At 40.1% G+C, this 132,544-nt stretch overlaps 1 protein-coding gene and 1 non-coding gene across 5 annotated transcripts; one reads left to right on the plus strand and one right to left on the minus strand.

The window, feature by feature from the left end:
* Positions 1 to 4,465: 4,465 nt before the first annotated feature.
* Positions 4,466 to 72,197, plus strand: LOC128569806 (ABC-type organic anion transporter ABCA8-like). Of its 4 annotated transcripts, none has more exons than XM_053568323.1 (39): positions 4,466 to 4,791; positions 12,378 to 12,479; positions 14,358 to 14,562; positions 16,792 to 16,956; positions 22,717 to 22,820; positions 23,421 to 23,647; positions 25,310 to 25,451; positions 25,765 to 25,950; positions 26,885 to 27,032; positions 29,032 to 29,203; positions 31,724 to 31,782; positions 32,488 to 32,598; positions 33,402 to 33,577; positions 34,368 to 34,487; positions 34,729 to 34,867; positions 35,379 to 35,469; positions 38,325 to 38,464; positions 40,165 to 40,284; positions 42,011 to 42,209; positions 43,532 to 43,698; positions 44,363 to 44,496; positions 45,078 to 45,221; positions 47,923 to 48,030; positions 49,666 to 49,842; positions 50,027 to 50,140; positions 51,998 to 52,117; positions 53,067 to 53,132; positions 53,565 to 53,656; positions 55,457 to 55,577; positions 56,174 to 56,291; positions 56,942 to 57,033; positions 58,962 to 59,122; positions 60,282 to 60,357; positions 60,432 to 60,526; positions 61,412 to 61,531; positions 61,731 to 61,871; positions 69,589 to 69,668; positions 70,988 to 71,043; positions 71,198 to 72,197. In XM_053568323.1, exons 2-39 carry the CDS (start codon positions 12,384 to 12,386, stop codon positions 71,294 to 71,296), a joined length of 4,881 nt encoding a protein of 1,626 aa, XP_053424298.1. In that variant the 5' UTR covers positions 4,466 to 4,791; positions 12,378 to 12,383; the 3' UTR covers positions 71,297 to 72,197. The 4 variants fall into 4 exon arrangements, with proteins under 4 accessions (XP_053424298.1, XP_053424299.1, XP_053424300.1 ...); XM_053568324.1 differs by having other exon boundaries at positions 4,467 to 4,791; positions 49,669 to 49,842; positions 71,198 to 72,195; XM_053568325.1 differs by lacking the exon at positions 14,358 to 14,562 and having other exon boundaries at positions 4,467 to 4,791; positions 71,198 to 72,195.
* Positions 72,198 to 99,697: 27,500 nt separating this feature from the next.
* On the minus strand, positions 99,698 to 99,799 carry LOC128571367 (U6 spliceosomal RNA). The gene has a single exon (XR_008375795.1). It is a non-coding gene; the product is annotated as a U6 spliceosomal RNA (small nuclear RNA).
* Between the last annotated feature and the right edge of the window lie 32,745 nt (positions 99,800 to 132,544).

Raw genomic sequence — 132,544 nt, forward strand, 5'->3', positions numbered from 1 at the left:
CATTACGTTGATCAATACCGTAGTTCACGTATCAGTCAAAATGGTAAGATGGAACACGGGGCATGTGTTTCTCATGCAGGGCTCTGATGCAATTGCCAGAGATCTTCATGCTGTCTGACGCTGCCTGTCTCCACCCTGCCAGGGTGCCTCTTCCTGGCGTCTTCTCACAAGTGTGTCTGTGATGACTCCCTGACTGGTTGACATTTCCTTCCTCTCAGTCCATCTGCACCCACATTCTCAAAGTGTCCATCCATGTAATGCTAACTTGTCTACTACTGATGCTAGTATAGGTGCTTTTCTTGTTTTGATTGATTGATCTATATCCATGGAAATTTCAAAGCTAAGGAGTTGAATTCTTAGGTTACAATTGCTGGCTGGAAATAGAACTCTTATTATAAAGGATTGGAAATACTTTACTGTCTTCTCAAAGATTCTCATTGGGCAGAATTCAACCCAAGACACTATAACTTGAGTGAGTTCACCCTTCCTCTTATTATAAAAAACTAGGAAGGAATGTACTACATACATTGAAGTACAAGGTAAGAATAATTTATTCTGAGAGCTTAATCAATGAAAACATTATAATGATTATGAATAAGTAATTTAAATGACACTAATCTTATTTATTCTTACATAGATGGGAGTTTCTTCACAGTGGTATGATTGACATTTTGTGCTGGAAAATCCTTTGTTGGGGTGGTGCTATAGAATATTTAGTGTACTATAGAATATTAATGTACTAAGATTATAATCACTCATTTTATAATCCAGGCCATTTTCATTCTCCCAGTGGATCAATGACTGGAAGCTAAGGAAGGCAGGTCAATGTCATTAGCTTTTATTCTTTTTATTTTAATAGCTAAAGTCTATTCACATCTCAGTTCAGGGGAGACACCTCCCACCAACTCAAGCACAAGTCCAAATATATTATGACCTTCCCATGGTAACCTGTGAAATCAATTCATATATCTAAACCGCTTGTGATTGCAATAATACATCTATTCCTATGTATTATAAGAGAGCAAAGAGATAGAGACATGAGTGTATATCAACAAATCTGGACCTTATTATGCAAGGTCTTTTTAGACTCAAATAAGAAACTGCTTTTGTAAACCATGAAGTTCTTCACATAAGTTATCCATAGAAGCAGAGTATCAGGAGTAGCAGGGTAAACTGGGTGACATTGCCTAAACAAAGAGCTTTTCTAACACCCCAAATCCTCCTTTATAGTATGATTCTCAAGATGTATGTGATTGCACCCTGCTGACACATCCTCACAGGTGTGTATCCCATACATTGAAGCACTCGCTCTCCTTTTAACAGAAATTTCTCATCATCGACACCTCTAGCATGCTAGGGTCTGCAGACCATCTGGCTGGAATGACAAGTTCACTGTTCATATCACAGACCAGCCCCACTATAAGGTTCTTTCTTACTCCAGGCCCCACTCATATACATTGTCCTTCCCCAATAGTCAATATACAGGCCAGAGAAACAGTACTGGTTGTTGAATGTGTTGTCACCAGAACCCAAATAGATATACAATTACTGACCTTTCCCACCCATTTGTCTTTTACTTTGGAAAAGCTAGGCAGAAAGACCCTGACCACTGAATGCATAAAATATTCACGGAAGTGAAGGGGTACTGGATCCTCACAGGTCTTATTATTTATTTATTTATTTAGACAGAGTTGCACTCTGTTGCCCAGGATAGCTGGAGTCCGGTCTTGTCAGCCTAGCTCACCAACCAACTCCTGAGCTCAAGAGATCCTCTTGCCTCAGCTTGCTGAGTAGCTGGGACTACAGGCAGCTGTTTTTAGTAAAGATGGGGTCTTGCTCTTGTTCAGGATGGTCTCCAGGGATCTACCTGCCTCAACTACCCAGAGAGTAAGGATTACAGGTGTGAACCACCATGCCTGGCCCCTCATAGCTTCTACCTCCTACTTTTCCAAACAAGCTTGTCTCACCAAAGTCAACAGCAGAAGAGTCATCTCTTGCTCATCCTGTGTGATAAGCATGCTGTCAATTATGTGTCAATATGATGTCCTTGGGATGTCTCAATGGTCCAGATCTCTTCAGACTGTAACAGAGACTGGGAGGTTAACATAGCACTGACCCAAAACTGTGTAGAAATAAAATTAACTAACCTGACTGTGAATGACATTTGATGCTCTTTTCTAATTACAATAGGAAAGAATACACCTGACTAATCACTGCCTCAACATCACCTGCTCTAGGAACAGGTATCAAGTCTGACAAAGCAGCTGCACTGGGACCACTACTTGCTAGAGGTTAAGATAGTCTAGTCATTGTCTAAAATCCAGCTGGTTTCTGCAGAGGTAGGAATAGCAAATTAAATGAAGATGTGCCAGGCACTACTCCTTTGCATCCTTTATCTCATCATTGGTGTCATTACTCTCTGCTTTCCCCCTCCCCAGGTTGCAATATTGTTCTTGATTGAGTGTCTTGGCTGGAGTGAAGTTGGGAGAAGTGACAGGGATGCTCAGTTTCCTTTCCCCATCATGATAGATTCCTTACCCCACAGAACAAGGCTCCAACATGGAGGTCATTCCAACTGCCAAATACAGCAATTGTAGCAACATACTTGATAGAGAAATGACCACTGGGTATGTCCATAGACCCAATGGGACCAGAGAGGGCTGGATTTGAAGCAGAACTCCTTTTATTACCTTGGGTTTATATTCCCCCAACAGTGAGAACAAAGTGATACTTTAGATACCAGGCATCAATGTCCACTCCAACTCTGTGACCAATAGCCCTTAAAATTTATGAGGGTTTCACCATCTCCGTGGCATAATTGCCCAAGGAATGGCTGTAGGTCCCTTTGAAGAAAGGCTGGAAAGTATAATCATCAGAGTATATACTTGTCAAGATGTTGCTGGAGACTTTCTTTTAAAGGCCTGGCTTGTTCTTCAGCTAGCAGGTTCTGCATCTGAAAATTAGCTCAGAACTGAGAACTGACCAAGAGATTACGACATTTTATGAGGGTGATTTTGACCATGCTGACTCTCTCGCTCCTTCATTCCTGCCTGTTTTAGTTATAATTATTAAGCAGTGCTCTTTTTAGCTTCCTACCTATTTTATCTCTATATAATGGTGAAGTTTATGTATTTCACTTAAAATGGTAAAATGTTGATTCTAAGTAGACTTTGTAATCCCTAGAAAAATCACTAAAACAACAACACAATAGGTGAGGTGAAAGGAATACTATAAAAAGTTCCAGTAACCCCAAAGAAGTCAGGAGATGGGAAACAGAAGAATTAAAACTAGAAAGAAGAGAGAAAAAATTACAAACTGACAGTCCTGAATAGAAAACATCAGTAACTACATTAAATATAACTGGTCTAAGCACACTATTTAAGAGACGTATATTGTCAGATTAGGTCTAAAAATAAAGACAAAACCCCGCAACTCCACTGTGTGATGTCTACAAGAAACTCAGGTCAAATACACACAGAGAGCCATGAGCAGTGGTATGTACCTGTAGCCCCAGCTACTCAGCATGCTGAGGTAGGGGATCACTTGAGTTAAGGAGTTTAAATCCAGCCTGGGCAACATAACAAGACCTCATCTCTAAAATAAAGAAGCAAGTAAAAATACATACGTGTAGATGAATATGAAAGGATGGAAAATCTACACCATGCAATCAATAATCAAGGGAACGTCAAATGGCAAATTAATATCAAACAAAGTAGATTTCAGCACACTGAAGTTCCTAGAGATAAAGAATTTTTACATGATAATAAAAAATTCAATAAACCAAGAAGACTTAATAATTTCAAATATGTGTGTGCCTAACAACACAGCTGAAAATACTTCAGGAACAACCTGCTAGCACTAAAAGAAAGTTTAAAAATCCCTAATTCAACATTTTTTTTAATCAACAGAAGTAGGAGACAGGAAACTAGTAAAAATATAGAAAAACTTAAAAATATTGTCAACCAACTAAATCTAATAGCTATTGACATGATATTCCACTCAGCAACAAAATATACAATTTTTCAAGTGTATATGAGATATTCACCAAGATAGGTCATATCCTGTGTCATAAAATAAAACTTAAAACATTTGACATAAAAGTTATGTTTTCTGACCTTAATAGAATTAAACTTGAGGTCAGTCATGAAAAGATAACAAGACACTTTTCAGACATTTTAAAATTAAATATTAACAATTCTAAATAATCCGTGAATAAAATGAATAGATAGTAGTTTAAACTGAATGAAAATGAAACTGGGAAAAGAGAAAAGAACATCTTGATTACTTAAAATGTCAGTTAAGGCTAAGCTCAGGCTGCCTAGCCTAAAGCTCTGGGTAGAGAGAGGAGCTTTTCTCTGATTAAGCTGTTTAACTTTCTCAGTTTAAAGACAGTCCTTTTAATTTTCGTATTAGCCACAAACATCTTGAACATAGTAGAGAAAAGCTTAAACGTATTGAATTTCCTCTGTAAGATCATTCTTTATAACACGATACAGCCAGGCAACCAAGTATAAATGTCATTAGCTTGCAGGAACTGGCTGAATATTTAATAAAAAGACAAACAGTCCAAGAATGATCATGTGAAACTGATGTTTGGCAAAACCAATAGAATTGAGATCATAACCTCCCCTCTGAAAGCAGTCTTCACAGAAACATTTCATAGTAGTCAAGTAGTTAGAGCAAATTCTAGAAATGTGGTAGAGACTAGGGAAAAAAAGCTGAATTATCTTTTCACAAGGAGACCAGTGGATAATCTGTACTTCCAGATGCTTTTCTTAAAAATTTCCAAAGGTAAGTTCATTAAATTTTTCTTCCGTTTTGTTTTGTGGGTCTTTTTGGTGTGTGTGGTTGTTTGGGGTTGTTTCTATTTTAAAATTCCTATCACCAGAATATAAATAGGTCCTTGTGAACTAAATGCCACCCATGTGTGGAGAAATTATTTTGAAAATTAATGGGCTATTTTTAATTTTTTGGATATCTGGTGTTCAATGTTAGAAGATAAATGCAGTGGGTTAAAAGCTTTTAGGAAATTATGCAACTATGATATTATTTTAACCAGAGACTGAGAATAGGAGTAAAAAACCAAAATTGGCTACAAAAATTATTATAAAGCACTTAGAATTTTGTGAATTGGTTTGCCAGGCTGGACTGTTTTTGAAGTTATAGTTATTTGCTTTTATTGTGCAATAATTTGGTGGCATTTTGGATAATTGTTTTTCTGGCTTTGGGACTGTTTACCAAGAGAATTTGCAAAAGTATTTTTGTTGTTTCCATAATTTATTCTCAGGCTATGGCAATTTTAGAAATATAAGGCCCTTTCCAGCATCTTCTACTGATTGAATGCAATGAGCTGAATCAGAATGTGAACTATTTAGCTTCTCCTTATCACAAAATTATTTTAAACGTACACTGTGGCATAAATAGAATTTCATGCTTCTAGAGAATAAACATTTTATCCTGAATTTTACAACAGTAGTACAATTTGAAACTATTTGCAATGTGTACAAGAAATGTGTGTTGTTGTTAATCTTTTAATAAACTGCAGAACATACATGGACTGGGGAAAAACAAAGTAGGAAAGTCTAGGGGGTGTGAGGCAGACAGAAGTATCCACACTGTCTGGAGCTGTGGCTGACTCCATAGAAAGGAGATCACTTTCTCAGCCTGTCCAGCCTTCTGGAACAGGCAATTCTCCTTTCTTACAGGAGGGAAAGGCATTTCTGTAAAAAGTATCTATTCTGAATTTTCTGCACTAAGATCCACCTATGTGTATTCCCACTCTCCCTCAGCGAACACTCTGACCATGCTGTTCATTCTGAGCTGTCTTTCCCTCCTTCTCCCATCCCCGGGGCTTCCTCACCTCTTTAGTTGGCTTCTCTCTAGACTTGGCTCTCAGCCCACGAGGCTGTCACCTGTGGGACCTACCCCTGACAGTACTCTCTGACGCTGCCCTGGCTAATGTGCCTCCCAGTGGGTTTGGCCCTGGACACCCCATCTGAGCTTTGACTCTAGCAAGTAGCACCTCACTGTGCAGGTCCCTGTCCTCTGAATGTGATGGTGGCTACACTGGGACACACTCGCCTCCCATCATTATGCAGGAGTTCATGGCAACCATGTGGTTTCCATCCCTGACTAACATGGTGTGAGTCTGGTGGGTGGAGACCAGTTGCTTCACAAGGCAGGACTCGGCTTTGTGCTCAGGAGTCCTGATCTGTTCTTCCATGACACGTCCCCAGCCTGCTTCTTGGAAAACTGATGTTTGTTTGGCTTTGAATCTCTTTCCTTTCTATATTTCAGCTTAGACACCCTTCTCTCCACCCTGTGAGAGCACTGAAGTCCTGCAGTTTTCAGGACGGGCTCAGCAAGTCCTATTTGTGTAGTGTTGGTTCACTGGGGCTCTGGAAAGATGTGGGGTTATTATCACCCTCTGAGGTATTGCCTTCTGGGAAGCATTCTGTGTCCCTGCTGAGATGGCATGTGTGTGTCACTTCCTCCCCTAGGACAGCCTCACACCCTCGTGTCACGTTATTTTGCTCAAGGTTGAACATGCTAAACCCGTGCTTTGCTGCTCCTACAAGAGGGACGGGATGTCCACAGCTGGACTTCTGCTCTGGTTGCTGATGTAATATCTATGGAAGAAAAATGCTGCTCTCTGCAAAAATTTTAAGTAAAATTCATGGGATGTTTTCACAATGACCTACACACAAGACCAATGTCCCAGGGTCTTATCCCAGCTGAAGCCACCCAAGCCACATTCAGTGGAATTTCTACACTTCACCTCAAGCACAAGCCCCATTATACCACAGCTTCCCACAGAAACATACAATTCACTGGCAAATTTAATTAACAAATAAATCTGATGGTGGCCACTGCTATCCTAAATAAGTATTACACACCAGCAGGGCTGGTGGACAGGCTCTTGAAGGACCAGCTGGGACTGTGTGCTGCTATCTGGAGTTGTTTATTCACTTAGAAGGCTTTCTGTCATAGATAAAGTGAGGGGACTGGATGCCCCAAGTGCCGGCCAACAACCCAGGACACTTTAGGCACTTAATACAATACTGAGGAGCTACGAATCTAGTCTACAGTAGGAATGCTTTGAAGATGTAACCACATTGAGATCAGGGAAGTATTTTGTAAACTTACAACCTATGGGGAGGAGGATCTGTTTAATCTATACTATGATGATTAGTGACATTGCCACTGTTTGCTTTTGCTATGAGAGTATTTAAATAACAAAGGGAAACAGGAAAGCAGGGAAGTTCTCTGAGGAAATATCCTTGCTGTTGTCTAGAGTTACAGGCATTTCTGCAAATAAAGCAAAACTGTTGAGTTCTCATCCACTTCCCCTTTAACTGGCTTGGGTGACAGGTGGATGGACTCCTTAGTTCAGCAACAAATCTACTTTGTGTGATCTTTAGATTAAATGTTCAAACTGTTTTTATATTATAATAAACAGGCTGACCAGGTTGGAATTCAGAAGAGTATTAAAGGATCTAGAGGGCATTTGTTTCTAAGAAGAAGATAGAGGCAATAAATGTTGTTAAGTGTTCATGAAATAAGTTATTGTTTGCTAGAAAAGTCCAAAATTTAAGATTATACATTAAGGGAATATAAATACTTTTTATATCTTCAGAATGGAAGAAGAAGTAAGGGGGAAGGAAGGAAAATGTCATCAATGTAATCAGGGTAAACATACAGACAGAACTGGAAAGACGAGACAGTGATCTATCAGTTTAGATTTTTAGACATACAGCAGCTATGAGGGTTTCACACATTAATCAAATTTTTAAAAATTTCCCAACTAAAGTTAAAAATAAAAAGACACTTGGTAAATATTAACCTAAAGAAATCTAGACGCCATCATTGAAATATATTTTCTAGACCTAAGTACTTAGCATTTAAATGCACACGCTAAAAACTAACACTAATATAATAAGAAATTATCAAACCATTAATTTAACTCCATTATCACTGGAGTTAAATTTTTTAATTCAAATAGAACTCTATCATGAAATGACTGATGTAGTAACTATATCATTGAAAGGGATGCTGAAGATTTGAAGAATACAGTTAGATATGTAAATAGATATGTACAACACATGTAACTTAAATAGTGATATACATGTATTTCAAACATACACAGCACACCTCCAAATATTAAAATACGCTGCACCACCTTGGAAGTCAGAAGGCATCCCAAAGAAAAAATACCTTATGAGAAGTCATTTCTCTGATCACAATTGTTAGAAATCAAAATTTAAAAATCAGTAAAAACAAAGAAAAGTCAGTATTATGAAAGTTAAAAGGCAATCCTAGGTAACCTACGTTTGTGGTCTTTTGCTACATTTACATTGCATAGCAAAAAGAAGCAAAGAACCGCTAACTTGCAGCAATAAACACTTATGTCTGTGATGCTGCAGTGGTTCCTGAGAGAGGGCTGACCCCACGTAGGCTTGATCATATCTCTGGGAACTGACCGGCTATCACCCCAACCAGATGGCTGTGATGACTCAGCTTCACTCACATGCCTTTCCTCCTCCCCCTGACTCCACTAGCTCTGCTTTCACAGCAATGGAAGAACCACAGAGAGCAGGGGGTTCTACCCAAGGTCTTGTACAGTGGAGGCTCAGAACTGGCCTATCATCACTCCTGCCTCTTTCGTCTTGGCCAATGTAACAGCCTAATTTTATGAAAGGAAATCCAAAATTATCAGGCAAAGGGTGTGGACATGCAGTGGTAAAGAATTGGGGTCAGTGGTGCAGTAAACCAACCAACATGATAGTCCACTCGCTCCAGGCTCCGTGTCCCCAGCCACTGTGCTCAGAACCCACCACTGAAGCCAAGATGCTAAGGGAAAAAGCAATGAAACTAACATCCAAAGCATAGTATAAATAAAACCACAATCCAGTAAGAAGAGAAATTAATAAGATGGAAAACATAATGAACAAGCAAAATGTTCAAACATTAATAATGCTATTTTTAGACTATTAATAAATTAAAAATTTTGGCAAGACTAATAAGAATTGTAAAAGTTTCAAAAAAAAAGAAACTGTAAAAGTTTAAAAATAGAAAAAAAATACATACAGTGTGGACATAAAGTTCATGTGTAATTTAAATTAGTTGACTATTTTTTTAATTGGTTGGGATTAATTGAGGGTACAAAGAATTAGGTTACACTGATTGTGGTTGTTAGGTAAAGTCCCTCTTGTAATTGTGTTCTACCCCAAGAGATGTGTCATACACCATAATCCCTATCCTCTTCCCTCTTCCTCTCTTCCCAATCCTTCATCCCCCTACCCTCAACCTCGTATTAGATTATCTACTGAATTGAGTACATTGGATTGGTATATGTATACCATGGAATACTATTCAGCCATTAAAAAAGATAGAGACTTTATATATTTTATATTAACCTGGATGGAGGTGGCAAACATTCTTCTTAGCGTACTATTTAAATTGCACACAAACGTTATGTCTACCTGGTATATTATGAGGTTTTTAATAGGTATTTTTAGTTATAGATATTTTAAATTTCATCTTTGTGCTAATAAATCTACATATAATGAATACCTCTGTGGTGAAAATTACCAAAATTACATCAGAATTAGCCAACAACCATTAATTAATTGATGCTTTGTTCATTAACTGCAATCTAGCCCCTCCCCATCCCAGAGACTATACGCTCATGAGGTTTTATCAGCAAGTTTCGTACCACTTAGGATCAGATCTTCGCATGTGTGACCAACTGCACTGGAGAATTGAAAACGATGAAATGCCACCCATAAAGAAGCTAAGATAACTTTGAGGTTAAAATCAGACCAGGACAGTAGATGACAAATTATAATTAAATTATAGTCCACTGTAATTTATGTTTATAAAGAATCCTAAGTAGAATATCAGCAAATTCAACACAGTAGGATTAACAAGAAATTTTATGAATCTTATAATATTTTCTAGAAAACATAAGAGACTATATCTAGCTAAATGATATATGAGCATATTACATTAGACTCAATCACAAAAAAATGGGAAAGTATTTACTAAAATGCAAAATTTATCTATGAATCAACACTTTAGGACAGCAGAACAGCAGTTGATGCTCCTATATTCTAACAGAAACCATTTAACAACAGTGTGTAGAGAATATCATTTCTTCTTTTAAACTTTTAATAGTAACTTTTTAATCAAATTCATATAAAAGAGTGCACTAGTTAATATAAATAAGACTCCGAGAAAAAAAAACTAACCAAGATTATGGCTCAAATAAAATAGAATGTAATTTTCTGCTCACTAAACCATCTAAGACATTTGCTTCTTATTGGTTGGTTTATTTCCTGTGATGATTTAGGGAACTGAGTTACATCCATCTTTTGACCCTGCTGTCTCCTAAGGCATATGCTTGGCAGAAGAGGAAAAGAGTGTGGGGACGCACCTCTACTTCTGAAGATTCTGACTCAGACATGCACATATTTCTTCTTTTCCTATTCCCTTGGATGGAATCCAATATGTGTCATTGTCAATGGAGCCTCAGAAAGACAAAGAAACATATTTTCATGAAAAGCTAGCAGTCTCTACCACAAGTAGAAAAATTCTGGAATAGCCAAGACATTAATTTTGGTAAAAATGAATAAGAAGGGCTTGTTCTAGCATTTCTAAAGGTTTATTATGAGGTTCTAGTAACTAGGAATGTGTGCAAGAAATATAAAAAGAGATTAATTGAAAAATAGAATAGTTCAAAATGCATATACACATATAAATATATATTCATATGCATTAACAGATATACATGTATATATATGTCTGGTATATGAGACAGGAGGCATAGCAAATGAACAGTGAGAGAGTGAATCAGGAAGTAAGTGGTGTTGGAGCAATTTGCTTGACAATGTAAAAACAGATCACCAACGGCAGCTCAGTGGACCATCTTAACATCTTATACAAAAATAAGAGGTACACACGTTTAAAAAATACTTGAAACTATCAGAAGAAAATGAAGGCATGTGTCTTTACAGCTTCAGAAAAGGAAATTAATTTCTAAACCAGAAAAACACACATGATCACAAGGTAAAAGGTAAAAAAATTTTTGACTGTAACAAAATTAAAACTTGAGTATAATTAAGGTACATTTTAGATTGATGAAAATTATTAGCTAGCAACAAATAATTATCTAGAATACATTACAGACTCCCAAAATTAGGTATGACTATTAGGCCAGACTTTGGTGATTTTCTATCTCTACATTTTAATTTTTCATAAAAGAAAAGTGAAAAGTAAATTTTCTTTCACTGGGGAAATTTTGTAGTCATTCCACATAAAATTAGCATAGAGTGCATTGATTTCTGCTAGAAATAATGAAGATCCCTTGAAAATACCTTAAATCAATTCCTAAAACTGATTATTCAGGTTCTTAATTAAACAAGCTAAATATAGATAAATTAAACTGGGTGTACAATAATCTGTTTATGAAAGATAAGAGGGGTGTATGTGTATGCCTTGGGCTAGGAAGAATCAGGAGACACAAACCACAGAGTAATTAAACAATAGGATTTTAATAACAAGAATTATTTAGTAATGATAGGAGAATAATTATAAAGATGGGCTGAAAGCCCAAATGGGAATCCTGAGACTGACAGGGAATATTCAAGGCCAAACAGACTTGGGTGGGAAGACAAGAGATAAGGTGTGATTACAGCCCACTGACTAGTGAAGAAGCTGGAATGGGAGACTATGGGCACAAGGACTGGGGTGCACTGCCATTGTAATAGGGGTCAAAGGAAACTAAGCTCTGGGAAAAGGAGTCTAGCTGCTAGGTTTCCCACAAACACTACTGAACCCTCAGTCAAGAGGTAGAAAAAATATACCATGAAACATGCATCTTCCAGGCAGTTTGCATTGGAGAAACCCATTAGTTTGAGCAGAACAGTGAAAATACATTCTATAGAAACTCGACAAATGAACCACTGATACCAGCAAGGGGAGCCTCTTCTTCCTGCAATGTCTCTACAGTCCTCTCCTCTGATGAAGCATAACATCATGCCAGCCGGCAAAGAGAAATATTTCAAAGGCCCAGATCCATTTTCATAGAGCAGGCTCCGAAGGGTGATTTGGGAGCTGAGAGGGAATAACCTGATTACTGTCACGGTGCATCACAAATAAATGATGGAGCAAAGAGTCTGTAAGTGGGGAAGGTAGAGGAAGAGTGGAATGCATAGTAACAAAAATGCAAACATGAGAACACTTGGGATTCTAACCACTTGTTTGTAACCCTGTAGTTATTAGGCTACTCTTTTTTTGTTTGTTTGTTTGCAAGATGTTCCTTCTAATGAGGAACTTTGCATTGACTTTCTCTTCTTCCTTATTTTTCTCATTGACAGGGCAAAATGAGTAAGAGAGAGATCAGTGTGTGTCAACAAACTTGGGCCTTACTATGCAAGAACTTCCTTAAAAAATGGAGAATGAAAAGAGAGTCCTTAATGGTAGGATTCAATATCTGTGTCACTTTATCTTTATGATGGGAAAATGTATTTTGCCTTACAGATATTTATGCTTTGTCTATCTCCTACTATATACACACCAATAGAAAAAATAACAATAAAGCACCTTTATACAATAGCAAAAGCTATTCTTCAGACCATCAATCTGTTTGAAGACATTTCAATTGACATAAGCTCATAAATTGAGGTTAAAAAGCACTGAAGCTGGTGAGCACTTGAGAATTCAATAATTTTTTTTAAAAGGCAAAGATCACAGTGTTTACTCATGTTCCCACTTACAGATAGTTGGGTCAAGGTACTGGTATTCCACACACATGTGAAACAAATCCACCCACGGCAATAGGTAACTTGCATTTTCTCTGTGAGACCGCTTTATCTTTTAAAAGACAATTCCTTTTCTTCAAAAATAATAGAAAAGTCCAAAATGTATTAAGTGCCAAGAAAAGTCAGCATTAGACCACATAACAAAAATCTTGGTTAAATTTTAGTAATTTTTTTCCTTTTATTAAGTCATATACACATAGATCATGAATACATTTATGTATTTGTGGGGTACAATGTGTTGATTTTTTATACAATTTGGAGTGATTACATCAAACTAATCAACATAGCTTTCACCCTCATTTACTTAATTATTGTGTTAAGACATTTGTGTTCTATTGATAAATTTGACTTGTACCCTTGCAATATGCTCCGTAGGTGTGGTCCCACCATTCACCCTCCCTCTATCACACCTCCTCTCCCCTCCCATCCCCTTCCATTTCTCTCCTTCATCCTGAGCTATAGTTGTGATTCATCTTTCATATGAAAGTGTGAGTGATTATAAATTGGTTTCATAGTAGTACTGAGGACATTGGATGTTTTTTTTTCCATTCCTGAGATACTTTGCTAAGAAGAATATTTCCCAACTCCATCCATGTAAACATAAAAGAGACAAAGTCTCCATTTTTTAATGCTGCATAGTATACCATGGTATACATATACCACAATTTATTAATCCATTCATGGATTGATGAGCACTTGGGTTTCTTCCATGACTTGGTAATTATGAATTGAGCTGCAATGAACAATCTGATGTAAATATCTTTGTTGCAAAGTATTTTTTGGTCTTTTGGATATACACCTAATAGGGGAATTGGGGATCAAACAGAAGGTCTACTTTTAGATCCCCGAATGTTCTCCAAACTTCTTTCCAAAAGGAACATATTAACTTAAAGGGAACACTTTTGCACTGCTGGTGGGAATGCAAATTTTGATATTTTTAAAAAATCAGAGATAGCTAGGTACCATATTTAACTAAATTGGAATTATACAATTATACCTACTTTGTGAGTTTTTTTCTAAGGTCATGCATTTTGGAAAGGAAGTGTTTTCTTTTTAAGAGTTTGCATGTGACCTGAATTTATAAATATATAATTAAGACAGTATCCCTCAGGTCACTGGGATTCTGCTGTGTTTCCAACTCCAGAATCCTGGCATACCATTATTAAGTGAGAAATTCCTTGAAACCATCTCTCACAACAGCTAGACTTCCAGTAGAATCAAACATAGTGTGAGGGGTCACCAAGGTGATCCTGGCTGGTAATAATTTAAGACAGCTTGCTGCTGTGGCATCTCATATTTTTTCAGATCAGTATATGCTTTCTCATTGGCAAGGAGGCTCAATAAATCTTAATTCTCATTTATAGCTCATTGAACTAACCCACACCACTGAATTTATATTGTACATATTTCAAACAGTTTGTACTATGGCATATATTGACATAAGAGTAAACAAAGATACCAGCTCTACTCCAAAATGATTGTGGATGACTAGTTTGAGATCATAATTGTCTCTACCCTTTCTCTTGGATTGTGTAGGAATGGATTACCTCATTATTCCTTCTACTTTGTGTCTACCTATATCCTCATGACCATAAAGTTGTTGATTTGTCTTCACTGCCAACCAAGGACCTGGGACGGGTAGATTCATTTAATGATTCCACATTTTCTATTACATATACACCTGTCACCAAAACAACACAACAGATAATGAAAAAAGTAGCCTCTGCTTCCTTCCTGTCAGGTGAGTTTTCTAGCAACTTAAGAGGAATGTCTGGCACCAATATCTGGTTCCTTGGACAGTAGACATGTGTGGTATTGTCACTGCCCATTTGTAAAGTTCCCAGGTACCACATGAACCACACTATATCCAAACCAGAGGGTGTGTGAAGGGTGAAAGGGCAGCATCCACAATGAATTTTGGTGTGTTTTTAGTAGAAGCATAACTAGATGCCAGCACATAATAAGAACATAGGCTCTTTACAACTATAAATTCATGCTTCAAAGGGGAATCTATTGTGATTGCCCCATAATCCCATTGTAGGCCTCTAGCTAGGGTGAAGACTAAAATTAAGGCTGTTGTAAGTATAATATTTAGGTAGTTTATTTGAGATGCTCAGAGTAGTGGTAAGAGGACAGTGATTTCTAGCATGAATAGTAAAAATGTAATGGCTACTGTGAAGAATTTTATAGAGAATGGCAGATGGGTTGACATTTACAGGGCTTGATGTTTTTCCTTTAAATATTTAGGTGTTGTAATCAAAATTCAATAGCTACAAGTAAAAATGCTAAGCAATGTGTTAAGAAACTTACTGCAAAGATAATCATTCTTTTTTGGATACTATCAACCTAATTGATTGAAAGACAATGGTACTAAAAATACTAAAAGAAGGAGATTCTCACTGTAAATAGAGATGTACTGGGAACAGTCAAAATACTACAGGACTTCAGCACCAGACAGCCCTTCAAATCTCAAATGAGGTTCACATGGAAAGTGAAATTTTGTTTGATGAGTTGAATTATTGTAAGTTAAGTTATAACTTTAAAGTAACTTAGAGCTTCTACGACTTTGTGAGTATACTAAAAACCATGAAATTGTACAATTAAAGAGGGCAAATTGTATGGTATGATAATTATTGCTCAATTCAAAAAGAATATAGAAACATGACTTAGAGGACCCTGGCTATTAGTTTTAAGCAATGTAACCCCCCCCCACCCCCGCACACACACATACACACAGGATGTTATTGTAAAGGGAACCTATGGCTCTTGGCCCATTCCCGTCACTGGAAGTCTGTATGACCTCTTTTTGTCTTTCTTTATCCATCTCTGTCCACAATTCCACTCTGTCCCAGGGAACCATTAGTGTTGTGCTGAGATTCTCACCCCTTTCCTGGATTAAGTATCCAGTAATCTACCCTCTCTGGTGTCTGTGTTCAGCCACATGGTAATTGTAGCCTCCTTGGGCCCAGTTTCCAGAGCACATTGGATTTTCCTTCCTATCTGTGACACCGGCACACCAGCTGGACGTGAACCCTCCCAAACGTGCTTTCCCAGGCCACCTCACCAACCACCCCACTGCTACACCTGCGTCTGAATGTCTACGCTGCACATCTTATCTACTAACACTGAATCCACTTTATTCTGTAGTAACAGAATCTTATTTTGTAATAATAATATTGGTATATATTATTCTGTCCTCTGTGTTAATATGCTGTAATAAGAATAGATATTATTAAACTTATTTTACAAATATAAAAATTAAATAACAAAGATAAAGTGACTTTCCCAGGATGACACAAATTCAAAAAACATACTCCAGAATCAAATTCAGTTCTATCCATATACGTTGGCCTGTTCTTTCCATGTCCAGTCCAGGACTTTGGAGTCTTTTTCTTTCCGTCTTAATGAAATGTCTACTAAATGTGGAACACAAAATCTACTGAAAAGGGCATTTTTTATAGTGAAGTCAACATAGGCACTTTCCCTGTATTTAAAATAATTTTCACTCTTTTTTGAACTTATTAACCATACCATCAGAGTTGTTCAAGAAAAATATATTTTGATAACTATTTTTCACTTGATATAAATCAGTGCCTAAGGGCAATGTACATATTTATCTATCTATATCAATCTACCTACCTACCTATCTCTACCACTTTAGACTTACAAGAATAGTAATTCTTCTGTGAATAGTCTAATTGGTATAGCATTATATGTCATTGAAATTGGTTCAGTATATCAAACATACATATGAAAATAAAGTGATTATCATGTATTTCTCCTGATTGTGTATAAATGGAACTTTAGAATGATCTCTTCTCAAACGTTTTATCTATATGACTTTCTCAAAGTTAATCCTCGATTTTGTTTTACTCCCGCAAGAACTCTAGCCAGAGCAGTTGTCCTTGACCTCCTGAGGTTGTGTCTCCTTATGATTGACTAATCATAATATCCCTTACTTGTATGGCAGATGAAAAAGTCTTGGGTATGCCTGATGAGGCAATTACTGGAGAATTAGCAGGAAGTTATCCTGAGGAAATGGTAAGAGTCATCTTTACTGATACATATTCATATCATTTGAAGTTCTTAATGGGCCATAAAATCCCATCAAGGAAGGAGCACAGAGCCCACACAGGTAATTTTCCAGCTATAAAATTCTGCTATCTTCTGTTTCAATTATGTTATAAGCCATGTGTGGGAATTGGGGTGTGTCAAGTTAGACAATCCCTGTATCCCGTGGCAATGTCCACGTGTTATGCCACACACCCATTGGTTACATATCGTCTGTGACTGACTTCTCATTACAAAGGCAAAAATAAAAAGTTGTGATGCAGCATCTGCTACCTGGCCTTTCACAGAACAGGTCTGTTGATCTCTGCTGTGGGGTGTGCGATAGGCATAAGGAATGCTCAGCTATTCACAGAGTGGATGCTCTTGCACGTCCTGGGTTTCTCTTTACATGGCATCTAAGAGAGACATACTCTGTCCCCTTTTTTCAATTATTGTACTTAGTACGGTCCTGTCTTAATGCATTCATCAGAACTTCCACAATTCTGTTAAATAACGTTAGAGATTATTACTGTTTTCAGTGGAAAAATACTGTTTTCAGTGGAAAAACTATGATGTATCTTTTCACCCTATGGTGGAGATTACATAATTTTTTAGTGTGCTAAGTGAATAATTCCTAGCTTTCTAAGCTTCTGTGATCAGCATAATGTGGAATCTTATCTTTTTTGCATCATTGACAGGGCAATATGATGCTAATATGGTTGAAAATGTGAAGTGAGGGATTTCACAAGGGTGAAAGTCAGGGAGGTGGAGTGGTCATTTTTAGAATTCTGCCTACCACAGATAGGAATTCTGACCAAATTTCTTCATGGATATATTCTAATTCCCCCAATAAAACCATAACAGATATTTTCTTGTAAATTGACACATTCATCTAAAATTTACCTTTAAAAAGAACAAAAAAAAAATAGTCAAGATGCTCTATCAAAAAAGGAAAATGAAGTTAGTAGAAATTAAGACAGGATGTTGCAGCAATTGATAAAATAATGACGCAGAAGAGACGACCGTGGGAAACACTCACATAAACATGAAGACTAATACCGTATTGAGAGGACGCCGCAGATCAGTGCGGGGAACTGCTGAGGCTGTTACCTCTCCATAAAAAACAAGATGATATTATTTCACATGAAACAACCAGTTCCAAGGAAATATTTATGTGGAAAAAGCTAGCCTATAAAACCTTTAAAAGCCGATGTACAAAAAGACCTCTAAGGGTAAAATAGAAAAGATTTTTTTTAACAAACCAACGACTAAACTACAAGGGAAAATATTGATGAATTCAAAAATATATGAATTAAAGAATTGTCCTTCTGAAAAGTTGCCATAGACTAGTGAGAAATAAGGGCAAAACTTACGGTAAAATATTTATAACAATAATATTAACAAAAAATTACTTTCAGAATATACAGTGTTTCCTCTGAATAAATGAAGACAAAAAGGAAAATAATGATAAAACAAAAGTAGGAATTTCATAAAGCAAGAAAGCCAGACCCAGAATAAACACAGAGAGATGTTTCCTTGCATTACCAGTCAGGGGACTGCATTTCTGAAACCACAATGATATTATTTCGCATTTATCAGACTAGCAAAAATTAGCAAATATAACAGTAAAAAGTACTGCCACGGCGGGTAACAAAGAGAACATCTATCCAACCTTCTAGGACTTTTAAACTCCACAAAAATTGAGACATTTTATTTTAAAGCTGAACTATGCATCATTTATTGGTAGAGTATGGAGTCAGCTAGGAATAGCCAGGGAGGAGGGAACAGAAACGTTAGTCTCCAATAGCCTGGCATGAACAGATCTGAGGAGAAGAAAAAAGCCATCGATTTCCACAGGTTACGCAGGTAGAAAGTGCTCTTTCTCCCCTTGTATCATGCTTGCATGAGTTAAGGTTGTGTGTTTTGATCACCCTACCTGCACCCCTTGTGAGAAAAACAGGAGAACTATGAGTAAGGATGAAATGAACACTGATTGCCCAGGCTTCTTTTCCACTTCAACAAGTAAAAATTAACTCACACAGGATAAAAGATTCGAATCTAACACATGAAACTGTAACAACTCTAGAAGAAAGGGTGGGAAAAATGCTTGATGATATTGACATGGTGGAAGATTTTATGAAGAAGACCCCATTGGTAATAGCAAGAAGAACAGAAATAAATACCTGGGACCTGATCAAGCTTAAAAGCTTCTGCACAGCTAAGGATTTTATAAACAAAGCAAATAGGCAGCTTTCAAAATGGGAGATGATATTTGCATGTTATGAATCCGACAAAGGGCTAAAAACCAGAATCTACAAAGAACTCAAGCAAATCAACAAGAAGAGAGCAAACAGCCCAATTAATCACTGGGCAGGAGACACGAACATTTCCTTCTCCCGAGTAGATAGACGAATGGCCAACAAACACATGAAAAAAATGTCATCGTCCCTAATCAACAGAGAAATGCAAATCACAACCACCTGGAGATATCACCGAACCCCAGTGAGAACAGCCCACATCACAAAGTCTCCAACCTGCAGATGCTGGCGTGGGTGGGGAGAGACGGGAACACGTACACTGTTCGTGGGATTGGAAATGAGTGGAACCTTTCTAGAAAGAAGCCTGGAGAACTCTCAACCAACTAAAAGTAGACCTTCCATTTGATCCTGCAATTCCATTACATATTCTTTCTACCCAGACGAAAAAAGGTCATTTGATCACAAGGACATTTGCACTCTAATGTTTATAGCAGCTCAATTCACAATCCCAACCATGTTGAAACACCCAAGTGCCCATCAACCCTTGGGTGGATTAATAAAATGTATATATACACCATGGAATAATATTTAGCCATAGAAAGGAAAGAGATCTTAGATTTTTTGTATTTACCTGGATGGCATTAAACGATGTTCTCCTTAGTAAAGTATGCCAGGAATGGAAAAGCAAGCCCCCCATGTGATTTGAACAGTAGATGAACAACTACAAGCCCGCACAAGAGAAAAACACGATTACATTTAAGGGGTCAGCAGGGGAGACCCCTGAGGTTACTGAACTCAGTAAGCTCCCACCTAATGGCTATAATGTAGGGGTGTACGGGACACCTCCTGGGTGAAGGACTCAACTACAAATTGGACACCACCTAACAAATGCAAACCACGTAACTCAATCATATATACCCTTATATTAATCTGAAAACAAAACAACAACAAACAAACAAAAAAAAAACCAGGAACCACTCAGGGCCAGGGCAGTTGCTATTTCCAGCCTGTCCACTTCCTTCCTGGGGAGTATACTTTTGCTTCTGCACAAGCCTTTTCTGTGCCTGTCTGCTTTCACTGAATAAACGTGCCACCATTGCTGGAATCCCTTTCTGCAACATTAGCAATAACCTTTACGCCCCCGTGCTATAACCCAGCATCATAGAACTTTCAATAGCGAAACTCTCATACCTACCTACCTGTGTTACAAACTTGCAGCTTATTTTTCTCTCATTTTTGAGGGCACAGAATAATTACTAATTGTAGCAATAATCAGGTAGCTAGAGCCCAGGTGTTTAAAGCCCAGGTGTCTGCCTAATCTTTGATAAACCAAACAAGAACTTACCTTGGGGGAAAGACTCCCTATTCAATAAATGGTGTTGGGAGAACTGGATGTCTACATGTAAAAGACTGAAACTGGACCCACACCTTTCCCCACTCACAAAAATTGATTCAAGATGGATAAAGGACTTAAATTTAAGGCATGAAACAGTAAAAATCCTCAAAGAAAGCATAGGAAAAACACTGGAAGATATTGGCCTGGGGGAAGACTTCATGAAGAAGACTGCCATGGCAATTGCAACAACAACAAAAATAAACAAATGGGACTTCATTAAACTGAAAAGCTTCTGTACAGCTAAGGACACAATAACCAAAGCAAAGAGACAACCTACACAATGGGAAAGGATATTTGCATATTTTCAATCAGACAAAAGCTTGATAACCAGGATCTATAGAGAACTCAAATTAATCCACATGAAAAAAGCCAACAATCCCTTATATCAATGGGCAAGAGACATGAATAGAACTTTCTCTAAAGATGACAGACGAATGGCTAACAAACATATGAAAAAATGTTCATCCTCTCTATATATTAGAGAAATGCAAATCAAAACAACCCTGAGATATCATCTAACCCCAGTGAGAATGGCCCACATCACAAAATCTCAAAACTGCAGATGCTGGCGTGGATGTGGAGAGAAGGGAACACTTTTACACTGCTGGTGGGACTGCAAACTAGTACAACCTTTCTGGAAGGAAGTATGGAGAAACCTCAAAGCACTCAAGCTAGACCTCCCATTCGATCCTGCAATCCCATTACTGGGCATCTACCCAGAAGGAAAAAATTCCTTTTATCATAAGGACACTTGTACTAGACTGTTTATTGCAGCTCAATTTACCATTGCCAAAATGTGGAAACAGCCTAAATGCCCACCAACCCAGGAATGGATTAACAAGCTGTGGTATATGTATACCATGGAATACTATTCAGCTATTAAAAAAAAATGGAGACTTTACATCCTTGGTATTAACCTGGATGGAAGTGGAAGACATTATTCTTAGTAAAGCATCACAAAAATGGAGAAGCATGAATCCTATGTACTCAATCTTGATATGAGGACAATTAATGACAATTAAGTTTATGGGGGGGGGAAGCAGAAAGAGGGATGGAGGGAGGAGGGTGGGGCCTTGGTGTGTGTCACACTTTATGGGGGCAAGACATGATTGCAAGAGGGACTTTACCTAACAATTGCAATCAGTGTAACTGGCTTATTGTACCCTCAATGAATCCCCAACAATAAAAAAAAAAAAAAAAGCCCAGGTGTCTGCTTCTGCAGACTGAGGGGTCAGTATAACAGACACTACAAATAATAGTTGAAGAAACTCCTTGCGTCTTGGGAACAGAGCAGCCCTACCCCCCACCCCATGCAATCCTCAAGCTGAATTAGCAGCCTGAGTGGACAAATTTGTACTATCATAAATCACTGTAAGTTAGGGATTGTTTTCCCTGTAGCATAAAACAAACTATCCTGACTGATACATGCATATTTATAAGAAGATATATAAAGATTTTCACAGCAGCAGGCTTTTATTGATAACAGTAAAAAGAATAAAGGAATGAACCAAATGATCGTCAATAGGAGAATGGATAAGTAAATATATCGACTCGCATTTCTGTGATGGGATTCTATAATCATAAAGAGAAAAAATATATACAGGGCCATTTCTCTACACGTCAAAGTGATAATATAGAACAAATAGATGAAGGGTAGAATGATAAACATAATGAGATGTATGGAATAGGAGAGGTTACAATATTTAAATATCTCTAATACAGTTTAATATTTAATGGATTGGTAGGCCTGTTTCTTAATAAATAAACCATTTTCTCTAAAACACGTTCTGGTTGACATGATTTAAGTTGTTACCCTATTTGAACTTCCGTTTGTCTAAGACGCCTGTGTTATCTGTCAGAAAAAGGTTTAGTTCAGTGTTTCTCAATCCCTATCATAAAAAGATACCATTTTCACAATACAAAGAAGAACAGAGATTAACAAAATGCTTGATTGGAAAAGAACAGAACGTAGTGTGAGAAAGCACACGGTATTATAATTTAATGAGGAACTTAATTTCCTAAGAGTGTTCTGCCCGGCTCATTGTGAGAATCATTATTATAATTTATGCTTTCACAGGCTTCAGTCAAAATAAGAACATTCAGAATTGGGGGCCATTGTCAAAGTCACTGTTTCATAGAATTAAGACTGAACCACCCGTGACGACTGTTATGGTTTCTTTTTTTCACAAAGGTCATTGTTACCAAGCAGGCGAAGATGCTGAATGTGAAGTTTCGTTATTCTGGGAGAGAGGTTTTGTGGCTCTTCAAGCTGCCATCAATGCTGCCATTATAGAAGTGAGTATGACGGACTCAGCACAAACTGATATTTAATGCAAATTAATATTAGAGGCGTCAAAAGTGTCACGGAAGAAAATACAAGTGGCTAGCCCTGTTCTTTCATTTACTCGTTCTTATCCTTACAGCAAAGCTTACTAATGTTGCTGTATGTCATTGGGGTATAACACAAATGGAAGAAAAACCTCTCCATGGACTCAACCATGTCAGGAAGGCAGGTGTATAATAAGAAAATTATTAGAACAGAAGTAGATGAACATGGAGGTTTCAATGAAGTCTTTGAAGTAAATCAGCAAGACCTTCTCACTTTAGAAAGCAATGGAATAATTTTGAATTGATTACATAGTATCATTTAAACTTGAAGCTAGAGGTGAGGGGTTGATAAAGTAATGTAAGCACTTAGTAAATTCTAAGAACTCTACATATCACACAGCGCCTGAACTCTGAGCTCCAAGTGGGCCGATCACAGGAGACGGGAGTGGGAATTTGGGCTGGCCTCAGATCCCAACAGGCAGTTGAGCATTCCTAGGAAAACAGGTGACTGAAGGAAAATGGACAATGCTGTTTATTAATATGCCAGTTTTGTTCATTAATGTTCAGGTCACAACAAACCATTCAGTGATGGAGCAACTGATGTCAGTTACTGGAAAATATATGAAGATACCTCCCTTCGTAAGTCAAGCAGGAGTGGCCATGGATTTGCTCCTTTTCCTCTGCGTCATTTCCTTTTCCCCCTTCACTTACTACGCATCTATTAATGTCGCAAGGGAGAGGAAGAAGATGAAGGGCTTCATGGCGATGATGGGTCTTCGAGATTCAGCATTCTGGTGGGTCAAATGGAGCACACACAAATAAATGGGAGGGCAACTTTGCTGCATCTTTATTAAAACCTAATGATAATGATTTCACACTTTCTTTACACCTATGAATGGAATAAGTTGTCCTGGGTATAATGTTTGCTGGGTGTTACTTGATTCTCTGAGTGAAAGAAGAACATCAGGGTGAGTTGTGATGGGTGATTGTCAGGGAAGGATGCTGGAAGACAGCCACAGCAAGAGGGTGCCGGAAAAGATAGACATCAGTGTCTGTGCCAGGCAGAAGCAGATTTCAAGGGAGGATGGGACCGAAAGGGGAAAAGAAGCCAAAGATCAGGAGCTTTTTTGAAAGTGAAGAACGTGGTAGGTGTATCTGAGGGAACGAGCTAGCAAAATAGCATTGTGAACAGGAGATGGGTAGTGTGAATTTTAAACGTGAGTGGTTGAGTGATTCCAGGCATGGACCAAGTTCTGGGTAAGAATTTGTGAATAATTGCTCTGAAGGGCATGGAGGTGGTGTTTGCAGGGAGGAGGGATAAAAGGCAGAGAGGCAGGGGAGCCAGGTGGATTGTGCAGATAGCAACAAATTAGGAGTCCAAAGAGTTCCTCCCAGCATGGAAACCCTGTACCTCAGCAGTGACCTCTTCACTGAATCTAAAGATTTCACTCTAGAGCCAAAATGTCTGAACTTGAAACATAGTTGCTTAGCGTCTTTGTTCAGTAAGTTCTCTGTCAATAAAATGAGGAAAATACGGCTCTTTCTGTTTAGGGCTGCTGTGAGAATAAAACGATTTCATGCTTAAGTTCTTGAAATATTTCCCAGCATGTAATAATGGCCACATGTACTGGCCATTATCTTGTTGGTTCTGCACCTGTTTTTGTTTTTGCTTTTTAAAATTATTATTATTTCATCATACCTTTCAAAGAATACTGTAAAACAAAACAAAAAATAAATGGATGAGGAAAGGAAAGTGACCTGTTTTGAGATCAAAGAAGTGAGATCCTGTTTTAGCATTCTCTCTTAGCAGAGAAATGAATGGAATTGAAGATAAGTATGTAGGCTATTTGGTGTGCATATCCAGAAAAAGATGACAACAGCATTTGAGAAAATGACAGACACCACAGAACTGTAAAGAAAAATTTCTTATCTGCAAGGAAAATGTGTGATGCTCTTCAGCCCAGAGAGGCTCCAGGGAGGAGAAAAGGATCTGAGACTCCTGGGGGGTGGGGGTGGGGGGGCTACGGCATCGGAAGACAGTGTCCAACCCAGACACTTTACTGGGTCTTCACTGCAGTACCATTCCTAGTGTCTGAGCAGTTACAGAGCTTGTCCAAGGTCACAGAGTGAGGACACAGCACACAAAATGTCTAAACTGAAATCTATCAGACTAGAAGCCTCAGTTTTCTTTTTTTAAATTTTTCTCTATTAATGCATGTGTGTGTGAATGCGTGTATTTCTGAAATCAAGTGTAGGGGGTAATATTCCTTATTCCTCAAGAACGTTCCTAATTCCTCAAGAATTCTGACCCCATTTTTATCTTATATTTATATATCCTAGAACATTCAATAAACATCTGCTTAGGGAGAGAATGGATGAATGGTTAGAATCTATTTCAGGTCCTCCTTTTCAGTTGAACATAAAATACTAAAATATCCGTGTTGTTTCCACACTAGGCTTTCCTGGGGATTGCTGTATGCTGGTTTCATCTTCATCATGGCCCTTTTCTTGGCACTTATTGTGAAATCTACCCAGTTCATCATTCTGACTGGCTTCATGGCGGTCTTCACCCTCTTTCTCCTCTACGGGTTGTCTTTGGTGAGTTGGTGAATTAAACATTTCCCGGTCCACCGGACAGCCTGAAAAAGCCAGAGTTGGCTTCTGATGAAGTGTTTATATCCCTTCCCCCATTTTTCTGTCTGTTCCGTTTGCACGTAAAAATCCATAGACAGGCACAATTTGATCTGTGGTTTTTCATCATGTCGATTTTTAATACAATTTGCAGAACAAAGCTTTGTGTGTTATATACAAAATAAGGACATAACTATAATTATGTCTATTGAAATATTATTTGTCATGCTATTAATAATTTCAAAGAAACGTGAACCAACTAGATCCTCTCTCACTGTAGATAGCTTTGGTTTTCTTAATGAGCGTCTTGGTCAAGAAATCTTTCCTCACCGGCCTGGTGGTCTTCCTTCTCTCTGTCTTTTGGGGGAGTCTGGGATTCACGGCATTGTACAGATACCTTCCTGCATCCTTGGAGTGGATCTTCAGTTTACTTAGCCCTTTTGCCTTCATGCTTGGAATAACCCAGGTGAGAAGCAATCTAATTGTTTATTCATGGCCTTTCCAAAACATCTTTCACTTCTGGGATTCAATGGGCTGCAGTCATTTTTATCCTCAGTGTTGTAAAGCTTAAAACTCTTGTGAGGTTGTAAAGATGAGTTTTAAAAATTTTTTACAATATTTAGTCCCGCAAAAATAAACCACTTTTACAGTGAAAAAAATGGAGAATTAATATGCAATTCCTTACAGACAGTATATAATGTTCCCTTAGGCCATCAATTATAGGTGTGATGATGCAAATCTAATTCTGAATACCTATTCCAGTTCATAGGTATTTACTTAGTTTTTGAAGGTTACAGGAAAATGAAATAAAATTAAGTTAAAAATTTTGAAAATTGTTTCTGTTCATAAACTATCTTTTCTATTCATTTGATTCCTATTTAGTCCACCCTGCCTTCTCTCCAAGTAAGTGGTAATGCTAATCCCTAAATATTCACTGCTTAGTAAAAGGATTAGTAATTGCAAAGAGCTCATTAATGTGGACATTATAGACAAGCCCACTGGCTCTCCTTAAACACACCAGTGCCTTTTCCCAGACTGTAAATTCTTCAGGTAGCATTTAAAATTCACCACATCTTTTGACTTTGCCCCATTTAGTGAAAGTTTATCTGAGCCAGAGCTCTGATGTCATTTTTCCCCATACTTCTCTACCTCCTGGTCATGTTCCAATTTCATTCATAACATTTTTATCTTAACAACTGCTATGAATAAAAGTCAGTAAAATTGGTCACAAGTTCGTGCCTTGCAACAGATTTGAGAACCAGGAAGCAGCAAATTCCTTACTTCACATCTGTGTCCAGTTTGAAGCAGTTAAGTAGTCATGTTATTCCTATCCTAAGGCTAATTGTTTCCAATTTATCATAAATCTACTTTCCCTTAATTAATTACTTTGTAATTTTCAGTGCTTACGTTCGGACTATGATTTGAATTCTAACGCACCTTCTCATCCATCGGATGGCTCCAGTCTCCTCATCCTGATAAATTTCATGCTGGTATTTGATACTTTCCTCTATCTGGTGTTGGCGATTTACTTTGAAAAAATTTTGCCAAGTGAGTAGTGATATGATCAATCTCAAACATCATTTAAATAACGTTACTTCCAGGCATGAATCTCTTAACACACCCACCAGTTATTTTCTAAGAGCTGCTTTGTGTATGAACAGGAAGATGAACCTAGTCGCCCTCCTGGCTGGTTGAGGATTTCATTTCACTCCTGCAACTGGACTTTCTAGAACTGAAGCCTGAATTTTGTTTTTTGAATGACTCTTTTGTTTGAACTTCACTCTGAAGTGTGAGGCTTGTTTCTCTTAAAAGTGACGCTTAGAAAGCTGGTCTATCAATGGGTGTGGAGCTGCTTTGGTCTGACTGTTTAGCTCAGTGGTTCTGAGCCCTGGCGGAACGTCCGAGCCATGTGGAAAACGTAAAAGGAATGCAAAAGCTCAGGTCACCCTCAGAGATCCTGATTCAATTGATCAGTGTGGGGATCAGCGCATCTATATTTTTAGAAACCTCCCAAGAATTTCACAATAGGGGGAAATGAACATGTCACGAATTTTCACTGTTATCGCCACGGAACTGACAAAACATGAATTCCACAAAAGCAGGGGTCTGTTTTCTTCACAGATCAAACCCAAGCACCCCCCACAGGGTCTGAGACAAACTAGGGACTCCGTGAACACTCCTGGGGGAAACGTGGGCTCACTCCCCTCTCCCTCCTTTTATGATCAACAGCAGGGCCTGAGTCTTTCCCCTTTGCATTTCCTATTCAAGACAGAATGTCAAGGGCCCTTTATTAATAAAGCGACAAATAAACACTTGTGCAAGGAAACATTCTCAGGGGGAGAACAGGCCCTCTTTGTGTGTGCGTGTGGGCATCTGTGTGCCTTTGTATGTGTGTTTATGTTTTAGATAATCATTTAAGAAAGATAATTTAAAGGTAATAAATATAAATGACAGGAAAAAAGTTAACTTGAGAAAATGCCATTATTACACAGTGATAAATTGGGTGGCAATACGCATTCAGACACGGCTGCGTGCTTCTCTTTGCTAGATTGTTGCTTTGAAAGGAAGAGCTTGGGACTAGCTAAGAGTATGCCGTACACCAGGTCTGCAGAGAGTGCTCGGTGAATATTTATTGCACGAGCGAGGGACTGAACAAGTAAAAAGTTCACAGAAGTTTGAAAAACCCGTCTATCTCACAGTGGTCAGTTGCAGAATATCAATAAAACGTGATTCTTCTGTTTCATAATGTTTCCTAACATATAGGGAAACAGGTGATGATACAGTGCAAATACAGCATGGATTAATTTCCAGGAAGATGTTTCAAATACTGTGTCCTCAAAGACTATCATAAATTTGCTGCAGAGGGAAGTTATTGTTTGGGGATGAGATGAGCAGAAATACAAAGTAGCTCTCTTTTTTTTTGCAGTTTTTGGCCAGGGCTGGGTTTGAACCTGCCCCCTGGGGCATATGGGGCTGACGCCTTATCCCTTTGAGCCACAGGCGCCACCCCAAAGTAGCTTTCTAAACAATCCTACTCTTTTAAGTTTCTATAAATCCTTTTGCTCCACCCTCTCCCTTTCTTACGTATGTGTCATTTATTTTCTTATTTTCTACTCTGTCTCCTCTTGGCATATTTATTTTGTATAGCCAGTAGTCCCTTCTCAATGTCTTCCTCCTGTGTCCGTGTGAGGCCACCTGCTCTCCCAGGTAGAATTGAGAACGTCGACCCATCTGGCATTTACGTTTCAGTATCTGGCTTTATTGAAATTAAGCAAATTCTGAGCCTTTATTTAAATCACCTTTGAATTTTTTAGTTCACTGTTTCATTGCTTCCTATAGGGACAATTATCATAAGAGCGATATGTTAGTGATATTTTTCCTTACAAAGTTACACACGTCGAAATACGCTTGTTGTTTTGTGTTGACCGTGCGTTAAGGTTTAGTGACAAAGGGACAAAGGAGTTGCCTTTCCAAGTGATGTTATTGTGACTCTCTCTCTCTCTGAACCTGGTGATTGACCCAATGTACTTGTCTCCTGGTCCTGTAGATGAATACGGACGTCAGTATTCACCCCTGTTTTTCCTGAAGTGCTCATTTTGGTCACAGCAGCAGAAGGCTGAACAACACATGGCCCTTGAAGATGAAATAGATTTTGATCTTTCATCCAGTGACTCTTTCGAACCAGTGTCTCCAGAATTCCATGGAAAAGAAGCCATCAGGTAACCAAGAAGCAAGGGGAAAACTGATCAAAGGCTGGGGAGCTGACAGTTACCACCGGGCGTGGGCAGAGGGCTCTTTTCTGTCTTTGGGCAGTTCCCACGGGTCCTCACCCATGCTACACTCTCACTTCCCACGTCAAGGAAACATTCCCTGCCCAACTTCTTCTTCTTCTTTTTTTTTTTGTTTATCAGGCCCCAGCCTGTGGGTCAAACCTGCCTTACCAACTTCTTGAAGTCTTCCATTATCAACATTCACACGTAATAAAAACTTAAATTTCACCAACAAAGATAACTCAGCGAAAGCCTCGATTCTCGGGGTTGTGTCTGTCCTTTCTTCTCTCCCTGCCCCGGCCTCCTTCATGTCTTTGCCTCATCTCATTTATTTACACTCTGTTCCCACTTCATTTGTTATGCTCCTTGTTTTTCTCTTGTATTTATTGCCTTTCTTTTTTTTTTTTTTTAACTCTTCTTACCGTCATTCCCAATATTTATTGTCTTTTTAAAAAATTTCAGATTAACACAAGGGTACAAATGGTCAGGTTACAATGTTTGCATCTGTTCGGTAATGCCCCTGTTGTGCTGTGCCCCTCAGCCAGGAGCTGGGCCATCTCCCCCGACACTGTGCCCACTAGGTGGGAGCACAACAGTCCCCGTCCCTCCTCTTCTCTCCCCTGTCCCCCCTCCTCCCTTTCTCCAACTTGAACTAAATTGAGTTCTTCTCTCATGTAATCATTGGCTCATCTACTGGCTTCATATGGGCATTGAATACATTGCATACTTGCTTTGCCATTCTTGTAACACTTTACTAAAGAGAATGTCCTCCAGCTCTAGCCAGGTTAATACGCCCTTGGGGGGAGTTATTTTCTGTCTTTTAAAAGGAGATGACAGAGTAGGAAAGAGGACAGGAATAAATGCCCGGAGATAGACATAGGGGAGGCAGGAAGAGGTGCTCTTTGGAGTCACGCTCATCTGCATTCTGTAGATGTGGTGTTGGTAACCGCTATTTCCTACCTAAGAAAACAAGAAGAGGGTCCTCAAGGTCCCTGATGGCTCCAATCTCACTCCTCCGTCCGTAACCAGCTGTGTCAGTCTCCTGGGAGGTCTTTCAGATTTTATTGAAGTCCCCCAGGCGACTGGGCCTCTAGAGCCGGTTTCATGTTTCTCTGAGCCTGTTCCATGTTTAACTTCCATACACTTATGTCTGCCCCTCAACCTGAGCTAGGTTTAACTCCCAGCACATCCGTTCAGAGCAAAGCAATGCTTTATTTGACATGTCTGTTTCTTTTTGATTCTGCTTGAGCTCTCTCTCTTTTTCTTTCTTTTCTTTATTTTTTTTTGAGACAAAGTTTCATTTTGTCACCCCTTGGTAGAGTGCTGTGGCGTCACAGTTCACAGCAACCGCAAACTCTTGGACTCAAGCAATCCTCTTGCCTCAGCCTCCCAAGTACCTGGGACTACAGGTGCCCACCACAATGCCCAGCTATTTTGAGAGACTGGTCTCGAACTCCTGAACACAAGCTATCCATCCACCTTGGCCTCCCAGAGTGGTAGGATTACAGGCGTGAGCCACCCTGCCCAGCCTCTACAATCTCCTTAGCACCTCACCCAACTAAAAGTGAAATGGGCTTGAAACAGAAATAAGAAGATACAGTAATAGTTTAAAATGAATGGCACCTAAATCATTTGATGAAGAATAGATAACAAAATAAGAGACGCAAATTGAATTTGGCTGATAGATTATATACGTAAGTGGTAGTATAAAATCATCCAGATAAAGTGCCACAAATTATAGACCTATCATAGCACCCAGCGTCTGCTGATTCCATTCCTTGCTATTACTATAATCTTATCTAACCAATATCATCTATATTTACTGTACCATGAGGCGAGCGCTGTACTTGCAAGATGAAGTCTTTTGTTTGCCCTCCAACACAATCCTGAAGCAGTGCAAATTTTCAAGTTCTGGAAGCTGAAACTTAAGCAGACATAAGTACATTGGTTGGGGTAACAGACACTAAAAGTTAGTTCAGCTGGGCAGGACTGGGAATCCCATGTTCTTGCTATTATGACATATCACTCTCCTGTGAACATCTGGAGATCTTGACTCAAGCTGCCCACATATACCTCCAATCCGTGCCAGTGGTTCACAAGGAGACCTTCCTACGGGGTATGCACATTATCTCTTGGTCTAGCAACTTCAGCTTTGCAGTTCAGAGATGACCCTGTTCTCTAACATTAGTATTGGGTTATGCTGTGATCTGTGGCATCTGAATTCCTGCTAATGGGTCCCAAGCACAATTAAAGTTCTAAAACACCTCGATGATGCTAAAGGGCCGGCAGTGTGGGCAAGCAATATTTTAGTTGATTCTGTCACACAACCATGACTGTGTGTGAGTGAAGTCTCAGAGCTTCGTGTACCCTGAAGCGAAGATTCATCCAATCCCATTAACCAAACTCAGTATTAGAAACTGAAGAATATTGTCACCTTGAAGTATTAATATCTTTCCTTTTTTTTTCCAGAATCAGAAATGTTACAAAAGAATATAAAGGAAATCCTGAAAAAATAGAAGCTTTGAAAGGTGAGAGAGAGAGAAAGTGGGAATATTTAGCTATTATATGATTTATTTCCTGATTTAATTCAATTTGTTTTGTTTTTGGTGAGCAATTAGCTGTGGCATTTCAGACTTAAAGAGTTATTTGAGCCAAATGAGGAATTTTTCCATCCAACACGTTACTTCTACTTTGTTTTAAAATTACATGCATTTAAAATCTATGCTGTATAACATACATTTTAGTTTATTATATACACTGTGTAGGTAGCCTAATAATATTCTAGTTTTTTTCCTCCAAACTCAATGTTTTCTTCTATAATGCAAAAGCCATTGGTAGATATTGTAAGTTTCTCTTTTGTGCAGAAAAGTAACTTACCTTAAAGAAGTTTTAGGCATGTAAAATTTGTTATTAATCTATTCTTCATTCAATAAATATTAACATCTACCTACCATATGCCAGGCAATATCAATTGACCCAGGAGATAGATATGTTCCATTATTTTAAACTAAGTAATTTCAAAATTAAGAAAGACCATTTTGAGAAATAAGTTTGTAAATGTTTTTTATATTTTATTTTGAATTTAATAATATTCATACATGGAAGCCAAGTAACAATTCATTGGCTCTGTAATAGAATTTTATATATAATCTTAATTGTTTTTCTTGCTTCCACCCTTCTCCTTCCTTCCTTCCTTTATTCTATCTTACTTTCCTTTCCTCCTTTCTTCCTAGATCTGGCCTTTGACATATATGAAGGCCAAATCACTGCCATACTTGGTCACAGTGGAGCCGGAAAGTCAACACTGCTAAACATTCTTAGTGGCTTAGCTGTTCCCACCAAAGGTAAGAATTTGTTTCTCCCTAAGTCAAGGTAATAAATAAATTAGCTATTAGTAGCAAACCTCCTTATCATTAATCACACAGATACCTAGGGAAGGCATGGTATTTTGTTTACAGTGTTAATCTACAGAGGTATATAATAGTTCCTAGGTATACCATATATGAAATTCGTGTATTACATCATACTTATTTGCATGGTTATAAGTTACCTTTTGGCATTCCGATTTGTATCTGTCAGCTCTTGCTGCATAACAAACATTCTCAGAATTATTAGCTTAAAATAAAAATGTTTTATTGTTTCTCATGATTTTATGGGTTGACTGGACAGCTTTTCTGTTCTGGATCAAAGTGACTGGGGCTATACGATTTCACATGGCCTAACTCACAAATTGGGGGCCTCAGTTACAGCAGCTGAACTTCTCTTCCCACATGGAAGTTCACCTTCCAGGAGGCTAGCGTGGGATTCATGAGTGCAGCAGTAATAGAGGGCACATCACTGCATGGGAGCTCCTCTTCATCCCTTCCTTCTATCACATTTCTTATGGCCCCACTGGGTATGCAGCCAAACCCAAGTGTGTGGGACAGATGAAGAGACTCTACATCTTAATGGGAAAACCTACAGATGGGAACTTTATTGTTTCAATAGATTATGAAACTAAAATGGAAGTTCATAATGCCTAAATTGTATAAATCTTAAAGATAGATTTATACACCTCAAATTTAATTAATCGATAGATTGTGATTTTTATTTAGAAATGTTCTAACGTTAGCATCATACTGATACTAAATTTTAAACTTCGTTATAGGTTCAGTTGCCATCTACAATAACCAACTTTCAGAAATGGCTCACCTAGAAAATATTATCAAGCTCACTGGAGTTTGTCCACAAGCCAATGTACAATTTAATTGTCTCACTGTCAAAGAAAACCTCAAGCTCTTTGCTAAAATAAAAGGGATTCTGCCACAAGAAATGGATAGAGAGGTACATAAATGTGTTAGAACTAAGGAGTTGTTCAATATCAGATTGCTAAAACCTGTTTGCTCTGTATTTTTGGTTTTTCATTCATTTATTTGTGTGCACATCATAGAATAAAGAAATTCCAGTTTAAATAACAGCTAACATTTATGTTTATTAATAATTTGCATGTACCAAGAATATCCTCAACTTTAAATGTAATAACTCATTTATTCCTCATAGTCATCCTATGAGATAGGTGCTACTATAATTCCTATTTCATATCTGTGGAAGGAGGCTGAGGTTCAAGAGGGCAGGTAACTGGACCAAAGTTGTAAAGCTAGTTTAATAAGAGTGGCACAAAAACCGAGGCAGTTTGTTTCTAGAAAACAAGCTTTTTTTTTTTTTTTTTTTTAATTTCAGCTTGCTTGTTCGTTCTTCTTCATTTGAAGTACTGTTTTTTCTTTTTTTTGTTCATTTTCTTTCTTCTTTTTTTTAATGTTCTTCCTTTGGCGATTCTCTTTCCCGTTGCCTCCCTAGTAGCTGGGATTACAGACGCCCACCACAACGTCCAGCTGTTTTTGATGTTAGTAGAGACGGGGTCTTACTCTGGCTCACTGTGCTCATACTGGTCTCGAACCTCTGAGCTCAGGCAATCCACCCGCCTCGGCCTCCCACAGCGCTGGGACTACAGGCGTGAGCCACCACGCCCAGCCAACAAGCTTTTAACTATTATACTCTACAGCTTTGTATTTGCCAATTTAAAAAGGAAAAAAAGAAATATTGGCTTATTTCATAAATGTTGTCTTTTGGTTAGATACAAAGAGTTTTGCTGGAATTAGAAATGAAAAACATCCAGGATGTCCTCGCTCAAAACTTAAGTGGTGGACAGAAGAGAAAACTAACCTTTGGCATTGCCATTTTAGGAGACCCCCAGGTAAGTCAGGCTAAATGTACAGGGGAATTCAAATTTTAACAACTGAAACTTTTGGTAAAAGTTCAAATGTTTTACTTGCAAAGGACGTGTGTGATAAAATATTTATGATAGAACACTAAATAACAGGAAAAAACCCCTAACCTTAATGTCCTCTTAAATATGAATAGTGTGGTTTCTACATCATATCTTGGAGCAGCTTTACCTCTGTAGAAAACTCCTTTACACATGTTCCTCCTCTTAGATTTTCCTGTTGGATGAACCAACCGCTGGCTTGGATCCCTTTTCAAGACACCGAGTGTGGAGCCTTCTCAAGGAATGCAAAAAAGACCGTGTGGTCCTCTTCAGCACCCAGTTCATGGATGAGGCTGACATCCTGGCCGGTAATTGCTGGTTTCCTTTACGTGACAACTTCAAGAGATTTAGATTGCTATTTTGAACAGCTGTATCTTGCACTATGCTAATCGCTCTGACTCTGGTAATCTGCACAACGAGTGATGATAGGAACTGGACCCAGAGCCTCTTAACTCTCAGCCACTTTGGGTTTCCTGCAGAATTTTATGTCATTGATTATGTGCAAGTGTGATCTGCCAGGACACTCACTTTTACAAAGTGAGAATGAGGGCTGTATTCCACGAATTTAATTCTTTACTCAAAATTGAGGTAAATCAACTTCAAATACTCAGATAAAGTTAAAGTTAAAGTTTGATTCATGAAAATAAATACTAGCATGATTCTCTATATCAGAATACGTGTCCACGTCATGTAATCTCCCTGATGAGCTGGGCAGCAACACACCAGCCCGAGGACACAAGTGAGATTAAGATGCGGAATTGATTGCCTGTCTTTTTTTGGAAATGAAACTTTTTCTTTCTTTCTTTTCTTCCTTTTCAGATAGGAAAGTGTTTCTCTCCAAAGGGAAGCTGAAGTGTGCTGGTTCTTCTTTGTTTCTAAAAAAAAAATGGGGGATTGGCTATCACTTAAGGTAGGGTCGTGTGAGAAGGCTGGAAGTGTGTGGCCCAGGCTGGGATAATGCGCGGTGCTTGACGTGAAGCATTACAACCCAAAGGGAAGCTTTTGTCATCTCACCCTGGGGTTTGTACACACGTGTACACATATATGTGTGGAGACATCTATCTAGCCATTTGGTATGTACACATAAGAGAGAATCGTTAGGCAGACTTTAGAGACTGAGAATATGACAACAAAAGCTTAGATAAGTGGTATAGACAATGCATCTACAACACACTGGTTGTGCAGGAAGATGTGCATGAAGGGCACTTTTTCAGTTGACACATGCGTATTTCACACATGCAGACACCCCGCCTCGCTCATCCAGGGTGTTGATGCAATTTCTTAAGTCATCTGCTTGTTTCCGCTCCTCCTAAATCTCATCTTCCTTTGTTTCGTCCTGCTGATCCTTTTTCATCTTATCATTATTTGTATTTTGAGCAGCAGCACATTCGAGCTGTTACTTGTTGAGTGATTCGGAGATACGATATTCAACATTGTTTTATTTCAATCTTCTATTTTTTGAGATAAGAACTGCTGTTACTTTTACTTTACAGATGAAATTGCCAGTGTGAGTGCTAAACAAACAAAAAGAAAATTAAAAAGAAAATAAAAGAAATTATAAGCTCCCCAAGTTCTTACATGGTAGAGCCAGGAATTGGGACTAGATACTTTTAACTTCAAAATCCAGTGTCCAAATCCATATTTTAAACTAATTTTTAACTGCTGTACAATTGGTTAGTGTTTCTGAATTAGGCCACCTCTACTTAAAAAAAAAAAAAAGGAAACAAATACGTAATGGCAACAAGAGAAAGCAAACCTGGGCGGTTTCCTCGAATCCTTTCCCCCTTAAGTTTAAGTCCTGAAGAGTTCTTTGAATAATATTTGTCATTGACTTTGTTAATTTTTCAGTTCTGTGTAATGTCCCCCTTTTTGTTTTCAAATTTCCTAAAGCACTTTGTTTTAATTTCTTCTTGGAAGTTAATTAAAGTCTCTGAAAGTGTATTTTCTCAGCTATAAAATAGGAGTAACAATTCCTGGCTGCAAGTAAAGGTTATAGAAAATAAATGAGATGCTGTCTTGCATTTGCAGGGCAACATAACATGTTCTCAAAATTAGAAGTGCTAGTTAGGAAATAAAATTATATCAAATATGCTTACTTTTAATTTAGTAAGAAATCCACATTTTAAGAAAAAATATTAAAACCTATTATAAACATGAAAAAAACCCAAAATAGTGCTAGTAAGGATTTCTGTCCAATGCTTGAGCCTCTTCATGGGCTCCTGGCCAGGAATTTGTGCAATTGGCTTATTTTCTTCTCAACCAGAGGTCAAGAAACTATGGCCCATGAGTCAGATTCAGCCCATGTCTTGTTTCTGCAAATATGGTTTGACTGGACCCCAGCCACGCCCAGTCTGTGAGATAATTCTGTGTCTGCTTCCACATCACGACAGACATCTGATAGCCTGCAAATTCTAGAGTATTCACTGTCTAGCCATTTACCTAAAAATTTGACCATACCCCCCCTTCTAAGCTATAAGCTCCTGGAGGAAGGGTGCTGTGTTCCACTCATACGGCCCCCACAGCCCCCGGCACAATTTCCTGTAAGTGGCCAGGGAATAGTTCTTGAACATTCATTGTTGCGGGGAGGTGGGGGAGGCAGCATTATAGTGAACAGCTATGATTTTTTTTTTTTTGCTTTAATCGTTCAGTAGATCTCACTGCTTCAAAAAATAGCATATATTCTTATAAGTTCATTCATGCCCTGTGAGTAAGTAGAATAATTTTGACTTAAGCATTTGGTTAAATCGGATAGTTACCATTTTAATGACTTTCTAAGTGAAAACATTATTGTTATTCAGTTCTTAGAACAACCTTAGATGCTAGGAACCATTATTCCATTTTACGAATGAGGAAACTGTTCAGGCAGATTGAACAACACCTTTTAAGTGACGAAACCAAGTTTCAAAGTTTGAAAATATAACTACTGATATATTATCTACTGTATACTTTATAACCTCAATTGATAGATTTTTGTCTCTTTGTCTGTTTTTCTATAATAGAGAAATATCTGTGGTGTTTTTGAACGTATACACTGATTTTCTCAATGATAAGTTTTTCTTAGAGTCCTGGGGTTAGCACTATAAGAAAAACAAAACTTAGGGATCCCATCACCTCAAACCCAAATTTAACCGTGATTTTCTACCTCTAACCGAGTTTTCCTTTGTTTCACTTATTATTATTGATAATTGTTTAGTTCTCTGTTAGTTCATTTATTTTCCTCCTATCCCTTCCCCATTAGACAATCCATTCCCTAAGAGCAGGGCAGTGCTGTGCTGGTCCCCTCTGCACCTTCAGCACTAACTGTAACGTTTGTCCCACAATAAGAACAGAGCACATTTGTTTGCCTTGAATGACTAAATTGAACAACTGAATTTGTGTGGCATCGTGCTTGCTGAAAGTCCCTTGTTCTTTTGAACCAACACAAACAGTGCTGCTTTCCAACTTGAACTTCCCTTGTACATAATCTTGACCATTATCCAAGTATGGTCAGTCCTGATCTTCGCTTGAGGACCTCAATCAATATCCCAGCTTCTCTGGGCATGACCCCCGAGTAACCTCACCAGTAATTCTGAGTCATTCTTTGATTCCCCCCATGATATTTACATGATCTGTGTGGGTTTTGGGGTCTCTTATTTCGTGTTTATATGACATATTTCTGGGATTAGATTTTAGTTGATTTTTTTGCCCTAGAGAGGGCAATAGTCATTTTTGTCATGCTATTGGAGACTGTATCAAATAACATATACCATTTTTTTAAAATATCAGTTTGCAGTTAAATGAAATATGTCTACAGGAAAACATAACATCACTTGTTAAACAGCACATCCCTGATGCCAAATTATCGGCCTCAAGTGAAGGAAAACTTGTCTATACGTTACCCTTAGAAAGAACAAACAAATTTCCAGGTAATGTGCACAAACACCACAAAAGAAAATATATAAATAATTTAATAATAATACTAATGATATTTACTACTAATACAACTAACATTTGGGGGGGTTCTGTGTGTTCAGGTATTGAAAGATGATCAAAAGATTAGTATAAAAACTGGATTATTTGATGTATAGTGGTAAATATTATTACATTCTAATAGTGTAAGGTGTGGTGGGCACTTAGGAACCTTCTTCTAGTCCTCCTTTCAGTATACAGCACAATATTGTTATATTTATAACGGTACATGAACACAGATGTTTGAAAACCTCTGGCTTAAGCACTATATTAAATAGCCCTTGATGTGGCTGTTTCTTTTTTAAATTTTTCAATTTTGGGGGGGTGCATCACAGTTGCATAAATTTATAAGGTACATGTAATATTTTGATACAGGCACACAATATGAATTTATTGAGTCAAGGTACTTGGGGGATGCATCACACCAGCCATTTAACATTTCTTTGTATTAGGAACATTCTAATTCCACAATTTTGGGCAACATTTTTGTGATAGCTTTGGAGCTTTCAGGCTAATACATAAAAATTTACTAATGACATACACTATTCAGGGAATCTGTTCCCCCACAGTGGGACACCAGGATGTCCTGCGTGATTAACGAAGACTTATAAATTACCCCCACAAAGTCATTCAAATGTATATTTTATGGGGACAACGCAAGTATTACTTAGAATCATCAGGCAAAGTGTTAATCAAACGCTTATTATTAAGTTAGAGAAAACTTGAAAAAGTTTTAGGTGCAATGAAGGCGAATGCATGATGCTCAGCATTTAAATCTGACTTCTCTGCTTTTTTGTAGAAGGTGCTCTAGTCAGGACAGAAAGATTGTGGATTATCATTTTGCCCCAGTAGGAGCGTCAAGTTGAAGACATTGGACTTCTATAACCAATCTAGAATTTAGAATTAGGTGTTCATTTAAGCTTTATGTAACTATTCACTACCATTCAGATCCCCCTATGCGGGGCTATTGTTCATTGCTTTATGAACAATGACTAATGAGTAAGTATTTTTTTGTGAATGAACTAAAGAATCAATGGATACAAAATTTCTAGAAAGTCATGGTTATCCAAGAAAATTTCCTGAGTCAACTTTTTCATTTTCTATTATGTGTTGCAATGTTTTTCTTCCATTGTCAGGGAAAGAGTTCTTTTTTTAAAATGGCTTTTGTTCTGTATCTTTTTTTGGAAAGTTTTTTTTTTTCTGAACTGAAGAAGATTCTGCACCACCCAACCAATTCTCAAAAAGTTAGTTCATTCTTTTTCATCAAGTATAGCATAAATGTCTCTCATTCATATCTGTTCTCTGGAAAGGACTTTTTGATTAATGAGGCCGAGAGTTAGAAAATTCAAGCTACATAATTAACTAAATTTTAAGAGCAATTCAGAGAAAAAGCTAAATGAAATTTTGAATAGAAGTGTGAATAAATATAAATTAATATTTGATCACAAGAAAGTAATATGTGGACTACAAAACAGTTTAAAATAGAAAAAGCAAGATGGGATTTGAAGAATAAGGTTGCTTATTGTAAAGTGTTAATTTAAAAATGTTTTTGACTTCTAACAAGCTTAATTTCATAGATGAGGTGTCTTTAAACAGGTGTTTTCCGTTCACTTCTGATTTTTATTTTTTGGCTCACTGCCCTGTGTTGTATCTTCAGAGCTTTACAAGGATCTTGATAGCTGCCCTGGCCTGGGAATTGAGAATTATGGTGTTTCCATGACAACGTTGAATGAGGTTTTTCTGAAACTAGAAGGAAAATCAGCAATTGATGAATCAGGTAAATAAAATACATGAAAACTGTCATGTAAAAGTACTCACAACATCCAGTGCAGTATATATTTCAAGAAGATAGTGTTGCACAAACTCAGATGCTGTGGTTATGTTTTTCCTTTTTTTTCCTTCATACTAGAAATTGGAAAATGCCTATTTACCTGTCTTTAAGGTCACAGGTCTCCCCTCTTTTTCTGAAGCCCAGCTGACAAATATTTCTGATACTGTTTTCCCCATTGTAACATCTGTTTGATTTCATTTGTAGTTTGGCATCTTCATTTTCCCATCTGCTCACTAATGTTGTCTATATTTTCCAGTAGATCTTACAATATATTTATCATAGTTCTTTTTTTAAATTGCATGTTTTAATTCCATCATGGAATTAAAGGAGCAATGACCCTTATCAGTGACTGAGTATGACGGATCTGTGTTTCTTATTCTCTATGGGTTAAATTTCTATCCCTATTATGAGCATCTTATAATTTTTACTTTATTGTGGGGTTTACTTTAAAAGAAAAAAAGTAAATAACGGTAAATGCTGAAATAAGCAGTGCCCAGAAAATGACTCTTACTCCGTCACCCTGCTGCTGTGACGGCCAAATCCATCTGATTTGTCTTTGGCAAGTGGCCAGGCTTTTGCACAGCTTCTATTATCTTCGGTTTCCCCCAGCTACAAATGTTTTAGGGGTAGAATCCAGTCTTTCCCAGGAGAATCATGTTGATTTTCGGCATGCTTCCATTTTTTTCTGTTTTATCTGTTTATTATTTATCAGTATATCTGTGTCCTCTCTCTTGTCTGGCGACTGGCCCTCGGTGGACTGATGTGTTACCCAGAGGACGGCCCCAAGCGCTTTGCTGGTGTCTTGAGCAAGACCCCCTGAACCTCCGTGTCTCTCTCTGGTTTTCATTCTTCCTTCTGCCCACCTGCTGGGGATGCTGTTCCCCCAGCTGTCAGTGTACTGTTTCTACACACGTAGGGAAAGTTCCAGGGGGAAAGAGTCGGTAGATGGCGTGAGCTTGTGTTACGGCTCCAGTGATCCCAGTCAATCATACCAGCTCACCCGTGAGCGTAAGAGTGTGTTTAATCTGCGCTGCTTTCTCCATATTCGTGTCGGTTTCCTTATTTGCCTCCCTTTCTCTGCTGCTGCTGTGCCCTCAAGGCGAAATCTTCTCCCATAGGAACGGCCCTTCCTTTTCAGGAAGTTAGTCTTTTCAGCTCTCTTTGTGCCCTCATGTAGCTGATGGATTAAAAATAACAAAAATAACGATAGTTTATCCTCTTGCTAAGAGGGGTAACAATGTCTTGCAACTACCTAGAAGTAGACCCTTGAATTACTCTTTTAACTTACTTCTGAACACTATCTTAAAAGCTGACGTCTTTATTTGTACTGTGTTTTTGAGTTCATGGCCGTGCCTGTATGTTTACGGGTGTCTGCTTTTTGAGGTTTGATGTCAGACACATTTTAGCATCATACAATGGACATCATCCTGGGTGTCTCCAGATTGTACAGAATATACAAAAGAGTGTAGTTTCAAATACTGGGAAGAGCTTTGAAATCTCTACAGGAACAATATGTCAATTTGTAGCTTAATTGGACATGTCAGGTAACTGCTTTTTTTTTTTAACTAAGTTTCCCAGTGACACTTAGACACTGCAATAATCTTGCATATTTATCTTCTAAGAAGTACATCTGAAGTGGGATTTTATGAATTGCTTATTTTGTGTTTTGCAGAAATTGCTATGTTGAGAGAAGTATGTGTGGAGAGTGCTGGGGACACAGGAAGGCTTGTTGAGATGGAACAAGTTATCTCTTCACTTAAGGAGATAAAAGAGACAATAAGTGGCATGGCTCTGTGGCGACAGCAAGTCTGTGCCATTGCAAGGGTTCGGTTATTAAAGTTGAAGCATGAAAGAAAAGCTATTTTATCACTGTGAGTAGCAGAGTGCCATAGAATTATGTTTAGTCAATGCATTAAAAAGGCAAACATACATAAGGTGTAAAAGCAAGAGAAAAAAATAAGAAATTTTCATGTCTACAAACCTATATAGAGTATAAGGGCCAATTTAGTTGATAGTCCTTGCAGTTTTCTGATAGGAGCCTGGCCAGTGGACTTTGTAATGTTTCAGAGACAGTTCTAGACAGAAACTCCAGTAATGTGACCTTTCCTGTGCTATTTCCTCTCTGCACATCTCCATTTCCCAGAGCTCTCTTTCAGCTGTGTGGTTACCTTACTGACTCTTCCCTGGGGGCCTGACTCTTCCACCATTATGCTATTGGCTTTTCCCTGGATGTCATAACTTCCCTCCTGCCCACTGAAGGGAAAGTTGATCATTCTGCATACCTACTGTGTGCCTTATGGGTACCATTCCCTGGCCCCAAGAATTCTATCACTTCCCCTAGCACCCTGGAGCTAATGGCCTCATGTCAGAGCCCAAGGAAACGTGTCTGCCGTCAATACCTAGGAGGAGAGAGGAGAGAGGAGGCTTGGCACACAATCAAATCTCAATAAATACTTGCTAAGCAAGCAAGTAATGAGAATTGACTGAGGAGTTTTAACAAGGAAATTAGCATGATTGGAGAGTACAGGGGACACAGGAAGGCTTGTTGAGATGGAACAAGTTATCTCTTAAGGAGATAAAAGAGACGATATGAATATGACAATATGAATATGAATCTGTCAACACATGATAGAGGGTCTGCAAAGAGTGAAGAATGGATGGATGCCAGCCATTTAGCAAGATCTCAGGCAAGATAGGAATGGAAGTAAAAATATAAGGACAGTATAATAAGATGTTGTGATGTATTTGAAATAGGAAATATAAGAGACTAAGGAGTGAGTGAAAAGTAATTAAAAATTTGAGCCTGGAGACTAAAGAAATCGTGTGGTCACTAAGGGAAAGAGGAATTATGAGAAGAGGAGGTCATGTGCAGAAGATTCAGACTAAAGTGTCCATGAATAACCAGAGAAAGGGGGAATGTGACGTGGTAGCACAGGGCACAGGCCGAATCTGGACACGTTGTTCAAGGACAAATGTCCGATGAAATTGTAGGGTATGTCACACGGCCAGGAATGAGCATAGGATAAATTTACAGTTTATCAACTCCAATTTAGAAGTAGGAAAAAGAAAAAACAATACCCAAGAAATAAGACAGACAGTGATGTGTTTAATTTTCATAACTTCTTGATGTGCTCTGACAGTTTTAGGTTAGGAAATGACGTTGCATTCACATTGGCAATTTTTTTCTGTCTAGGCTACTGATTCTATTGATTGGATTGGCACCTCTTCTTGCACAGAATATACTGTTGAAAATGTATCAAAACATTTACACTTGGGATCTTTCCCCGCATTTGTACTTCCTTGCTCCAGGACAACCACCACGTGATCCTCTCACTCAATTACTGATCATCAATAAAACAGGTAATAACGTGGTGAGTGCTGGATTCCCAGCTCCTGTTGAGAGCATCAGTTAGGGAACATGTTCACCAGGAGGAAAAGTGAGCTTTTGTGTTCTTCAGTGTATGTTAAAAACCATTTTACTAGACTCGGGGATAATGTATGCAAGCCCTCAAACTAGGCAGGAAGTAACTAAGTGTTGTCCAAAGAAGAAAGAAAGAATCTGGTGGCAATTTGAAAATTAAAGCATTTGCACCGATAAACAACCGTTTTTAATAGTTTAATTGGGATATAATTTAACATGTCATACAATTTATCCATTTAAATGTATGTGGGTCAATATGTAAGTTTTGAGATACACAAAAGTCGAGAATCATAAAATCTAGGTAGACAGAAACAAATGGAGCCCTCCCAGCAACACCGATAAGCCCAACAAGTTGAAACTTCCACAGGTAAATCAGAAAGGACACTCTTGACTGGGTTTCTTGGAAGTGAAATACTGGACCATAACACAGTCTGTCTCAAAACTTAGTGGTGAACAAGTACAATTCCATAACCAATAGCAGCTGTTCTTATTTATTCCCTCCCTCGTCTGAAACAACCACAAATTTACTTTCTATTGATTGGCCCATTCTGGACATCAATTTTCTCAGTTTTGTGATATCTAATATGTTTAACTGCTCCCTAGGGGCAAACATTGATGACTTTATACGGTCTGTGGAGCATCAGAACATAGCTCTGAAAGTGGATGCCTTTGGACGTGAAAATGGTACAGATGACCCAGCTTACAATGGCGCCATCACGGTGTGTGGGAATGGAAAGGTATATGGACTTCTATTTCATAATTTTTCCCCAAGGTATAAAAACCTAATATGACATTTACATACCCATACTTCGAATTTAAAAAGTAAAAATCAAACACTGCTTTTATTATTTAATGAATTATATTCATTGCCATAAGTAATTTATTCAAATAAGGATCACCATCTGCCAACACAAATGGTGTGTGTTAGCAAAATACATACTATCCACTGTCCAATGCATGTTAAAGTCTAAAAAAATCATGATTTCCCCTCGAGTATTTTATAATACATATATTCTGAAATTTCTGTTTTGTTCTTAAATAATCAACATATGATTCTAGCCTCAGACACAACACCCGTCACTCTAAAATCAGACACATGATTTTGTTTTACCATATGCATGTTCTGTTACACCGTAGATTTAAAAGATTCTGCTTTTACTTGCACGTTATTTATACTTATACAGCATTTAGTTTCTTGTTTTGATTACCTAGCACCATCTTAAAAACATAACCTCTTAAATTAAAATACTGCATTTTGACTTCCTTAGAAAAAATTGAAAACCTTTAAGAACATATAACCTCACCTGTTATATTTCAGAATTACAGATTTTCCTTGGCATGCAATACCAAGAGGTTGAATTGCTTCCCTGTTCTGATAGACGTTCTTAGTAATGGGCTCCTTGCCATGGTTGAACCCGCGGCACCTGAGCGTATCCAAACTGACAGAAGCACAACTGGAGGGGTAAATATCCAATCGTACTTGTCATCTCTGACTTTCCATCAGCAATCTCCCGGATTGCTGTTTCAAGTGCTGGAGTCGGATTCTTGCTGAATAAACCACTGCATGATAAATTAGCGTTTGAGTCATGCTAGTTCTAGGGTTTGAGACATCCATACACTTTTCAGAGCTTCAATTGTTTAAAGGAAAGTAGAAATAAGAAAATGTTTTTCAACGAGAATATGAAGCAAGAAGGGGGGAATTGTGCAGCCCTGTGACTAGCATAAAAATAATGAACAGACGAAAGAAGAAAAGAAGGAAGGAAGGGAGGAAAGGAGGGAGGGAGGAAAGAAAAGGCTTTATTATTACTCTGAGAAGTTCTGCAAAAGAAAAAAATTCAAGACAAAGTTGAAGCTAGAATTGCAGAAGGTCTACTTTAGACTTACTCTACGTTCTTGTTCAATAAACTATTTTTTTTTTTTTTGCAGTTTTTGGCCAGGGCTGGGTTTGAACCCGCCACCTCCGGCATAGGGGGTTGGTGACCTACCCCTTTGGGCCACAGGTGCTGCCCCATTTTTTTTTTTTCTTTTTGCCTATCTTAGACTTACCAAACCATGTTCCCACATGTGAGGCAAAAAAAAACAGTCTTGTTTTTAAACAAATGCCCAATATACTACAATATGTATAGCCGTCTAAGCTTAGAAACCAGAATACCTATCACAGTTTGAAATAATTCTTTCTTCTTATTTTGTAAACGTGTTTTTCCCTATCAGAGGGTTCTTTAAGCACTGGTATCATGTATTTTTAACACTATATAAATACCTTGTACCTAGGAAAAGGCTTGGAACAGGATAAACATTAAATAACTTGATTTTTAAAAGCAAGTTATAGCAAGCATAAAGCAATGCCAGAGCCATCAAATTTTCAATACTCAAGTCAACTCTAGGGTTTTAAGATGATATACGTGGCCAATAGTCATTAACCCATATGTATTAAAATGAACTACATATTCATGAATATTCTTTAAATTTCAATAAGTTCTTCAGTCACCTTCTTCTGCCCTATCTCATTGTGTTCTCGGGAAATGTAAATTCCCTTTATTAAGGGTATGCAAGAGACTTAATCATTAAAGTAAAAGGTTTTAGTCACTCAACAAGTACTAATTGACTTTAGAATATATGTCATGGTTCATTTAATTAACCTTTTATGATCATGAAGACTTTTTCAACCTCCTAGTTTCTGAGAGCAAGATACCATTCAGGGGTCCTCAAACTACGGCCCGTGGGCCCCATGAGGCGATGTGATTGTATTTGTTCCCATTTTGTTTTTTCACTTCAAAATAAGATATGTGCAGTGTGGATAGGAATTTTTTCATAGTTTTTTTTTTTTAACTATAGTCCGGCCCTCCAACAGTCTGAGGGACAGTGAACTGGCCCCCTGTTTAAAAAATTTGAAGACCTCTGCATTGCACTGGGCTTCCTTCTATAAATGAGCCTAATATCAACCATCTCGGTCAGCATCTTATTTATGTGCTCAGTATATTAACTTTTCCCAAGTCTCAGCAACTCATTTTATTCTCTATTCAAATGCACCTGTTTGTTGCCTCCAAAGTAAGGTTTTCTGGATTCTTAAACCTTGCTTCCGTCCTGCCGAAGGTCAATAGCTGCCCCACTGAGTACTGCACCTGCCCAGCTCCCACAGTGTTCTGGAAGCATCTAACAATAGGCTTTAACCTCACCATTCAGTGGGCAGCAAGGGTCTTTCTGATGACCACGCTGAAGACAGCCAGGCTCTAGTTAGAACTTTTTTTCCAGTAAGGTGCTTAACCAAACAATAACTTCGCGAATCACGAAAGTAACATAGGACTAATTTTCAACAGAGTCAGTGAATCTTCTATCCTTAAAGATTGTTACAAACACTCAGGAGTAACAATAGGTGTAACTAAGGGTAAAGACTTTCCTTTTTTTTTTTTTTTCTTCTCCCTCTACTGTTTCGTCTCTACTTTTTCATTTGTTTCTTTGTTTCTTTGTTTTTTTGAGACAGAGTCTCAAACTGTGGCCCTGGGTAGAGTGCCGTGGTGTCACAGCTCACAGCAACCTCAATCCCTGGGGTTTAAGCAATTCTCTTGCGTCAGCCTCCCAGTAGCCTGTCAGAATGCCCTGCTATTTTTTTGGTTGCAGTTGTCATGTTGTTTGGCAGGCCAATCTGGATTCAGACCTGCCAGCTCCGGTGTTTGTGGCTGGTGCCCTAGCTGCTGAACTATAGGCGCCGAGCCTCATCTCTACTTTTGAATCCTTAACTAATATTTACCTGGTCTCAGGATGTATCTAAAAAGCTAACTTGTCGTTACTGTGCCCATAAAACACTTAATAAGATGTTTGAGTCAAGCTGTCACCTTTGATATAATTAAAGACCTGTGAAGAAATTGAATGTGTCGACTGTCATTTATTTGGCATCATAGTGAATTTTAGAATCAAAAGTCAAGAAAATAGGAAAATCTCTACTGTTATTACTTTCCAAATGTTGTCAATTCATTCATCTGTTTTAATCACTTTCCTTATCTATAGATCTGAGTATAAAGTCAAAACATTCAAGCTTCAAAACTGGAAGGATAATGAGAGAGTATGGGGATTTAAAAGAAGACTTTAGCCACAATTATATACAGTTAGCTTGAATGTTTAAAGATGTATTCCAGAAAATAAATTTTGAATTTGTTCATTTGCAGTTCATGCAGTATGATCCTTTTGCATACGCAGCATATACCCTGTTCTGGCTGGTCTTGGCAGCGACTTGCCCACCTTACATCGCCATGAGCAGCATTGATGATTATAAGGTAATGTTGAGTAACTGCAGCTTCCATTACTTCACATACTTAGAAGCTGAAAGTGCAATAGAACTATAGGATTTTTCATAAGGATGATTGTATGTGACTAATTCAGCAGCCAACTCAGGAATAAATTCTAAGTTATAAAAATGAAAGGAAGTTTTATAAATGGAAATACAAATATATAGATAAAAATGTTAGAGAATGATTCTAGAATTCGTAAGGATATCCAAGAATAGGCAAAATAACTATATAAAAAAGTTAGAAGACTTATGCTTTTAACTTTAAGACTCACTACAATCTTACAGTAATTAAGACTATATTGCATTATTAGAAATAATTATCTAGATATATGAAATGGAAGAGAAAGTTCAGAAATAAATCTACACATATGTCATGAACTGATTTTCAATTAGCTGCCAAGAATTCAAATGTGGTTAAGATTAGACTTTTAAGCAAATTACGCTGGAACAACTTAATGTTGGTATGAAAAATAAATGTTCTTGACGTTCACCTCACATCCTATGCAAAATTAATTTGAAATGAATCATAGACCTTGTGATCAGCAAATTTTTTTTTCAGATGAGATAGAAGCGTATGTATACCATGAAAAAGTTAACTTGAACTTCTTCAAAGTAACAACCTTCTGTTCCTTGTGAAACGGTATAAGGCCAGGCACAGACTGGGAGAAAATCATTATGGATCTATTTGCCTACCCTGTTTTCCCGAAAATAAGACATTCTTCGAAAATAAGACCTACTTACAGGAAAGATAAGACGTCTTATTTTCAGGGAAACAGGGTACCTAAACTCTCTACCTACGTGTGTATATATCTGACGAAAGATTTGTATTAAGAATATGTAAAGGGTGCTTTTGCCTTGGTTATAGAAGACAACCTAGCTTTAAAAACAAAATATTTGAACATATCTGTACTTCTCCAAAGAAGATATACGGATGGGAAATACTGTCATGAAGAGGGGGCTAATGTCATGAGTAATCAGAGAAATGACCTTAAGAAAGGTAGCTCTACATACCAAATAAAAGAAACAGTGCTAGAATGAGTGACAGTACCAAGAGTTTGAAAGGATGTGTGGAATCTAGGGCTCTCATGAATTGCGGGTGGGTAACTAAATTGTGTGATCGCTTTGCAAAACAATTTTGATATTTCTTATAAAGTTAAAAATACACTTGTTAGGACAAAATCCTTCTTCTACCCAAAAGAAGATAAAACATCTTCGTACGTATAAACTTGTCTGTGTGTGTGTGTGTGTGTGTGGAGAGAGAGAGAGAGACAGGAGTCCTTAGGATGGAAAGTTATTTACTTCAATGAATAATCTCTCCTTCTGCTGTCCGCCACCACCCCGTAAGTCCTTAACTCACTGGTAGCTGCAGTGTTCACGCCTTGATTCCTCGGAGATCTTTTGCGTATTTCCACTGGATGTAAGGTGAACGTCAATGTCATTTATTATATATTATTTTTATAATATTACTTATTATTTATGTTTGGAACTATCCATATCCCTTAGTCCAGATAAGCTGTAATCCAGAATTATACAAATACAGATTCTGTTTGACCTGTTCCTTCCATATCCACTTTTTCTTATCCTCACGCTGCAATGCTGTTGGGGTCCCTTGTCTCCTAAGCAGAACAAAGCCTGGTCCCAGCTGCGGATCTCCGGACTCTTCCCCTCGGCCTACTGGTTTGGGCAGGCGCTCGTGGACGTGCCCCTCTACTTCTTCATCTTCCTTTTTATGTTTCTCATGGACTACATTTTAAACTACGAGGAATCTATGTTTACGATTATAAATTATATTTTTCAAGTAAGTGACAGCATTCATGGAGTAAATATCATCGTAAGATTTAATCAGAGAATTTAAAATTTGATCTTCACGTGGCCATAAATTAAATTACTGTAAAATTTTGTGCTAGGATGATGTTTTGGATTCTAAGTGTTTTCACAGGTTGGGGTTTCTTTAACCAAGGTTAACATTGCTGTCCTCTCAGATCCCGTGTGCCATCAGCTATACCTTAGCCCTCATCTTTGTGACGTATACGATTGCGTTCATTTTTCGCAAGGGGAGAAAAAATAGTGGCATTTGGTCATTTTGCTTCTTTGTTGTAAGTATGTTTCTGGTGGACTTTGACTATATATATTGAATGTAAAATTTCAAGCTGATACTCTAAATTCTTCCCTGGATAGAATGATAAATTAATAGCATAGTCTAAAATATTTTACATTTGCTTTACGTGGAAATCCTTTCCAAAATCTGCACACTTTTCTTCCCATTTCCATCCTTGTCTTTCCTTAAAAGTTGTAAGATTATTTCTAGAACCATAAAATATTCAGCTAGAAGGAAACCTGGGGACATCCTAGATCCTCTTTTTACTGAAAATGAAAACAAAATAAGCCGAAATACCTCCCAGATGTAACAAATTCTGTTTCAGCAGCGTTAAAACTAGAAATGACTTATCCAAAATCTTTCCAGAAAATTAATACTACAAAACTCCATTGCTTTTGTCTAAATCAGCAGGAAAAATGTTTGTAATTAGAGTATCTGCTCTAATTTCCTATGATTTCAGGAAACAAAAGAAATGAATTATTAATTCAATAAACAATTGTTGACTTCCACAGCATGTCACAAGTTAAGATTGACAATGGAAGAAAATATATTAAATAGACTGTTTCAGCCTGGAAAGAGATCTCAAAGGAAATTTGTGATATCTTTTTACCCCCTTTATACTCGGTAAAAAGTGCTGTGGCATTATAGCATACAACAAACTCTTGTGCTCAATCAATCCTCTTGCCTCAGACTCCCTGGTAGCTGGGAGTATAGGCGCTCACCACAACCCCTGGATATTTTCAGAGACTGGTCTTGATCTTGCTCAGGCTGGTCTCGAACTTCTGAGCTCAGGCCATCCCCCCCACCCGCCCCTACCGCCTCAGCCTCTCAGAGTTCTGGGATTACAGGCGGGAGCCACAGCACCCAGCCTAAAAACCCAGTCTTAAGAAAAGTCTTACCTGTAGATATTTTTTCAATCCGGAAAGCTTGTTACAACTGAGTAACAACGAGGTCCTTAGGAAGGTTTTCTTTAAAAAGTGAAACCCCAAACAAAAAGAATAAGATAATGCAGGCGCAATGAAGTCATTGTCCTAGTTACGGTGAAAATGATGGCTGGCAGCGTGACCTGCCCTTAAAAGATGTGCTCAAGAATTTATTCTGTGGGCTGCCATGCAAGCTCACGGTACAGAAGGGAAATATGATCAGAGACAAACTTAAGAATACTTTGACAGGGCGGCACCTGTGGCTCAAGGAGTAGGGCGCCGGTCCCATATGCCGGAGGTGGCGGGTTCAAACCCAGCCCCGGCCAAAAACCAAAAAAAAAAAAAAAAAAAAAAACAACAAAAAGAATACTTTGACAGCCATAAAAATGGTGGCTTATGAGGCAAACGTGAGAAGCACAAGAACCTGTAAGAAGTCATTGTAACGCTTTAGAAGACAGCGTGTGCGGCTGCAATGCACCTGTCACTTTCTCTCATTCTGTATTTTGTACTTCTGCTAAGACAGTCCAGGTTGTTAAAGGCTATTTCTCCACTGGAATATTCAAAGAAGTCTCCTTTCTTCTTGTTGTTTTACCCTTGTTAGTGTTTCATTCCTCTTCTATATCAATTTTAATTTTTCTCTTACGATTTTTACTAATCTCCTCTTTCAAATTTTACCTCCAAAAAAAGAAATACACACCATATTTTTTCTTTTTCTATATTTAACATGTTCCAGATTTATACAGAGAAGTCTTATTCATGATACTTGGCCAAAGAAATTTGGATAAATCACTAGGATAAAATGTTAATGGAGAGGGACTGATTTCGATTTGGTTTGTGAGGTCAGAGACGAAAAGTCATCAAAGTGAGTCACATCAATTTGAAACTCATTGCAATCCAGAGGGATTAACTTTCCTGTTTGTGTTTTTTTTTAGGTCACCATACTCGCTATAAGTGGATTTATGTTTGTTATCTCTGAAAGTAACCTGTACTTTATCGTCATCTTTTTAGTGCCACCTGCCACACTGCTTAGCTGTCTGCTCTTATACTTTTATGTAAGTGATGCCCCGTTGTCCTCTGGCCCAGTGTTCCAGAACTCATGACCAGTTGTGAAAACTTGCCCCATGTTGGTCCTTTATTATGGGCCAAACCTGCCCACAGTTTGCAAATTTCTGCCTCGGGGATTCCTATTGGTTTCTCTCCCAGGGAGGACAGTGTGCTCCAGCTGACCTGCAGTAGAAAGCCTGGACCTGGGCAGTGCACGGGGAGGAAGGGGAATGGGTGATGGGAAATAGAGCGGCTTTTAGTCTCCTTTGGGGCTGTCTTCACTCCTGGGCACATTCAGCATGAGAAGGAGGCAAAATAAAACGCCCCTAAACTTGGGAGTTCAAGGTTCTAGAGAAGCGCCCAATATAAATCAAATCCCTTCCCCTCTTCTTTTCTGGCTGACTGGTACCTGTCCTTTTACCAAAGGAAGGAAGGGTCAGTACACAAGTGCAGGTGTATCTGCGGGGAAGGGGAAGAAAGACAAGGGACCCTAGAAGAGGAGCCCAGGGCACAGGAAGGGGTGTCAAGTTCTGTGCAACAAGATAAACACTGTTGTTCAACTTGGGGGAAGCTACACAGATTCCCAGAATACCAAGTGATCGATCGTGGATAAATCCTATTGCTTGAAATAAAAGCTCGGAGGCCTTGGGAGGAAAGAAGATAGCCCCTGGCTATGCATTTTACCCTGTTTCCCCGAAAATAAGACATCCTCCGAAAATAAGACCTACTTACAGGAACCATAAGACGTCCCCTGAAAATAAGACCCAGCGCATCTTTGGGAGCACATCTTAAAATAAGACACTCTTATTTTCAGGGAAACAGGGTAGAGAAAAAACACTTAACCTGATAACCTGTAACCTTAAATGTTAGGAAAGCTGTTTAGGACCAATTCCTATGTATGTGGATAAAATTCTTGAAAGGAAAACTTCCTATTTAACCATTGTCTTTTCTTTGCAGCTATTTCTGACTTCTGGTTTTTCTGAAGAGCCAGTGGGTGTGGAGTCCTATTTCATATTCCTCATTGTAAGAACACACTCTACATTAATTTGTGCTTTTTATTATACTTAATTTTAATTCCTACACACCCTATGAAACTTCTTAGTAAGGTAGAGGTAGCAGATATTTGCAGGCCCTGTTTGAGACATGTTTGTAAAATCTGAAACAAGTATTTTTATAAAGGTCGGCTGACCAGATTATGTGCTACCCAGAATTTACGAACAAATATCTGAGAAATGATAAAGAAATGGTATCACATGATTATAGTTATTTCCAATGTTTCTGTAAATGACATTGCAAATGAATTTGACAGTTTCATAGTTTGCCAAACAGATTATGGAAATTTATAATGACCTCACAGAATGCATTTGTAGAAGTCCAGTTCTTCCTAGTTATCTCTGATATTGAAACAATGATGTTTTTGTGTTTCTAATTGTGCTTCTCTCTCTTTATTCCTAGCCTTTGATTCATTTTATCATTTTTCTTTTCATTCTTCGATGTCTGGAATGGAAGTTTGGAAATAAGTCAATGAGAAAGGATCCTTTCTTTAGGTTGTTTTTTGCTTTATTGATCGATACTGTAACATGCTTTTTTCATGCATAAGCCAATCCATTAACAAGCAGGTGCTAGTGGTAGGATAGGCTGGAGTTGTAACAAGGCCCAGTACAAATAGTACAGACCCAGTTGCCTAAACCAAAGAAGATTAAGATCTAGTGGAAGAAACAGAACTGAGACACTGAGCGTTGAGGGCTCTCCCTGACACTATGCGCAGTGGATCACGGGACGGGGGGAGTTAAAAGTGGCTGGTTCCACTTAAAGAACAATCCATTTGAGCAGACTGGCATTTGAAGGAGTGATGCCCACCCAGGGAGATGGAATGAAATGATCAAAAGGCCAATGACAGCTCTTCCCTGTGTTGGTGGGAGACCTAACTGGTGGGTCCCAGATCGGTTCAGTTGTTAATGGTGCTAAATGTGAGACATTTTATTAAACCCCATAAAGATACAAACTGCAAGCACCTTCTTCCCTCCACATCCCCCAAACTACATGGGCTTCCTCTTTCCCTTTCACAGATAGTTGGATGGAAAACGTCCATGTGAAATGCACTTTTAAGAAATCTTAGATCAGTATGAGGAAGGAAGTCAAGGGAAAAAAGACCAGAATGAATTCTAGATTTAAAGGAGAATGGAGGAAAAAAGTAAAGCTGATAGTTGACTTTCCAAAGAAATGGTCTGGCTACAGAGAACAAGATTCTAACTTGTACTTTCTGACACAGTTCTGATTATACGTATTCCAGCCCATTTTCCCCCATGAAAACAGTAACGCCCTTCATGTTGGTGTCAAAGCTAGGCTTCAGAAAAATTATTTCATTGAATTAAGATATGAAAATCTTCTGTCAGATATTTGACTGCAAGTTAAAGTGACCCATTGATACTGAAAAAGAATATTTATTTTATTTTATTTTTATTTCAGGTTCAGTGAAGGTACAAAGAATTAGATTACACTGTTTGTGTTTGCTAGGTTAGGTAATGTACCTTTCATAGTTGTGTCCCACCCCCCAAGAGGTGTGCCCTACACCCCCATCCTCCTCCCTCTCCCCCATGCCCACTCCCTCGGTCCCCCACTCCGCCACCTTGAATTGATTTGAGTTTTTCTCTTATATGGGAGCATGTTAGCTCATCTACTGACTTCAGATTAGTATTGCATACATTGGAGTCTTACTTCTCCATTCTTGTGATACTTTACTAAGAAGAATGTGTTCCAACTCCATCCACGTTAATACCAAAGATATAAAATCTCCATCTTTTTTAATGACTGAAGGCTATCCCACAGAGTACATATCCCACAGCTTGTTAATCCATTCCTGGATTGGTGGGCATTTAGATTGTTTCCACATTCTGGCGATTGTTACTTGAGCTGTGATAAACAGTCTAGTGCAAATGTCCTTATGATAAAATGATTTTTTTTTTCCTTCTACGTAGATGCCTAGTAAAGGGATTTCAGGATCAAATGGGAGCTCTAATTTGAGTGCTTTGAGGATTCTCCATACTTCCTTCCAAAAAGGCTGTATTAGTTTGCAGTCCCGACAACATTGTAAAAGTGTTCCCTTGTCTCCACATCCACACCAAAAAAGAGTATTTCTGTAGACAAGTAGAATGAAAGATATTAAAAACAATGGGCATCGAACACAGTACTGTTGACAGATGACAGAGGCGAGGGATAAGAGTTCTGAAGAGAGACTGTGGTGCTTTCTTGATTGCCCAATCACCTCAAGCGTGAGATTTAAAGAATGCAGTAGTATTGGTATGAGGATGAACCCCCAAATCAATTATTAATGGTTCTGATTCTAGAATTTCTCCAAGAGACGGTGATGTGTGCCAAAATCCAGAGCAGCCAGAAGGGGAAGCTGAAGATGTGCAGATGGAAAGAGAAAGAACGGCTACCGCCTTGAGTTCCACGAATCCCGACGAGGTAAAACCTTCAGCGTAGTTATGCCATCCAATAGCACACGTTTTCCCCTCACTCTTTCTGCCTGTCTAATTCTCGGATGGTTTTGAGTTTCTCTGTTCCGCACAGATGAGGGTTGGTATTTTACTAGGTAGTTTCTGTCTTCACATCTAAATGAGTAGATGACAAGTCAAATGAACTCTTCTGTCTTGCACAAATAAGTAAAAAAGTAGAGTGCACTTGAAATTACAGAAGCCACGAGTTTTAGAAACTGGGCTAAATGACACACATCACCGCTTCTCGGACAAACTGCCCGGTTCAAACTGCCTGGTAAAGCCCAGGCCACAGCATTCGCTTGGTCCTTTTAGTGTGTTCGCAAGTCTCTTTGATCCTGTTCTAAGCGCACAGGGAGACTGAGAAACTGTCTTTGAAGGAGAGGACGACGACAGCCTCTTCTCTCCAAAAATAAGTGCTAGGACAGGGGAATGGCGAGTGACCTTAGAAAAAGGTCATCTATGACAGCTCGCTGCAAAGGGTCGAACCCCCGGGCGGGTAGAGCTTTGTGGACGTGAGCGCAGTGAGAACTGCCACGGTCTGCGGGGTCCACTTGTTCTTCACAGAAGCCGGTCATTATCGCCAGCTGTCTGCGCAAGGAGTACTCAGGGAGGAGGAAATGCTGCTTGTCCAAGGGGAAGAATAAAGTAGCCGCCAGAAACGTCTCTTTCTGCGTTAAGAAAGGTGGGACCCAAGGCCCTTCCTGTAGGCTCAGAGCTGTCCCCACGGCTGCACGGTTCCTCGTGAGAAGGTTCACTCACATCTCTTGGTGCACTCACAGATCCAGCTGGAGAGGGACAAAGGCAGCTCCTGTCACACGTTTTACTTTTTAAGTTCAATAGTTATCTCACTCCACGAAGGTGACAAGGCCAATCCCATTGAGACCATAAGCTCTCTATTAAAGTGAACCCTTGAAGTCACGACATTTCTGTTACGTGAACATAATGATTTCTTAACGTTCATTATTTTCCACAAGAGAGCTAGCTGCGGACGTGCCAGCACATTCTGAAGTCTTGAGTGGCAGGTGTTAGATGGTCTCCATTTCTGTCATTTTCCCACAGTGGTTAGGATGGCAGGAAGCAGAATCTGACCCGCTTAGCTTCCACAAGTATCTTTGCCACTCCTCCTCAGAGTGGCCTTGGGAAATAACCTCGTCCCCGAGAGCTTCTGTCCCCAAATATATTAAGAAGGGACTGTGATAAAAACTCAGGATGATCATGGCAATTTTATGCAATGCTGTAGATAAAGCAGGCAGTGAGACTTCAGACTATGTTTTATTCTTAATTTTACTATTAAAGTAAATTAATATTAAGTGTAACCTCTTCTTTTTCCAGGTGAGGTTTTAGGATTACTAGGACACAATGGAGCTGGTAAAAGTACATCCATTAAGGTGATAACGGGAGACACAAAGCCGACAGCTGGACAGGTAGGTGACTTACGTTGAAAATATGTTAGCCGGGATACTACAGATGGGTGCGACGGTAAACCTTAGACACAGCAACCGGCCGTGGAGTCTGTAGAAGATAGACGCAAATAATGCAAAATACAAGAGAATAAATTCACAAATTATCCCACAAACGGTCACGAAAATTAAGCACTGACAGGGAATGATTATTCAAAGATAATAATGAAGAATGTCTAATATTCCAATACTCAGAACCCACACAAATCCTAATAATACGGCCGTAGAACACATGAATGTTCACATTTGGGGAGCGTGTGATACTTTAGTCATGAGTGAAATTGGTAAAAAAAAAAAAATACACATTTATTAGGAAATTATATTCTGTGTCCTTCACAAAATGCTTAAGTTATTTAAATATTCATTTTATTGCAAATACACTGTTTCCTGGGAATATTTTCAAGGAATGACTCAAAAATGTACAAGAGTGGTGAAGTCGACTTTAATTGTACTTGGAGTTTAATTGTGCACAGTGTCCAGGGAAACAGATAAAGGGCTCAGGTTCATCAAAGAGAGAGATGTGACTGGGTAGAGATAACGTGTTTTCTTCCAAATTTTATGGTAGAAGATAGAAAATCTTAGGAAGTTCTTTGAAAATCTGACCGGAGGAAGTACAGAAAAGAAGATAAGGCCGAGGTCTGTGGACATGTACTCTGGGAGAGGGGTTGGTAGTCAGCACAAGAAGGGAGACACAGGCCAGGCTGCTCTTGATGAACATCTCACTGAAGGGAGGGTCTCTGGGGGCCAGGGCAGGTGTTCCTCAGGCCCCCTCAATAAGCGCGGGTGATGCAGCCATGCTTACAGACTCCCTAACTCAATCACCGCCTAGACCCTAAGCCGGTATTTTATTTCTCACTGAACTTGGGAGAAAGGGAGATAGCTGCTCCTTGCTATATTGGAACAGACTATTTTAAAAGGTAAGTAAGATCCTACGTATGACGCCAGCTGTTTGGGTGTCACGAAATGAGCTTAACCAGATCAGCCAGGGAGACTCCTCTGGCACCATGTCTTTCTCCTGATTCAATCCTTTCAGCCACTTCTCTCTGCACTGTGGCTGGAAGGACACCTCCCTTGCCTCTCAGGCGGCTGCAGCAGCTAACTGCCCCGTCCCCTCTGCCATATCCCTGCCCACCCTTGATCATGCAGCTCCAGGCCCCCTGCCTTTGCCTTGGGTCCAAGAACATCAAGTTCATCATCCCTGCTCCTGTCTCTGGTCTTGCTCTTTGCTCCAACTTTCTTGCCTCTGGCCTTTACCATGACTGGCACTTTTTCCTCTTCTGCTAAAAAGAACCCTTATCAGACAGGCTGTCTGGTCACCCTCCCTCAAGTCACTTCCCCTGCTATTCTCTCCCCCAGCCTCCTGAATTTTCACAACAGCCTCGTGTCTGACCCGTCTTTATTCCGTTATGTCATTTCTCTGCTTGTTTCTTAACCTGATTCATTCAGCAGGATGAAAACTCCCCAGAACAGGAGAGCTAGTTATTCCCTTCTCTGTCATCCCTGCAGGAAGCATAACCTCTGTCACAAGGGGGCTCTCAGAAAGACGTTTGATCCGTGAGTGAATTTAAATACTGAGTCACAAGTCACCACGCTTCATTCCAACAGGGATGGATAAACTGGATAAAGAGTGTTTGCCACGAAAACAGGCACCACCCTCCATGGCAATTCAATTTTCAGCTGAGATTGGGTCGCTGGCTGTGCACACACTTGGTTTCATGTGTTTGGTTTCTGATGACCTTTCTTTAAGGCAGAATAATTACAAATTGATGAACTCAATTAGGCCTTAGCATTTCTCTATAGTTTTTCCAGGTTCATGAGGAGAAAGGTGTCATGGAAATATTCAAGAGAAGCAACGCGGGACACTGGCTCTGAAAGGCAACTTTCACCCACAGGTGCTACTGAAAGGCAGCGGCGGAGGGGACACCCTGGGGTTCCTAGGGTACTGTCCTCAGGAGAACGCGCTGTGGCCCAACCTGACGGCCAGGGAGCATCTGGAAGTGTACGCCGCCGTAAAAGGGCTGAGGAAAGGGGACGCCAAGACCTCCATCTCACGGTACTCACCGCCCCTCTCTGCTCCAAGCCCGAGGGGACAGTGGGGAAAGCTGAGATAAAGGGTCTTCACAGAACACTCGGGATGACCCTAAATGCCGCCCCAGGTTGCACTTGGTAGATTTGCAACTGGAACCTGGCTTCCCAGATTTCAAAGTGTGAATTTATTTTTCTCATATTAGTTACAAAAATTTAAAAATAACAATTCATTGGTAAATTGCACCAAACATACTAAAAATATTTGGGGGAAAGAGAAGTTTACTTCGATTCATTCATTTATGCAAAGACAGTATTGGTAATAGGTATGAGGTACATATTTTTATATTTTTAAGTTTACAATGAATTTTCCATTTTGAAAGGTTCAGGATTTTGTCTTTTCACTTTATACTTTTAAATATTTAAAAAAATGAACAGACAAATAAAAGTTTATTCCTTTACTTTTCCTTAAGTTCATATTGGGATATTTAGACTTCACTCTGCAAGTATTTATTCTAGAACAGGACATCCTTCTTACATCCAATGACTGTTTGCATATCATGACTTGTGCTTCTAGTCTTTCAAAAGACCACATTATCTTTTGATGGAAGACAAGCCAATAATATGGCCTCACTCACCCTACTACCACCACATCTATTTTAGAAACACATATTTTCCTTTTCTTTCTTTCTTTCTTTCTTTCTTTCTTTCTTTCTTTCTTTCTTTCTTTCTTTCTTTCTTTCTTTCTTTCTTTCTTTCTTTCTTTCTTTCTTTCTTTCTTTTTTCTTTCCTTCTTTCTTTCTTTTTTCTTTTTCTTTCGTTCTTTCTTTCTTTCTCTTTTCTTTTCTTTTCTTTTTTGTCTTCTGCTCCCTCACTTCCTCCCTCCCTCCCTTCCTTCCTTCCTTCCTTCTTTCCTTTGTTCTTTTCGTTCCTTCTTTTCTTTCTCTCTCTCTCTCTCTTTCCTTCTCTCCTTCTTTTCTTTCTTGAGATTGGGTCTCACTATGTTGCCCAATCAGGTCTTGAACTCCTGGCCCCTGAAGCTATCCTCCTGCTTCCTAAAGTGTTGGGATTATGGGCCTCAGACAGAACTGCATTTCTGACCCCTGCTCTCCCTTCCTTGCTTGGTCCACCTTCCTATCAGCTCCTCTTTGTCAGAAGGCTGTGAGGCTCTACTGTGTTTGTTTCAGGTTAGTCAACGCACTCAAGCTGCAGGGCCAGCTGAAGGCGCCCACCAGGACCTTATCAGAAGGAGTGAAGAGAAAGGTATGGGCAGGGCTCGGGGTCACTCTGCAGGGTGGCACAGACGGCTGCCGGATGGGCTGTTACTCTTGTTCCAGCTGTGCTTTGCCCTGAGCATCCTGGGGAACCCATCGGTGGTGCTTCTGGATGAGCCTTCGACTGGGATGGACCCCGAGGGGCAGCAGCAAATGTGGTGAGGAGCTTTGCTGGGGTCCTCAAACTACGGCCAGCGGGCCACATGAGGCTGTGTGACTGTATTTGTTTTTTTACTTCAAAATAAGATATGTGTAGTGTGCATAGGAATTTGTTCATAGTTCCTTTTTAAACTATAATCCGGCCCTCCAACGGTCTGAGGGACAGTGAACTGGCCTCCTGTTTAAAAAGTTTGAGGACCTCTGCAATTTTAGACGGTCAGGGCCAGAGCAGATGCCTCGCAGGGAGTTGGGGAAGGATTATACTGCAAAAATAATCCCTTAAACTGTTTCTCAATGTGGAAATAAAAAAAAGAAAGGTCAATATCGTTAGTAAAGCCAATACTTTGTAAAAAACTCTCCTTCCCTGGAAATATTTTATGACCGTTTCTCACGGAAGGCAGAACACCCATTGTGGGGACTGCAGGTCCACACTGGGTTGTGTGGTTGCTCACTTATCTTTTAGGTTGGACACGGTGCCCAAGCACTGTGTCCATACTCAGCTTGGCAAAAGCAGTTCTCATGACGTGGTAAACGTGGGCATTGTATGTGTTTGCTGTGCCCTTGTTGCCCACTAGATTGTGACAAGGCTATTGTCCGTTTTGCGTCTGTCTGCCCCTGTCACGCGGCCTGTTCACGCGCACGTCTCTTTCTCAGCATTTCTCTTCCGGGGTCGCCTTGTAAGGACCGTGCCCTGCGCACGCCCGTCCTCCAGTGCGCCTCTCAGTGTGAGCTCCCAGCAGCCCGCCCTGCTCATCTCACCGCCCTCTGTGCAGCAGCCCTCAGCTTAATCCCCTCTGCTAATTGTTCACATGCAGATCAGTTCTTGCTTCATTTCTCATGAATTAGAGGAATTCCAAATTGCAAATAATTTCTTGGCGATGTAGGCAGGCGATCCGGGCCACCTTCAGGAACACAGAGAGGGGCGCCCTCCTGACCACCCACTACATGGCCGAGGCCGAGGCCGTGTGTGACCGAGTGGCCATCATGGTGTCGGGGAGGCTGAGGTGAGTGTCCGTCCCAGGTGCATGGCTGGAGCGCTTTGTCTGTAAAGAGGGAGAGATCAATGAGACAGCTGGAGCTGCTGGCCCAGGTCCAGCAGAAAGGACCCAGTGACAATGGCAGTAGCAAGTCAGCGGCCTCGAGCTCTGAAGTGCACATATTTTCCTCCTTTTTCTCACGGACTCGTCCTCCTCCAACCTCCAGGTGCATCGGTTCCATCCAACAGCTGAAGAGCAAATTCGGCAAAGATTACCTGCTAGAGATGAAGGTGAAGACCCCCGCACAGGTGGAGCCCCTCCACACAGAGATCCTGAGGCTCTTCCCCCAGGCTGCTCGGCAGGAAAGGTAAAGACAGGGGCTGCTTTCTATACGGAGCCAGATATTCACTTTTCCTTGTCACTTACATTGATTTGTCGTCATTCAGAAAAGAAACCTAAGAGGAAAGAGATTATTTGTTGCCTATTGCAGGAAGTAAACTGGAGAAGAGATAGCAGATGTAAAAGCTGACATAGTGAGTGCTGTGGTCCCACTGTGTGCCAGTTACCATCCTGGTCCCACTGTGTGCCAGTTACCACCCTGGTCGCACTGTGTGCCAGTTAATGTCCTGGTCCCACTATGTGCCAGTTATCATCCTGATTCCACTGTGTGCCAGTTAGCCCCGGTCCCACTGTGTGCAGCTACCACCCTGGTCCCACTGTGTGCCAGTTAGCCCTGGTCCCACTGTGTGCCAATTACCTCCCTGGTCCCACTGTGTGCCAATTACCACCCTGGTCCCACTGTGTGCCCGTTAAGTTCCTGGTTCCACTGTGTACCAGTTAGCTCTTGTTCCACTGTGTATCAATTAATGTTCTGATCCCTTTGGTACTGTCCTGGTGCCACTGTCTGCCAGTGAATGCCCTGGTCCCACTGTCTGCCAGTGAATGCTCTGGTCCCACTGTCTATCAGTTGATGCCCTGGTCCCACTGTCTGTCAGTTAATGCCCTGGTCATGCTGTCTCCCAGTTAACGTCCTGGTCCCACTGTCTGTCAGTTAATGCCCTGGTCCCACTGTCTGTCATTTAATGCTCTGGTCCCACTGTCTGTCAGTTAATGCCCTGGTCCCACTGTCTGTCAGTTAATGCCCTGGTCACGCTGTCTCCCAGTTAACGTCCTGGTCCCACTGTCTGTCAGTTAATGCCCTGGTCCCACTGTGTGTCAGTTAACGCCCTGGTCACGCTGTCTCCCAGTTAACGTCCTGGTCCCACCGTGTGCCAGGTACTCCCCTGCTGTTTGTACTGTCCTATCCAGTACTCAGACAGACTTTTCAAAGTCGATGTTATTATTCCAATGAAAAATGCCAGACTTCAAAAAAGAGTTGTGAGGGTCTGGCCTTTACGAAGTTCTTCATAAATGGACTCAATTATTACCTTTATGAAAAACAGGTTAGGTCTCTTAACTGAGTTAACAAGCTGCAAAATGAGGAAGTAAACCTAAAAATTATTTTATTTCAAATCGATTAATAGTTCCAATTTTATGTAAATTCTGGTAACAGTACCATCCATACACAGCAAACAACAAGGATCAACTTTATGGTTATTTTTAATATCTAGAATTTACTGAAAAAGATATGATTTAGGAGTTAGAAGAAGAAAAAAGATAATAAGGAGAAATAGGTCATAATGACACTGTGGGACAATATACTTCTACAGTGGAATGTAAATATCAAAGCAAGGCTGTAACTCACTGAGCAGCCCACGACTGAATAGAAATATATCATAAAGGTACAAGGAGTGGGCAACGTGGGTGAGAATCATTGTCCCATAAATACACAGGGAGACCTGAAATGAAATATAAATCTCCCTGATTTTATTTATTTATTTATTTATTTTTGAAAAACAACATTTTAATATACTTATTTTACCAATGTAACATGAGTTCATTGTTGAAAAATTAGAACATAGGAGCAAATACATTTGATGGCCGACCCCATCCCTCAGAAAGAACTGTTTATAATATTCTGAAGACTGAACTTCAAGTCTTATTTTTCTGTAAATTATTAAGCAAATGAAATTATTCATACAGGCCATAATCAGAAAAGGATATAAATTCTGGCGAATAATACTAATAAGCTTAATAAAAAACAGCAGTGGAATAACAGGACTAAAAGCTAACGCTTACCCCGTTCCGAGTGTCTTCTAAGCCCTTTACAGTTAGTGAGTCACTTACTCCTCTCAACAACTCGAGGAGGTCTGTGCTTTTATCATTTTCCTGTTCAGGATGGGGACACTGAGGCAGCATAGACCATTATCAGAAAGGATCACATAGACCATTATCAGAAAGGATCATGCATCTGAGGTCTGGAAGATGAAGCAGCCACTCCTGCCAATTTTCACCACTGGCCTTTTCTTCTACTTAGACTTGTTGATACCAACAGCTGGGTTAGGTTTCCTGCGGCTTCTATAACAAATTGCTACAAACTAGGTAGCTTAAAACAATAGAAATGTATTCCCTCACGTTGTAGAGGCGGGAAATCAAAATCAAGGCGGCAGCAGGGCTGCGCTCCCTCTGAAAGCTCTAAGGAAGAATCCATCCCTTGTGTCTTCCAGCTTCTGGGAGCCACTGTCAACCTTCCACGGCTCTTGGCCTCATCCCTCCCTCTCTGCTACATCTTCAAAGTGCCTTCTTCTCTGTGGATTCCACTAAACTTCTCTCCATCCATCTCTCATCCTTCCTGCATTTCCAGCCTTCTCCCCAAGTCCTTGAACCTGCAAATATCAGTTCAGGTGTCCGCCCCTGCCATCCACATTACCTGTCTGATTGGCTCTGGATCTTAACAGTCTTCAAAATGTCGTTCTTAGAAGCAAACTCAGATTTCTCTTGCAAATGTTGGTTGTTTCATCAGATAACTAAAGGCTCTTACCCCAACCAGAGTAAAGGTGGAGAACCCAGGGAGAGGCAGAAGACATTTGCTTGAGAAACAAATTATTAAAGTATTATTGTTGCTGACATCATCTGGCTCTCAAGTCCTGGCCTCCTACTCGGAGGCTCCAGTACATCGTCTTGTGTTAGGAGGCCCTTTGAGTAGGTTGGTGGAGAGGGAGAGGTACGGGTCTTACAGGGAATACTGGGAATTTTAAGAAACTCAGTTCCTGCTGGAAGGATGAAGTCGAAGATCCAGTGTTCAGCTTAGAAAATAAGGTGAAAGGTGAGTCTGGCAAATAATCATCATCTGGGCAGCACCTACCCACCTTCATCCAAGGAGCCAAGGGCACTAAACTGTCTGAGTCTTGCGTTCACTTTGCCCAGTTCTCCACGTGATCTGACCCCTGACTGGCCTTATGTGGGGCATGGCTGTGCATAGGAAACTTCTGTGCTCTAATAGCAAAAAACAAAAGCCTAATAACAACCTAAAAAGGGACAGTTTAGAGAATAAACATAAACTTTAGAGAACAAACATTTCTCTAAAGAAGATATAACAATGGCCAACAGGCCTTTGAAAAACTGTTGGATGTCATCAGAGAAATGCAGGTCAGAAGGACACTGAGCTATGATCTCACACCTGTTAGGACACCGCTGTGGTTAGAGTGTCCCCTCCAAAATTCATGTTGGAATTACATTGCATTGTGAGGGTATTAAGAAGTAGGACCAGTAGCCGGGTGTTGTGGCGGGCGCCTGTAGTCCCAGCTACTCGGGAGGCTGAGGCAAGAGAATCGCTTAAGCCCAGGAGTTGGAGGTTGCTGTGAGCTGTGTGATGCCACGGCACTCTACCGAGGGCCATAAAGTGAGACTCTGTCTCTAAAAAAAAAAAAAAAAAAAAGAAGTAGGACCAGGTGGGGCCTTACATGGTGATTAGTTCATGAGGGCTGTCCTCTGATGGATGCATTAATCCATTCCTGGATTAATGTATTAATGAGCTTTTGCAGAAGTGGGTTGGTTATATCAAGGGTGAGTCTATTATCAAAGCCAGTTTGATACCCTCTCGAGCACCCCTCCTTTCCTGTGACACCTTCAGCCGTGTTATGACAAAGCAGGAAGGTCCTCATTATATATGAAACCCCGGACTCCCCAGCCTCTAGATCTGTAAGAAATGAATCTCATATTATAAAATACCCAGCCTGTGGTGTCATGTTATAGCAAATGGCTGAGAAAAATGGCTATTCTAAAAAAACAAAACAAAACAAAACTAACCAACCAAACAAACAAACAAAAACAGACCAAGAAGTGGAGAAATTGGAGCTCTGCACACTGTTTATGGAAATACAAAAGGTACATCTGCTATGAAAACCAGTATGCTTGTTCCTCAGAATATTAAAATAGAGCTACCATATAACTCAGCAATCGCACTTCTGGGTAATATTTAAAGTGATTAAAATTGGGACCTTGAAGGGACATCTACATCCCCGTGTTGATTGCAGCACTGTCCAATCCAGCCAAGAGGTGCTGGAACATTAAGTGTTCATTCACAGATAAATGGGTAAAGAAAATGTGGTATCTGCAGACAATGGAATGCTGTTACGCATTTTATTTTATTTATTTATTTTTTTATTAAATCATAGCTGTGTACATTGATATATTCATGGGGCATCATTCACTAGCTTCACAGATCGTTTACCAAGTTTCACATATACCCTTGTAAGATGCACCGCTGGTGTAATCCCACCATCCCCTTCCCTCTACCCACCTCCCACCTCCCTCCCCTCCTTTTCCCCCTTCCCCCTATTCTTAGGTTGTAACCGGGTTATAGCTTTCATGTGAAAACCCTAAATTAGTCTCATAGTAGGGCTGAGTACATTGGGTACTTTTTCTTCCATTCTTGAGATACTTTACTAAGAAGAATATGTTCCAGCTCCATCCATGTAAACATGAAAGAGGTAAAGTCTCCATCTTTCTTTAAGGCTGCATAATATTCCATGGTGTACATATACCACAATTTATTAACCCATGAGTGGATCGATGGGCACTTGGGCTTTTTCCATGACTTAGCAATTATGAATTGGGCTGCAATAAACATTCTGGTACAAATATCTTTGTTATGATGTGATTTTTGGTCTTCTGGGTATATGCCCAGTAGAGGGATTACAGGATTGAATGGCAGATCTATTTTTAGATCTCTAAGTGTTCTCCATATCTCTTTCCAAAAGGAATGTATTAATTTGCATTCCCACCAGCAGTGCAAAAGTGTTCCCTTTTCTCCACATACGTGCCAACATCTCTGGTCTTGGGATTTTGTGATATAGGCTAGTCTCACTGGAGTTAGATGATATCTCAAAGTAGTTTTGATTTGCATTTCTCTGATGATTAAAGATAATGAGCATTTTTTAATATGTCTGAAGTCCTCATGCCTGTCTTCTTGAGAGAAGTTTCTCTTCAAATCCCTTGCCCAGCCAGCAATGGGATCCCTTGTTCTATTCTTGCTAATGCGTTTGAGTTCTCTGTGGATTCTGGTTATTAAACCTTTGTCGGAGACATAACCTGCAAATATCTTCTCCCATTCTGAGGGCTGTTTGCTTGCTTTACTTACTGTGTTCTTGGCTGTGCAGAAGCTTTTTAGTTTGATCAAGTCCCAGTAGTGTATTTTTGAAGCTGCTTCAATTGCCTGGGGGGTCCTTCTCATAAAATACTCGTCCAGACCGATTTCTTCAATGGTTTTCCCGTGCACTCTCCTCTAGTATCTTTATAGTTTCATGTCTTAAGTTTAAATCTTTGATCCAGTGAGAGTCTATCTTAGTTAATGGTGAAAGGTGTGGGTCCAGTTTCAGTCTTCTACAGGTTGCCAGCCAGTTCACCCAGCACCATCTGTTAAATAGGGAATCTTTTCCCCACTGAATATTTTTAATTGGATTGTCAAAGATTAAATAACAGTAAGTAGCTGGGTTCATCTCTTGGTTCTCTATTCTGTTCCAGACATCTACTTCTCTGTTTTTGTGCCAATGCCATGCTGTTTTGATCACTATCGATTTGTAGTATAGTCTGAGGTCTGGTAGCGTAATTCCTCCTGTTTTGTTTTTATTTCTGAGTAATGTCTTGGCTATTCGAGATTTTTTCTGATTCATATAAAACAAAGTATTGTTTTTACAAGATCTTTAAAGTATAACAGTGGAGCTTTAATAGGGATTGCATTGAAATTATATATTGCTTTGGGTAGTATGGACATTTTAACAATGTTGATTCTTCCCAGCCATGAGCATGGTATGTTTTTCCATTTGTTAATATTTTCAGCTATTTCTTTTCTTAGAGTTTCATAGTTCTTTTTATAGAGATCTTTCACGTCCTTTGTTAGATAAATTCCCAAATATTTCATCTTCTTTGGCACTACTGTGAATGGGATAGAGTCCTTAACTGTTTTTTCAACTTGACTATTGTTGGTATATATAAAGGCTACCGATTTATGAATGTTGATTTTGTAACCTGAGATGCTGCTGTATTCCTTGATCACTTCTAAGAGTTTTGTAGTAGAGTCCCTAGTGTTTTCCAGATATACAATCATATCATCTGCGAAGAGCGGAAGTTTGATCTCTTCTGACCCTATATGGATACCCTTGATCGCCTTTTCTTCCCTAATTGCAGTGGCTAAAACTTCCATTACAATGTTAAAAAGCAATGGAGACAATGGGCAGCCTTGTCTGGTTCCTGATCTGAGTGGAAATGATTCCAATTTAACTCCATTCAATATGATATTGGCTGTGGGTTTGCTGTAGATGGTCTCTATCAGTTTAAGAAATGTCCCTTCTATACCGATTTTCTTAAGTGTTCTGATCATGAAGGATGCTGGATATTATCAAAAGCTTTTTCTGCATCGATTGAGAGAATCATATGGTCTTTGTTTTTTAATTTGTTTATGTGCTGGATTACATTTATAGATTTTCGTATATTGAACCAACCTTGAGACCCTGGGATAAAACCGACTTGGTCATGATGTATAATTTGTTTGATGTGTTGCGGATTCTGTTTGTTAGGATCTTGTTGAATATTTTTGCATCTATATTCATTAGTGATATTGGTCTCTAATTTTCTTTTCTTGTTGGGTCTTTTCCTGGTTTGGGGATCAGGGCGATGTTTGCTTCATAGAACGTGTTAGGTAGTCTTCCTTCCTTTTCTACCTTTTGGAACAGGTTAAGTAATATAGGTACTAATTCCTCTTTAAAAGTTTGGTAGAATTCTGGCATGAAACCATCTGGTCCCGGGCTTTTCTTTTTAGGGAGGTTTTGTATGGTTGATGCTATTTCCGAACTTGATATGGGCCTGTTCAACATTTCCACTTGATTCTGGCTAAGTCTTGGAAGGTGACGTGCTTCCAAGTATCGGTCAATTTCCTTCAGATTTTCATATTTCTGAGAATACAGTTTCTTGTAATATTCATTAAGGATTTTTGGATTTCTGAGGAGTCTGTTGTTATTTCGTCTTTGTTGTTTCTGATTGATGAGATTAGAGATTTTATTCTTTTTTTTCCTGATTAGGTTGGCCAAAGGTTTATCTATTTTATTGACCTTTTCAAAAAACCAGCTTTTTGATTTATTGATCTGTTGTGTTATTCTTTTGTTTTCAATTTCATTTAATTCTACTCTAATTTTGGTTATTTCTTTTCTTCTACTGGGTTTGGGGTTGGAATGTTCTTCCTTTTCCAGTTGCTTGAGATGTCCCTGTTACGCATTTTAAAGGAAGTCAGTTCTATAATATGTGACAACTTACATGAACCTTGAAGACTTTATGCTAAGTGAAATCAGACAGTCACATAAAGAGAAATACCATTTGAGTTCCCTTATCAGGCATCTGAAACAGTCAAATTCATAGAATCAGACTGGAATATGGTTTCCAGGAACTAGGGGAGGGAAAGATGAGGAGTTACTAAACACAGGCGTAATACTCCAGATGAGCAAGATGAACAAGCTTGGCAGTTTGCGGTGCAACCTTATACTTATGGGCAAAGCTACTGTATTGGGCAATTAAACATTGTTAAGAGAGTCGATCTCATGTGAAGTGTTTTTTACCACGTTTATAAAAGTAAAAAGGGACAGAGAGATGGAGGCAGTGAATTCCCATCTGCCGTGGGTGGCTTCACTCTCCCCGCTTCTGCTTCCTCCCAGGTTCTCGTCTCTGATGGTTTATAAGTTGCCAGTGGAAGACGTGCGACCTTTAGCCCAAGCTTTCCTCAAATTAGAAAAGGGTAAGAACTATAACCTTGGCAAGAGGATAATTCCAAATCACAAAATAATCTGTCTACATGTCAAAAACGAACTGTGACCTATGCATCACATTTAAAAGTGAAAATCTCAAATTGACTTTTAAGAACACGAAACCAAGGAGGGGAGGGATTCTGTGTGTGTATTGGAGAGAATGGAGTGATTTTTATTTTGCTTTGTGAATTTTTTTCACGTACTTTTGCATATATGCAAAATGATATACATGTCATTACAACCTAAGTCAAAACACAACTATATATGCATTTAAGAAGAATATTTTTCTTTGGAGCATTGAATCTTGCACATTTAAAATTAATTTTTATGTAATTAATTCTATGTATTAATTTAAATTTAATTTTTATGTAATTTCCATTTCTATAGACTGGCCTATTATTTTATTGCTGTGGGTTGTGAATGAAGAAACTAACTCCTGCCTGGTTGTTGAAACAATCTTCCAGGTCTGGGGTCTGCTGTGCTCTGTACCTGCATCTCGCATAACAGATCCTTTTTTCCCTTGCAATTTGGGGCCTATTTACTCTGCTGCTCTGAACTGTGCTAGTTTTCATTGTCACCACTCAGTGGTATGTCTTTGCTTGTCACCTGCCCCAAGGAAGAAATTCAAGTCTCCTGGTTCCGGAAGACTCTCCTGCCTCTTGCTGATAACATGAGTCAGGAGACATATCATCTTTTCACTGTCCAGCTGAATACCCCACTATTCTGGGCCAGCACTCCCTGGATTGGCACCAAAGCTCTCTGCTGGCCAGGAAATTTGGTGTCACCCTTCTGATCTGCTGAGCTCCTGTCAGAGCTCTCAGGGTCCCACCCAGTCTGTTTTGATCAATAAGAAGAGTTTTCAACCCAATGAGGGGAAGCTGCAGTGGCTTTTAGGAAAGAGACCTCTGAAGATATCTGCTCACCAGGAAACCTCATGCCCTTCTTGAGAACTGACACGTCCCTTTTCAAAATGGGTCTCCCTGCCACATGTTCCTGTGCTGAATGTGCAGAGAAGTCCAGGCTCAGTTACAGAGAAGTTCCTCCCTTAAAGACAGATCTCAAAATCACACAATATACAAACATAACACAAGCACATCCGCCCCCCTCCCCGCCCCCCGCCAAACGAAGTAAAGGGCCTGGTGTATTTTTAACTGAATGATGTATTTAAGATGGGGATAAAAATTACCTCAACGTATTTATAAATATACAAAGATTTAAAAAAATACATTATTTGTAGTCTATGCTGATTTGCCAGACCATACAGATGTAAAAATGTGTATACCTCTAACGCGTGCCCATCCTTCTACAGTTAAGCAGAACTTCGACCTGGAGGAGTACAGCCTCTCACAGTCCACCCTGGAGCAGGTGGGTCATTTTGGGGCTTCTGTATCATCCGTAGAACATGAGCCCCTAGCAGGTGTGTCTTTCTGCACTCGCATGGAAGGGGTACGTGGGAGCAGTGCACATGGGAGGCACAGTGACATTTTTCCTCCCTCTTGATTTCTTTCCTCCCCTTCAGGTTTTCCTGGAACTCTCCAAAGAGCAGGAGCTGAACGATTTGGATGAGGAAATTGATCCCTCGGTACAATGGAAGCTTCTCCTGAAGGAAGAGTGTTAACGGCCCAAATTCTGTGCTCCTGTTTAAGCCTCTGGTTTTTTTTAAAGGCATTTATTTTTATAGCATCAATTTTATATTTTTAGAACTATGTTATAAGCACTGCAATGGTCTTCTCCTGTGGTAGGGACGAGGATCAAGTGACATTTAACCAAGCTGACTGCCCATCACAGCCCCTGTGTCCCTACAGGTCACCCTGGCCCCATGTCTCTGCACAGTGCTGACTAAATATGTTGACCCTTGTAAGATTATGCAAGTCTCTGAGTATGACAAGCAAATTTTGTTTAGATTTTATTTTTTATAAAAACCTTACAGCACTGTTTTTCTAGCCTAGGCTGACAAATCCATACATTTACTTTTCTGTGAGTTTGACACCTTGAAAAGTCGATGTTTTCATAAGAATTTAAAAGTATCATACTTTTTGAAATAGATTTTACTGTTTTTCTCATGGCAAAATATACTAAATATCATTGATGATAATATCTGATATCAATATATTTGATAACATATCCACTGGTAACACCACGATACAGTCATGATCTGGAAATTAAAAACTTACTATTAGAAATTGTAACATTTTTATTTCTGTAAACCAACTGTGTGCTGTTTTGATTATACTTTTAAGTCTACATTCTAGAGTCAACTGTATTGTAATGGACCACTAGTGTTTCTTGTCACTTGGTTCCAGAAGGTTGATGAATGAAGTAATAGGTCAAATGACTAAGGAGGTGGAAAATGTAAAACAAATCTCATATATGTGCTTTTCAAACACGCTTTCTATTTCGTCTATTTCATCTATTTCATAACATAGTGGCCTCATATTTGTAAATTTCACTGATGCTTCATTAACAGGAATCTTTAATATAAACATAATTCCTGGACATTAAGTCTATCACAACAAGATTTTCTGCTATACCAGCATTTAGGCTAATGTTTTGGATATTGGTCTAATTATTACCCTTGTCTGTCAAATATAACAATTAAATACCAATTCCAGTTACCTATACCTCTTCGTGATTCTAACCATAAACCAGGCAATTAGCATACAGGCCAATACTCATATTTCTATTTCCTTGGGCTTAAGTTTCGCTGTCTAGTTCACTTTTTATGTTATAAAAAATTCTCAGATTTGAAAAACTGAGAATCTAAGTCTAGGTAGGCCTATTCTATTTATTTTTTTTAATTTATTTTTGTTGCAAATTAGTATGCAGGTACAAGTTTTTAGGTTACATTATTCTCACTTCCAGGATGAAGGTCCATTTGTAAAGAGCCCTTCACCCAGGGGGTGTGTTATACACCTCACAATGTGCACATTAGTTGAGGTCAGTTGAGGCCCTACCCCACGCCCTCCCTCTTCTGCCAATCATCCCCCTCCCTCTCCCTCCCCCTCTGCTTCCCTCTACCTCCAAATTAGACTATTTTAGTGTTTTATTGTTCTTACAAGCATGTAATCGTTTATATATTGATTTCGTATTAGTATGGAGTACATTGGATATTTATTTTATTTTAGACAGATGTGTACGTGTAAAACTCACAACTTTGCCAAACCTTAGTGTATTGCACTATTATTAGTGCAAGGATCTCAGGAGTTAGACTCTTCTCATGCTGATGTATGTAAATCCATGTTCAGGGAGGTTAAACACAATAACTTAACCAAGATAATGCAGCTGGTAATGAGCCCATCCGCCCTTCCTTCACGTCTGAAGTCACATTGCTCCCACCACCTCCAGTTGATTCAAAAGCACCCGCTGATTACCCAGTTCATGATCATGTGGACACGGAAGACCCAACTGCTGCTTCCTGATGTTCTCACAATTTAATCAGAAGTAAATTATACATACTTAATAGAAAGCAAAAAGATAACAAGATAATATAAAATGAAGAATCACATTGCACACTGTCAACCAAGGTGCTGTCTACAAAATACTGAAGAACATTCAGATCCTTCATCGTATAGAGTCTGGGGCTTGTACTGGATTAGCGTTTGGGTTTAGGCAGTATTGTGGCTGGCGTGGTCTTCAACACAGACCACTCAAACTCTCTCCATGTCAGCAGGAAGGCTGTCTGACTTTTTGAATCATTTGTATGTTCAATGCAGTAACCCTTTAATTTCTTTCAATAACGTTTCCTTTTCATTCACTACTTGGCTATCTGTGGTGTAAGAGGCCCAGATTTTGACCTACCTGGGTTTGCAATGTGCCTTCCTCTCTAGGCTTAATCATTTTTAGTTTTTGATCTACAATGAGAGATTTGCAACTCTTCTTTCACTTGGACACCAAGAGGCTGTTGCACAGTTATTAATTGGCCTGATTTCAATACTGCTGCATCTCGGGGACTTAGACAGGCCTCAAGAGGAGGAGGAGAGACAGGGAACTGGGTGATCAGGGAAGCAGTCAGAACACACACAACATTTATCAATGACGTTTGCCATCATCGTACTAATGTGTTGGCAAGGTTTGTGGTGCCCTAAGCAATTACAGTAGTTACATCAAAGAACACTGCTCACCAGGACCAGACACAATAATAATGACAATTTTTACATATTGTGAGAATTGCCATTATGTTAAGGTTGTTCTCCACGGCATTTTGACATTCTGTATCCACCCCTTGCCTCTACCAAGTTTTACAGCTGTTGTCATCGGGAGGGTTAATTTAACACACAGCTGCTTTGTCACACTGGAACTGGTACTGATGAAGGTGGACGTTGTGCTTTGCACTTGGAGGAGGAAGACAGGACTTTACAAATTGGCAACGACAAATTATTCAGTGACCAGCTGGGGACTTCTGGTTCTCTTGGCAGTAAAGAGCACTTTAGGGGCAATGACTTGTCCCCAGCGTGGAGACTAAATATACTTGTAAGACATACTGTTGACCATTAAAGGCTGCCGTCCAATCTGTAGGCCTTCAATACCCTTTTCCCATATTAATTCTGCTGGAATGCATTTATACACTTGCCTGCCAAGAAGCAGGGTCAGATTCTGAGACACTTGATGCCACTCAGGTGGCTGGATGAAGAAAGCAAATCTCTCACTGTTAGTGCAAGGCCTCTATATATTAAGCTTCGGGAAGCATTCTGGCAGTGGGGGCCCAGGGGCATGTAAGAAATCAGACCAAGACTCGGCGCCCGTAGCTCACTGGTTAGGGTGCCAGCCACATGAACCAGGGCTGGTGGGTTTGAACCTGGCTGGGGCCTGCTAAACAAACAAACAAACAATAACAACAACAAAAATAGCTGAGTGTTGTGGCAGGCACTTGTCATCCCAGCTACTTGGGAAGCTGAGGCAAGAGAATTGCTTGAGCCCAAGAGTTTGAGGTTGCTGTGAGCTCTGACACCACAGCACTCTACCAAGGGTAACAAAGTGAGACTCCATCCATCTCGATTAAAAAAAAAAAAAGGAATCAGACCAAAAGATGGTACCTGTTGAAAATTTACCTTGGCAAAAATGAAGAAAAGACAAAAATGTGTTCTTTATGTCAATTCCAGAAATGTAATGCAGAGCTGAAAAGAGAACAGCTTTTGGGAAAGTCTTTAGATGGTATTTTGATGATTTCAAGTGTTGAGGGATTAATGGTTTTGTTGTTAAATTGTTTTCAGTTTTGAAAAACTGGCAGAGCAATCTCATATGACTTCTGGGAACGTTGGAGACATTTTACAATTTTCCAAGGAAAACTACAAAGAAACCCTTTTTTCTTGATGTAAATAACAGCATGGAGTTTGGGGATTTTTGTTCTTTCTTTTACTAAAATATCACTTGGTAAGAATAACTACTGAGTACAGCAAAATAAGTCTCTCCACTGTGCGAGTTCTTGTACCAGTGTCCCGAGTAGGTGTGGTTCACTGACTTCCCACCACCCAGCACGAAGGCTACTTCGTTCTTTCTTTAATGGACCACGAGTGCCCAGTACAAGCATTTAATTAAAATCCTGTTACGTTTGTGAGTTGTAGGGAGTACCCTTTCCTACAAACCCGATGATATTCTTGTTCTTTACCCATATCTTCCAAGTCTCATAGATGCGAACACAGGAACACAGAATCTAACGTTCACTTGGGTTGCTATTGTAGAAAATTGAGAAAGTCCTTTCTTACTTCCATATTTCCAAACTTCTAGCCTTAAGGGTGCTCTTGGTTGACTTCAGATAATTTCTAATGAAAGAATTTCATCTATGAGGGAATCCTTCCCTCACCACCCATTTTTCTGAGGCCTGAGATAAAATGAAAAATTTACTATGCTGTTCAAAACTTGGGGAACCCAGCGTCTCAGCTTGTGGTCTTCAGAGCTTCGTCTCTGCTCTAGGACTCCCTGGTCGTGGCAGAACACAGTCAGCCCTCGGCACCTGCAGGGAATTGGTTTCAGGAAGCCTCGTGGGTACCAGAATCAGTGACGCTCAAGTCTCTTCCTAAAAAGTGGCATAGTACTGTATTCTCTTCAGGTTTGGAGAAAGAATCACAGCTGCACTGTTATTTCTTCTCCAAGTTCATTTCTGAATGAACCTTCACCATATACATCCAGCCCTCTCCATCTGCCCTTCACTGCGTCGCAAGTGATCTTTCTCTGCCAACTCTCTTCTCTCTCCCAGCTCCTCTTTAGGCAGCTTTCCCCAAATGTACTCACGTCACCTGGGGAGACGAGGAGAAAAAGAGGTAATTCAGGGGAAATGGTGATTTGGGTTAGCATTAAAGCATCAGTGCATGGAGCTCCAAACAGGGAGACACACAGCAGAAGGATCAGAGAAGGGGAGACGGGCAGTTTCCCCAAGATAACATCGCCTGCTATGCAGCTTTTCTGAGGGATGAGTGTGTTTTCTTACTTCCTTGAGATGAGATTTCTTCTGCTCAACTCTGATTTGGAGGTAACCAATTTTGATATCATTTATTTTCTGCACTTTACAACATACACCTATAAACATGTAAATAACCATTAATAGATTTGTTTTTCTATCTTGGAGAGAACAGCGAACCTCTGCTCTATTGGCTATGTTAGTGGAACACCCCTCTGTCCTCCAGGCAAGCTGTTCCTGTCATTCTAGGCAACAAAAGCTCTTGCACTTGCCTCATGACTTTCTGGCTCTGCAGCCTGGTTCATGATGTTTGTTTGTTTTTCCTGCTTATTTCTGTCCCACCTACAACCATCCAGCTAGACTTCTGCATGAGTCTGTGTCCTCTCGAGCCCATCTGGATGTGCCGGTTCCATTATGCCAATACCTTACCTCGGCTCTTCTTACCAACCTTCCTTCCCATGTCTATCACCGCAAGAGTGAGAGGAAGGACTTGGTGGAAGGATATTGATGTCAAGATTCCCATCCAATGCCAAGATCTTCTTAAGGCCTCCAGACGCATGGTCCCTGCCCTGGCCTTGTCAGGAACCAGGGGCACAGCAGGGGGTGAGCTGGGGGCAGGTGAGCGCAGCTTTGTTATTTATAGCCACTGCCCCTCACTGGCATCATAGAGTCAGCCTGCATCCTACCACTGCAGCAGAGGTGTTAGATCCTCAGAGAAGCACCGACCCTCCGCTAAACTGCACAGGAGAGGGAGCGGCGGGGCAGGCTCCTCAGGAGACTCTCCCTGCCAGGAAGCTGCTCTCTGATGCCAAAAATGTTGGGGATTAGCTGCTCTAAATGGCTTCTGACTTGCTATTCCCAGCAACCAGCACTGATGAAGTTTCTAGTGCATCTGTGTGTTCCCAGCATGTGAGCAGGAGGTGCTCCCTCTGAACATGCACACAGCCCTGCACGGTGTAGTAACATGCACACAGAGCCCTGCACGGTGTGGTCACATGCACACAGAGCCCTGCACGGTGTGGTCACATGCACACAGAGCCCTGCATGGTGTAGTAACATGCACACAGAGCCCTGCACGGTAGTAACATGCACGCAGAGCCCTGCACGGTGTTGTAACATGCACACAGAGCCCTGCACGGTGTAGTAACATGCACGCAGAGCCCTGCACGGTGTAGTAACATGCACGCAGAGCCCTGCACGGTGTGGTCACATGCACACAGAGCCCTGCACGGTGTGGTCACATGCACACAGAGCCCTGCATGGTGTAGTAACATGCACACAGAGCCCTGCACGGTAGTAACATGCATGCAGCCCTGCACGGTGTTGTAACATGCACACAGAGCCCTGCATGGTGTAGTAACATGCACGCAGAGCCCTGCACGGTGTGGTCACATGCACACAGAGCCCTGCACGGTGTGGTAACATGCACGCAGAGCCCTGCACGGTGTAGTCACATGCACGCAGAGCCCTGCACGGTGCAGTAACATGCACGCAGAGCCCTGCACGGTGTAGTAACATGCACGCAGAGCCCTGCACGGTGTAGTAAAATGCACGCAGAGCCGTACACGGTGTAGTAACACGCACGCAGAGCCCTGCACTGTGTAGTAACACGCACGCAGAGCCCTGCACGGTGTAGTAACATGCACACAGAGCTCTGCGTGGTGTAGTAACATGCACACAGAGCCCTGCACGGTGTAGTAACATGCACACAGAGCTCTGCGTGGTGTAGTAACATGCACGCAGAGCCCTGCACGGTGTAGTAACATGCACACAGAGCCCTGCACGGTGTAGTAACATGTACTCAGCCCTGCATGGTGTAGTAAAACCAGGGTCAATCCCAACATAGATTTATGATGTGATGACTGCTGGCCAAAATGAACAGCAGCATTAACAAAAGAACAAACGTAAATACAATTCAAAAGAGACACCCTTCATGGTTTGAGTTGTGGAAACCTACTGAGTTCCTATCAAAAATATATGTTCTAGTAGAAGGGAAGAGGAGAGAGAGGGGAGAGGAGGAGACCGTATTGGAGGGAATAAAGAGAAAGGTAGGGCCGGGGCTTGGGGCTGCTCTGTGCACCCGCAGACCGTGCCGGACGCGCTCTCCCTCCCCTTCCAGCTGGGCTTCGCCCTGAGCGTCCTGGGGGACCCGCCGGTGGTGCTGCTGGACGAGCCGTGCACAGGGATGGACCCTGAGGGGCAGCAGCAAATGTGGTGAGCAGTATCACGAGTGACTTCTGCACGGATTTATACCCTCTGACAATGGCCTTCACGGTCGCCCTTTACCTGGAAAGGGAAGGACCCCAAGTCATCAGGAAGGGCAAGATTGAGAGAAAAAATCACCTAATGTCATAGCACAGCCAGTCTTTACTGAGCAGAGAAAGGCGTGTTCTCTCAGCGCATAAACATGCTAAGAATTTATTTTCCCTGAATGTGGGAGTAGAGTCATGTGGAACTGCCCACCTGGAGAGGAACAGTGAGCTTCAATCAGGGGCACAGTTGTCAGGGAGGGAGTGAAGGAGGTAAGGCTGTGGCCTCCCGGGTCCTCTCCCCCTCCTGCTGGACTGCCATTGGTGGAACCCACCAGGAGACCTGACTCATGTCAGCCTCTGGGGTAGACAGTGGGGCAGAGGACAACGAGGGCAGGTGTGGAGGGGCACATGATTTTCCAGCACTAAAGTACCCAGATTCCATCTCTTAGCTTATCCTGCACAGGAGTTCTGAAACCTCTAGTATTATTTTCGGATCCTGCAGTGTCTCTATAGATGTTTGTCTCTGCAAACATCTAGGAAAATGGGACAGTATTTTCCTAGATGTTTGCAGAGACACTACAAGATGAGAAATGGGACAGTCCATCCTGTTATGTGACTACATGGTGCATTTGCTTTTCCATAGTTAGTCTAAGGATATATACTTTACCTTTTGTATTTAAGATCTACTAATATATATTTTTCACATGTCTTGGTAAAACTCTCTGAATTAAAAAAATACATATATATAAAGAATTGCTAATGCATGTTCATTCTTATGTAGTGAAACAGAACTTGGACCTGGAGAAGTATACCCTCTCACAGTCCACCCTGGAGCAGGTGGGTCCCCGTTAGTGACTTATATCAGCCATGGAATAGAAGTGTTTCATATATACATACTATTTGCACTTGCTTGGAGCTATAGGAGATAGTGTGACATTCCTATATCTTATAAATAAATAAATTAATTATAGAAGACAGTGTGACATCCCTATCTCCCTAAATCAATTAATTGATTACATTAATTTTTATTTTTATTTTTTTTTTCCTTACAGGTTTTCCTGGAACTTTCCAAAGAGCAGGAGTTGGATGATTTTGATGGGGAAATTGATCCTTTAGTGAAATGGAAGCCCCTCCCACAGGACATGCCTTGAAGCTTAAAGTAGCCTGTGTTTCTCCTTAAATGTATAATATAACTCCTTTTAGGACAATATTTTGTAGTAATATACCTTATCTCCTACATGATACTGAATACTTTTGAGAGTCACGTCATAATTTTTCCTCATCATATTTATCATAGTGGGATGAGGTGTGGAGTCAGTGTGGGTGATGGCAAAGAACCAGACTCCATACCAGTATTCAAATCCCATGTTTCACACAGGATTCAGCTTAAAAGTGCATTTATTATCAATTTGTTTACGTTTCTAAAAATGATAGAAGTTGTTTAATTTCCTTTCTCTGAACTTCAAACTACTGAATATTTTCTTATCTTTTTCACTAAAGAGTAAAGGGAATCAATTGGTTACACAGCAGTATAGCATTCACTTTTTGTAATTTGCTTTCTAACCTGTTCTTAATTCACTGATTTTCCTTTCTTGTCAGTTTTGATACCTTAGATCAGGCGTCCTCAAACTGCGGCCTGCGGGCCACATGAAGTGGTGTGAATTGTATTTGTTACCGTTTTGTTTTTTACTTCAAAATAAGATATGTGCAGTGTGCATAGGAATTTGTTCATAGGTTTTTTTTTTTTAAAACTATAGTCCGGCCCTCCAACGGTCTGAGGGACAGTGAATTGGCCCCTTGTTTAAAAAGTTGGAGGACACCTGCCTTGGATTGTAAAGCCCATGTCTTTTTTATTGTCTGTTGTTAACTATTAAAGGAAAATTTTAATCTGTTAAAATAAAAAAATTGCAGTAAGAATATGAATCATCATGTTGATAAACATTTTAAAAATATATTTTACATATGAGTTTGAAATATATTTCTGATTTTATATGTTTTTATGACGCAAAGCACTAAAACTTCATAGGTCTTACTGTCTTGCTGCCTAATCCTATTAGTGACCCTATAAACACCTCAAAATAAATATAATTTTACAATCTTATTTAGTTGAGTTGTTTTTAACTCCCAACATGGTATTGGAGAACTTAGAATTTTGAGAATTGATGTGTAAGGTTAGACTGTTTTTGAAGTCATAGGTATTTTCTTTTCTTATGCAATAATTTGATGGCATTTTTAGTAACTGTTTTTCTGACTTTGGGACTATTTGCCAGGAAGATTTATAATTTTTTTAAAAATATCTCCTATATAATTATATCTGTCTGAGGGCTGAGAATTACGTTCATGAACTCATCCTAGAAAATGTGTTACATACCTCAGTGCTGAATATCATTACAGTCACCTTTGAAGTACTCACCTTGGGAAACTATACATTGATGTTGGTGTCTAGTCCACACTTCAAAGCAATTTTGGATCTCTTTTTTAGGAACGACCATCAAAGCTATGTTTGTATTACCCTGGAGGTCCTGAATGTCACCCACATGTCTTCTCTTCAATATTTCCTTATCTTTGGGTAAAGAAAAAAGTCATCAGATCAGATCAGGTGAGTAAGGCAGGTGTTCCAATACAGTTATTTATTTACTGGCTAAAAACTCCCTCATAGACAGTGCTGTGTGAGCTGGTGCACTGTCATGATGCAAAAGCCATGAGCTGTTGGCCAAGATTTTTAGTTAAGATTTTCCTAACTTTCTCCATTGATGTTTACTTGGTTTGCTCTGCTTCTCACAGCTGACCATTTTGACAATTTGATGAATTTTTGCAATGTTTTGTCAGTTTGCTCAGAGGTCATTGGCTGCCTTGACCTCTCTGTGATGTTTTCTTTTCCCTCAGAAAAACATTTAATCCATTTGTACACTGCCATTTTCTTCATAGCATTATCCCCATAAACTTGGACTAAAAACATCCCTAATTTCACTTCCACTCTTGCCAAGTTTAACAAGAAATTGATGAATGTTGGTTTGTTGCTCTAATGCAAGCTTTGACATTCAAAACCATTTGGCACACAAAAATGCAACAGCAATAATGAACACCACTCAGCAAGACACCCAATACATTGACATAAACACAACTGTAAGACCCTGATATACCAAGGTTACAAAACCTTTACTGAGTTGTTTGCACAGTGCTGCTAACATAAGTGCATGGTGGCAGATTCTGGAACTTAATATGCTTCATATGCTTCACATTTTTAGTTTACTTTTTAAAAACTACTCTACATACACATATCCAGTAGTAACACTTACAGTAGCATTGTGGGGCATGACTTAACTTTGGCACACATGACAGATATGGATGGTAATTTTTGTTGTCTCCATTTCTCACTCTCAGAATTTTAGAAATGTAAGATGCTTTGCAGGATCTTTACTGATTGAATACAGTAAGTTGAATCAGAATGTGAACTATTTAGCTTCTCCCTATTACAATATTACTTTAAATTCATATTGTGATAAATAAGACATCATGCTCCTATAAACATTTTGTTCTGAATTTACAGCAGATGAGAGGGGAAAACCAGTCAGTACAGTTTGAAACTATTTGCCATATGTACAAGAAGTTTATGTTGTTCTTAGTCTTTTTTATAAACTATAGAACATACATGAACTGGTGAAAAATAAAATAGGTAATACTAATTTATAATGGAAAAGCTAGGTGGTGGGAGGCAGAGAGAAGTTTCCATGCTGCTTGGGACTGTGGCTGACTCCATAGAAAAGAGATCACTGTCTTTTTTTTTTTTTTTTGGTAGAGACAGAGTCTCACTTTACCACCCTCGGTAGAGTGCCATGGCATCACATGGCTCACAGCAACCTCCAGCTCTTGGGCTTACATGATTCTCTTGCCTCAGCCTCCTGAGTAGCTGGGACTACAGGTGCCCGCCACAATGCCTGGCTATTTTTTTGTTGCAGTTTGGCTGGGGCTGGGTTTGAACCCACCACCCTCGGTATATGGGGCCGGCGCCCTACTCACTGAGCCACAGGCACCGCCCGGAGATCACTGTCTTAACCAGTTCTGCCTCCTGGAATAGGCAATCATCTCTTCTTACAGGAAAGAAAGACAGTTCTATAAAAAGGGTCTATCCTGAATTTTCTGCACTAAGATGCACCTATGTGGATCCCCACTCTCCCTCAGTGAACGCTCTGACCATGATGCTTATTCTGAGCTATCTTTCTCTCCTCCTCTCTTTCCCAGGGCTTCCTCACCTCTTTAGTTGGCTTCTCTCTAGACTTGGCTCTCAGCCCACGAGGCTGTCACCTGTGGGACCTACCCCTGACAGTACTCTCTGACACTGCCCTGGCTAATGTGCCTCCCAGTGGGTTTGGCCCTGGACACCCCATCTGAGCTTTGACTCTAGGAAGTAGCACCTCACTGTGCAGGTCCCTGTCCTCTGAATGTGATGGTGGCTACACTGGGACACACTCGCCCCTCACCATTATGCAGGAGTTCATGGCAACCGTGTGGTTTCCATCCCTGACCAACATGGCGTGAGTCTGGGGGTGGAGACCGTTGCTTCACAAGGCAGGACTCGGCTTTGTGCTCAGGAGTTCTGACCTGTTCTTCCAAGTCACGTCCCCAGCCTGCTTCTTGGAAAACTGATGCTTGTTTGGCTTCAAATCTCTTTCCTTTCTATATTTCAGCTTAGACACCCTTCTCTCCACCCCGTGAGAGCACTGAAGTCCTGCAGTTTTCAGGACGGGCTCAGCAAGTCCTATCTGGGAAGTATTCTGTGACCCTGCTGAGATGGCACGTGTGTGTCACTTCCCCTACTAGGTCAGCCCCACACCCTTGTGTCATTTTCTTTGCTCAAGGTTGAACGTGCTAATCCCGTGCTTTGCTGCTTCTACAAGAGGGACGGGATGTCCACAGCTGGACTTCTGCTCTGGTTGCTGAGGTAATATCTATGGAAGAAAAATGCTGCTCTCTGCAAAAATTTTAAGTAAAATTCATGGGATGTTTTCACAATGACCTACACACAAGACCAATGTCCCAGGGTTCTTAACCCAGCTGAAGCCACCCAAGCCAAGTGCAGGTGAAATTTCTACACTTCACCTCAAGCACAAACCCCATTATACCACAGCTTTCCCCACAGAAACATACAATTCACTGGCAAATTTAATTAACAAATAAATCTACTTTGTGTGTACTTTGAATTCAAAATTGAATTGCATTTTTATAATAATCAGGCTGATGCGATTGGAATTCAGAAGAGTTTTTAAAATATTTAGAAGGCGAGTTGGTCTCGAAGATGGCAGCCAAGTAACAGCTTCCTTGCATCTGGGCACCGTGAGTCTGGGGAGATAGGACTCCAGGCATCTCTGGCTGGTGGGAACTGCCTATCATCACTCCTATGAAGATACAGGGAGTCAGCGAGAGACTTCTGGACCCCAAGAGGAGGACTAAAACAGTGGAAAACCAGCAAGTGGTCGCGTGTGTTCAATCCGTCTAAACCCGCCCACAACTGTAAGTTCAGTAGCAGCGAGACTGCAAACCAGAAAGGCCTTACCTGTGAACTGTTTTGATGTCCTTGGACTTGGCACTGAGTTGAACTGCCTTGGGGAAGGCCTGAGCGGGAGTGCGGAGAACTTTGGCCGTTGTCTAGGGCCCCAGTCTGAGCCGCTGAGCCAGACGGAGCTAATAGTGTTTGGCGGTGGGTCACACGGATCCATTGTCAGTGATCTGCCCCGGCAAGCTCCGCTCTCAGGGTCGCAGAGCTAGAAACGGGTGGGAGCTGGTAACCCAGCAACCAAGTAGCCTAAGGGTGGGGTTTGAGCCGCCTTGCAGCCCTAACCCTCAGGGGCAGAGTGAGACCGGTTTTGGCACACTGGGTAAGTGGATAGCCACTTCAGCAGCCATTCCAGCGAGAAAGCTGGGAAAGCTTCTGCTCAGCAAGTTTACAAGTTCAAAGTGCCTTTTAAGTAGGCTGAAGAGAGATTTAGGGTGTCTACCTGCTGGGGTTTGAGAAATCAGCAGCCTCCAGTCGTATCAGAACTGTGACTAACATCTCATACCCCAGAAGACCACGTGTTGCCCAGACAATATTCAATAACATATACAAACTGCTTTGTTTTGGGTTGTCTATTTTTTTCTTGTTTGGTTGTTTTTTTTGTTTGTTTATTTTGACGTTGCTGATGTTCATTTGTTTTTTTAATTTCAATCTTTTCCACACAGATCCCTTTTTCTTTCTCAATTTTCCTAGTTTAATTATAATTTCCCATTGCTGCCTTTTTTAATAACTTCAACTTCATTTTTGCTAGTGTTTCTACTGATATAATTTGGTTTTTCACCCAATTTTATCCCCGTAAAGTTTTCTGTTTGCTTCTTTTGGTTTGATTTATAGCATTTTTGTCTTTCCTCTCTACTTGGTGGAGGTGGGGTACTGTGTCTGATCAGGTTAGCAAAGAGCTACTGACCTCAAGGGAACCACGCAACTGGGCACCCCCAGAAGGTGGGGTTTTTTAAGGTTGTGTCAAAGTACCCTACTGTACACCTATATTGCCCTGTCTCCCTCTTTCTGTGCCTCTCTTCTTTTTGTCAATATTCCTTATACCCACCCCCTCTCCTTTCTCTATCTTTCTTTTTTTCTTATCACTCGGTCCTCCTTTCTTTCATCCCCTTTTTTTGCTCTTCAACCTTCTCACCCTTCTGGTCCTGTAACCCTTACTCCACAGGCACAAGAACTTAAAGAGCAAGAGGAAGTGAAAGGAAAATTAGGGCAAGGAAACAGATAAAAGAAATCACTCATGAGGAAGAATCAGCAGAAAACTCCAGGCAACATGAAGAACCAGTCTAGAACAACCCCACCAAGGGACCATGAGGTAGCTACTGCAGATGATTCCACCAGTATAGAAATGTTAGGAATCACAGAAAGGGAATTTAGAATACACATGTTGAAAACAATGAAATAAATGATGGAAACAATGAAGGAAATTGCTAATAAAGTGGAAAATAACCAAAAGGAAATCCAAAAACAGAATCAAATAAGAGATGAACGATATGAAGAATATAAAAAGGATATAGCAGACCTGAAGGAACTGAAACAGTCAATTAGGGAACTTAAAGATACAATGGAAAGTATCAGCAACAGGTTAGACCATGCAGAAGAAAGAATTTCAAGGTAGAAGACAAAGTTCTTGAGATAACTCAGACAGTAAAAGAGGCAGAAAAGAAGAGAGAGAAAGCAGAGAATTCACTGTCAGAATTATGGGCCTTTATGAAGCGTTCCAACATACGAGTTATAGGAATTCCAGAAGGGGAAGAAGAATGCCCCAGAGGAATGGAAGCCATACTAGAGAATATTATAAAAGAAAATTTCCCAAACATCACCAAAGAGTCTGACACACTGCTTTCAGAGGGATATCGGACCCCGGGTTGCCTCAACTCTAACCGAGCTTCTCCAAGACACATTGTGATGAACCTGTCCAAAGTCAAGACAAAAGAAAAGATTCTGCAAGCTGCCAGGAGTAAGCGCCAGTTGACCTACAGGGGCAAATCCATCAGAGTTACCGCAGACTTCTCTAATGACACTTTCCAAGCAAGAAGGCAATGGTCATCTACCTTTAATCTACTTAAACAGAACAATTTTCAGCCCAGAATTCTGTACCCTGCTAAGCTAAGCTTCAAAATTGATGGAGAAATCAAATCATTTACGGATATACAAACATTGAGGAAATTCGCCACAACAAGACCAGCTCTACAGGAAATACTTCAACCTGTTCTGCACACTGACCACCACAATGGATCAGCAGCAAAGTAAGAACTCAGAAATTAAAGGACAGAACCTAACCTCCACACTGATGCAAAAGATAAAACTAAGCAAAGGACTCTCACCAAATAAGACGAATAGAATACTACCACACTTATCAATTATCTCAATAAATGTTAATGGCTTGAATTCCCCACTGAAGAGACATAGATTGGCTGACTGGATTAAAAAACACAAGCCATCCATTTGCTGTCTGCAAGAAACAGACCTGGCTTCAAAAGACAAATTAAAGCTCCGAGTCAAGGGTTGGAAGACAATTTTTCAGGCAAATGGAATTCAGAAGAAAAGAGGAGTTGCAATCTTATTTTCAGATACATGTGGATTTAAAGCAACTAAAGTCAAAAAAGACAAAGATGGTCACTTTATATTGGTCAAGGGAAAACTACAACAAGAAGACATTTCAATTCTAAATATTTATGCACCCAATTTAAATGCTCCCAGATTCTTGAAGCAGACCTTACTCAGTCTGAGCAATATGATATCTGATAATACCATCATAACAGGGGACTTTAACACACCTCTTACAGAGCTGGACAGATCCTCTAAACAGAAATTAAACAAAGATGTAAGAGATTTAAATGAGACCCTAGAACAACTATGCTTGATAGACGCATATAGAACACTCCACCCCAAAGATAAAGAATATACATTCTTCTCATCACCCCATGGAACATTCTGCAAAATTGATCATATCCTGGGACACAAAACAAATATCAACAGAATCAAAAGAATTGAAATTTTACCTTGTATCTTCTCAGACCATAAGGCACTAAAGGTGGAACTCAACTCTAACAAAAATGCTCAAGCCCACCCAAAGGCATGGAAATTAAACAATCTTCTGTTGAATAACAGATGGGTGAAGGAAGAAATAAAACAGGAAATCATTAACTTCCTTGAGCATAACAACAATGAAGACACAAGCTACCAAAACCTGTGGGATACTGCAAAAGCAGTTTTGAGAGGAAAATTCATTGCTTTAGATGCCTACATTCGAAAAACAGAAAGAGAGCACATCAACAATCTCACAAGAGATCTTATGGAATTGGAAAAAGAAGAACAATCTAAGCATAAACTCAGTAGAAGAAAAGAAATATCCAAAATCAAATCAGAGATCAATGAAATTGAAAACAAAAGAATCATTCAGAAAATTAATGAAACAAGGAGTTGGTTTTTTGAAAAAATAAATAAAATAGATAAACCATTGGCCAGACTAACTAGACATAGAAAAGTAAAATCTCTAATAACCTCAATCAGAAACGATAAAGGGGAAATAACAACTGATCCCACAGAGATACAAGAGATCATCTCTGAATACTACCAGAAACTCTATGCCCAGAAATTTGACAATGTGAAGGAAATGGATCAATATTTCGAATCACACCCTCTCCCTAGACTTAGCCAGGAAGAAATAGACCTCCTGAACAGACCAATTTATTTCAAGCACTGAGATCAAAGAAACAATAAAAAAGCTTCCAACTAAAAAATGCCCTGGTCCAGATGGCTTCACTCCAGAATTCTATCAAACCTTCAAGGAAGAACTTATTCCTGTACTGCAGAAATTATTCCAAAAAAACTGAGGAAGAAGGAATCTTCCCCAACACATTCTATGAAGCAAACATCACCCTGATACCAAAACCAGGAAAAGACCCAAACAAACAGGAGAATTTCAGACCAATCTCATAGATGCAAAAATTCTCAACAAAATCCTAGCCAATAGATTACAGCTTATCAAAAAAGTCATTCATCATGATCAAGTAGGCTTCATCCCAAGGATGCAACACTGGTTTAACATACGCAAGTCTATAAACGTTATCCACTATATTAACAGAGGCAGAAATAAAGATCACATGATCCTCTCAATAGATGCAGAAAAAGCATTTGATAAAATCCAGCATCCTTTTCTAATTAGAACACTGAAGAGTATAGGCATAGGTGGCACATTTCTAAAACTGATTGAAACTATCTATGACAAACCCACAGGCAATATTTTACTGAATGGAGTAAAACTGAAAGCTTTTCCTCTTAGAACTGGAACCAGACAAGGTTGTCCTCTGTCACCTTTACTATTCAACATAGTGCTGGAAGTTCTAGCCAATACAATTAGGCAAGACAAGGAAATAAAGGGAATCCAAATGGGAGCAGAGGAGGTCAAACTCTCCCTCTTTGCTGATGACATGATCTTATACTTAGAGAACCCCAAAGACTCAACCACAAGACTCCTAGAAGTCATCAAAAAATACAGTAATGTTTCAGGATATAAAATCAATGTCCACAAGTCAGTAGCCTTTGTGTACACCAATAACAGTCAAGATGAGAAGCTAATTAAGGACACAACTCCCTTCACCATAGTTTCAAAGAAAATGAAATACCTAGGAATATACCTAACGAAGGAGGTGAAGGACCTCTATAAAGAAAACTATGAAATCCTCAGAAAGGAAATAGCAGAGGATATTAACAAATGGAAGAACATACCATGCTCATGGATGGGAAGAATCAACATTGTTAAAATGTCTATACTTCCCAAAGCAATCTACCTATTCAATGCCATTCCTATCAAAGTACCTACATCGTACTTTCAAGATTTGGAAAAAACGATTCTGCGTTTTGTATGGAACCGGAAAAAACCCCGTATAGCTAAGGCAGTTCTTAGTAACAATAATAAAGCTGGGGGCATCAGCATACCAGATTTTAGTCTGTACTACAAAGCCATAGTGGTCAAGACAGCATGGTACTGGCACAAAAACAGAGACATAGACAGTTGGAATCGAATTGAACACCAAGAAATGAAACTAACATCTTACAACCACCTAATCTTTGATAAACCAAACAAGAACTTACCTTGGGGGAAAGACTCCCTATTCAATAAATGGTGGTGGGAGAACTGGATGTCTACATGTAAAAGACTGAAACTGGACCCACACCTTTCCCCACTCACAAAAATTGATTCAAGATGGATAAAGGACTTAAATTTAAGGCATGAAACAATAAAAATCCTCAAAGAAAGCATAGGAAAAACACTGGAAGATATTGGCTGGGGGAAGACTTCATGAAGAAGACTGCCATGGCAATTGCAACAACAACAAAAATAAACAAATGGGACTTCATTAAACTGAAAAGCTTCTGTACAGCTAAGGACACAATAACCAAAGCAAAGAGACAACCTACACAATGGGAAAGAATATTTGCATATTTTCAATCAGACAAAAGCTTGATAACCAGGATCTATAGAGAACTCAAATTAATCCACATGAAAAAAGCCAACAATCCCTTATATCAATGGGCAAGAGACATGAATAGAACTTTCTCTAAAGATGACAGACGAATGGCTAACAAACATATGAAAAAATGTTCATCATCTCTATATATTAGAGAAATGCAAATCAAAACAACCCTGAGATATCATCTAACCCCAGTGAGAATGGCCCACATCACAAAATCTCAAAACTGCAGATGCTGGCGTGGATGTGGAGAGAAGGGAACACTTTTACACTGCTGGTGGGACTGCAAACTGGTACAACCTTTCTGGAAGGAAGTATGGAGAAACCTCAAAGCACTCAACCTAGACCTCCCATTCGATCCTGCAATCCCATTACTGGGCATCTACCCAGAAGGAAAAAATTCCTTTTATCATAAGGACACTTGTACTATACTGTTTATTGCAGCTCAATTTACCATTGCCAAAATGTGGAAACAGCGTAAATGCCCACCAACCCAGGAATGGATTAACAAGCTGTGGTATATGTATACCATGGAATACTATTCATCTATTAAAAAAAATGGAGACTTTACATCCTTCGTATTAACCTGGATGGACGTGGAAAACATTATTCTTAGTAAAGCATCACAAGAATGGAGAAGCATGAATCCTATGTACTCACTCTTGATATGAGGACAGTTAACGACAATTAAGTTTATGGGGGGGGAAGCAGAAAGAGGGATGGAGGGAGGAGGGTGGGGCCTTAGTGTGTGTCAAACTTTATGGGGGCAAGACATGATTGCAAGAGGGACTTTACCTAACAATTGCAATCAGTTTAACTGGCTTATTGTACCCTCAATGAATCCCCAATAATAAAAAAAATAAATAAATATTTAGAAGGCATTTGTTTGTAAGAAGAGGACAACAGTACCCCTAAATGATGTTAAGTTTTCATAAAATAAGTTATAGTTGCCTAGAAAAGTCTAAAATTTAAGAGTAACCATGGAAGAAATACAAGTATTTTTCATATCATTGGGGCAGGAGAGGAAACGGGAGAAGGAAGGAAAATGTTGCCAATTCAATAGAAGGTAAAAATGTAGACAAAACCAGAAGCAAACAAAAGCAGAGTTAGCATGAGACTAAAACACAATGAGATATTATCCCCCCAAAATTCATACATGATTTAATTCATCTCTTTAGTAGTCATATATCAATTTACATATAGTTGTCTATCAGTTTAGATGTCTAGACACAAAGCAGCTATGAATTTTTCATACATCCACAAATATATATAAATTCATCCAAATGTTAAAAATATATTGGGCAAATATTAATGAAACCTATTGTCTCTGTTATTATCCAAAATAGAAGCAACCTACAATTGATGCATGAGCACTGGAGCCAAGTTTTAAGGACTTAAGTACTTAGCATTTTAAACCAGTGGTTCTCAACCTGTGGGTAGCGACCCACAGGAATTGTATTAAAGGGCCACGGCATTAGGAAGATTGAGAACTACTCATTTAGACAAATGTAGATACTAAAACCTAACAGAAATGTAAGAGATTCCAAACCAATTATTAGAGGTAAATTTTAAAATTTCAGGATATTACGGGGTACACATATTTTGGTGTAAGTGGTTTTCCCTCACCCAGAAAGTGTACAATGTACCCATTGCGTGGGAATTCACTCATCCCCCTTTTCACCTTACACCTGAATTTCCTTGAGTTTTGCTTCTGAATAAGCACTTACGTGTTGATCAGATAGTTCTAATTTAGTACTGAGTTACACTTAGTTTTTGTTTTTCCACTGTTGCAATACGTCACTGAGGGGAACGGTTTCCAATTCCATACGGGTTGTTCCAAAAGATACTAGATCACCATATTTTTATGGCTGAATAGTTTTCCACAGGATTCACGTATCACATTTTATTAACCCATTCATGTATTGATGGGCCCTGGGGTTGTTGCCACATCGCCGTGATTGTGAATTGCGCTGCAAAAACGTTCAAGTGTCTTTTTAAAAATAAAATGTCTTTTCTTCCTTTGGGTAAACACCTCGTGGTGGGATTGCCTTATCAAATGTTAAGTCTTCTTTGAGGAACCTCCTTTCTACTTTCCATAGTGCTTGAATTAGTTTGCAGTCCCACTAACAGTGTGTGAGCTTTCCCTGCTCTCTGAAACCATGCCAGGGCCTGTTGCTGTGTGACATTATGATATGAGCTGTTCTCACTGGGGTTGGGTGATATCTCAGTGTGGTTTTGATTTGCATTTCCCCAATGATTCGAGATGGTGAGCATTTTTTCATGTGTTTGTTGGCCAGTCGTCTATCATTGTTGGAAAAGTTTCTATTCATGTCTTTTGCCCAATATTGAATGCAGTTGTTTTTCTTGTTGAGTTCCTTGAGTTCCTTGTAGATTCTGGTTACCAGCCCTTTACAAGCTGTGCAGCATGAAAATAATCTTCACCCATCCTGTGTGTTGTCTCTTTGCTTTATTAATTGTGTCCTTGGTTGTGCAGAAACTTTTTTTTTTTTTTGCAGTTTTTGGCTGGGACGACCACCTCCGGCATATGGGGCCGCCGCCCTATCACTTTGAGCCACAGGCGCCACCCTGCAGGAACTTTTAAACTTGATTATGAACCATTTATTTTTGTTGTTTTCTGCGACCGCTTTTCAGGTCTTTATAAAGTCCTTACTTAAACGGATATCCATGAGAATTTTCCCACCATTTTCTTCTAGAATTCTTATAGTTTCAAGTCTTAGATTTAAGTCTTTTATCCATGGTGAATTAATTTTTGTGAATTTTGGCGAGAAGCGTGGGTGGGTCCTATTGCAGTTTTTTTAATGTGGCCATCCACTTTCCCAGCACTATTTATTGAATGGGAAGTTCTTTTCCCCCACCGTATGTTTGTGGGTGCTTTATCAAAGATCAGAGGGAAAGGACCAAATAGAAGCGGCTTCTTAACATGCAGCTCCCAAGCAAATAGCGAAAAGAGCAGGCGGCAGCTCTGCCCGAAAACAACGCTGTGAAATCACAGATAAAACGCAGGACTCCCGGACAGGGAAAGAAAAACAGGAAGAAAAATAAGGAAGGCAACAGGTGACCGCGAGATACACGTGTATTACAGCAGAGGGGGGATGCGGGCACAGTGCGACCAGGGGTCGCTGAGTCACCGCGCTGGCCCGACAGCCCTGTCCAGGTCAGTCCGGGGCCCACCTGAAATCTGTGCAGCAGGGGTGGGCAGCAGCAGGGGCCATTCTGACCTATGGGGAGCACCAGGCCCGGCCTGCAGAGGGTGGGGAGGGAGGGGACCGATTGGTAGCTCTTGGTGACCCTGAAACCAAGCGCTTCCCCCATAGAGCGCAAGAGGATCTGGGCATGGGAACCGACCAGGGTGGGACTCATTAGGCTGCAATGGAGGAGACTGCAGGTCACCACCGCCCTTCTGCGGTCCTAGGAGGGGCACCGAAGCCTCGCCTAAGCTCGCGGACACCTGGATAACGCAGGGCGCAGAGAAGGGGACTCACATCTAGCTGCTGCCGTCCCTAGAGCGCCATCGACTGACCGCCCGTTACTCAAATCCAATAGAGGTGAAAAATTTTCATAGAGCTCCGTCATGAAATGATTAGTCTAATAAATAGAACATTGGAGGATGCTGAAGATCCAAAGAACACAATTGGAAAGATTAAATATCTAGCTACAAAACCCTTACACAGTGGTAAGCACAGATTTCTCGCACGCATGGAACACTTCCAAATATTAAAATGTGTTGCACTACCATGGAAATCTTTTTTTTTTTTTTTAATTACAGATTAACATGAGGATACAAACGATTAGGGTGCAGTGTTTGCGTTAGGTAAGGTTCCTGTGGTAGTTCTGCCCCTCACCCAGCGCACCAATTCCCCCCTTCTCTGCGCTCTCCCCTCCCTTGCTCCCAACTTGAATTGAATTGAGGTTTTCTCTCGTATAGGTGTGTCCTAGTCGGTCCACTGGCTTCATGTTAGTAGTGAATACACTGGATGCTTGCTTTTCCATTCTTGTGATACTGCACAAAAAAGAATGTTCTCCAACTCCATCCAGATAATTACAAAAGATGTAACGTCTCTATCTTTTTATAGTGAACTAGTTTTCCATGGTGTACGTATACCACAGTTTATTAATCCATTCATGGGTTGATGGGCACTTGGGTTGATTCTAAATCTTGGCAACTATAAATTGAGCTGCCCTAAACAATCTAGTGCAAATGTCCTTATGATGAAATGATTTTTTTCTTCTGGGTAGAAACCTAGTTACGGGATTGTGGGATGAAATGGAAGGTACACTTGGAGTTCTTTGAGGATTTTACATACTTTTCTCCAAAGAGGCTGTATTAGTTTGCAGTCCCACCAACAGTGTAAAAGTGTTCCCTTCTCTCCACAGCTGTGCCAGCACCCTGCAGCTTTGGGACTTTGTGATGTGGGCTAGTGTCACTGGGGTTAGGTGATATTGCAGGGTGACTTTGATTTACATTTCTCTGATGATTAGGGGCGATGAGCAACCATGGACGTCTTGAGGAATTTCAAAGCAATATCTCACAGAGGATTAATTTTTCACATTACAGTTGTCAAAAATCAAAAATAAAAAGTCACTAAAAACAAAGAACCTCCAAATGAAAGCTAAAAAGTTAATCTTAGGTAATTTATGTCTGTGGCCTATTGCTGTATTTATGTTGCAGGGCAAAAAACAAAAGCCAAAATTAATTATTAATGCTGTTTTTTAAAAAGACCATTAATCAATTCAAAATTATAGCAAGACTAACAAACATTTTTAAAGTTTTAAAATAGAAAGAAAATATATATATTACAAGCTTTCTAGGAAGTATTTTTAGTTATAGGTGTTTTATTTTATTTTATTTATTTTATTTCTTTTTTATTAAATCATAGCTGTATACATTAGTATGATCATGGGGCACCATATACTTGGTTCATAGACCGTTTGACACATTTTCATCACACTAGTTAACATAGCTTTCCTGGCATTTTCTTACTTATTTTGTTAAGTGAATCTTAGTAAATGTGGGAATGTAAAGGTCTTAGTTACAGATATTTTAAATTTCATCTTCATACTAGTAAATCTAGATACGGTGGATACTTTTGTGGTGAAAATTATCAAGATTGCCTTAAACTTAATTAGATAACCAGAATAAGCTAACCACTATTCATTAATTGACCCTTTGTTCATTAACAGCAATAGTAATCTAGCCCATCCCCATCCCTGAGACTACAGGCTCATATGGTGGTATCAGCAAGTTTATTAGCCTTCTAGGATCAGATAATCCCACATATTGCAAACTGCCCCGGAGAATGACAGAATGCCACATGTGATGAAGCTGACAGAATGCTGAGGCTAAAATCAGACAAGGGCAGTGGATGAAAAATTATAGTCCATGTAATTTATGTTTACAAACAAGCCCACATAAAATATTGGCAGATTACACACAGTAGTATTAAGCAAATCTTATGACTCTTGTAATATTTTCTAGCAAACATAAGAGACTATATCTAAATAACATATTAGATTACATTAGATGTAATCACAAAAATATGGGAAATATCTATTAAAATGAAAAATTGATCTATGAGTCAACACTTTAGGAAAGTAGAACAGCAGTTGATTGTTTTTATCCTAAAAGAAACATTTAACAAAAGTACATTGAGAATATCATTTCTGTTACGCAAAGTCAGTGTATTGCTATAGAGCACTGACCAATAAAATAATAGATCACCAAAACACTAATCATAACCTATAAATCTTATCAATAATTGTAATAAAATTATTTAATGAATGTTGTTGAGACTTCAAAAAGTAAATGCTAATTAGTAGAGGATATAAAATAGTTACTGAAAAAATAATTTGCATGTACAAGAAAACTCAATACCATAAAAATATTAATTCTTCCCGAGTGAATTAATAAATCTAATGCAATGAAAATCTTATCTTTATTCATTATTGAACTCGCCAAAATGTTTCTAAGATTCATTTAAAAGAGTGCACTGGTTAATATAAATGAGGTTGTGAGAAAAAGTCTAACTAAAATTATGTAATGGTTTTAAATAACCATTATTTAAATAATGGTTTAAATAAAACAGAATGTAATTTTTCATTCACTAAACTGTCTAAGCTTCTGGTCAATTGCTGGTTTTCTTCCTGTGATGGTTCAGGGAACAGGGTTGCATCCATCTTTTGGCCCTGCTGTCTCCTGAGGCATCTGGCTGGTAGAAGAGGAAAAAGAACAGGGGACCCACATCTGTTCTTAAGATTCTGAATCAGAAATGTCACTTATTTCTTCTGCAATCTGTGTCATTGTGAATGGAGGGTAGCTTTGTGCTGAGAAATAAAAATAAATAAATACAGAAAAGCTAGCAGTTCTCAACCACAAGTAGTATGATCTTGGAATGCCAAGACAATTGTAAAAAGAATAAAAAGAAAGACCTGTCCTAGCATTTCTAAAGGCTCCTTATGAAGTTCTAATAACTCGGACTGTGTGCAAGAAATATACAAAGAGAGTGATTGAAAAATAGAATAGTTCAAAATATATACACACATACAAATATATGCTCATGTGCATAAGCAGATATATAGGTATGTATGTATCCACATATCCGGTATTTGATAGAGGAGGCATAACAAATGAATAAGGAAAGAAGGAACCGTAAAGTAATTGTTGTGGGAACAATTTGCTCGACAGGGCAAAAACAAATCACCATCACCAGCTTAGGTAACTGTCTTACATATTACACAAAAAAAAATTCAAGAGGTAAGTGTAATTAACAAGTATCTGAAACTTTGAGAAGGAAATGAAGGCATGTGTATTCACAACTTCAGAAAAGGAAATTAATGTCTTCCCTCCCTCTCACTATTTTCCCTGCTTTATTCTTTTGAAATTTAATTAATTTGTGTATGGCCTGTGCCTCTCTCTGCCTCCAACTCAGTCTTCATAAATATGGAAGTCCTGTCTGTCTTGTTAACTCTTATTTTTCCAGGGACTGGAACAATCCTGTCCCATTATAGGTGACCGCAAAAGACTTATTGAATTTATTGTTTCCCTCTCTGATAGCATTTATGACTGTGAAATGTAATCACTCGTGACTACAAGTTTTCTGCTGTTAGTTTATCACTTTTTGAGGGTAAGAAATATGTGTTATTTGTTCTTGCAATATCAGTTCCCAATTCATGGCAGGTGCTTAATAAATGTCAAAGAAATACCTCAAGTACTAGATAATGAGTGAAAAGCCAAGAGACAGATTATCTTAGAATTCAACTTCAGATGATAAATGAAAAAAATCAAGGAAGATAAATCAAAGCTGAGATGAATGGTTTGGTTTTTTTAAAGATGAAGAATGCATGATGGATAATCTACCCTCACAGAGAGGACTTATTCATTTCTTCAATAAATATATACTATGGACCTTTTATTTGCCAAACATTGACATGGTAACAAGAATATCAAAATAAATAAAACAGTATCAGGAAGGGAAGTCAAAAAAATCCAGTTTGTGTTTGTCATGATTAGTTGCAAATGTTCTATATACCAGGCATTTATACAATCTTAGAAGGATGATCATACCACTTTCTAGGTGAGGAAACTGAGACACAAAGAGTTTGAGTAACTCACTTATGGTCACACAGCTGACTGGGCTGGAATTGGAGCCCACGCCTGTCTGGTTCCAAAGCCCCCTGGCCATTCCAATGTATCTAGAATGAACATTGAGTATGATAAATGCAATGCAAACATAATTGCCTAAAACTGAAGTGTTAACAAAGTAATTTCCTCATAAAGAGTATAGAGTTTGAAGCAGGGAAACTTCAGGGGTAGGTTTCCTTGAACTTCAGTTCTAAAAGCTGAATAGGGGCCGGGCGTGGTGGCTCACGCCTGTAGTCCCAGCGCTGTGGGAGGCCGAGGCAGGTGGATTGCCTGAGCTCAGAGGTTCGAGACCTGTATGTAACAGCATGTGAGCCAGAGTAAGACCCCGTCTCTACTACTAACATCAAGAACACCACCAGGGGAAGATAAAAAAACAGTACTTCAAACGAAGAAGAATGAACAAGGAAGTTGAAATTAAAAATAAAAAAAAATTAAAAAAAATAAAAGCTGAATAGGGATCAAATGGAATCCCTTTACTAGAATATCTATCCAGAAGAAAAAAATATCGTTTTACTGTAGGACATTTGTACTAGAATGTTCATCACAACCCAATTCACAATTGCCAAGACATGGAATCAACACAACTGCCCATCAACTCATGAAGGAATTAATAAGTAAACTGTAGTATGTGTATTCCATGAAATACTTTTTGGCCATAAAAAAGATGGAGACTTTACATCTTTTGTATTTACCTGATGGAGTTGAAGAACATTCTTCTTAGTAAAGTATCAGAAGAATGGAAAAGCATGTATCAGATATACACATGCTCACATGAAACCAATAAACAACTATATCCCTACATGAGCCAAAAACACAATTACATTCAAATGGAGAGGAAGGAGGGAAAGAGATAGAAGGGAGGGTGATTGGTGAACTCTCACCTAAGGTGCACAATGTAAGGGCATACAGCACACTCCTGGGAGAAGAGCTCAACTACAATTTGAACTTTACCTAACAAATGCAAAAAAAAATGTAACCTAATCATTTGTACCCTCATATTACTCTGAAATTTAAAAAGTAAACGGTGAACAGGAATGTGGCAAGTCATCAAGGGAAAGAAAGGAATGCCAAGCAGAATGGAAAGCACCAGCCTGCCCAAGCCAGTCCCCATTCTGATTTGGAGAAGACCTAGACCAGTGAACTATAGATAAATGTAGTAAGTGCTTAGAGAATTGGAGAAGATGGACTAAAGAGAGGGAGGCCATAGAAGTTCCTCAAGGCCCTTATTTTTAGACCTTTGCTCTGAACCCAAAGCCATTTGACTATCTTTTATCTAATAGTCATGGTGTGTGGATATCCAGTATCAGATTTTGCTAAATTTGTTGCACAGCTGCTGGGCATTTGGTGGCAGCTGTCTAAGCAATGACACATCCAATTTGTGCTTGTCATAATCTCTGTGGTTTCCGTTATCAATAAGCATTTTCTTTGTCTTCTCTGAAGAGAGATTTTGAGTAGCAGAACTGCTTAAAAACAAACACAGGGAATTGCTATTTCCGGGTGAAAACGGATTTCTCAATCTCTGTGCTGCAAGTCTACTATTCAAAAAGTGGGAAGCAATGAAGGAATTTGGAGAGTTGAATAGCCTGGCTCTTATAAGAAATCCCAGCAGGACAGAGAATTTTGGCAAAAACACACAGAAAAGGAGAAAGAGAGAGAAAACAAAACAAAACAAAACAGAATTTTGGCAAAAACACACAGAAAAGGAGAAAGAGAGAAAAAAAAAAAACAGAATACTGGCATGAGAAGGACAGGCCAAGGGACTCTGGGCTGGAGAGGAAAGGAGTTGATTTGCCACGATTTTGTCCCATAATAAAAACTTGCCAGAGCTCTCTAGAAGGACAAAGGTTTGAGAAGTTGAATGGAAGAAAGAAGGGAGTGCCTTTTAAACTATGGGAGCCTTTAAAAATAGTCAGGAAGGACTAATGATGCAATTAAGACAAATACTCCAATTTGAGGTTAAGACTTTGATAGCATTGATTCTTCTGTACTCAACACCACCACCCAACATCCTTCTGATGACCCGGACTTAGAAAACAATGCTGCTTTTGTTTCTATTTGTTTTAAACCATGATGTGCTGCTTAAGTCTATATTCCAAAAGCTTCAGGACAAGGAATTGATAAGAGCTTCGTCTCATATTGTTTCCGTACTTTTGGGTGGCCATCACAGATGACTATGGAGTGAGTAGCAATCTAACAGGTTACTTGAGCAGATGTGGGTCAGGACTCTTAGCCCCTCCCAACAAATCCATGCTGCATTTTGACTTTAATGCTATCAACTCAAATTAGTGAAACTTCTTTCTAAGAACATCTGATTATAGTTGAGTATTAAAATGGAGGATCTTAGAACTCCAACCTCCTTTTCCTTTGGGGTTCAAAGTTATTAACTGGATAGATTACAGTATTCTCAAGTTAAACAAAGATTGCTATATCTTCTTGGTTTTACATTTTATATAACATCAATAGCACAGTGAGAATATTTTATCATATTTAAAGACATCTTGCATTTTAAAAGACTGAAAAACACAAGTTGAAAGCTTTATTTATTCCATCTGGGGTATTTGTTCTCTTCAAATTTTTATACATGTCAGATGCAAAAGAGCATACAGCTCTTCGCTTTTCCATGTGATGAATGTACTTCTTAGCTTAAACTTGCAAGTATTTTCATTTTATTATTATTATTTTTAAAATATGGAATGCCTCACAAATTTGCATGTCATCCTTGTGCAGGAGTCATGCTAATCTTCCTGTATTGTACCAATTTTAGTACATGTGCTGGCAAAGTGAGAGTGAATTGCAAGTATTTTTAAAAGAAAATGGTTGAGTTATTGAATATAATATTTTCATTTTTCATTCACACTCTCTCATATTGATTAAAAGAGGTTGAGATAGCTTATTTAAAAAAAAAAAAGAAAAAGAAAAATAGGGTGGCACCTGTGGCTCAAAGGAGTAGGGCACTGGCCCCATATGCGGGAGGTGGTGAGTTCGAACCTAGCGCCAGCCAAAAACTGCAAAAAAAAAAAAAGAAAAGAAAAATATAACCATATTATTAGGACATGGGAAAAGAATAGAAAAACTGAAACAATAATAATAGCATGAAAATGCATACTGAGAGGAGGAAGAGGATAGGATCAAATTTCCTCAAAGGGTTTCAAAAGAGAATCATGTAGGTTTTCATCATTAAAAATGGTTACAGCTGTAACCTAATCTGGCCAGCCAGAGTTTGTGATAAATGAACCTTTGAAAATATTGCAGCTGCAAAAACCTCTGGGAGAGAGAGAGATGTATCAATCTGGAACATTCCACAAAAAAAAAAAAAAAAAAAAAAAAAGCTGGGGGGCGGAGAGGGAGGAGATAAAAAAAAATAGTCCCTGGAGGTCGGTTAAGAAAATAACTTCATAATGGTGACATTCTACCATGCATTCTCCCAAGAATAAAAATTTCATTTTTTCTGTGAAGTACTATAAACACTAAATGTATATAGAAAAGGTGCCAAAATTTTTAAGAAAGGAGAGAAAACTGTATTAAAATTGTCATCGTCAAGTCATATTTGACTTCTGCTAGAACCTGGCTTGTTTTCACCTTTGGTTATCAGTATATATTGAGCATTATGATTTAATACATTTTTTTCCTTTCTTAAAATGTGTGTACAGTTTTGGATACCTTCTGTGTCTATAAACGCTCATATCTGAAAATTTACTTGTCCTGCTTCCCAGAACAATTTTAAGACTACTTCCAGCAAAGGTAATACGAGGTCAGATGATTCTTCTTCATATAAAACTGGACAAAATTGCCGCCCCCCCAAAGAGAAACGGTGAACAATTTTCCCCTGATAAAAAGCCACAGCCTATAGGGCAGTAGCACCAAGTATGTGGCCTGGGTATGTCTTGTTTCTTCCACACGCAGTCTGGATTCAGAAGCAGCATTACATCTGGTGACCTCAGTTGGGGGCTGGCAGGAAAAGTAGCATGAGGATGAGAAAAATGGCTTGTTTAGAGCAAATAATACTTCAGGGGATGCAAAAGAATGATTCTCCTTGGAAGGAACATGAACCCCTTGACAGACAAAGCTTCACAGGAGAGAACATCTGGAGTTAACAGCTGTGGGAGGGTTTTGGAGAAGGGAAGGGTTGCTCAATGACAAATGGAAAGTCCGATTTATCAGAGGAGTTTCTTATTCTGTTCTTTGTTGTGTAGTTTGTTTGTTCATTGTCTTTGTTCCTACGCTGAGATATTCCTACTGGTCTCAATAGAGATCAATTCCATCGGTCTTAAATTTAAACATTTTAAATAATTAGACTTCATACAAGATTTTCTTCCATACCCAAATAAAACATCCTGAACCAAAAAAAAAAAAAATAAATAATCATTTGATGCAGGTTTTTTATCTCAGGAATTTTTCTAGTTTAATACTTTTTTGTTTATGATGAAGACATGAATAAAGAAATACTGTGACAGATTCCTGAAGCAAATTGAGAGTTCCCGACATGTTGGCCATGGACCCCAGAAGATAATTATTTACCAACACTTTGTTATATTTGTCAATCACTTTGCTGGTTGCTTTTGAACCATCCCAAATATTTGAAATAACTTCCTAGATGTTATTGCTGACCACCCTGTTCTTCTGGTTCTGAGTCTCTTTAATGATAGCAGGAAAATGGAACTGAGACTCTCCAGCATCACCAAAACCTTTTGCTGGATTCGACATTTCTATATAAACTGTACACTGGAGATTTTCTCTCTCTTCTTGCCTCATGTGTCTGTACGTTTTTGAGCCAAGCCTGGAACACTTCCTTCACCAAGGAATATTCTATAATTTGGATAATTTTCCAAGTGTAGCCTATTCAAGATCAAGAGGGAAATTGGAAGTGTCACCCACTTTGGATTAAATCTTGAAGACAAAGGAAAGGAAATCTTCCCAATACAGTTTCCTAAAGTGCATTTTACATTTTGCTTTTTTTTTTCTTTTGACTTTGGCATGTATTCATAGTAAATCCAGTTTTCACCACCCCGTTCTCTGATGGCTTAAAGATCCCTCCTACACATAATCAAGGTTTTGCTTACACAGGAGAATAACAGAGCCTTCATTTTCTTGGTTACCCCTGCTGTCTAGTAAATTCTTTACGTAGATTCTCTTGGGGAATAAAATAACTCTCTAAGAAAGCTGGTTGTAAGAAGCCTTGATAGAAGAAGGTAGAGGTCTGAGTCATGTGCAATAGCAAAGCATGTGATTACCACAGTGAGATTGGCGCAGAAAGGAAGGGTGTACTCTGCAGAGAAATAGCTTCCGCTGGTGATCAGGAGTGATTGATTATGTAACGTGGCCCCTTCTTTCTCAAATATACTAGAAGGGGGTGAGTCTTATGAGAGAGGAGAGGGGAGAAGAAAAAGGGGATGATGCTGATTTCCTTGTTATTAGCCATTTCACTCTTCAATGGAAGATTTCTCTTTCAAGATAAATACATCCCTGCCTCCTAATCATATCCTTAGAGATTATGGAAAAGATGGAAAAATGAATTTATAATGAGTAAGAAAAAAAGGGGGGGAAGGCAAAAAGCAGACACAACAAGTCACTGAAAGGTTCGTCAAGGAGTAGGGCGCCGGTCCCATATGCTGGAGGTGGCGGGTTCAAACCTAGCCCTGGCCAAAAACCAAAAAAATAAAAAATAAAAAAATAAATAAATAAAATTAGCAAATAATTCTCCTTTTTTGAAATTATTAAGTACATCTTTTTTTTTTACAAAATTATGTACATTTTTAAGAAGAGTATATCAAATTGAAGTGTCTTCAGTGCAGCCTTATTTGATTACAGCTAAATTCATCCAGCCTCCTCCTATGTGAAAAAGTTCCCCCACCCTGAGAAAGATGAACCCAGCCAGCCCTGGTAATTGCATGCTCCAGTTCTTTACAACACATATAAACGTGTCTCCTATTGGTTCTGTTTCTCTGGTAAAAAGAAAAAAAATGAGTGACACACACATTAAGATTTATTCTTCATGAATTTAAATTCCGGAGAAATTGCTTTCATGATGAGTGAATATTAAATGTCTTCAGATGCATTCTTTAAGGTGCTTGTGAAAGGATCTCATTATCTTTATTGTTTCGTATTTCAAATTAGAATCCATTCCCTTATTTGCATTCTTTGATTCTTTTAATAAATTATACTTGCTTATGATTTAATGTTTTAATTCCAGCTGTGTGTGTTTCATGTGCTTGCTTTTTGCAAGGGGGACTTATTGATTTTTAACCACATGGATCTGTTGTCCAAGACAAGAATAAGGGTTGCAAACTCCCCTGTCCAGGCACTTGAGGGAGGGAGCCCCCAGGTGAACCCACCCAGCAGCCCCTGCGAGTCTGTGCCTTGTACATTCTCAGCATGGCCATGTGGAGATTTTTCTCTTCTGAAGTTTGCTCAGCTTTAAAGGCAGCTCCCTTTCCTTAGTGGGTAGCTTGGGTGAAAATGAACCACCTCAAGGATTTGGGGAAAATACAAGCCACCTTTTCTCAGGTCTTTGGAGTTTCCTTGTGAAGTGCCTTCCTTAAAATTGCTAAACATTTTTGCTTTAATTCCTAGAAGGCAGGTCTAAAAATCCTGTGTCTAGGTGTGTCTTGGTCTCTGAGCCTAGCCTGGTGCTGTGTTATTCTGGTTTTGCATCTTTTAGGATTAACGGCTCCCCTGCAGGCCTCGGGGAGGGAGAGCCAGGCAAGACCCTTCCGAAGGCTTCTGAGGGGCCAACACACTTCTTGACACTTCACTAATATCTCCATCTTTATTCTCGTAGACATCTGTTGTGACTTCTAAATCACCACCCCCCGTTTATTCCACTGCTCTCTTGCCACACAGCGATGATTACTGCACATCCAGCGCACGTCAGGAGGGTTTGTGGAAAGTAAGAAACCAGAGCGGTAACTACTGGGAGATCCGACTTGCAGCCTGAATATCAGCTTCTGTATCACACAGGAAAGAAAAACCTATCGCTATAAGAGGCCTAGTTTCTATGTCAACCAGCTCCATAGGTTGACCAGTTTGTCACTGTCCCTTGCATGGTCAACTGACAGAGGTTCTGCTGTATTTGTGTCCATTAGTCAACTTATCTCCATCCCTCTCTTCCCTCTGCTCTTCCTGACCTCTTACAATAACCAGGAGTCTACTCTCTATTTTCATGAGATGTGCTTTATCAACGCCCACGTAAGTAAAAACAGGTGGTATTTGTCTTTCTGTGCTTGGCGCATTTCACTTAACACAATGACCTCCAGTTCCACCCGCAGACTGCCTTTTATCAGAATGAGGAAGTTAAGAAATGGACTTCATTTATCCAAGAAATTTATTCAGTAATGGAATGGGACCTTGATTGTTTCTTAAAGTCTATCTTTTTCTTTCTTTATGTGCATTAAAACTCTGTTAGCATAAGAATCAAGTCCACTTTTTTAGCTTTGTTATAGACCCAGAGAAAACATTTTAAATATTCATGAACTTTTATGCTCTTCCACTTCTCCTTAACTGGATTATACCCCTACCTAAGTGGTACATTTATTCCGAGTCAACTTCAGATATCTAACCATGCACAGAAAACGTGATCAGCTAACTGTAACTCACAATGGATTTTCTTCCTTAAATTTTTGTTGACAACACAGCATTTAATTATATGTTGTTCTGGTGTCTTCATGGGTTTGTACCAAGTATCTATAATTTCTTTCCTTGATGAAGTTGTGAGAAAATCGATTTCCAGATGTTGCGCAGATGTTGCAGTTTGTAAATATGAACTCTGTCCTAGCAAATACAAAGATAGGAATATTATTCTCTGCCAATGACATAGTTTTGCTGTTACAAATCCTAAGCAACCTCAGTAACAACTGACATTGTGGTCTGACATGAAGAAAGATGAGTTCATTACAAAATATATCAAATTCCAAAATACTGATATCTGGTGAATCTATACCACCATTTAATATCAGTTAACATAATTAATATATTCTGATTTTTTTCCCCTTCATGTTCAGTGTTTTAGACTGACAAACAAAAATTGTACATCCACATATTATCACTTACATGTTGTTTTGAAATCTATACACATTGTAGAGTGGCTAAATTGAGCTAATTAATATTTGAATGACCTCATATCAGGTTACAGTATGATTTTTAGAGAGGTACTGTCTATATTATCTCTAAGTACATTATAGAAGAGAGTACTCTTAGAAAGTACCACTAATGAAAGTATAGTATTTTGCAAATACGTGCGAAAGTGAATGGAAAGAAAATACACCGGACTCAACATTTTTTTTTAAATGTGCGTTTATTTGAAGACGTCTACCAACTCAGTCACTAATACTGCAGATTCTTATGTAGACAAATATAGGTTTATTTGGAAAGTTGGCCAGGAGTAGAAAAATGCAGAAGAAAAAAGTTGTGAACATCACGTTACCTAGCTCATCAAGTAATTATCATTAAAAAAAAAATCAATATTTTATCTACTCTACATATACCTTAACCTAAAGCTAGAAAATAGTCAATAGCAGAAGCGTAGAGGGAAAAATAGGCAATATTTATGTCATCTTATGAAATTAAAATGATCACAGACATAAATGTAAGAAATTAATGTTTTTATTGAGCATCATTATGCATATTTATGGGACTGACCTGGGGCACATGACATTTTGTACATGTATTTGATGTGTAATGATCAGATCAGAATAATTAGGACAGTCATAACCTCACATGACACGGTATTATACAGAACAAGGGAGCTAGTTGTCATCCGTTTAACCTTAAGACACGACTGTATTGTCTGCTCAAATAAACAAATCCTCTATTCACTTTCACCGGGGCATTTCCTCCAGCCTCCTACAGCTTCCTCTCCAGAATCCTTTCTATATAATTAAGGAACTAGGATACATTACAAAAGGATTGATTAACAAATCTGATGTCATTCGTAATATTAATGCTATTCAATGTAGTCTTGATAAAGGGTCACAGGTTGATACAAGAATGTGGATATTTGCGGCTTTAAGGCTCTTCCTGGAAGAGGAGCTTGTACTTCAAAGAGGGAGGGCGTTCCTCATCCAATCATCCACCTCCTGCATGCAGGAAACCTGGTAGTGGACAAAAGGAACCCTTGAGAGGGGCGTTGCATTGCCTCCTATATATGTATCATTCTCCAAGTGAGCTGGGAGAGTATTAATCACTTTATATTATTTTAAAATTAACAGCAGCTGCCGTGCTGTGCAGAGGGCCCAGAGGCAGCTCCCTCCAGACTGATGCTCTGCTTAGCTGTATCTGCTGAGCTCACAGCCAAATGTTAATATGTTGCCTGTTCATATTACTTAAAAAAAAATAACAAATATAAAATACTAAATTTACAGGGCACATGTGAAACTTACTAAATGTAGAATATAAATGTCTTCACACAACAACTAAGAAAATGCCAGGAAGGCTGTATTAACCAGTTTGATGAAAATATTTCAAATTGTATATAAAACCAGTGCATGGTGCCCCGTGATTGCATTAATGTACACAGCTATGATTTAATAAAAAAATAATAAATTTAAAAAAATACTAAATTTACATGTGAGATAAATAATCATTGGCAGATGTGTGATTAAAATTTTACAAATAATTGAAAGACATGAGAATGTGTCCACTTCTCTGTTAACATGTGGCTTGTTTTATTTTTTCCACACTCAGTATGTTCTCTGCACACATAGTAGGGGTAAGAAAAGGTCCAGAGAAGGGCTTTTCTGCACTGAATGTCGCTGCTGCAGTATGTGAGGCACAGTAGTGGCTGGAAATGCACAAAAAGGAAACATTTTGAAAGAGGAAATGTGTGTAGACTGTAGTGAAATTCATATGGCCCCAGTTGATAAGGAAGAAAATTAGGGAAAAGAGGGCAGGAATCTCTCTAGCAGCTCATGAAAGTTTTTGAAACGTGGAAAGGGAATATTTGAGACCAGTTCCTCCGACATTCTGGAGTTTGTCTGTGGCACCCCCACCATGATCTGCACGGTCACAGCCATCCCTGGGTCCCATCTTCCCAGCCACGAGCTGTGTGTCCTTAATACAACCGAGGCAGAATTGCAGGTGCCAGGTGAGAGGAAGATTTGGAATCAGCACCTGTCTTCCTCCCTTGAGAGGAAGGAATACAAACACCAAAAAAAAAAAAAAAGTCTCTGGAAAACTTTTTGAGAAGAGAAGGTGACTGGGATTGGAGAGGCTGGAGAAAGGGGAACCTGAGCAGAACACAGCCTGTGTGGTGGGAAGAGGACAGACTGGGAGGGAGCACTCAGGGCCTCCTGTTTCCCTCTCCAGCAATCCCACGGAACAGTAAAACTGCAGGGCTCCTGGAATGGGAGGTGGTGGGGAAGATCAAGGCAGCACAGAGTCCGACTTAGGGAGGTGTGGGGAGGCCAGTCCGGGAGCCTTCTCTACCCTCCATTCTACCACCCCCCAGGAGGGCAGAGGCCAGGACTTGGGCTTTTCCTCTCTGCCCAGCCCTGCAGATGCTCCCTAGAGGTCATGAGATCAGAGGGAAAGGTAGCAAATATTTTGCATAATGGAAGTTTTCTAAATGAATGACAACTGAACAGTCATTACAGGGAAAGCAGCCCTAATAGATTAAATACAGTGAGGACTTACAATACACAAAGAGAAAAGAAAACAGTAGAAATCTGAAGCAGAAAGAAAGAATCAGAGAGTCGAGGCAAGAAAGAATTGCGGAGGGCAATTAAAGAATTCTATGTTGGGCTTGTATAACTGGAAGATTCCGCTAAAAAAATAAATTAGTGGGCTGGTTAGTCCAGTCAGGAAACTCATGCACAAGGCTCAGAAAAGAATAAAGAAATAAGAATAAATGAAACTTGAGACAGTTAGAAGATGAAAAGAAAAGTGTCCAAAGCATAGAATAAGATCCTTCTAAGAAGGAAAACATAAGTGGAGGAGAGAAAATATTTCCAGATATATTAACTGACATTTTCTAGAACTAAAGAAATATATAACAGTGTCTTATACACTGAAAATTACAGCGCATAAGACACTGATCTGGAGCTATATAAAAAATGAGCTCACATTTAATCGCATTCTCGTGATAGTTCAAAACATCGAATACAGTAAGAGAATTTCAAAGGGTTGTGAGAAGAAACGCAAGTCAACCGTAACCGTCAAAGACCGTGCTGTCCAAGGCCTTCCGATAGGAATAATGGACAGGAGAGAACAATGGGGGTCGTATTTGGGTTCTGCTGGAGGGAAAAAAAATCTCTGAAGCTAGAATGTTACACCACTAAATGTTCTTTAAATGTGGCATTGAAATAAAAATGTTTTCAGCAGCAAAGAGGTTTCTAAGTCACCAAATACTTTCTTGAAGGAAATTTTAAACCATTATTTAAAAATAATGCCGGAGGAAGTAGAGAAGATACAGGAAGTAGGAGTAAGGGAATTACTCAGCACACTTTATTTTTGTTTAAATAAGCAGAAACACACCAGGCAATGGAGTCATAACATTCTAGAACCAAGCACAGGATTCCAGAGGGGGGAAAGATGGAGAGGTCAGAGCAGAGGGCAAGGTATTTTCCATTTTAGGAGAAGACCTGGAAACCAAAAACTTAGGTGATAGTAAAAAAAAATAAATTTATGTATAAGTCATATCGAATGAACTCACTCGACAAAAAAAAAAAAAAACCAAAAGAGAATTAGATTAGAATAAATATATCTCTAGAGAAAAAAACCCTGAAGTACCAAAATTAATAAAGACAATATATGGTAAACCAATTGGAAAAAATAATAATCACTAATGATGTTGAAACAATAAATACTTTGCACCTCAAAAACTGCAGGTCCAAATATTTGAGGGATAAATTCTAATGAATTGATAAAAGCAGGTAAAAGTTAGCCCTGTTTAATGCCTATTTTGTTAAGGCTATATATGTGTAATTGTAAGTTTTGGCTTGTCATGGGGAAAAGAGAAATGGGAATTTAAGGGCAAAGAATAAAATAGAAGAAAAGGCAGAAAGTTCAGAAGGTGGAAAACTAGAGAAAAGGACAGATGAGCAGTTTCAAGGATGGACCAGGCTGATGGTAGAAGTGAGGCTTTGTGATGCTACCCCAAGCACCTGGCTCGGGGATAGAACAGATGTTCACCTGGGGCTGAACGTGGTCTCCTTCCAAGCCCCTGCCCTGCCCCTGCCGTTCTCTCCCACCTCAGCTGGGCAGACAGGCCTAGGAATTCTGCAGGACCCGCGGTGGAGAGCAGCTGCCAGGTGCACGAGGAGGGGATGGGGTCTGGCTTGGCTCTCTCCTGTCTCCCCTCTCAGCCAACCAGGATCTGCAACTGTGGGTAACCCAGGACTCTCTCGTCCCTAGTCATCTGAGAGAGCCACAGACTGAAGGTCGTGAAGCAGGGTCCAACTAGGCCAGATATACCAAGACATGGGCCCAGATGGAACCAGAGGAATCTGGGAAACAGTGGGCTGGTTGTTTAAGGCTCAAAGCCTCCTTGGTAGTGCTGAGGGTCCAGCCCTCTCTGTGTATTACTTTGTTTATTACAACCCTGTGAGTCACTACTATGATCCCCTTAACAGATTAGGAAGATAAGGCACAAAGAAATTAAATAACTTGCCTGAGTTCACATGCGTGGGTGGTGGCAGAATAAAGATTTGAAGTCAGGGATTCTGCCTCTTAACCATAACAGGGCCAGGATGGAGGCATGAGAGCCAGACTTCAGCCAGCACCAGGGGGCCCCTTCTGCTGACTGGTAACTTTCCTCCTTGGAAAGCAGGTGGCCAAGTGTCTTGACTGTAAGAGACACAGATAATCCACAATTCCCTAAGATATGATTCAAAATGCTAATGATGTATTACTAATCCATCAGATAAGTCGAATGTTCTCATTTTTCTCATGAGAAAACTGATGCACAGAGAGATTACGTTATTTGTCCATTTTCTTACAGTCTGTAAGTGATAAAATCAGCTTCAAGGCCAGATGGTCTCCTCTGATGTGATGTTCCACGTAGAGTAATTCAGTTTCTCTAAATAGTTAGAGGGCTTTGAGGGGCCTTGAAGGGCAGGAATTAGGGTTCTCAGTTTTACATAATCGATCTGCATAGATTATAAAGTGGCTGTGAAGTCACAAATTCTCCTTGTAAATAAATTCTCTTTGAAGTCCAGCAAGTCACCTTGTACCGCTCCTGCCCTACCAGGTCACCCAGCTAGAAGATGTGGCTGGCCACCTGGCTGTACACACAGGACTGCTGCCCACCCAGGCCCCAGGTTCTTCCTCCTAGAACCAGGACCTACAGCTGACCAGCCAGGAGCCCCAGCAGAGGAAGCAAATCTCAGCCTCAGCATTTCTGACCTGAGACAAAACAGGTTTAGGGGAAGCAGAGAAAGAAGTGTTTGTACATTACTGGATGTTCCGGAAGAATGCGCTGACGCACCACGGGGTGGCCCTTCTCTTAACCCTCATCAGGAAGAGTGAAAAATAAGAGAATTGATGAACTCTGCAAGTCTCTGAAATGTCTTCTCTGCCAAAGGAAATTGTGGGATCTGAGCTGAGGCAGCAGAATACAGAGCCCTCTGGAGTCACAGTGGCACCCAGGCTGAGGCTTTGCATGTACGGCTTTAGAGCCCAAGGCTCTTGGTTCCACCTTGGCCTTGGTTGATGGACAATAACCTCACCTTGTTTGAAAAGTGTCTTCTTCCCTCCATGCCATAGAGTCCAGATACTGAGAGTGGAGTGTGTCCATTTGTTCCTCTGTCACTGCGGGGTGTGGGTTCTCAGCCTTGGGTCCTGAGACCTCCCTGGGACTGGGGCTAAACTTATAATAGGGCTTGCAGTGGGAAGCCATGGAGGGTTGTCCTGGGCCATTCGGGTAGGGAGGAGTGTTTAGCACAACCTCTAAGACTGACGTTCAACACGTTTCATAGCAAAAAACAAAATAAAACAAAAACAGAAAGAAAGACAAAAGAGAAAACCAAGATCATAGGATAGAATAAAAGTAAGAGAGATAACAGTTTAATGGGCTACAGGTCCCAGATAGTTAATTCCATTCCCCCAAATAAAACCCCTCCTTTCATGGAGCTTTGTGCCAAAAATCACATGTGAAGGAAGACCTCTGTCACACAATCCAGTCTGTGGCTTCCAACTGTGAAGACCCTGACCTTCCCTCTCTGCAAACTGATCCAAAACTGATGTTAATTTAAGAACAAAATCCTTGATATTCACTCCATGATATTAGGATTGAGATTCTGAGTGCCTTTAAGCTCAGCCAATAAAATATCACTTCAGCCAAAATCATAAACTGATATTTTAATATGCGATTTTTATAAAACTAAGAGCAAACATTTCCTACCCTAAGAGTGCATTCAAAGGGAGCTTTACACCATGGCTGGTCATCTCATACCCACAACTATCTTGTGATGGCAAATCTAAGATTTGGGAATTCGAGTCTTCCAGGCCTGCGGACAAAGTTACCATCTCTACGTGGTAAAATACAGAAAGTGATGCACTTCGGCACCTTAGTCAAATAAATGACCAAGCAAAGCAGATTGAGGGGCAAGTAGCAGCAGGAAAGGAGAGAATGGGTGTGCACAGTAGCCTGTAAGTTGGCCTCCTGGAGCGAGAGGGAAGTTCGCGCTGAGCGGCCGTACCAGGATCAGTTACTCCTCAGTGTTGAAAGCAGCCAGTAAACACTGGTGGGGTCTGTTCCTTTTCTCCATATTTTCTGGCCTTTATACATTCCAGGAACATTGCTGAGTTTTACAATTTAGTGACACCGGTGTTCATTCATTCCATACAAACTTACTGAGGGCTAGTCATTGTTCTTGCCTGTAGAGACACAGTAGACAAAAGTAGTTGGCCTTGTAGGAGACAGGGTGAAGGAAGACAGAGAGAAAATAATAATAAACCAGTAAAACATGCGAGGTGCAATGCATGAAAGTGCTATTGAGAAAATAAGGCAGGAGAGGGGGACTGGAAGGGTGGGGGAGGGTGATAGGCAGTGTCCAGTCAGTGGCTGGAGGAGACGGCACAGCTGAGTGTTTAAGCAAAGGCCTGGAGGGCAGGCTGGAGACAGGGTGGGCTGTGTAGATATCTTGGTGAACAGGAGTCGCAGATGAAGGAATAGCCAATGGTGGGTCTGGAGGGAGGAGCCCATCTGGCCTCTCTGAGAGGGTCAGGGTGGCTGGACTGGGCTGAGTGAGCAGAACAGCCCAGAGTGACTTTAGAAAGCAGAGACCAACCACGCAGGGCACTGTGGACGTTGTCAAGAATGTCTCTTTTAATTTACGCGAGAGGCTTGGGGTTTTTCCTCTGATGTATATTTACTGGATTCAGTGGGCTGCAGTATCTGGAACAACCTGTGAGAGGTGGTGATGGAGACCGAATTTTGGATATTGAAATAGAGCCAGCAACACTGCTGATGGTTGAGAAATGATTCCCAAAGAGCTCTCATGGGAAGACAGAGGGGGATGAGAAAGAGAGAGAGGCAGTGGTTAGAAGTTTGGTTTGGACAAGTTGAGTTTAAGATATCTGTTAACATCTCATTGGGGGCTGGTGCCTGTGGCTCAAGGAGTAGGGCACTGGTCCCATATACTGGAGGTGGTGGGTTCAAACTCAGCCCTGGCCAAAACTGCAAAAAAACAAACAAAAAAAAATCTCATTGGAGACAGAGTTTAATATATATATTTTATGTATATATAATATATGTATAATATATGTATATTTTAGAGTTTATTATTATTTTCTGAGCTCCTGATACATATATATATATATATATCCTGATATGTATATAATACATATATATATATATGGAGCTAACAGGACCTCAGGAAAAATGTCCACTAGAGAATAAAAATCTAGGTGTGGTCAGCCTATTGGTGGTACTTAAGGCATGAAGATGGATGAGATTGCTAAGAGAAAGAGTGTAGATTTCCAGGGACTGGTTGGTGCAGTCAGCGGTGAGGGGCAGCCAGCAGAAGGGATTAGGAAGGAGTGATCAATAAAAGGTGGTGAAGGAGGAAAACCGCCCTCAACCAGCAGTCACCAGGCAGGCTGCACCAAGGCTTCCTGGAGGCGCACACGGATGAGAAAAGACTCCTAAGTCTGCAATTCCACAGGCTCGCCTTTCTAACACAGACTGAGATTTGAGACAGTCTCTCTGATGAAAGTGCAGATTCTGGCTCTCCCCTGTTTTTTGGTAATGACTCTTGTCTCTATAAACTACAGTCATTCCTCTCCCCAATCGGAGTATTACCATGAAACACTGCTGTCAGGGTCAAAACATCTGGAAGGACAAACAGAGGCATTACCGAACCATCAGTGTCACTGTTGAGAAAGTGAATGACACGACAGATTAGGGAACTAGACAGTCAAATAGTTCCGAATTTTTTTTTGTCTTCAGCCAAATTATGAAGAACTAATTGAATTGGCAGCTGCTATAGCATTTAAAATGTTTGGTTCTAGAATACTTCATAGCCTTGGTCAAATATCTCAAAAAAATACAAAAAATGTAGTGACTTGGCGTTGACCTTCTATTCCTGCCTACTTACTTGCGTGATCTAGTTTTCTCAACATTTATATCCACAGAAATGAAGAACAGGAGCAAAAATAATTCTGAGCCTTATCTTGTTCCAGTAATTAGTGATATTCACCCGGAAATAATGGTACTAAACATAAATCTCAATTCTCTTTGTTAAGATATGTATTTCCAATAAAATTTAAGTTTCATTTTAATGTGTGATATTTACATACTGACATTTATAGGGTATGCATGTTTTTGAGAAGTCATAGATAGTAGTTATAACAATCACCTGATACAATAGCATTTTGCTTTACAAGGGGTCTTTTGATGAGAAGAATTGAAAATTAAAAATTTCTTTTACATTTTTTTAAAGGTGCAAGATACCGTGGTGATAGCCTTTGTGGGTTTCATGTAGCAGTGACTTTATGTTTTCCATAGGACTCAGAATTTGAAAAGAAAATCCCAAAGGTCCAGCAATGTGTATTTCCCCAGGAATACAGTCTACCTGCTGGAACTGTCTGTGCCCAATAGTGATCAATTGCCCTGGCTTGAGGATCTTGTCACACCTCTCTCCACCACACGAAGCTTCTTCTCCTGCTCCAATAAGGGGATTGTCCAGAGCTCCAATAATTCAAATAGCAGCGTCTTTTATTCAATGTTCAGCATCTTCGAGCATGCCATGGGGAAACATGACTTTCCAGAGTGTAGGTGAACATGAAAAGCTTCGAAGGACTCCAAGTTCCAGATACGCAACCTCCTGTCGAGCTCTTCCCTAAAGAGATGCTTAAAAAGCATCTGTGGACTCCCAGTTCTTCTTTCCCACTTCCCTTTTCAGGATTCTTCTGGTTTGCAAAAGAAAGTCATTCCTGGTACCCATTCTGAATCTTACTGTGGCACCTTACCCTGAAAGATAATGTTCAAACAAAATAAAATAAACAGAAACACTTCTGATCATTCCTGAGTATGTATTCCCTAAAAGCAAAGCAAAGATTTGGTAAGAAAGTGTAATGTACAAATTGGAGTGCTTCCATCATACTAATCAGCATAGCTTTCACCTCATTTACCCAATGTCCATTAGGACATTTGTGTTCTACACGTGATAGAACCAACTTGTACTTGCAATGTGCACCCCAGTTTGTACAAATAATCAACACACTGAAATTGGCATAAATGTATTTATGATCTATGTACAAAAGACTTAATAAAAATATATATATATATAAAGGAAGTGTAATGTGGGAAATTTTTACACTATTTACAGCACCTTAGTCTTTCGAGTGACAAATTCAGAACACAGACTTGTGTGTTATCTCTCTTTTTCTGTCTCCCTCATTAGAATTTAGAAGGGAGAAGTCTGTGACATAGATGTGTATTCAGATGTTTGTTTTAATTAAAAATGAAGTCAGTTAATTTTCTACAGAAAGAAATGCCAGCTTGCATGATTGGTTTTGACTTTGAGGACTGGTTTTACCAATTAGATTACGTGGCAGGTACTTTTCATAAGTTATATATAAATATGCAGGTGTAAGTTTTCAGGGAAAGATACAGACACATTGATGATGCTAAAATGTGGATTCTTTACAAAGATTTGAACTTAAGAAGAATTTTTTAGATGTCAATTTTAAAATGCATGAGAGATCATTAAAACACCATAGTAATGACTGTTGCAGGCATAATCGTCTGATGGATGATAAAATTACTAAGCAAGTCTTTAAAGGAAACAGCACATTTGTGTAACACCAAAGAATCTTCCTTCATCTATTAATTACTGTGGTAGTTTTAACATGTGCTCATGAATTCCTTAAGACTCCTCCCTTCAAGAGGGGAAGTCTGATTCCTTCTCCTTGGGTGCAGGCTGAACTTAACAACTTGCTTCTAATGAACAGAATATGAAAAGGGAAAAATAGTAACTTCACAGTGTCACTATCTGGCAGAAAACATCTAAGTCAAGTCATCAAAATTACCATCACCAGTAACAAGTCACGGAGCATGGTGCAGTGGTACGCTTCAAAACTATTAAGAAATGAGTATAATTGTGATGGATGTGTTGCTTAGTTCAATGTAAACGTTTCACATTGTATAAGCAGTACCCTGAACTCCATAAATGCATCAATGTACAAAAAAAAAAAAAAGTCACACTAATATTGTACACATGCCACAGCTAAACTGGGTGTGATGGGATCAGAAACACATTTTGCCTCTGTGGTGAAACTCCCCAGATTCCATAACCTCAGTCTAACCAGAAGAAAATTTTAGATAAGCCCAAATCCAGGCATAGCCTACAAAATACCTGACCAGCGTTATTCAAAGGTGTGAAGTCACGAAAAACAAGGAGACTGAGAAACTGTAATATAGATGGAGGAGGCTAAGGAGACACGCTGGCTGAACGCAACACTGGGTCCCAGATGGGATCCTGGACTTAGTAGGAAAACCAGTGAAATCAGAGTAATGCCCGTAGTTTTGTACCAATGTCGATTTTTAAAACTTGATACACAGACTGTGGTTACATAAGGCATAAACATAGGGGTGCGCTGGGTGAAGTGCTCCTCAGTATTCCCCGTACCATCTTTGCAACTCTCTGTGATTGTGAAATAATTTCAAATTTAAAAGTTAAAAAAAAAACATGACCACTTAACAACAAAATTAATGGGTGAGAGGGCAGAGAGTTGTTCAGAATTAATTTAATGAGTCTGGCAGCAGAAATACTTGAACTTCCCCGTGAAGTTCAATCATGTGACGGGGAATCATGCTCCACTGTGTCTCGTCCTGGGGTCCTGGAAGTGGTAGATGTGTGGATGGAAAATTACAGAAATTCTCTTCTACAGTGTTTATTTTCCTGGTGAAATAAACAACTTAGTGCAAGACGGGGAGAAAGTATTTTAGACTTGGGGAAAGAGGATAGGAGGGTGGAAAACATTTACACAATAGTAGGTAACAGAGTTCAGGGCAGCCCCAATGCCCTGTGTGGGATCAGTGGTCATGAATTTAAGGTAAGACTTTCAACATGTTGTGTGGTTTTCTAGAGTCATGTCCTGATTCTTAGAAACAGATGTGCTAAAGGCAGAGAGTTAGAGCAAAGATGAGGATACCAAAGGTCTAATACTCAAGGACAGAATATGATGATGCAGCGATTTAAGCTGGGCAAGCAAGGAAGTGATATCACAGAAATGGGGAGAGATCGTGAAAAATCCTTGCATAAATGGATGGCAGGTCAAGGTGGGCTTAAGTAATTCACAGGAGAGGGGTATTAAAGGATAGGAATGGTAGATGGAGGTTGAATATGGGAGGTTGAAGGGGTACAGGGTCAGCAGGTGAGGGGGTCTTGGCATGAGGAATGAAGAGGCTGGACACAGAGTCTGTGTTGGAGGACTGAGGAGTTCTGGGAGGAGCCCTCCCAAGTAAACCTCAGGTCCTTATTTATTATCATAATACTGGAGGAAGTACACAAAAGCTGTCTGCCCGACATGAGCCCCGATTAGGGAGGAGATGGAGAAGGTCAGATAGAATGTCCCCATATTAGTTTTTGCAAAACCGCAGACCTTGAGCACAGCCTTTGCCACCAGCACCAAGAGACCTTGGGAACCTAGAGAATCTTTACCATGGCTATCATTGCCAGGCCTCACATACACACTCTCTCAGAGGCCAGTTTTCCGATCTCCTGCTCCTACACAACTCACATGCCATTCTCATGATTCTCTAGGTCTCTCAAGCAGGAAGCGAGTCTTCTGCTAAAGATCAGGGCTCACTTTCTGGAACCACAGGAGGAAGTGCAGATATTGGTGCTAACAAGGATGCTGTCCAGGGATGAGCTGGCAAATGCCTTTTCATTTCTAGCTGAAAGAAGGATCAGAGGCAGATTTCATCCATGAGGAGCCGTCAGCTGGACATGTATAATCTCTCCCCAGGGCTGTCTTGCTTTCTATCAAAACAGAGTCCAAGGGGGTGGGACCATCTGGCCATTGCACAGAACGACCCATTAGTCCACTAAATCAATGCCATTATGGCAATGAAACCACATGAGCAAGGAGTGGCAAACAGGTCAGAGGCCTTGGAAAGACACAGGCGCCCCAGAGGGTGGGAGATACACCCTATAAAGGCTCAGGAGTCCACATTTTTCAGGGGCTCAGACAGATGGGTCATCCTGTCTCTTAGACAAAAGAAAATCATTGTATCTTATCTCTCTGTTCACTAACAAAAGAAACTCATGCTTGGTCATTCTCTTCAGGCTCTGGAAGGAGAATGTCCCACACTTAGGGATACGGCTCCAACTCTCGTGTTCATGGCAATTAACCTTTGGGAGTCGAGGAAACAAGCACACGTGTTGCTTCCTGGGACCACAGAGGATGGAGCACAGTGATTTTTTGATTTGCACCCTCCGAGTATTTTAGTATTATCTCTGAGCTCATCTTCAGCTTGACACCCTTGGCAATCCCGTATCTTGGGCTAAAATACACTTGCTCAAGAGACGCTCCTCCCTCCAGCCCCCAGAGTAAGGGTCTATTCACTATAATCAGGGTCTGGCCACTCAGAAACCACTTTACCTGCTTATCTCTTGTCTACCATAGCTCTGATCCCTGTAAATATGCAGAGACATAAACTTCCAACCTAAGTCATCTCACCACCTCAAAGTATTCTTCCCATGGAGCAAACGCTAACTATTGCTACCACTTTGAGTTGTTCCAGAACTGCATTTCATTTTGGTTTGTCCATCATCCTTAGTGCAAAATGAAACCAAGTGGAGAAAATACACACTTAATAACCCAGCAGTTTATAATTTCAACAATATTGTGGCTATAGTATGCTTGAGTTTAAAAAGATTTATTCATATAATATTGTGGAGGTAAAATGTTAGAATAAATAGGATAAGGTTGCTGGCAACATGCTTTCTTTGGAATTACATATTACCATTCATTTAACACTTACTGAACGCCAGATAGTAACGCCAAACAGCTTAGCGTTTAAAACTGTTGCCTTAAGCATCTGTATAAGGACAGTGAAAAATAAAGAGGGTACTTCTTGGTCTTCACACAATACCTCTTGGTGCGAATAGTCATTCCCTGTATTTGGCGATCTGAAGGCACGTGTGATGATCAGACTGTGCCATAAACTGCCAAACAGGAGGGGTGCTGTCTGGAATGTGAGGATGATCACAAATTTGGAATGAGAGTTTACATATAAGATGAAAATCCAATTCTGCATATTTAAAATTGCTTCCCTTCAGAATAGATAGAATTGAGTTCTTGATTCGCACTTTCAGAGTATTATAGTATTTTCTCTAAGCTCATGTTCAGCTTGAAACCACAAAACATAAAAAGAACACATCCTCATCCCTAAGAATCAGTAACAGGGTGGCATTTAGTAAGTCAGAAATTGGCCAGGCATGGTGGCTCGTTCCTGTAACCCCAGTACTTTGGGAGGCCGAGGCAGGAGGATCACCTGAGGCCAGGGGTTAAAAATCAGCCTGGGCAATTTCTCTACCCAAACAAAACAAACAAAACCCCACAAATATCCAGGCCTGGCGGCACGTGCCTGTAGTCCCAGCTCCTTGAGAGGCTTAGACAGGAGGTTTCTGGATGCTCCAGGTTGGAGTGAGCTCTGTCTCCAACTGCGCTGTGTTCCCCTGCACGCCAGCCTGGGGAGAAAGTGAGAGCCTGTCAAAACAAGACGGAAAATCAGCTTAGAGGTAAACATAAATCTAAAAAGATTTATACATTGTCATAATATTCAATGCTATATGACTAATAATGGGAAGTTAGAAAATATTCCATATACTTTATATTAAAAACCCATTATGTGGCATAGGTGGTATCAAAATGAGAAAAGAATTCATCAGAGGTTTGACACCAATAAAGCAAGAATCTATTGGGCAGAAAATGGATGAAACATTCCAGAACATCCCTGGGAAGCTGCCTACTGAGTTGAAAATGTTGACAGGGAAAATAATGAGACAGTTGGCTCTGGATAAACAAAAAGTTTCCGGCAGCTGCTCCAGGGCACCAAAGGCAAGGCATGTGTTCACAGCGTGGGGCCTTGGCTTTTGAATGACGGGGATTGACATAGCTTTCTGGTAGGTAGGGCACTCAAAGCTACTAATGAGGAGACTCCAGATGGCCACAATGAACGAAAAAATCAGATGGTGCATGTGGTGTGTGTAACATTTATTCTCTTCAACAATCCAGCCGAGAAGGTGGCCTTTCAGTTTTAAAATGGCAAACTGAAAAAGTGCTCAGCATCTTATTCCTCTGTACAATTCGGAAATTAAAAAAATAAGTAAAAATAAAACGTGGAGATATCTTGGAAAATAGGAGGAGAGTATCAAATACATTAGAAATAACTTCCGAAGGGGCGGAGCCTGTGGCTGGAAGGAGTAGGGTGCTGGCCCCATATACTGGAGGTGGCAGGTTCAGACCTAGCCCCGGCCAAAAACTGCAAAAAAAAATAGAAAGAACTTCTGAAGAACAAAAAGCAAGTGCCCTTACATTGATTGAAATGCTTGTAATCGTTTATAATTTAGACATGCAGAAAGGCTCCCCACCTGCCCCAAGAGGTAAGGAAACATATTTTCCTTTTAAAACCTTAAAAAGGGCTCCAAGCAAAAAACTAAGGGCTAGAAATAAAGATTAGGATTGGCAAAATGCAATTTTCTAGAAAGGGCTGATGAACTAAAATCTTGACAAGGATTTTCCACTAAGCAAAGTGGACGGGGGAAAGGAAATGTTCCCACATCAGGATCAGAGTGGGTGAGTGCCCTGGTGCAGGAGCCCTGGGGATGAGGCCAGCTAACTGTGAGAATCAGCGGGAGTAAATTTTTAAAATCACTGACTGGGCTTGGCTGTCGCAGGATTTTATTCACTAGATTCCAGAGCCACTCACAGTCCCACCCAATAGACACTGGGAAAGACCCAGCAGCAGGGCTGGCAGGAGCACCAGGGAGCGGGCAGCCACGCGGTGGTGACCAGGAGCCCAGGAGAGCTCCGCACAGCAGCAGGGCTGCCCATCAGCGTGGCCCTGGTGATGGAAGGAAGCGCACGCGGGGTCTGGTGGAGCCGTATAGTCCAGGGGTGGAAGAATCCTTGCCCCAAATGTATTACGATGCAACAGAGATCCCAGTGCAGAAAAACATCCTGTGAAAACGAGACGAAACGTACCCTGAAATCTTCCTTCTACTCCAAGCGCCCAAAAGAGACGAGGCTTAAAAAATGGTTTCCTGGCTGAAGCCACATGGAGGCCACGGGCAGAAACAATGAGAGCTGTCGAGGAGTTGTGGGCACGGAAGCCAGACAGTGTGGGGTCCACAGTGAGCGCTGGGTGGGAAAAACTAAGGTAGCAAATACGGACACAACTGGAGAAGGTGACTGTGAGAATAAAGCAAGACCGGGCCTGGCGGCTGGAAGGCGTGCTGGTGCAAGAGGACACGTGAGCACAGGTCACGTCTAAGAGAGAGAGGGCATAGCTTATCAGGTGACCTAAAAATGAACATCTTTATTGAAACCCCTGACAGGAGGACAGATGGAGACCGGCAGAGCCACGCGTGTAAGTGCAGAATCTGGAGGGCGGGAGCCGCCTTCTGCTGACACCTGCCGAGTGTCAGTGTGAGGAGGGGAGCAGAAGTTGAGGAGAGTGGAAAATATTTGAGAGCACTGTGTCAAGGATTTTTATTTCTTATAATGATTGGTGGTTAGGTGGCTATTTCCTACATCAGTAGTATTTTACACCATATATCCAATGTATTCCCTAATTTATATAGGTGATATGCTCCACAATAGTGTTTAAAGAAAAATATCATTTGTGGAGACTATTAGATTAGGTTGATTACATTCAAATACAGAGCAGTCCAATGGAATGGAACATTTAAAATTTGCAGAAACAGAGGCGCCTGTGGCTCAGTGGGTAGGACGCCAGTCACATATACTGAGGGTGGTGGGTTCAAACCTGACCCCGGCCAAACTGCAACAAAAGAAAATAGCCAGACATTGTGGCGGGCACCTGTAGTCCCAGCTACTAGGGAGGCTGAGGCAAGAGAATGGCCTAAGCCTAGGAGTTGGAGGCTGTGAGCTGTGATGCCACCGCACTCTACTAAGGACGACAAAGTGAGATTCTGTCTCTAAAAAGAAAAAAAAATTGCAAAGACAAATCCACTGGTGCTATAATTTTCTCAGCTATCTCTTAGATGATGAGCTGCAAGTATGGAGTTAGAGGATAGGGTGATTTTTCTAGGATTTATCATACGGGTGAATAAAAAGAAAAGAAGCAAAAGAGGTTGGCATGTGAGTCATTATGACAGAAAAAATGAATTATACATCATATATGTTGAGCATTTCCGAATGGACGTGAAGAAAAGGCAGAGACAACACATTGAAAGAAAGTTGAAAATTTAAATACTGGACATTGTGAAACTGATCAAATGGTCAATGGTCAATGGGAACAGTCAGAAGGGAAGATGCTTGAATTATCATTTCTGTCAATGGGACGGTTGTGGGACATACTCTAAAATGTCCTTGTGGGAGGGGGTGATTTGAGCTGTGTGGATATGGAGAAGAGGATATGGGAAGAGCGGGTCCTGGACACTGAAAGCCCTGGTGCTCATGGGGCCATTCCTGCAGATGTGGGAGGGTGGAGAGGGACACCCCAGAGGACTCCAGGGCGAGGGTAGAGGGGAAGGTGATGCTAAATGCCAATCTCTTCGATGGATCATGGGTCACCACTGTGAATACAAAAGCTTCAAACCTTGAGAAAAAGGAACAAAGCATTGCGTATTCCTCAGTGGGTGAATGAATGAAGCAAATGTGGTGTGTGCCGCGTATGCGCAGTGGAACACGGCACAGCCTTACAAAAGAAGGGAATCCTGGCAGCTCGGATGAATCTGAAGGACATTATGGGAAGTGCAATAAGCCAGGCACAGACAGACGAATATGGGTCTGCGTACTCTCACTCGGATTGGAAAACGCTGATCTCATCTAAGAAGAGAGTGGGACAGTGGCAGCAGAGGTTGGGGTGGGGGACAGATTTGCAGTCAGTTAGAGAGGAGGAATTAGTTCAAGAGACCTGCTGTGCAGCATGGTGATCACAGTGGATGGAGACACGGTGTGTTCTGGACAAATGCTGAGAGAGGGGATGTTCTGTGCCCTCCCCACGAAAACGGGAAGAGTGTGAGGTGATGTGTGTGTTACTCAGCAGGGTATCACCGTGCCACAGGGTAAATATATACAATTGTATTGTGTCAATTTAAAAAATGAACAATTTAATGAAAGAGAAATGTCTTTTCAATAAGCATGGAAAGAAACTTGTTAAAGAATCTATCCCCACCCTTCTTCCCAACACTTACAAAAAAAAAATAAAAAGTCTTGAAGCGATTCCATTTATAGCCAGGGTATAAATTTACTGTGGTTTGTGATTAATTTTCACCTTATCTCATCTGTGACAGTTTTATTATGGAGATGTGTTTACACTTAATAAAATGTGTGCAGTATTTCCAAAACAGCAAGAGAGAGGCTATGGAGCTGAGCAACACCTTCTCAGCATGACAATGATTTCCTGTGGCTTCTGTGAAAAATTCCTGCTTCCTCCCAATGCCTTGTCCCTTTTCCTCAAGGGTTGAAACTTTTGCATTCCCAGTAGCTACAAAAACTAGATCTTTAGATCAGAGACACAATTCTTTCTACTTACATATGTCCCTTTTCACTTGAACCTTGGGCAAGCATTATTCGTGGAAAGGGAAGAATTTTAGATTCAGATAAAAGCTAAAAATGTATGAGAATTTTGCTCTGGCTGTTACAATGTCCTGCTGAATATTCAATTCAGAGCTAAGTACATAGTTTAAAAAAATTTTGAAATAATATAGTTTGTGAAAGTCAAGAATTAAAAAAAACTATTTACTAACCCCTTCTAATCCTAATATTCCTAAATTACAGAATTTTCTAAGCACACGAGATTTTACCACTGATGGGATTGCCTGTTATAAAAGCATTCCCTTAATATCTTAAAGAATAAATGAAAACCAAACTGCCTGGTTCTTAGAATCTAAACACACTTCATTAACATCATGTTGCCCATCCAAACATGAGAGCAGGCATTTCAACAACCCAAACCCAGCTCAAATTGGTAAATGTCCCCCTCAAATTGGTAAAAATCCCCTCTCCTAACACAACAACACAATAAGTAGGAGAAAATGACTGCTGAAATGTCTTAGCTGGATTCTCTGCCCCATGACCCCTCATGAGGTTGTAATCAAGATTTTGGCTCAGGATCTCATCTGAAGGCTAGACGGGGGAAAGATCTGCTTCCAAGTTCACTCAGTGCTATTGGCACTGTGCATTCAGCTCCACATGACTGTTGGACTGAGAGGCTGCCCTCAGTTCTTTGCCATGTGGGCCCCTCCAGCTTTGCGGCTTGTTTCAGCAAAGTGTGCAAGCCAAATAGGAAAACTGATAAGAGTCCCGCAAGACAGAAGTCATGGTCTTTCATAACATAATCAAGAATTCCAGCACTTTTTGTGTATTAGAAGTAACTCAGTCCAGCCCACACTTGAGTAAAGGGTATTTACACCAGGACATGAATATCAGGAAATGAGGATAGTTAGCGACCATCTTATGGGACATCCACATTCATAGAGCAAATTAGATATTCATGCACCTGTACAGGATACATACATACGGCACACCTCTAAGATAATTGTTCCTTAATCACAAGCTATAAGAACTCCAAGCAAAAATGAGGGTGTAACATGCCTTCTTAGATAAGAAAATGCAAATGTTAGGTACATCAAAAAGAAATGTTGGTCATAAAAGTTTCTAATATGCAAAGTGAAAGAGAGCTAAAGAGACCTGGCCCTTCATGGTGACTTTGGGTTTTTACCATGACAAAGGGTCTGTGGAAGCTGCAGAGAGAAACAAAGGTCTCTGGCTGCAGAGTTTTCAATATAGTGTAATGATCTGCCAAAACAGTTAACTAGAACATACAGTGACCATGAAAAGTGCAGGGTGAGAAAAATTGCTAAGAGGTTTCAGAGGAGGGAGAGAGTAAATTCAGTGGCAGAGTTTCATCAAACGGGCAATGTTTGAACAGGGCTTTGAAGCTTCCTTAGAGCAGAGAGTAGAGGTACGGGTGGTCCACAGGGTGTGAACCGTGATGTGTTTGGCTCATAGAGAAAAGGTTTACAGGGAGGAAATTTGGTTTCAAGTTAGGGAACTATGAGTAGATTTACAGTAGGGATTAATATCAGATTGAATAATGATGGATGATAGGAACACAGGGATAAACTACTAAATAGATGAACTTTTAAGAATCCTTAAACCTCTGAAATTCTGGAATTCTGGAGTCATTACAGAAGGCAGGGAAGTAACAGGTGTATCCTCAGAAGCTTTTGAGTTACCTCTAGGGCAACAAAGGAGAGTTGATTTGACTGAAGTTTAAGGTTTCAGAAGCATTGATTTAATTATTCACTCAGTAAGTAACAAATGCTTCAACATTCTCGGTTTGGAAGGTGTAATTAATCGCAAGTATTAGTAAATGCTCCGGAAACATCTAAAACCGGCTGCCCTCTTGGAGCTTCAAGTGGAAGGAGACAGTCAATTAGCAATAGACAAATAATAATCAGTAGAGCATAACAGGTGTGGTATGCCTTTTAGGAATACCTGGAGAGGAGGGAGGGACCTGGGACTGGAGGCTGAGCGAAGAGGGAATCGCTCTTGTCAATCAAGTGGTCCGTCCAGGCCTCATCAAAGGGGTGAGGACGTTAACTGGGGGAAGAGTCTCCTAGGCAGAAGAAACACGTGCGCGGGAAGGGTGCTGTGGCCTGACCATTCCCAGAACGTGCAAAGGACAGAAATACAGCCGGCGGGAGATTAAAAAGAGAGAGAGAGGGAGATGGGCCAGAGAAATTGCAGAGGAGGGGCGGGGTGTGCTGCCATGAGCACTCTGAGCCCAGGGGTAAGCTGCCTGTATCTGGAGCTCCACTCTCACTGGGTGCGGACAGCACACCGCAAGGCGCAAGCATGGACAACTGAGTTCCTTCCATCTGTAAGCCAAAAATAGTTTGAAATGGTTGAACAATTACCAGAGACTCAGAAAAATTGCCTGCTATATGTGGGAAAGAAAAACTATATTCCCATCACCCTATCTGTCACCCAGCAAATCCTGTCTTTACAATAACCGGATGGTAAAATCTGGACAGGAACGGACATTGTCATCACTCTAACTCCTCACCTTGAGCCACACAGAGCTCAAGGTGTGTGTGTGGGGCCCCAGGCAACTCCTAAAACCTCTAGAGTCCACACAGCTCAGAGAACTCTCCCCAGCTCTGCCTTCCACTCGCAGTTTCAAACTTTGCCTTTTATCTCCAAACTGCCATTTTCTTCGCATCCTTGAAATCAGATCAACTTAAACTACCTGCTTGGCTTTCTATTTTTGGTTTCTTCTTAAGATATTTTGTTCCTGTCTGTCTTACACATGCTATGGGCCGTAAGCTAGCAACTCTTTGCTCTCTGGCAACAAACCACATTCAGATGAAAAAAACAGTTTCTGTGTTGAGTCGGGATTAATAGAAATAAAGATGTCATTTTTTTTCCCCACTCAAACCCATGCAGCCCAAATTTTATCCTTGGACCTTGGGTTCTGTGGACATCAGCTCCAGCATTTCTACAACACACGGAAAAGCACATTCGTTCCTGAATTTAGGCGGTGAGATTTAGGGCTCTGGGTTAGAGCAGTTAGCCTACTCTGATTGACGAACCTCTCCCATGAAAACCCTTTGAACTTATTTCTCCAACCGCTGCCCTCACTTTCTGCTTAACTCTGAGTCTCTTAGCTGGGGGCGAGGAACAAATGGGGAAGATAAGGAATTTCCAGATCAACAGATAGGAGTCAGCAATCAGCGCTAGGCACCTGGCTCTGCACAGCCAGCCTTATCATACCCACAACCCAGGCATAGCATGTGGCTAACGGTATCATCTCAAAGCCCAGAAGCTTGTGTAAAGGGCCTCCTGCTTTAAACACAAGCATGAAACCCCACAGGGTCCACAGCCCTTGAGGCAGCCCTTTTCAGATCTCCCGGATCTGTCAGTCTTTGAGGCTTGACATATATATATATATATATTTATATATATATTCAAATAATGAGAAGGCTCGTCAGTGCTTGTAGACTGAAAGAGTAGTTAAATCCTGGGGGTTGACACCCATAGATAATTACCTTACAATATGTCAAAACCAATCTGTGAAGCTCCAAACAATTTTTCCACATTTATAATAGCAACCTAACCTTCTCATGCCTGAACAAAAAAAAAAAAAATTGGGGGGAGGGGTATTTAAAAATATGTTTATGTAATCCTGAAACTAAAAGATGCAAATATTTACAAGATTAATTTTATATGTTTTCTTACTTCTGAGGAGAAATGCTGTAATTTATCATCTACAGAAATATACAAGTACATTTTGGCCACTAAATTTGCTTAATGCTACAGAGACAATAGTTGATCTAATTTAACTGAGATTTTCCAAGAAGATTTTAATTAACTTGTATCGGTTATTTAGATTTGTTTGGAGGGAGGAGAGAATATTTGGTGATCAAATAGGCACAGACTCACCTGAAGAAAATTTTTAAAGTCTCTAAAAGCATTTGGGGCTTATTATGAAGGTCAATCTCTATTGACGAGATGAGAATACACTTTGTGTAAAACTCTCTCAAAACCAGTGGGATCTAACTAGAAATAAAAAAAGTAAAATCTCTAGTAACCTCAATCAGAAATGACTGAGGGATTTATCCCTGTGAATTGAATAGTGACTAATCTTCACATAAATTGGATTTAATTTTGACCAAAGTACATTATTCAAACATTAATTTTTAATTCAACTTGTTAATATGTTGTTTAGGATATTGCAACCTCATTTATAAGTGACATATGTTTGTAATTCCCCTTTATAATAAGATATTTGCTTCAACTTTAATATCAGGTGTACCCCGATCAAGCAGAATGATTTTGAAGCATTTCTTCTTTTTCTATTGTCTATAAGATTTGGCATGATCTGTTTTTCGAAATTATCTTTTACTTTTATTTATAAATATTAGTTGTCTATTTTTTGAGACTTAAAAAAAAAAGAAGAAGAAGTTAACTGATGACTCCATACTGAATCTCAGAGTCAAAGCATTCTATAATAGATATACTCTTATTTGACAATGTGAATGTTACTTTCTTTTTTTTTACAGAAGGTTTCCTTTTTTATTTTTGCAGTATCATTGCATATGAAAGCAATAGAAACATAACAGTCTTAACAAGAAGTTTACAATTGAATATTTGAACAGAAAACTGTACGCAATATCATTTACAGCAATTTTACATAGTAAATTAAATGACTGCAAAAAAAGTTCTAAATCCCTCTGTTGCCTTATATTGGTGTATTCTAGATAAAGAGCCTACCTGGTGCTATTCACAAGCACCAAATTAAGACTGTGCAACTGACATAAAACCCATTAATTTAATAAGTGTAACTGTTCAGAGCTCTAGAGGAAGAAAAAACCCACTTGAACATGTTCGTAAAAGGTCAAAAACTCAGTCCCACGAAGACACATAGGTGTCTGGCACAGAGAATGCCACCCCTAGACTGGTCCCATGAATTCACGGTTAAATGCAAAACAATCCTGACAAGTGGCAATTTAATGTTTAAAACATTGTGGAAAACCTATTAAAGGGTACATGTAAGTTTAACCTGGACAGTCAAGATTAAGCAATTAAGTTTGTTGCAAAACTGCTTCAAGTCCAATTTTTCTTGAATTTAGCTTCATTAACAATTTAAAACATGCAAAATACACTCACTGGTACATAAAACTAATATTTCTTATGACATTAAGGCAGGAATAAAATCCATCATGAGATCATGAGCTATTAACAGAGAAACCATCCAGGTAGAAGGGTGTGATACATGCTTGGCCTCACTGGCCTTCCACCGGGCACAGGGGCACCCGTTTCTCTGTTGGCCCAGGTGGCACTGCTAGCTCATGGCAGAAGTCTCTCAATGGTTCAGTTAAACAAGCTTCCAAGTCTACTCTGGCACACCCACCAAGGTCAGACACGTGGACCGAATGTTACTTTCTTTGTATTATTATTATTATTATTATTATTGCTTAATATTTCGATGTAGCAATTATCTGATTCCTTTTCTGAATGTTTTATGTTCATTCGTTCTTTATGAGGATTTTGTTTCGACTCCTTATTTTAAACATTGTTATTGTTATTAAAATTTGAGCCTTTTTAATTTTGTGAAGGCAAAAAAATGGAAACCTAATAAACACATGTATATGTAAAAATTAAAAAAAAAAACAGTGGGATCAAAATGCAAGTGGAAATAGACATTTCCATTTTAAAATACTCAAAGACCCCCGAACAAATTTTTTAGAAAAGAACATATATTTTTGATAGGAACTCAGTAGGTTTCCACAAATCAAACCATGAAGTTGTCTCTTTTGAATTATATTTACGTTTGTTCTTTCATTAATGCTGCTGTTCATTTTGGACAGCAGTCATCACATCACAAATCTACGTTGGGATTGACCCTGGCTTTACTACACCATGCAGGGCTGCATGCATGTTACTACACCATGCAAGGCTCTGTGTGCATGTTACTGCACCGTGCAGGGCTCTGTGTGCATGTTACTACACCGTGCAGGGCTCTGTGTGCATGTTACTACACCATGCAGGGCTCTGTGTGCATGCTACTATACCGTGCAGGGCTCTGTGTGCATGTTACTACATCGTGCAGGGCTGCATGCATGTTACTAACCATGCAGGGCTCTGTGTGCATGTTACTACACCATGCAGGGCTCTGTGTGCATGTTACTACACCGTGCAGGGCTCTGAGTGCATATTACTACACCATGCAAGGCTCTGTGTGCATGTTACTACACCGTACAGGGCTCTGCGTGCATGTTACTACACCGTACAGGGCTTCATGCATGTTACTACACCATGCAGGGCTCTGTGTGCATGTTACTGCACCATGCAGGGCTCTGTGTGCATGTTACTACACCAGCAGGGTTCTGTGTGCATGTTACTACACCGTGCAGGGCTCTGCGTGCATGTTACTATATCATGCAGGGCTCTGTGTGCATGTTACTACACCATGCAGGGCTGCATGCATGTTACTACACCATGCAAAGCTCTGTGTGCATGTTACTACACCATGCAGGGCTCTGTGTGCATGTGACCACACCATTCAGGGCTCTGTGTGCATGTGACCACACCGTGCAGGGCTCTGTGTGCATGTGACCACACCGTGCAGGGCTCTGCGTGCATGTTACTACACCGTGCAGGGCTCTGTGTGCATGTTACAACACCATGCAGGGCTGCATGCATGTTACTACTGTGCAGGGCTCTGTGTGCATGTTACTACACCATGCAGGGCTCTGTGTGCATGTGACCACACCGTGCAGGGCTCTGTGTGCATGTGACCACACCGTGCAGGGCTCTGCGTGCATGTTACTACACCGTGCAGGGCTGTGTGCATGTTCAGAGGGAGCACCTCCTGCTCACATGCTGGGAACACACAGACGCACTAGAAACTTCACCAGTGCTGGTTGCTGGGAATAGCAAGTCAGAAGCCATTTAGAGCAGCTAATCCCCAACATTTTTTTCATCAGAGAGCAGCTTCCTGGCAGGGAGAGTCTCCTGAGGAGCCTGCCTGTCGCTCCCTCTCCTGTGCAGTTTAGCGGAGGGTCGGTGCTTCTCTGAGGATCTCTAACACCTCTGCTGCAGTGGTAGGACGCAGGCTGACTCTATGATGCCAGTGAGGGGCAGTGGCTATAAATAACATAAAGCTGCGCTCACCTGCCCCCAGCTCACCCCCTGCTGTGCCCCTGGTTCCTGACAAGGCCAGGGCAGGGACCATGCGTCTGGAGGCCTTAAGAAGATCTTGGCATTGGATGGGAATCTTGACATCCAAATCCTTCCACCAAGTCCTTCCTCTCACTCTTGCGGTGATAGACATGGGAAGGAAGGTTGGTAAGAAGAGCCGAGGTAAGGTATTGGCATAATGGAACCGGCACATCCAGATGGGCTCGGGAGGACACAGACTCAGGCAGAAGTCTAGCTGGATGGTTGTAGGTGGGAAAGAAATAAGCAGGAAAAACAAACAAACATCATGAACCAGGCTGCAGAGCCAGAAAGTCATGAGGCAAGTTCAAGAGCTTTTGTTGCCTAGAATGACAGGAACAGCTTGCCTGGAGGACAGAGGGGTGTTCCACTAACATAGCCAATAAAGCAGAGGATCGCTGTTCTCTCCAAGATAGAAAAACAAATCTATTAATGGTTATTTACATGTTTATAGGTGTATGTTGTAAAGTGCAGAAAATAAATGATATCAAAATTGGTTACCTTCAAATCAGAGTTGAGCAGAAGAAATCTCATCTCAAGGAAGTAAGAAAACACACTCAGCCCTCAGAAAAGCTGCATAGCAGGCGATGTTATCTTGGGGAAACTGCCCGTCTCCCCTTCTCTGAATCCTTCTGGTGTGTCTCCCTGTTTGGAGCTCCATGCACTGATGCTTTAATGCTAACCCAAATCACTATTTCCCCTCTCTTTTTCTCCTCGTCTCCCCATCTGATGAACTGAAATCCACTTCTTCTTAGTGTGACATGAGTACATTTGGGGAAAGCTGCCTAAAGAGGAGCTGGGAGAGAGAAGAGAGTTGGCAGAGAAAGATCACTTGCGACCCAGTGAAGGGCAGATGGAGAGGGCTGGATGTATATGGTGAAGGTTCATTCAGAAATGAACTTGGAGAAGAAATAACAGTGCAGCTGTGATTCTTTCTCCAAACCTGAAGAGAATACAGTACTATGCCACTTTTTAGGAGAGACTTGAGCGTCACTGATTCTGGTACCCACGAGGCTTCCTGAAACCAATTCCCTGCAGGTGCTGAGGGCTGACTGTGTTCTGCCACAACCAGGGAGTCCTAGAGCAGAGACGAAGCTCTGAAGATCACAAGCTTAGACGCTGGGTTCCCCAAGTTTTGAACAGCATAGTAAATTTTTCATTTTATCTCAGGCCTCAGAAAAATGGGTGGTGAGGGAAGAATTCCCTCATAGATGAAATTCTTTCATTAGAAATTATCTGAAGTCAACCAAGAGCACCCTTAAGGCTAGAAGTTTAGAAATGTGGAAGTAAGAAAGGACTTATGAGATTGCTTTGCCAGGTTTTCAAAACTGAAAACAATTTAACAACAAAACCAATAATCCCTCAACGCTTGAAACCATCAAAATACCATCTAAAGACTTTCCCAAAAGCTGTTCTCTTTCCAGCTCTGCATTACATTTCTGGAATTGACATAAAGAACACATTTTTGTCTTTTCTTCATTTTTGCCAAGGTAAATATTCAACAGGTACCATCTTTTGGTCTGATTCCTTTTTTTTTTTTTAAATCGAGATGGATGGAGTCTCACTTTGTTGCCCTTGGTAGAGTGCTGTGGTGTCAGAGCTCGCAGCAACCTCAAACTCTTGGGCTCAAGCAATTCTCTTGCCTCAGCTTCCCAAGTAGCTGGGATGACAAGTGCCTGCCACAACACTCGGCTATTTTTGTTGTTGTTATTGTTTGTTAGTTTAGCAGGCCCCAGCCAGGTTCAAACCCACCAGCCCTGGTGCATGTGGCTGGCACCCTAACCAGTGAGCTACGGGCACTGAGTCTTGGTCTGATTTCTTACATGCCCCTGGCCCCCCACTGCCAGAATGCTTCCCGAAGCTTAATATATAGAGGCTTTGCACTAACAGTGAGAGATTTGCTTTCTTCATCCAGCCACCTGAGTGGCATCAAGTGTCTCAGAATCTGACCCTGCTTCTTGGCAGGCAAGTGTGTAAATGCATTCCAGCAGAATTAATATGGGAAAAGGGTATTGAAGGCCTACAGATTGGATGGCAGCCTTTAATGGTCAACATTATGTCTTACAAATATATTTAGTCTCCACGCTAGGGACAAGTCATTGCCCCTAAAGTGCTCTTTACTGCCAAGAGAACCAGAAGTCCCCAGCTGGTCACTGAATAATTTGTTGT

This window comes from Nycticebus coucang, chromosome 18 (genome assembly GCF_027406575.1).
Source record: "Nycticebus coucang isolate mNycCou1 chromosome 18, mNycCou1.pri, whole genome shotgun sequence".
In the NCBI taxonomy this organism is placed as follows: domain Eukaryota; kingdom Metazoa; phylum Chordata; class Mammalia; order Primates; family Lorisidae; genus Nycticebus; species Nycticebus coucang.

Coding starts and splice junctions, on each gene's coding strand:
- LOC128569806 (XM_053568323.1), top strand. CDS start 12,384: ATGAGTAAGAGAGAGATCAGTGTGTGTCAACAAACTTGGGCCTTACTA. Junction 40,285..42,010: donor ATCAGCAATTGATGAATCAG/GTAAATAAAATA, acceptor TGTGTTTTGCAG/AAATTGCTATGTTGAGAGAA. Junction 44,497..45,077: donor CGGTGTGTGGGAATGGAAAG/GTATATGGACTT, acceptor GTTATATTTCAG/AATTACAGATTTTCCTTGGC.